Source organism: Pteronotus mesoamericanus, unplaced genomic scaffold, assembly GCF_021234165.1.
Source record: "Pteronotus mesoamericanus isolate MK-2021 breed Mesoamerican mustached bat unplaced genomic scaffold, CSHL_Meso_final contig_116, whole genome shotgun sequence".
Taxonomy (NCBI): Eukaryota; Metazoa; Chordata; class Mammalia; order Chiroptera; family Mormoopidae; genus Pteronotus; species Pteronotus mesoamericanus.
The window spans coordinates 32,754,104-32,898,282 of record NW_026555027.1 but is presented as its reverse complement, the minus strand read 5'-3'; the positions used below and the strand labels follow the sequence as shown (position 1 = coordinate 32,898,282).

Sequence of the window (144,179 nt, the reverse complement as noted above, 5' to 3'; positions counted from 1 at the left end):
TAGAGACAAAACCTTAATTCATTTTTGTGAATTTCACTGTTTAAGTAATACATGCCCATTACAGTAACTTTAAATATGTAAATCAGAATATGTAATGATATGTAGTAGAATGATACCTAAAGGAATACATAATAATACATCCAGAATTAGAAAATTCTATACTTTATAACTTTACTTAATGTTGTATTTAACACTTATGAATTTCTGTAAACGTCTTTTAATATGACTTCATATGCTATGTTTTGTAGTCATTCCATAATTTCCTCAATCATTCTTCTTACCAGTGTCCATTTAGATTATCTGCACTATTTATCATAAAATACAACATAAAATTTTCGTCATAAACTTATCCTCACAGACTGAAATATTTAACCAGGATATCCCAGAGGCAGTATTACTGGATCAAAGAATATGACCATCTTCAAGATTATTGATACGTCCTCCCCAAAGTGCTATAAAAGGTTATAACACATATATACTCACCAATGACATATAAAATACCCATTTCATTAAACTTTTTCTCATATTATAATTTTAAAATCCTGTATCTGGGATGCCAGACAGGGTTCATTATTGCTTTAATCTGTACACTTTATAACAAGTTTAACATCTTTCATATTTTTTGTCCAGCTTTTTCTTTCCTTGATAAATTAATAAATTAAGCCTCCTTTATTATTAACATTTTTCTTTTGAAATGAGGAAAAAAAACAGTGGGAAAGAAATAATATGGAGATCAAAAGGTATGGCAAATCTGAGGGAAGGGTACACAGGGGTTCACCTACTAAATGTCTACTTGTTTACAATAAAAAATTTGCATAATAGAACATTAAAGGAAATAAAAATGTAATATAAGAAAAGGCAAATGTCTGAGTTTTGCACATAAAAGCAAAAATTTTCTAGGTGAAGATTTTCTTTTCTAGAGTTACTGAACACATAAAGTTAAATCTGCAGCACTGCTAACCCATCTTACTTAGCATTTAAATAATTTCCAGGCTCTGGAGGTGCTTCCCTCAGGTGATTATGGGAATGCAATTCAAACATTTATATCCTCGGTGACTTACTGCTGTGTAACAATAGTTCTGTCCCAGCTACTGTAACAAAGAGAGTAGCTCTCGACACATTTTGTGGAAAAAGACTGGACCCTTAAACAAAACACTGTTACAAAAAGAATAAAACACCAAGAAATACGGGATATGTCCTGGGAATAACTAAAATTCTTATTTTGTTCTTTTGTACTTTACATCAGATGTTTACATTTTAAATATTTAAAAAAGTTAGATTTCCTAGGAAAATCTTAAATGAACCATTAAAAGTTACAATTAAATGGCAAAAACTGGAAGGTAATATGCAAGTAGTTGTGTTTAAGTTGAGGGACTGTAATTTTTATTTCCAAATTTTCAATAGTGTCACGATTTTCAAGAAAAAGAAATTAACTCATTATAGCAGATATAACACAGAAAACATGGTAATTTGTAAGTGTTTAGAAAATAAGTATAGGGTGGGCAAAAGTAAGTTTAGAGTTGTGAGTATGTGAAACAGAGTTTATTCTTGTATTAGTATTTATTAATTATTGTATTATCTTCCATAAGAACAACTGTAAACCTACTTTTGCCCCACTCTGTAAAATTGTTTATGTGCTACAATTCCAAAAAGCATCCTAAACAAAGTAGCAATCATGTCCCCACCTTTACCAAAACAACTTTATGAGCAGCTGAAACTTCTCAATAGCGAGAACCTTCCCTCACCTTACACATGCCGTAGTCAGTGAGTTTGATGTGTCCTTCTGAGTCCAGCAATACATTGTCCAGTTTCAAATCTCTATAAATTATCCCTCGTTCATGAAGATAATTTAATGCTAGACTGATTTCTGCAGAGTAAAATCTATAAGAAAACGAAAAATACCTCAGTTGATTCAAGTTTTTAAATTGTAGTTTCTAGAGGAAGGAATGGAAGTCTTACTCATGTCTGCAAATTAAAACATCAAAATCATGTCAAAAGATTTTTTTCCTCCCACTGTTTTTAGGAACAATACCAAACACAAACTGAAGTACCACTTTAACATATCTGAGCCCCAAACACAATGATAAAAGAGCCAGTATAAATTAAACTCATACTTTTCATGAAGTTACTAATTTGAAAGTCTCAAATGGGTTTTTAATTTGGATGCACTCCAAGCAGCCCACACTCCTACAACTGGCGGTAAAGGTGCGTGCACCTGTGTACACGTACATCTTCTACAGTGTTTCCACAGCTTGCATCACTTCTCTAGGGACCAAAGACTTCCCCAAATACTAAGACCCACTGATGGCCTAGAATAGAAAGAATACTGAAAGTTCACTACTCAAACCATAAAATCCATACCAGAATTCCTAGAAAAGCAACTGGAAGGAATTATTCTTATAACAATAACATTCAATATTTTTTTAAAAGAAATTTTAAAGCTGCCACCAAATAATGGGTGATAAACAGAACTTTTGATCTGAATAATGAAAATGAAACACCCAGCCTGGTTTAAGACTGCTTTAATCAATGTTATCAGAGTCTTGTTTGGAGGTACATAATATATATCTTTTAGCTACTTAATTCTATGAACTGGGAACTTGAGGTCTTATTCTGTTCTTAGAAAAGCAAAGATGGTAAAAAATAAAAATTGGAGCTTTAATATAGTGACACCGGACTACTTTCCCTCACATCCCACAGAACAAATACTGGCTATGTTCACAAAATAAAATATTTGTGGCTTTGCTATGAAGGGTGACCATTTGATAAAGCCTAAGTAAACAATAAACATACAGTATATTTTTTAAAATAGTAGCCTGGCCCTGAGGTTAGATTGATATAGTTTATACCTTTTTATGAAATTGAAACATATTGTCTCTTTTTGACAAGGAAAAAAAAAAATCAATGAACTACCAAGACTTTCACTAAATAAGTTATTTAAAAAAATAAAATCTCTAACCTTTGTTACAGACATATACCAACTCATATGCCTCATTTTTCATTAGTTTTGTGAAGTACAAGCGTGAGAGTGACTGCTGATTGTGAGTAAAACCCAAAACATGGCACCGATGAAGTAACCTTCTTATCTAACAAGACCATGATCCTTCCCCTAGTAACTCTTCCAACATAGAAACAATTTACAATCTTACATCAAAGAAAGAGCACTAAATAAATAATACTTACGCTCTTATTCATCAACATGTATGGGATCAGAGGGAAAAAGCCCATAGCAAACCAATTCAGAAATTACAATTACAAGAAGAATAGTCAGAAATATATAATAGCTTAAGAGGAATTGTTTTATTACTCTCAAGTATATATAAATAATAATCTTCTAATGAAAAACTGCCAGAGATCACTTCAAACCTGATTAAAATTGGTAAATTCATCAATTATTTCAGAGGCTGATATCCAAAATAGTTAAAAACAATGGGGTTTAGTAGAAAAAGGTTTCCTTTTAGTACTGTTTATACTTTTTAACTGCTTATAATTATACTATTACACATGTAATATATGTTATATATTATAATGTAAACTAACTTGTAGCTTAGGCTCTACAGGACTTACAAAGAATTAACTAGTATTAAAATAAATGATTCATCTTCTGCTTTCAACCACTAGCACATAAAAAGTCCCACTGCTCCCCCCCAAAAAATCCAACACAGACAAAGAATAATCAAAACACTTACCTGGCATGTTCCTCAGGCAGTTTTCTTTGTCGCTGCATATGAAACATTAGATCTCCTCCGTTTACATACTCTATGACAAAGAACAATCTAAACCACAGGAGAGAACATATGAAACCAAAATCTGAAATAAGACAGTGTAACTCCATTTAACACTTTAGAGACCAGTCACAACATAGAGTATTCTATGATTTACCATTAACAAAAATCACAGGAGTTTGGTGGAAACAAGGGGCAGATGGAGTAGAAAGCTGTTTAATCACAGAAGATACAACCAGCTAAACGGCCCCATGATAATGCTGTAAAATGCTACTTCTATAGTACCACTAGCAATCCAGAGTCTCTCCCTCCCACTCCAATTTTAGCATTTGAGAGGTAAGTCACTTCAACGATCACTTATGGTAAAGAAGTTAGCATTTCTCCCCCTAGGTAGACACTGGGAAACTTTTAAGTCCTAAAACTAAAATCTTAGGGATATTTAAAAGTGGATCTTCACTGCCATATTAGCACTGGCTACGTTTTTAAGCAGGTCATCTCCTCATGCTAATCCAGAGACACATCACTGATTGGAATGTGAGAGGAGGGAAATCATAAGCACAACACTGTCGTGTCTGTCTGCCTGTCTGCCTCATTTCCACTTCAGGAATCAAAGTAAGAAGAGTTCTTATCGTGTAATGTGCCAAAGCATGCAAAGTCAGCGATCACTCCATTATCTTCCGATCTTACCTGCTTTCTGTCTGAAAGCAAGAATGCAGCCCAACAAGGAAAGGATGATTGGACGCCTGCTCAAAAACATGCTTCTCCGTCTGTACCCAATCAATATCCTATTTTAAAATATGAAAGAAATCTTTATCAAACTCAAAAATCATCAAAACTATGATATATTTGTTCAATTCAATTATCACAAATGCAATTTATTAACCAACCAGGCTAAACATCAAAAGAATGGATAATCATGCAACAACAATTTATATATGAAGAGAAAAGCACCATCAGTAAATATTTCAATATTTTGAAATGGTTGAGAAAATTTTCACAAAGCTGAATCAAGTACTTTCCCTTCATCATAACATGGTTTGATTTTTAGTTTTAAAAAATCTAATAATCATCAGATTTCTTTAAATATCTTATATAATCCATTTGAATCATTACCAAAAAAAGTAGACTGAACTAATGTCACGAATGTTGAGGTCTTCTCTCAAATGGTACACTTAAGCCAATTTAACAGTTTAGAACTAATAAAACATTGTGCTTACCTCATCGTCATTGACAAGCTCTTTTTTCACAACTTTCATTGCATAAATACGATCTGTTTTTTTTAATCGCACCAACAGTACTTTGGCATAACTTCCTCTTCCTATTACCCGGAGCAAATCAAAATCCTGAAGACCAAGACTGGATGAAGCTTTGCCACTTTCCCTGGTGTTCATTGCCTGTTGAGAACATTTATATCAAAGAGTTATACCTGGAAGTATTTTACATAGTAATTATATTTCTAACTTCTAGTCATGCCTATGATTTAAAAAATATTTTTTGATGTAAATTCTTAGTAATTTTTTTTTTTACACCATTCCAAACAATGCAATCTAACTACTCAAGAGGTGAGGTGGCTTCACAAGTTGAGGTCAGAGGGATATTGACAGCAATGGAGAGGGAGCTGAAATCTGAGAAATGTTAAAGGATGTCAAAAAGGATTTGGCAAAACTTTGGAGTATAGAGGCAGGCAATGGAGTGCATGAATGAAAACTGACACCCATTTTGCTGACTGGGAGAGTGGAAGTACCACTGATAGAAAACTGCAGTGTGCGCGTAAGATAAGAATGACAGAGTTGTCGAGGCAATGAGCTTGGTTTTTCATTTTGCAGTTAGAAGTTCCAATGGACTTTTTCATTTTGTAGTTAGAAGTTTCAATGAAAAGAGTCTGCTGGAAGTTTGATATATGAAATATGAGCTAATGAAAGGACATATTCAGAAACACTGGGAACTGAAAGCAGAAAACAGGCACAAGGCAGTTCAACTATTAGAAAATCTTTTTTACACAACCCCAAGGCTCCCTTGGCATGACAAAATCACCTTAAAATTCATTCATAAGTAGAAACTTAGGCCTCTGGTAATTTACAGAGAAGACTAAAGATAACATTTTATTAGATAGCTGCAAAATTCTCAGCATACAATCAATAGATGTGTCCATGAAAATTAAGTATATATTTCCTGAAGTAAAAGTATCAAGAAAAACAAGTAGCAAATTTTAAGAAAGAGACAAGTAAGCTCTCTCTCTCCTCTCTCTCTCTCTATATATTGAAAACTGAAAAAAAAAGATCAAAAGAAGGATCATATTAACACATAAAAATTTAAAAATAATCTGATTTGGTAAAAAGAATAACGAGGAGTGGAGAAACATCAGATGAGGGCAGATTAAGAAAGTGGAACATGGTTAGACAATAAAACAATGTGCAGCCTTTGTATGGTTAACTGGAAACTATAAAAGAGAATCAATGGCACAAAAGCACAGTCCCTTCACAGAAAACGTAAGAAGACTGAGTGAAGGGAGAGAAGCCAGAAATCAGGAACAGCACCATCAAAGGGCTGGTTACCAACCCCTGCTAATCCACAACTATGTGCTGCAGAAACAGCCTTCAAAATAAAAGTAAAACAAAAAACTTTTCAAACATAACTACGGAAATCCATCACTTGTCACTTCTCACTAAAGGAAATGCTGAGTTCTTCATGAAGAAAGACGATCTCATATGGGAGGGCAGACATGCAGGAAGGAATGTACAAAAAAAAAAAAAATGTGGCTAAACCTAAATAAGGACTGACCCTTTAAACACACACACACACACACACACACACACACAGAATTTTAAAATAAGACAAATATAGCACCAAAGGCAGAAAGAGAGACTAAATTTGAAGTATTCTAAGGTCTTTGCAAATCATGGGAAGTGGGAAAAGTATAATTAATAATTTTTAGTGAATTTAGGTAAGTTAAGGATGTAAATGCAATCTTTAGAACAATCAGTAATAATAGAACAACAAAAGAATGTCAAACAAACAGCTTCTGGTCACAGTGCCGGAGTAGGTGAGCGCTGCGCTCTCCTCCTCCCATGACATTAAAATTACAACTAAATTATAGAGCAATCTACCTGAAGACCAGTTGAATGGAACTCCAATAACTAAGATAGAAAGAAGAGGCCACATCAAGACCTGTAAGAGGGACAGACATGAAACAGGCTGGTGCCACACCCACACGTGGCAGCTGAGAATCACGAGGGATATCCCGGCAGCAGAGGTCCCTCTAAGGAGTGAGGGCCCCCAGCCCCCACACCACTCCCTCACACAGGAATCCACTGCCTGGGAGGGTTGTCCCGTAGCAGCTGGCTGTGAAGCCCAGCAGAGACTCCGCCCCAGCATGGTGAGAAGAGGGTGGGTAGAAACCTAGGCGTCCTTATAAAAGGCCCAAGCACAGGCTCCCTTGCTTGCAGGCACTCAGATCAGCTCAAAAGGCACCAGAGACAAACAGGGACAGAAGAAGCTGTGTAACTTCAAGGCAAGGGCCGCCACTGAGCCCTCCCCTCACACAGCCTACAGGGGTAGACAAGTGCCAAATCTGAATCCGCATTAACCAGGTAAACACCACTCAGCCAACCCCGGTGACTCCGAGACCCCACCCCACCCAGTTCTGTGGGGATTCCTTCCAGGTCACACAGAAGGCTGCCTGAAACACAGCAGTCCTCTTAAAGGACTCAACTGCTCCCAGGCACTCACACTGAGCTTCCGTGAAGGGCCAGCAGCTCAACAGGAACCACAGTCATATGGAAAGAAACTGAACTGTGTGGCCTTGGGGTGAGGGCTGCAACTACCTGTGTTGCCCCCTCTCCTTACACAGCCTGCAGGGTAGGTGGGCACCAAATCAAATCTGAATTAACCTGGGGAACACTGCTAGCTCCACCCTAGTGACTCCGTGAAACCCCACTCCACCCAGCTCACACACTGCCTTGGCTGTGCTTCACAGGCAACCTCAGCCCCCCGCTGAGAGCTTTCTTAAAAGCTCCCTGTGTCTGCAGGCCCCAGGCAGGTGGTGACTAGTTTTTGCTGAGTGGCCCAGGCCCGGTGCAGGTGGAAGCTAACCGTGGCTTCTGCCATGGCCTCTTTCACAGACCTCTGGGCCCAGCATGCGCAGCTGTCAACCTCAGATGACTTTGTACCTCCTACCAGGAGTCCCTAGGCTGGGCATAGGTAGCAGATGGCCTCCACCCACACTAAAGCCCATCCCAAGAGGCCCCAGAACCAACATGCTGGTGGCCAGCCTAAGACTAAAACAGACCATCACTTGATTAGCTCCACAAATGGCACACATAAAAGAGGGTCTTGGCAGGTACCAGAGTCCCACTGGGGCGGATCTCACTGTGGTTGTGGCCTCGCCTCACAGCTGGTCAGCTGAGGATCAGCCCCATCCATTGACAAACACACAGCAACCAAGGCTCAGTCCACACAAGGGTCACTCCTGGAACACTGGGCTCAAGTGACCAGGGAGACCATTCACTGCGCTCCATAGGACACCTACTACATAAGGCCGCCCTGCCAAGTCTGGGAGACACAGGAGATCTACTTAATACAGAGAAACAAACATAGAGTCAGCCAAAATGAGGAGACAAAGAAACATGTCGCAAATGAAAATACAGGAGAAAACTACAGAAAAAAACTAAATCACATGGATGCATGAAATTGACCAGATACAGAATTCAAATCATTGGTTATAAAAATGTTCAATGAACTTAGGGAAAGAATAAAACTCCGAGAGAACTTCAACAAAGAGGCAGTAAACATAAAAAAGGACACAAACACCATAAAAAAGTCAGAAATGAGGAATTCAATAACTGAAATCAATACTATCATAGAAGGTATCAACAGATTAGATGAAGCAGGGAATCAGGTCAGTGATTTGGAAGACAAAGTAGTGGAAAACACCCAATCAGAGCAACAAAAAGAAAAAAAAGACTTCTTTTAAATGAGGAAAGTTTCAGGGACTTCTTGGACAACATCAGGCATACCACTGTTCGCATCACAGGGGTACCAAAAAGAAGAGAGACAGCAGGGATTGAAAACCTGTTTGGGTCTATGGCCATACCACCCTGAATGCACCTGATCTTGTCTGAAAACCTATTTGATAAAATAATGACAGAAAACTTCTTTAACCAGTGAAGGAAAGAGACGTACAAGTCCAGGAAGCACAGAGGGTCCCCAACAAGATGAACCCAAAGAGGCCCACACCAAGACACATCATAATTAAAATGCCAAAGGTTGAAAACAAAGACAAACTCTTAAGAGCAGCAAGAGAAAAGCAGTTAGTTACCTACAAGGAAGGTCTCATAATACTGTCAGCAGATTTCTCAACAAAAAGCTTTATAGGCCAGAAGGGGTTGGCAAGAAATATTCAAAGTGATGAAGAGCAACGGCCTACAGTCAAAGTTACCCAGCAAAGTTACCATTTAAAATTGAAGGAAAGATGAAGAGCTTCCCAGACAAGGAAAAGTTAAAGGAATTCATCACTACCAAACCAGTATTTCTAGAAATGTTAAAGGGATTTCTTTAACAAGAAGAAAAGAAAAAACATAAACATGAATAACAAAATCTCAGTAACTATATACCTATTAATATCACTTTAAATGTAAACAGATTAAGAGTTCCAAAGGGTGGGTGAACGGATCAGAAAACAAAACCCTCACATACACTGTCTATGAGAGACCCATTTCAGATCAAAGGCACACACAGACAACATAAATGTAAAAGGGGTGGAAAAGATACATCATACAAATGGAAACGAAAATAAAACCTGGGGTAACAATACTTATATCAGATAAAATAGACTTTAAAACAAAGGCTATAACAAGAGACAAAGAAGAGCAATACATAATAAGGCATCAACCCAGCAAGAGGATATAACCTTTGTAAACATTTATGCACTGAATGTAGGAGCACATAAAAAAACAATCTAATTAAAAAATGGGCAAAGGACCTGAATAGACATTTCTACAAAGAGGACACAGAGGTGGCCAACAGACATATGAAAAAATGCTCAATGTCGCTAATCATCAGAGATGCAAATTAAAACCACAATAAGATATCATCTCACACCTGTCAGAATGGCTATCATCAATAAATCAACAAACGGGTGTTGGCAAGGATGTGGAGAGAAGGGAACACTGTCGGTGGGGTTGCAAATTGTTGCAGCCACTATGAAAAACAATGTGGAGGTTCCTGAAAAAATTAAAAATAGAACTACCTAATGACCTAGTGATTCCGCTTCTGGGTATTCAAAGAAATCCAAAACACTAATTTGATAAGATGTATGTTCTCTGAAGGATTAATGACAATAGGTAATATATGGAAGCAACTGAAGTGCCCATCAACAAACAATTAAAGAAGTTGTACATAGATACAATGGAATATTACTCAGCAATAAAAAAGAATGAAATCTTACCATTTGTGATAGCATGAATGGACCTAGAGTGAATTAAGCTAAGTGGATAAGTCAGTCAGAGAAAGATGAATACCATGTTTTCACTTATATGTGGAATCCAATGAACAATATAAATAAACTAACAAAGAGAAAACAAACTGAGGGTTGCCAAATGGGAAGGGGGTTAGGGGGCTGGGTGAAAAGTTGAAGACATTAACAAGTACAATTGGTAGTTACAAAACAGTCACAGTCATGAGGATGTAAAGTATAGCACAGGGAATACAGCATATGGTGCCAAGTGGGCACTGGATTTAGGGGAAGCACTTTGTAAATTCTAAATGTCTAACCACTACGCTGTACACCTGAAATTAGTAAAAATAATATTGAATGTCAATTGTAATAGAAAAAAATGGTTAAAAAAAGGATGTCAAACAAGCTAAAAGAGGTGAAAAAGTAATGATGAATAACTGAAAAGGCAAGAAAAGTAACATAAATAGGTGAGATAGAGAAAGCATAGTAAAATGACGGATTTAAACACAAATCAGTAATCAGTTTAAATATAATTACAAAACGCTGGCCATGTCCTGATGATTGTTTTAACTGTGTAATGGATAGAGGGGCTTTATTATACTATCTTGCACACTTTTATTTATGTTTGAAATTTTCCGTAATAAAAAGTTGGGTTTTTTAAAGGTAACCAAGAGTAAAATATTACCTATTAAACATTAAAAAGTGAATGAAAAATAGGGAGGTAGTGTGAACTATATCTTTCATGACCAGAAATAGAGTTTTAACATTCAAAAACAGAGGTATAAATATTATGGATCCAAACGGAATGACTAAAAAGGGTTGCCTCTCAGAAGTCAAAGCAGGAGTAAAAGTTATGGAGCATGATAAATCTGTCTTACTCTAAGCTCTTCTAAAAAATTTGGTTATCATTTTAATTAAATATTTTTAAGTAAAATTTTATTTGGTTTTAAAAACTGATAAAATGTTTAATAGAAAAAATAGTGGCAACTGAGATGTTTAATCATTTATACTTAAATAACAATTAGCCCATAAAATGGAAGGATCTATAAGTATATTTAAACAATAATGCCAAGCATTCTAAACACCATTCTTAAATACACTATAAATTTTAGGTTATGGTATCTTCATATAAAAATAAATTATTCTACCAGATCATTTCTTAATTTAAATGAAATTAATAACTTAATTATTAGATTAAATCAGAATAAAAGTCTAGAATCATCAAAAAAAAATTCCTGATCTAAAATCTAAGCAAGTCAGTTTGTCATATGTTTACAATGTCAAGTCTCATTAAAGAGCTAACGGCATAATGCACAATAAAACTAATTAACTTACCTCCTTTTCTTCACCAACTTGGTCCAAACTCTCATGACTTGAAGGATTATATGGAATTACTAAAAACCCAATCCCAAACATAAAAGAAAAAAAAAAAAAAAGCATCCATTAACTGAGTTTGATTTACACTTTTTTCTTGATTTGATTATTTTAGTTATTATTTCTAGTCTTCATCATTTAAAACTAAGTCTCTGTCTTACTAACAAAAGTGTATGTAAATACGAATTAAATCCTAATCTTTAATGAGGATAAAGAGAGCATGAACCAATTAGTAGCCAAGTCCCGATTTTAGCAAATATTTTTGCTATTTTAAAAATATTTCTCTTCCTTACAAATTAATCAATTTCTCCCATAAGGGTGACTCTATAAACCCTATTTAATTATTTCAGCATGACTGAGGCATGGAGGTAGAGGGTCTCTGGGTTTCCGGTCCTCACTTCTTTCACACTCAAAATGTTCCTAACTACTGCACCACACGGGTCAAATGAAGAACTGACAAAAATTCGACTCCAGGCTTCTATTCCTTGAAGCCACTTGTGCCCCGTGCCCCAACCTCCCAAAAGACTACATTTCATATAACCAGCTTCTCCTATGAACAAGAGATTGCATTCTGTCTTTTCAGAAAAACTCCTTGCTTTACCTTCTTGATTCATCCCGTATCAGGCTTCTCTGTCCCAATTAATTGCTCTTTAAATTTACCAGGTACACATTTAAGGTTTTGTATCTATTTGACATTTCAATTCACAAGATCATTTTTGAATTTTTTATACTGCATCTCTCTTTTACCTACACTCCACTCCAGATAATAACGCTTTTAATACAAAACAAGTCACTTTAACATAGTCAACATGACCCACAAAAATCAGTATGTTTTCATTATTGAAAAAAAACACGAGGTCTGCTAAATGTAAAGGGGCCTCAAAAGAAACTTATGTAAATTAGAGGAAATAGTCATTTGTTGTAGTTTACACAGTTGTCTTTTTAAAATGTCAAATGTATATGTTAAATATTGTGATGGTATTACCACCGCAAAAATATGGTTACCTAACTTATATTTGGGAAGTACAGAAATGTTTTTAAACTTGGGTGGAAGAGTCACCTAAAGAAGTCATTGACCGACACTCTGTTCATGAGCAAAGGTTCAGGGCAGCATCGCTCTTACCTGTTTGCGCGTGATCTGAGTGCATGGACGACTGGTCCATTGGCATCATCGGTTCCTAAAAACATTTCCAAAGAAACAGTGACTTAGTGGATTCTTTTTAAATCCCGATATCCCTACAAATCCAGCAACATTACTTTGATAAGACACAGCATATTAAAATTTAAATTTGAAAAAATATAACAAGTGACAATTATATTACTATATTTAATTTACCTTTAATTTTATTATATGAAACCATATAATATTCCTGTAAAGGAGGTAATGTCAATTGTACAGATAACAGAAGAAACACAAAGCTAATTTCAGATCATCAAGTAGAAATCAAAATTAAACACTTATCATTTTTACTCTGATACTCTGATTTCTCTTCTACACCACGTAATCTTCTTTTGAGCTCCATATACTCACTTAAGTCTCTGCGGGAGTCTCTAGTATTTGACTTCTTTAGCTGAGGCCCAGAAACAGACTTCAAGATGTCTATAAACCTCTTAAAATTATACATATAATTTTGTGGGCTTCCCATTTTTCTGAAATTTCTCTAAGATGTCAGTGACCCCAAAAAGGATAAGGAATACCTCCTAGAAACTGACTTAACCAACTGCCAATAACCTCAGGATAATGCTTATTCAAACCAAAATGTTACTGATTCATTAATCTTGAACCCAGGTTTAATGAATATCAGCAAAAAAAGGTAAACTTGAGAAGGAACATTAATTATACTGTTATAATCTAAAGGCTGCCTTAAAGATAAGCTCATGAGTTTTTCAATGCATTTAGTACCCATTCTAAATATAATTACTAACCCTGTCTCTTTTTCCTTTTACATTTATAAACTCACACAAGTCATCCATCACCTAAGAATATGCACACAAATACCTATCAATAGTTACCTGTAGAAATTACGTTTGCAATTTTTGGCCTTCTGTTTTTCCTTAAGTTTGGACTTTCACCTCCCTAACTCGTACAAATCCACTTCTCAGCTTTTATGAACTAGCTACATAATTCTAATACCAAAGAGATACCCTTAATAACCTACTTTCACAAAGTTCAAATAAGTTACTATGAATAAACATGGTATAATCATTCTAGAAGAAAATTTAGAAAGCTGCATCCAGATCTTTTTAAAAAGACTCATTGTTTTACCCAGTAATCCTACTTCTGGATCATTAAGGAAAGAATAACATTTATTTACCAGAAAGTTCATTATGATTTTCTTAATAGGAAATTTTAGAAAACTCACCTTTTTTACAATGAACAGGTTAAAAAAATTATGGTATAACGTATAACAAAATACTATGCTAAAAATGATAAGGCTATAGATAGTTAAATATAGAAAGATGACCAAAATATATTGCTCAGTAAAAAAAATGGGTTAGAAAATAGTGCATATGTGGTCTTGCTTTTGTTAAAAAGCATGTAAAAGAACGGGACAGCCAAATATTATGTGCCTTCTGATAGATAAGCACTCAACTTTCTATGAAGTAGTCTCAAAAACAACCCCCAAAACCCAAAATCTAATCAAACCCCTAGATCCAACTATAATAAACAGAAAATAAAAAGGACAGAGAACATTTAAACATAACCACGAAAAAGCAAACAGAAAAATTATGCAAAACTTTAAATGACAATACAGTTTCTTCTGCACTTAAATTGTAAGGGAAAAAAGAGTGAGAGCAACACACACACACACACAGAGGGAGAGACAGACAGAGGAAGACAAAGAGAGAGGGAGGAAACCGGTATATTAAAAATAGCTAAGACATATCAATCAACTGCACATATGGACTTCATCTGGATCCTGATTCATAATGAAAACTAAAAACAAAATAACATTTTTGAGGCAATTGAAATTTTGAACATTGCCTGGATGGATATTTGATATAAAGAATTTGTTTTCAGTTTTTTTTAGAGTCCTTATCTTTTGGAAGTACATTCTGAAATATGTCTGGGATTTTGTTTCAACAAAGCACAGGGTTAAATGGGTGGGGGTGTAGATGAAACAAGATTAGTCATGAATTAATAACTGTGGAGCAGGGAGACTGGTATATGGAAGTTCATTATACTGATCCATCTACTCTTAATATATGTTTAAATTTTTCTACATGGAAAAATTTTCAATGCTTATGCATATAAATTTGCACAGAAAAAGTTCTAGAAAGATATACACAAATGAAAATTACCTTTAGATGGTAGATTTCATGGGGAATTTTTACTTAATTTTTATTTCTGTTCTCTCTTTCTATAATGAACATGTTTTAATCACATATTTAGAGCAGAAAGTGAAAAATAAAAATTATAACGCAGAAGTTCCCCAGTAATTTGACACTCTAAAGAGCAAACATGAAGATTCTGACTGTTGTCACCTGATCTCTGCTTGGTGTCGACACTAGAATGGCGGTAGTTATAAAACTCACGAATTTAGCTTAAAGAAGAGAAAAAAATCTCTTACACGGTTCTCCCTATATCTTCCTAATTTAGACCAGAGGATTCTGTATCAGGCTAAACAGAAAAGTTAACTATACCCTACAAATTTGTAATGGCAATTCCTAAATTCACAATATGTGAGCTGGACTGAGAGTATTCTTACCCAAATTCTGTAACAACACTGGTGAGTTGTGGATTCCTTAACACACCCGCTATGTTAGCCCTTTGTTCTAGTAGTGTTACCGAAAATGCTCTGTTAAAAATAAAGAGACAACTGTGTCTTACTGGTGGCAAAGAATGGCGCCCACATTCAATTGTGACAAGTTTGTGGCACTTCTTGTGAACCAGGAGTTTGCAGTTGATGCACTTATATCCCTGGCGTCCAAGCCCCCATATTCGGTCAGTACAGATGGCACAGTGGGCACGCTGGAAAGAGTAAGTCAACAGAATTTAGTGGGGAAAAAAGGTGGTGACCGTAATCATTCTCCAACAGTTTTCTCATAAAACAGTGTAAATATAAGTGGTTTTCTTCTCTAACTCAATTCTCGTCATCATACGTTACTTTTCTTAAGCTACGGTGGTCAGGGAAAAATAAACAGAAAAGAGAGCTTGTGTAAAGACTTAGTGAAACTTGTGACCATGTTGTTTTCTGTTTTAAGTCCAAGAATTTTCACCCTTCATATAATTAGGTTGAGAGTAATAAAAATAGGAAAAGTCAGTTAAACTTAAAAACACGGCAGAAAAAGCTGTACAAGGACTATCAAGCAAAAATAAACCTTCTAGACTGTTCAGAGGTCAAACCAAAGCCTTGCTCTCTTAAAAAGCAGTAACCAAAGTGACTTTTCGCTTCAAAGCTTTTTAAGTATCAGTGCTACTGGGAACAAGAATTTAGGAACCTCGGGTGGTGACCTCTATTTACATTAATGAATAAGAACATGACATTAGTTTTAAAATGGAAATGGGAATCCACAGATTTATTTACAGTTATTAAGAATAGTTAAAAACATGAACTTCTGGAGATAAACTGCTTTCAGATCTTGGCTCTGCCACTTACTAGCTCTGTCATCTTGAGAAAGTTATTTAACTGCCCTGCACCTCAGGATCTTCATTTACAAAATGGAAATATATAGTACATATCTCACAAAGTTGTAAGAATTAAATAATATATGCCAAGCATATGGAAAAGTGCCTGATACTGAGTAAAAGCTAGAGAAGTGTTTGTAATTTTCTAAACAGTGAAAATTAAAATTACAATCTTAAATCATTTGCAAAATATATCTTGCCTATTTTCTGGGTGTCTTGAATTATATGAAAAAATCCAACTGCCTCAAAGCTAGGGTAACCATAGAATTAATCATCAGATCAAGAACATTAAAAGTGAAAGAAGATTCTAGTAAAAATTACCTCAAGAAACCAGCTATACTGCAAAAATTGGGAATGTTAGGTAACTTTACTCCTTTTAAAGGGAATAATAAGACTACCTTTCTTTCCTAATAGGGAGGAGGAAAAATAGATATCTCAAATCATCAATATTCAACAAACTAAGGTTTACCCTGTTGAAACGCTTGGCTTGAAAAGTGTGGCCATTTGCACAATAAAGCTTCCTCCAGCGGCGAGCACCTCGGCGGTAGATGGATTCTGAAGAAAGATTAAAAGTTTAAAAAGAGAGCAAGTGTGAATACAAATTATTTTGTTATAATTAAGTCTACAACTTTTTTCACGGTACTGATTGCAAGAAAAAATTATACCAATAAAAACTTGAAAGTGAAAAAAATAGAACAGATTCCTCAACGGAATAAAGCTCATGGAGTATAAATGTTTCAGTAACTATTATTGCTTTTCTGTTTTTTCATTTTTCCCCAAATTCTAATTCTGAAAAAAATTTAAATCCACAGAAAAGCTGAAAGAATAAAGCAATAAACAGTTGCATTCTTCACCAAGATTTACCAACTACTAATGTTTTGCCACATTTTGCTTTCCAATTTTAATATATGTGCTACTGAAGGCAGAACTTGCTTTTCCCTGTATTTACATATCCACTTTTTTTCCCGAATCTGCAGATATCATAACACTTTAGTCTTAAATTCCCACTGCCTGATATTATAGACATTCTCCCTTAAATATCCATGGCCTGAGATTAAGGACATTCCCCCTAATTCTACTTCAGCACAATACCATTACCATGTCTTAGAAAATTAAAATTAATTTTGTGTTACCTAATATACAGTTCAGATGCAAATTTCTCTATTTGCCTTCAGTGTGTCATTCAAAACTTTCTTTTTCTCTCAGGGATCTAATCAGGAATTAGGCATTGTTTGGATGCTATACCTCTTTTGTCTCTGTAATGTATGCTAAAACATTCACTCTGCCTTATTTATTGTTTGCTTTTCATGATGTAGACTTTTTTTTTAAGTCTAGAAAATTGTCTTAAATTCTACATTCTGGATTTATCTCTTTCCTCAGAGTCAGTATTAAATACTTTGGCAAAAGTAATGTACAGGTGATGTGCATTTTTTATTGCATCACATCAAGAGATACACAAATGTCAGATTGTTGGCTCCCACTACTGGTGTTCACTCTGTTAGACACAGTGATTGCTAGTTCTCTTTACTATAAAGATATGTTTTTTTTCTTTTGTAAGTACTCTTACAAATATCTAAGGGACATTTTGTAATCACAAGAATATTCTCTTCCCCAACAACTTTTCATCTAATGGTTTTTACAGTAATACTTTTCCTAAACAAAGAGCTCCCACAAAATCAAATCTGGACCACCTGTGTAGTTTTGGTTACGTCAATCACTATTTTATACACGTATGTGTGTGTGGGTGTCTGTATAGTCTATTAGTCATCAATACTAATATTCCACAATAGTAGGTAATATTGTGGAAATATTTCATTAGGTTTGTAAGCTCATTTTAAAGCAAATGTAACACTGAGTTTTACTATTTAAAATTAAGATAGAAAAGGTCAGTTGAAATGCTCTGAATTAGAAATCTCAATAGTATTATACAGACCCTTAAATATTGATGTTTTATTTTTAATTATTTATTCTTTTAGGAGTAACCAGAGCAGAAAGTTACTGTAAATAATATCTTAACCTAAAAGAAATCCTACTTCAAAATCTTTCAAGAGCTACAAATTGATATAGTTAAATTTAAATATGTTAATATTGGCTAGGAATTAGAAGAGCCTAGAGACCACATTAATGGTTATTAATTTACTCCATGCTCTAGTTTATTAATATTTATATACTAGGGAAGGAGTGGTGTCAAAATCTCCACCAGCAAATTTTAAAGAGGTGGAAGTGAGCATGAAATATAGTGAAAAGTTAGGAAATACTATTTAATCCGGGAGGTGTTACAGGCCCACAATAGATTGGAAGATAGGACTCTGGAGCCAAGGTCTGCTATGGCGGCAAGTCTCTCAGGGCGTGGACTTGGTTAAAGAGAGAACAACTGCTGCTTCAACAGCCCCCGGAAGGCAGCCTAACTGGCTTTATCTATCTGACACTGGGAGTCCAGAGAAATAGTCATAGCTGAATCCAAACCTCAATTTTCCACTACTGCTCAGAGTTCTACCTATTCTTTTTATTTCCCAATTTTCCTGTATAGTACATGGTCCCCGTTTGACTCAATACACAAACACCCCATAGTTCTTTAGTTTTCCCTTTTACCAAGTTGCATGAAGCATCATAGAGTTAAAAGTTAGAACTACTTCACTTAATTCAAAATAAAACATTTACCATAATTCCTTCTAAAGTCATGGGTATGTACAGAAACCACTAATGAAAATGAGTTGCCTAATACCCACAATTAATTACACCATATATCAAAAGCAATAACCTATGATCATATTATATAAGTTTGCATACTTTTTAAGATTTTACTTACTGATTTGAGAGAGGAAGGGGGGAAAAGAGTAAGAGGGGAGAGACAGAGAGACATTGATTTGTTGTTTCACTCACCCATGCATTCCTAGGCTGATTCTTGTATATGCCCTGACTGGGGATCAAACCCACCACCTTGGTGTATCAGGACTATAGTTCAACCAAGCTACCAGCTACCCAGACAGTGACATAAGTTTGAATATTTAATTTACATCAGGCCAAACAGTTCTTTGACTCTTTCAATTCATTCATTAATTGTATCCAATAGCTTAGACACTCGAAAGGAAATCCTGTAACAATTCCTAAGGATGCACACTGAAGTATTTAGAGGTGAAGTGTTATGTCAGTTACTTATTCTCAAATGATAAAGCAAAAAATAAGTAAAAATAAAACAAGTGTGTTTCTTATGTATACACATGTAATGCATATGTGTGCATACATATCAATATAGAGACAGAGCAAACACAGAAAATGTTAAGAATTGGTGAATTTAGGCAAAGGATATATGGTTATCTTTGTTTTCAATGTTGTTTCAACTTCTCCATAGGTCTGAAAATTTCCAGGATTAAAAACCAAGAAGACATGACTTAAAATTAACTTAATTTTATTTCAAATGCGTAACAGATAATGATGTCAGTGAGTTATGACTAAAAACTTCCTTATTAAAAATAAATAAATAAAAACTGCCTTATTAAGATTTGGCAAAATAGAGTTTAGGTGGTTGTTAATATATGTCAAATTAGACTAAAGAATGGAAAAGAAACCAAATGAATTAAAAGTTTTATTTCTAATTTCCTTTCACTTGTGCCATTGTATCATAAATAACTTTATTCAAAGGTAGGAAGCATATAAATACTCACTATCTTCTCCTGGACAGGGCATTCCAGGACGCTCTGGTACACAAGGAAATACTGAAATAAAAGAAATTAAATATAATACGGCATATTTAAAACGTACAAATTACACAGAATTTGAAACCCAAATGTAAAAATATTGACCCAAATTTCACTCTGACGTTCTCTTGACACAAGATACGTACATATGGTCCATATTGTTTTTAAAGAGATCCACTTTTCCAAGGCTATCTAAAAACCGTCTTCACAAAAGTGAGCATCCATAAACAACGCATTGAAAGCTCAAATCTCATACCAGTCAGTGTTACATCATTAATTATTTTTGTCCTTAGAGAAATCACTAACTACTATTTCCTTAAATCTTGGTTGCAATGACAAGTTTACCACAATGAAGAATTAAAATTAAATTACAAAAATATATACAAATATGAACATAAACTTTATAGTTCTTTAAAAGATGTATACTACACTTAGGATAAATTATCACCAGAAACAGTACCCAAATGCAAAATGTAAGTGTTATCTTAGGAATTATATATTTACATAAAAGATAATTCAGACCATTTTTTTATAAAGAGATAGAGTATAAAGGAATAGTACGTCTACAGACATTTAGTCAGCTATTTGTGGTCTGTGGTGTACAAAAGGACATGGTTTAATAAAGAACACAAAGTTAGAGAAGCACAGCTCGTTAAATACTGTTTTTAAAAGTTGAAATAAAACGTAACTTCTGAAAACAGATCTGTGATATAGTATAAAAAGTAATAAAACTTAAAATAAATTCTTTAATACTATTGATCAATTGTTTCTTTAAATATTCATTGCAGTTTTATTTTAAAAAGAGATGACCCCTGAAATGCAAGACTTCTAAAGTCTGCTAGGATCTTAACAAGTTAGATTACGGATCCTTTGGGAGTCACTATGCCAAATGCTTGAGGTAGAAAAAAAGTCAAACTACTGTTTTTCAAAAAACACGCTATATAAAAAAGTGTAAGGGAATTATAACAAGGTACTGAAATGATTTGTTATACTTAGGGGAAATTTATATCTGTTTCTTAGAGAGTTCTCTTGGTCTCCTAATGCTTCCCAAATGTTCCATAAAAAACTGCCATGTATTGTAATTAAATGCAGTACATTAATTGAGTTCTACGAGATTAAAAAAACAAAAACCAAAAACTGAGGAGTAGCATGGTAAAATGAAAAGAACACAGACCTGGAATCAGAATACCTAGCTTTACAACACAGGTCTACATTGTACCCGTGACATGGTGGCTGGGTTTAGTTTCTTCTATACCACTGCCCACCTCTCAGGCTTGCTGAACTTTAACACACCAGTGTCTATAATAACTATGTAAATAGTTTCACAGTTAACCCTTAACAAAAGAAAGGACATTTAAGATGCCTTACCTTTAGTGATCATTATTTGCATAAATTGCAAAACTGCAAGGGATCAGTTAGATTCAACTGGGCTCTCAATTCTTAACCTCTATCCTAAAGTTTGCTGTGCAACACTAAGTTTTAATATTCAAGGAGGCATACACAAATAACAAATTTCCCAAAACTAAAAAAGCTGATTGATTTTATCGTCTCTAGAAATTGAGAAACTACTGAATAAGGACAATCACACACAATGAGGGATAGAGTTTGAGAGAATGACATCAGTATTATGTTTTAAATTGGTCAAGAATACAGGTGTTTTGTTTTTTTAATTATTGCTCTAGAAGAGTGAGAAATGACTACTCCTTTACCATGAATCAAGAGTTCAGAATCCTTGTTTAGCTCATAAAGCCTAAAGGCTTCTTCTAACTCCAACTGAGATGATACTGTACACGGGTCTCCTACAAAATAGAAAATGCAAAGTAAAGCTCACTTTTTAAATCCTCTAAATGTGATGATTAATAAACAACTTCTGTTATGTAAAATCTTGAGGAAAAAATTACATATATGTATATAAAGAAGTATTTGACAAGGACAAACCTTTAGGTATTTGTTTAGACAATTCCATTCCCTAAAGTAGGTAATATAACTTCCACTTCTATTTCTAAAAGACATGAGGTTTGTAAGTAGGCAATTATATATACATAAACCCATTTAATTCTAAATAATGTACATATGCAAAACATGGCAAACAGAATCCACCATTGACCACATTTTAGATCGCCACTCCAATACGACTAATGGCCAGAGACAGGCTTTCTGTTACCTGTTTCTTTAAAAGAGGAAAGTGAAAGTAGTTCCCTTTCCACAATATGGTCTGTTAGAGTTCTCTCTGTAATCATTTTGTCAAATTCTTCCTTTCACCTCAGAGCCTGCTCAAGAGACTCATAGAAATGCAGTGCAGCTAATAAAATACTCTGGGCTGAAAAGTAGTCCTACTTGAGCTTTTAAATGTCAATGTATAGATTTAGTACACTTACACAGAGAGGGGAAGGAAGAAACCCCTCCCCTCTTCAACCAGCCAAAAACTGAGTCATCCCTGGCAATCAATGAGATGACATATCTCTTCATAGGATGGCATTCCTGGATGAAAAAGTCATTTTGCACATAGTTAAAGCCTGGGCTGGGCCCTCAACACTGCTATTCTTTTCATCATTCCTGTGGGTACACCAAATGTTACCACGTACTAGACGCCAATAACCCGGTCCAAACCTCAATCACTCTCAGCAGAGAACTTGGTCTAGTACTTGGGAGAGAAAAACAAAGTCGTCTCCCGTCCTGCTATCTCAAAGAAATGAGAGTTTCTGTTCTGTTCTCTAACTTGGCTACTGAATCCCTACTTCCTTCTATCTTCTCTGGGTATTATTCCATTAGTCTGCCTTTGTTCTATTTTTATTTTGGCTTTCCTTCCACAAGCTCTTCTCAGGCAAAGGAATATTTGAGTTTCCCTCTCAAAAATCTCTCTTCCACCCAAGAAACATCAAAAAAATCTCTCAAAGAGGTGCCCTGTGCTACTTTACACCCAGGCTCCCTCCCAGGCTCCAGATCTTGTCTCTCTGCGTAATTTTCACAAAATTACTTTGAGCTTCAATTTTCTCCTATGTAAAAAGAGGGCTATTGTCTATATTGTAAGCATGATGGGAGTACTAAAGATCACATATTTAAAATGACTCATAGTATGCTTGATCCATCAGGGGTATGGCTTTTATTATTGTACCTCGATCAAAAGCCATAAATGGAATTAACTATTGTAAAAGGTATAATTATAACCATATTTTAAAAAATCAACTTTTCCTTTTTGCTAGACATTGCCTTTTTGCCAGACAAGTATCTACCTGTTGTTGGTTGAAACCTGTACCCACTTTTAATTTCATACCTAGAGACTGATATTTTGAATAACCACAAGCAAGTGTGGAAATAAGAGTTAATAACTGACATTACGTATATTCAGATCTATTTTGTTTTTCTTGGACTGAATGTCTTTGGTTCAAGTATTACCTTTTTGGGCCAACTGTTTAATGCCTGATAAAGCAGGGCACATTACTCAGAAGTAAAACATTCTACAGAGAGTCATCATGAAACAAATATGAAAGGTAAAGCTATTTCGTAAAGCCCATTCTATTACTAAAATCTGAATTCACATCCTAAAACAGGCATTACACCCCAAGTGACATCTGCTCAGTTGAATGAATTTCAAGATACTGAAGCCTGTATATTAACCAGCAAAACTGGTCTTTTTCAGTGTATCTACGTTTTCTTCTCACCTATAAAAGGAAAGAAGGAAATCAGAGCATTGGACCTCAGAGTGTTTGGTAAATATGTAATATCCAATTATTTATGAGATAACCTGACAACATGCAGAACATGAAACACATATATAACTTATACTAGTTATTTCAACATATCACTGATTTCAGTGCCCCACCTTTAAAAGAATCAACATAGTCCAAAACCGAAGATGGTAACCTTTAACACTTAACTGAGACAGTACCACCAAATGCCTCTTCCTGGCGTCTGAGCCCGCCACAGGTTTACCATCAGCGTCTGTTCCTACCAGGACCTTCCCATTGCCTCTGGACACCAGATTCAGAACATTATATACCACTTGTAAAAGTCATTGCACTCCCTACTCTAAAGGGTTTCTTTGCTTAAAATATAGATTTGTAAAAATTTTCAAGAATGCTATAGTGTTTAGATGGCAATCCTTTCAAGCCTGGGCCCTATCATAATAGTAATGGATTTCTTCTGCCTTCTTCCTTTTTTCTGGGAGGTGGAACTCAGAGGTTAGAGAAGCACATGCTACCCTATCAAGCTGTCCATCTTCAACTTCCATTTCTGGAGAAGATGAAGTAACAGGAACGGGAGTTAACCCTCCACCTAAAACAACAAAAAAACTGCACAAAATAAATTTTTAAAATGGTTCAAGATACTGAAAGTCAAGCAACAAAGAATTAACTGCTCCCAAGTACCTTAAATGCATCCCAGAACAAAGCTCAAAAATATTTATAAGAATACAAATATATTCAACACCCAATAAGGCAAAAGTCACAATATCTAGAATCTAATAAAATATAACCAGGCATGTGAAGAAGCAGGAAAATTATCCATAACAGGAGAAAATTCAATCAACTGAAATTGACCCTGAACTGACACAGAAAAAATAATCTTTAGACATGGACATTAAAAGACTTATTATAATTATATCCAATATATTTAAGAAGCTAGAAGTATTGAGCATGTTAAGTAAACATGGAAGAAATTTAAAAAGACCCAAGTGGAACATCTAGAAAAACTATAATGTCTAAAATGAAAAATACACCAGATAGGATTAATGGGAGGTTAGACATTGCAGAAGAAAAGATTAGTGAATTAGAATTCATAAAAGTATCCAAAATGAAATGCAGAGAAAAAGACTGAAACATGAACAAAGCATTGCTGAGCTTTATGATAACTTCAAGAGGCTCAGTATACACATTACTGGACTCTATGAGGAAGGGGTGTAGTAACAGAAAAAATTTTTTGAAGAGATAATGGCCAAAAAATATCTAAATTTAATAAAAAGTATAAACTCATGTATCCAATAAGCTCAACAAATACCAAGACAAGAAACATGAAGAATACTAAAATAAGACTGTTGTTATTAAATTGCTTAAAAACAGTGATAAAGAGAAAAATCTTAAGAGGCCAAAGAGACACATTACATTCAGAGGAACAAAGATTAAAGTTCACAGCAAATTTTATATCAGAAACAGTGCAAGTTAGAAGATAGTGTAATGAATAAAAAAAAGGTCAATCTAAAATTATTTACCTGGGAAAATTATCTTTCAAAATTAAAGATGACCTAGAGACAAATTCATAGAGAGAGAAATTCATAGAGACAGTAAATAGGATGAGAGGTTAGCAGGAGCTAGAAGGGAAGCGATGAGGAGTTACTGTTTAATGCGTTGTTTTTGTTTGGTTGATGAAAAAGTTCTGGAGATGGGTAGTGGGGATGGTTGCATAACAATGTAAATGCGCTTAATGCCACTGATTTGTCCACTTAAAAAAGGTTAAAATGGTAAATTTTATGTTAAGTATATTTTGTCGCAATAAAAACAGAACTTAATAAAGGAGTATTCTAGTTCTCATTCCACATGAATCAAAGTCAAGAGGTAATGCCCAATGGGAAAAAAAAAATGGAAGTTTCAGAATGATGTACTGAATAATGGCATTTTTTAAAATTTAAAAGCACAGAAAAACATTATAATTTGTTGCCCTGACTGGTGTGGCTCATTGGTTGGGCACTGTCCCACAAAGCGAAAGGCCTCCAGTTCGATTCCTGGTCAGGGCACATGCCTAGGTTGTGCATTCAGTCCTTGGTTGGGGCACATATAAGAGGCAACCAATCAATATTACTCTCCCTCTCTTTCTCCCTCCCCCCTCTCTAAAATAAATAAATATTTAAAAAATAGAGAAAACATTATACTTTGTCAGTTATATACATGGAGTAGTGACAGAAAACAGATCAGTGCTGGCCTAGGGATGAAGGGATGCGTACGAAAATAGTTTGGGAAGGGATACAATGCAAATGGAGATGGGAATGCTCACAAAAAGGACAGACCTTCCCAAAAACCAGGAGCAAAGGCTGAAGTCTGGGAGCTCCAGGGCTCCCCCAGGGTCCTACCACCTTCCTTGCCTCAACTCTCAACCCAGCCCCACCCACTACTGCATGGGAGCTCCCAAGTGGGCTTTAGTGTGATCATTTTGCCTCTCAGGCATCTATGCAGTGTGGTGTATAAACGGTAGCAACCAGAAATTACTGGGCAGAATATTGAGAGCACAGAAGAGGGGCAAAGGCCAGAACTTAAGAGAAGTACTTGGGGACTTCTCTAAGCAAGCTGTCTTCTGCTTGGGGTTCTCTATGCCTGGGAGGATAGGGAGACGTTCCAGGGGAGTACAAGACATAGATAGTTTTTAAAAAGTATCAATTTCCAGATCCATAACTTCCATATAAACTCCTTTCTAAAAACCATCTGCCTGCGCATGTGCCTGCGGTGCAGTGCCACACCTCATCTCTTTTCCAAATTTTTCTTTTCCTATTTTATAGAAAACAAGCATATACACATATTATATAACATAGAGCCATAAGAAACCCGTAAATGATTGCCAAAGCACTTTTATTTGTAATAGTCAAAAAATGGAAACAACCTCAATGTCCATCAACAGATGAATGGATAAATAAATTGCAGTACAGCCACATGATGAAATACTACTCCACAATAAACAGAAATAAACAAGTAACACAACCCATTTATCAATAATTATGCTGAGTGAATGAAGCCCAACCAAAAAAAAAGAGAGTACATGCTATATGATTTCACTTCTACAAAACTGTAGAAAATGCAAACTAATCTATAGCAACAGAAAGCAGATCGGTAGTTGCATGGATGAAGGGGTAGAAGCGAGGAATTGCGAAGCACAAGGAAAAGTCTGGGGTAATGGAGGTGGTCCAGATCTTGTTTGTGGTGATGATTCCCTGGGTGTCACCACATTGTATAATTTTAAATGTATAGTTTGTTGGATGTCCATTATACCTCAATAAAGACATTTTATTTTTTAATTTTTAAATTAAATTTATTGGGGTGACATTGATTAATAAAATTGTATCGATTTCAAGTGGACAATTCGATGACACATCGTGTTTGTATGTTGCATTGTGTGCCCACCACCCAATAAAGCCATTTTAAAAAAAAGATGAAATAAAGACCAAAAAAGCTCAAAGATTTTATCACCAGTAAGCCTCCACTACAAGAAATGTTACAGGAGGCAGGAAGAAAGTAAGTTACCAAACGAGATCTGCTCACGGGCACTTAGATGTTTTTTTCTTATTGATGTTGATTTTCATTTTTTAATTTTCAGGTTTCAAGCCATAATACTGCTATCAAACTAACTGAAATAACACTGACTGTACATTCAATCAAGAAGTTTTCCCCCCACTGACATGATTACCACAATTAGTATACAGTGTAGGGTGATAAAGAAAAAGTACGAAGAATAATTTGCTCTTTTAGTTCTTAACACACCAGCTAAGATCACACCAGACTAACGATGTTTAGAAAATATCACATAAAAGAAGTATGTTCCTTACCATCCTAAGCATGGTCTTGTTACATCTTGGCACTCAATTTCCTCCTCTATGAACATATCAGTTTTAGAATGCAAGCCAAGGAGAAGTTTAACCTTGAATTCAGAAAAACTACATACGGTTCATGCCAAAGAATGCATATGTTCATTTTAAATTTCCAGGAACCTAATTTATTGAAACCATTAGGACATGAATTTAATGAGCTATATTCACATAACACCCTCTCCTACTCTCTGCAAATCACTTTCAGCTTTTTCCCTCACATAGTCTTTTACAGGGTATTTAAAAAAAAATTCACATGTTTGTGGTGAAAGTATAAAGAAGGTACAATATTTCTGGACACATACCATTTCAGGGAATTTACCCTACAGGTAATACAATACAGGTGCCCCCAAAACATATGCACAATATTCTCTGCACCAGTGTTTTTGGTAGTTAAATTACAAACAATCCAAATACCCATCAAAAGGGAATTGATTAAATAAATTCGGGTACAATCATGATATATAATACCACACAACATTTAAGAGAAGCAAGATAAATCTTCATGCACTGATGTGAAAAAATATCCACAAGATGTTATGTGAAAAAGCAGGTTAAATAACAGCTTGTACAATACCAGTCTATTAAGAAAGAAAAAAATTGTTACCATGTCCTTTCTGGTTGTGTATTCACAAAAACAGATATCATCAATTTGTTTATAGCAGTGATTCCCAGAGATACTTTTTCCTTTACACAAATCAGTATTTTTTAAAAAAGCATGCACTATTCTTAAGAAAAACTTAAATTAAAAAAAAAATATACAAAGGCTACGTTTTAGTAAAAGAGAAATGACAGAAAACAAACACAGTTAAATTTAAACCAGGTAAACAGACCCTGAATAAATCAGAAATTTAGCAAATGCTGTTATATTGTAAATATAAAAAATACATCCCTAAGGAAAAATGGCCATAATTAAAATATAATAAATCAAAAAGTCACATTCTCATTCTCTGCTCTCACAGCACATGAGAAAGGGGGGTATTGTTACAAAATTACTCTTCCTTCTTAAATCTTTAGTTACCTTAAGCAAACCAGTTTTCCCACATGGTCATCAAAACAAATCAGTAAAACTGGTTTTGAACATAAGGAAAAAGGGCAGCTGTCATGAATGTTTAAAGAAATGAATAAGCTTATGATCTTTACTTGCTCTAATATAAAAATCCCACAGTAACAAGTTTAGCTTTTAGAATGGTGTTTCTCATAAACTAGAGAAATAAAATTAGAGTTCTCTCTTCCACTGATCCTAGAGAAATGCCGTTAACAGCTAAAAACAAAGGACAAAAGTTATAACTGAAAAATAATTGCAAGGAACATAAATAATTACTACTGGCTCTGTATGCCTAAAATTAAGAAAAGACTAGTATCAGAATTAGCCAAGGTAAGGAAAGAATCAACAGACCTTAATGGAAAGTTTAACCTTTAACTTGAATGAGGCAAAGGCTAGTTTTGTTGTTTTCTCCCAGAAAATTAGGACATTTAATAGCTATCTAGAGAGAAAAACTATGAACTGCATATAAAAGGATAGGACTATTTCATCACACAAATAAATTTACTATGAGAATCTGTTAATTAAAATACACAATTGTTAAGAAAAAAACAATTCACTGCTAATCCCAATGCTTAAATCTCCAATAATAGACATAAAACTACACTGTGGAAAGGCTTGACATTAACATTTCATACAATTCACAATTTTTTTGTGCATACTATTATTTGCTCTAGGCACTGGAGTTCAACACTGAAAGCCATGATCTCATGGAGCTTAATTCTACCATACAAATAAGATGCAAAGTGAATAGGGGTAAAAGGCTTCTTGGAGGACATGGCATTTGAGTTAAGACCTGAATGACAAGAAAGAGACAACCATGTGACAATCTGGAAACAAAACTCTCCAGGCAAAGATAATACAAAGTGTAAGGGTATTATAAGATATTTTAATGGATTGTCTCTAATTTTTAAATTAAATGTATTATCTAGTGATTCCCATGTACACTACAATTTGAAAACTACCAATTGTGAAACCTCTAAATGGCAAAGAAATAGCATGAAATGATCAGAACAGGATTAAAATGAAAATAACAACAGCTCACAGTAAGATCCAGTTTATTGTTACCAACTATATTCTATGCACTATGCTAAATTATACAGTCTGATTTTCAGGCTGAAGACATGTTAGACATCCACACCATTTTTCATTACCAATATTTAAACTGACCTTGTGGTAGGTCAGAAAGTAGTTGAAAAGATCAAGATGCTCAGTTTCACTCTTAAATAATGAAAAATTTAAAATACCAAGCTAGAATTTCACTCCTTAGATTTTAAGAAACGTCAAGGACTCATAACACCTGAGGATGATGAAGGCAAAAGTGAAGGGATGCTCTCGTTCAACGCAGCTGTGCCACAAAGTGGCAGCAAACTGTCATTAGCTACCAAATTTATGTTGTGCATATTCTGTGAATTTGCTACACAAAGAGTCCCGTATGATAGCACAAAATTACATATAAAAACATTATAATGTTTCTGCCACCACCTTTAAAATAATGTTTGTCACAATTACTTTTACTCCATAACATTTTCTTTAAAGTAGTATTCAGTAAAAAATACTGTCAAATTATTAAAGGTCTGTTAAAATGTAAGACAACATATATTCAAAATTAAAGTAAAATGTAATACTCTTTGATGACATGTTTACCTTATTGCTGGAAAAAAGGTCACACTAATTTCAATATATTTTAGGGTAAAAAGGGCAAAACAAACAAAGTACTCTTTGGTAGTGTTTCAAGTTAAATACTTAAAGAAAAATAAGAATGGCATCAAATTTCCAGTATACCTTTTCCTCCCTTAATTAGGACTTTTATTGTATTTTAAAAACAAGTAACAGAATAGTATCTTACATCAAATGCTTATACTTGCAGCCTTCTCTGTACCACTCACCTTCCTCATCGATCCACTTCATGGTGAAAAGCTGTTCGTTGTCAAAAGAACACATGTCTCGAACCTCATTGCAAAGGCCCTCAAAGGAGATGGACGGTTCAAAATGTGTTATCATGATATCTCTGAAAAAGAAAAAGAGTTCGAGTTTGACAATGACTAAAACGAATAATGCTCTACCCATTACTGAATGCCTGACCATTGGATGGACTTCAGCTATTTTGTGTACATCAACACGTATAGCTTCCAGTAAACTAATGCTGAATAAAGTAAAAATTAAATCGGTAAGAAGCCTTAATTTAATCGCCACCTAACTACTCTAACGAATGGTAGTCTCGTCTTTGCTTTAATGTTCGCTCTCAGATCATTCTTTTATTAAGCACTGCACTACCTAGATGAATAGTTTCTGCCTTATATTTAACAGAAAGCTGTTCCAATTACTAGTGGCAGATCTCCTCTTCCCAAAAAGTCTACTCTTTGAACAAGAGATGGTCCTTCAATAATTTGACAAAGATCTGTCTTGTTCCCTTCCTCAGCCCTAACCTCAACAGATTAACCACCTATGAGACGGTCAACCATTCTTTCTGTGGCATGATTTTTAGATCTCACACCTTCATGTTCACCTTTTTCCAAAAAAAAAAAAAAAATTCCCATTTGCCAAAATTGGTTTTTAAATGATTCATATTTTAAGGGAGATATGCCCAAAAACAAAAGAATAGACATAAATGTGTAAGCAACGGTATGTATGTAAGTCCACCTAGCAGCTATTCCTGATAAAACTTAAAATGTAAAAAACATTTTAGAGGAGAAGCCTAGGGTTACCTCCCAGGAGCCATGAGAAGGAGCCTCCACATGATTTAATCATGCAGTAGCCAGTCACAGCCACCCTTCCAAAGGTAACTTAAATAGACAGAATGACTCTAATTTAACATACATAATGATCTCACACGTCACACTATAAGGGTTTTACAAAAATGAATGTAGTTCATGTCCTTCCTTTGTTTTAAGCTCTTCGACAAATGCCTTTTGTCTCTCAAGTACAATCCAAAGTCCCTAGCGGGCTACAAGTCCCTGTGTGAACTGGCCCTGGTTACCCCTTCTACCACCTGACACATAAACCAGTGTTTAAAGTCTACCACCTACCCTCAGCTAGAATGTAATCTTGGTAAAAGTTCTTCACAGTCCTAGTGGCCAACACAGTGTCTAGCACATGGTTACTCAATAAGTTATTTTTTGAAGAAACGAAGGGAATGACACTGTCTTAGGAACTGTGAACAAACACCGGTTACTTGGAACATAGAGCAGGAAATAAGAAATTAAAAATTTTAGTCATCTGCAAAAAAAGTTAAAACTGCAATCTTAGGGGCTACTGAAGGTAAGCAGAGAGCCAAGCATAGAAACTGAGTGGTTCTTTCTTTTCCCTCCCTCCCTCCTTTCCTTCCTTCTTTCTCTTTCAAAAAGATTTTTTTAATTTATTTTTTTAGAGAGAAGGGAAAGGAGGGAGAAAGAGAGAGAGAAACATCAATGCATGGTTGCCTCTCATACGCCCTCAACTGGGGACCTGACCTGCAACCCAGGCATGTGCCCTGACTGGGAATCGAACCAGCAACCCCTTGGTTCACAGGCCAGCACTCAATCCACTGTGCCACACCAACCAGGGCTGAATGGTCTTTTCTTGATAATTATTCTCTTCCTAAGCATCTCACGGTGTTCTGCCCCTGCCTCTTGGAGCCCTCTTGCCTTGACTTTCATAGCAGTATTCTTCCCTGGCTCTCTTTCTACTTCTCTGAACACTTGAGTCTCCTTTTGATTTCAATCACAAAACATTCTTTACACCAGCTCTCCCATTCATTCATTCATTCATTCATTCATTCATTCATTCATTCATTCATTTTCTCTCCCTCTCCGTCTCTGAAACCTACTTCACATTCAGTGTTTTAACTATTATCTCTATGTAGGGGTCCCCTAAATTTGTAATTCCAGCTCTCTGTGGTATTTAAGATTCTCGATATTCTGGTACTAATTTCTGCTCTCAGCTTGACCCCATCATTCCCAACACAAACACTCTGCTACAGACATCTGGTTCAACTGACAATCCTCGCACATGAGATCTTGATGATTCAAGTTTTAATCCTGACATTTCCTCAGTTTAAGGCTCAGTTTATGGAGGTGGGGGGATCAATCTTAACAGGCACTTCAACATCAACTTCCACTAAATTTTTTCAATCGAATAAGCCCAATGGTCTATACTTCTAAATCTGTTCAACATGTATCTTATGTTCTATCTTTTGTTATTTAACTCATCATATACTGATAACACATCCTCAACTAAATTATAAACAATTGGAAGACAAAAATTTTGGACTTTTAAATATATTCACATAACTATTAACATAATAAGGACTCAAATATTTCTTAACTAAATGTGGAAGAAATACATCTTCTAGAAAGTGCTCTTATGACCAGGAAATATCACTGTTTATGTTTCTATTGCCTATAAACATTTTTAAAGATACTGAGTATGTTCCAGATGTTTAAACAAACTTTACCTTACAAAACCTTCAAAATAACCATCACACTAGACATACTAACGTTACTTCACCAATTTAAAAGCAAAACACTTTCAACTCTAGAATGTTTGCCAGAGTCTCACAGTTAAGAAGTATTAATAGAACATGAATTCAAATCCAAATCTCCTAATGACTCTCATGGTAGATGCTTTAATATGACCTCCCCCCTCCCCACTCACCCCCAGAATTACCCATTAGCAATCGAACATTTATTATACTAGCTGCTGGGAGCATTACTAGCAGTCAATTCCCAGTAGCCAGACTCCTTTAACGATTTCAGTCGTTGCATATGGCCACACCCCCTTCCTAGAAAAAGCCTTCGACCAATGACTAATTTGATGTGGGGGTATAAAGATCCTAGATGAGACTCGGAAAAGCTCTGAAGTGTGACCTCATCTTCAGAACTCACTCCCTGGAGGGTCAGCTGAGGTTTCTGTAGAGATTCCATGCATCTTAATTGTTTCCTACCTAAGCTAGCTTCCTTCCCTTCCCTTTTTTTAACAGAGCTGTCGATTGCAAGAGCAGTCCTGAGTAAACCTCCTTCAGGCTAACCTGAGACAGCACTTTTCCACAGTAGCTATTATCTGATGATATTTTTTGACAAAAACATAATGGATACAAACAATCACACATTTAAGAGACTGCCTAATAAAAAATATAATCCTCACTTTGGAAATTAAATTAGTCTACTTTAGTAACTGAAGCTAGTTGATTTTTTTATTCTTCAGAGAAAAAATACATTGCCAGCATGAATAAATTATACATATCTTATATCTCCCTCAACTAAATGTAAAACTCCACTGAGACCAGGTACTGTGTTTTGCTCACTGCTGTATCTCCAATACCTAAAGCAGTGTCTGGTCCAGAGTGGACATTCAGTTAATATATATGTTAAATGAATGGAGGTGTCACATGTTGGGCTCTAAAGAAAGTATGGGAAATGTAAAAATAAAAAGCATTCCAGAAAGGAGGAAGGGCATATAAGAGGCAGCTGAAGTATAATAGTAAAGACCATGAGAGCTAAAGCCATGACGCTTTACCAGCCATGTAACCTTAAGTGAGTTAACTTAACTTCTTGGTGGCTCAATTTCCTCACCTATATAATAGGAATAATAATATCTCATCTGGTATTATAAGGATTTAATAGATTAATTAATGTTTATAATACTTAGAATAGTACCTAGCATACAGCATACTCTGTATGTGTTTAATAAACTTTAAAAATATGTATTTATATAAGTGAAACCTCATTAGAGAGAGAAAAATAACCCAACCGTCTAAAAGCAACACATAGGCCCTGACTGGTGTGGCTCAGTTGGTTGGGCACCGACCTGCAAAGCGAAAGGTTGCTTGTTCAATTCCCAGTCAGGGCACATGCCTGGTTGCAGCACCACCCCTGGTTTGTGTGTAAGCGAGAGGCAACGGAGAGATGTTTCCCTCACACTTCGATGTTTCTCTCCCTCTCTTTCTCCCTTCCTTCCCCCCTCTCTAAAAATAAATAAATAAAAAAATTTTTTTGCTAATAAATGTTTTTCTTTTGCAAATATATCCAAATTTATTTTTTCTTTTTTTTTAATTTTAATTTATTTTTTCAAATACATTTGTCTCTGCCTACCCCCCACCACTTTCCCTTGCCCCCTCCCTCCTTCCCTCGCTCAGCTCTTCCCCTTTGGTTTTGTCCATGAGTCCTTGCTATATGTTCCTCGACTTTCCCCTTCCCTTCCTTTTCCCTGCCCCCCCCTTCCCTCTTGTCTCTGTTGATTTCTTTTCCTTTCAGTGTTGCTGGTCTTATTTTCCTTGCATCTTTGTATTGTTGGTTAGGTTCCGCTTATAGGTGAAATCATATGGTATTTGTCTTTCGCCCCCTGGCTTATTTCGCTTAGCATAATGAAAAATAAATTAATAAATGAAAAATAAAAGCAATACAGAGATGTTTCTGGTTTAATATGGTAGAGGGAACACACATCTATATCCTGAGGGCCCACTGAAATGACAAATTATCAAAGCCTCTAAAACCAAAAAAGGCATATGTAGCAGACCAAAAAGGACAGGAAAGTTCTAGATGACTGAAAAAAGAAGAAGATTTTACCCTTTGCTACAGTATGGATGGACCTGGAGAGCATTATGCTAAGTGAAATAAGCCAGTCAGAGAAAGACAAATACCATATGATTTCACTTATATGTGGAATCAAATGAATAAACTGAACTAACAAGGAGAATGTGACAAGCTCATAGATGGAGAGCAGGATGACAGCTAGTGGGGACTGGGGAGGTTAGGGAGTGGAGGGATTGAGCAAAAAGGAAAAAGGGCTCATGGACATGGACAGCAGTGTGGTGACTGCTGGGGGGAGGGGTGTACGGGGACTAAATATAATGGAAAAAATACAACAAACATTAGGTAAAATACAAATTTAAAAAAAAAAGGGATAAAATTAACCCAGAAACCATACCAGCTCCAATCAACAAAAGAGGAACCTTTAAAAAGGGAAGTTTTATTGACATAAGATTACTTTCCCTTCTCTAAGCGTGTAATCACATCACTTGGCTCTTCAAGTGCATACCATTTTACAAAAGTATTCATTATATTCTTTTCAAAATTGGCTTAAAGAAAAAACTATGAGTCAAAGGGCAGAATAATGTTATAAATTTTTATAATGTAAAAATTACTAATAAAAATCATGATATAAAAAAGTGAAAGGAAGTGTAAATTAAAAAATGTTTCTTTCCTAGTGGAGAGTCAATACTATAGCTAAAATTAGTAATATAAAAATAAAAGCAGGGAACAAAGGGGGATTAAAAAAAAAAACCCTAATAAAAAATGGCAAAAAACTTGAACAGATATTTCTCCAAAAAAGACATACAAATGGCCAACAAGCTTATGGAAAGATGTTCAGCATCACTAATCACTAGGAAAATGCAAATCAAAACTATAATGGAGTATCACCGCACACCTATTAGGATGGCCACTATCAAAAAAAAACAGAACAAGTGTTGACAAGGATGTGGAGAAATAGGAACTTTTGTGCATTGTTGGTGGGAGTGTAAAAACAGAATTTCCATATGACCCAGAAAGTCCACTTCTGGGTATATATCCAAAAAAACCCTGAAAGCAGAGACTCCATCAGATTTTTGTACATCCATATTCATGGCAGCACTATTCACGATAGCCGAAACATGGAAGCAACCCAAGTTTCCATCAACATATGAATGGATAAAGAAAATGTGTATGAATACGAAGGATTATACAGCATTAAGAAGTAAGGAAATGCTGACAAATGCTTCAACATGTATGAAACGTGAAAACATTACGCTAGGTCAAAAAGGCCAGTCACAAAAAGACAAATACTGTATGATTCCACTTACATGAGGCATCGAGAATAATCAAATTCATAGAAACAGAAAGTGGAATAGTAGTTGCCAGGTGCTGGAGGGAGGGGAAATGGGGAGTTGTTCACTAAGCACAGTTTCTCTTTTGCAAAATGCAAAATTCTGGAGATTGGTTGTACAACAGTATCAATGTAGCTAACACTACGGAAGTGTACACTTTAAAATGATTGAGATGGTACATAAATAAGGTTCTTTTTTTACCACAATTAAAAAGAAAAAGTAGGACAAAGTATATTATTTAAATATAAATGTAACTACAAGAAGTAGAAATAGTCACCAGAGGAGGCAATGAAGAAGTGTTAAATTTCTCAACTTTTATATTGATCAACATATATAGTAAAACAAAACAAAATTTTAAAAGTAGTTAACTCTGGGTAGTGGAACTGAGACTGGGTTGATAATAGAGATGGAAAGAAAATGTACTTTGTACTTAGACCCTTCTGAATGGTATAGATTATTATTTATTTTTCTACCATGTAAAGGGATGATGATAAAATTTACTTTCTCATTATATAAACATAAAAAATAGAAAACAAATTTTAAATAACATCTATAAATTGTTTTAAATATTTTAAATTTTTATTTAAAAAATAAAAATAGAAAAGTTACTTCTAATGACATTAAAGAGAATCCGCTTATCTTAATGCAATTTTTCTTTCAAAATACTCTCAATGTTACTAGTATGAGGTAAGTGCTGGAAGAAAAGCATTTTAGATTAAATTGGAAGAGAAAGAAAGGCTCCCATGGAATTTCTCTAGCAAAGAATAAGTGTGACATTATTATTTTTTAAAGCAAAGGAGAAAAAATCAGTTATGATCAGACATCCTCAAACTATGACTTTCTTATTAAGGCTCACATGAAGTTTAAAATTAACACATATGTATGCATGTCTATAAACAATAGGGAGTTATCAAAAATCTTATTTTTCAAGAGCTAAAAAATATTTATCAGAACATACAATTTTTTTTTTTTTAGAAATTAAAAAAAAATGTTTTAATCTTCACCTGAGGATATGCTTATTGAGTTTAGGGAAAGGAAGAGGGGGAGAGAGAGAGGCAGAGAAAATCATTGATGAGAGAGAGAATCACTGAGCAGTTGCCTTCCACATGCCCCCAAACAGGGATCAAACGTGCAACCTAGTGTGTGCCAACTGGGAATCAAACCTGCAAACTTTCGCTGCATGGGAGGATGTTCCAACAAACTGAGCCACCTGGCCAGGGTAGAACATATAAATATTTTTTCAAAATCTGAGTAATCCTTAGAAAATATAAGTGCATACTTCCTAATGGGACTTAATGAAGGAGTTGTGCTTTATCAACTGCCACTCCTTAAGTTCCAGGAACTAAAACATTTAAGGGAGTTTTATATAAACACTTCTCTAAGGAACTGGGAAAACACTATGTTCGTACATTCCATAATCACCAGATCCTTATCATAGTACCAAAGCTAAAAATGAGCTGTAAAATAAAGATATTACATTTTAAAGATATAAAACAAATTATACATGAAAACATTATTTTTTTCTTGTTTCAACTTCAATCTCAGCATAAATTACCTTCTACCACTGGCTGTCTTCACTATGAAGATTCCCAAAATGACAAATTCAGAAACAATTTTAGATGAATTTTCTTTAAAAATGAAAAAAAGCATTTTTAATTTTGCTATTGGGCTTCAGAAGACAAACTGCTTTAAGCATTATGTTCCTATGTTCTAAACCATAGAATCTAAAATTCTTCCTTAGAACTAATTGCTTTTAGAAATAAACTAAAAGAACCACATTCAGCCCTTCTGCTATCTCAACACAAGCTTTTCTCCTAAGTATAATCAGAAATAAAAGTTTTATTTGAAATCACTAATATAATAGATTTAGGCAGGATTATCCATGGATGGTAGAACCGTTGGGTAGAAGATTTTGAAGGAATAGAATATTCATACAATCTCAAAGTATCACCCCTCAAATTACTTGTTAATTATAAAAAGCCATGAAGCAACTTTCATTCTTAATAATCAAGGAGACAGAAAATTTGCTCAAAACTGTAAAATATGAATCTGACAATAAAAAGAAAGTAATCCTAATAAAGCCCCACCAATACAGTAAATGGAAAAGAGAAAATCCTCTGAAGGGTAAGACTCAGCTTTGTATTGTGGCTTACTAAGTCAATGTATCATCTATAAAATAGAGATTATGATATGTACCTCTGAATATCACTGTGAAGATTAAATAAAAATAAATTTAAAACATGTAAAACATGTATCACGGTTCTTGGAACATGTGAATACATCACAAAAGTTAGTTCCTACGCTCTTTAACATACTTCAAAAGCAAAAAGGAGACTGAGTATCTTTGAAGATAATTTATTAAATTTTTCTAGCTATTAATCGTATTTCGTTAAATAACTGATCGCTGCTAAAATTCAACTCTGGAAAACCTAGCCAAATGGTTAAGATAAGAAAAATAAATGCGATACACAGAAAGGAAGAGGCAAAACTGTTATTGGCAAATGATATTTCCTACCTGTAAATTCTAAGACAGTTAACTAAGAAATTAATAGAACTAGTAAGCTGGCCAGTTTGACTTAAACATACAAAAATAGATGGTATATATAATAAAATAGAATAAAAGCAACAGAAATTTATAAAAGCAACAGAATTGTAAAATATATAAGAATAAACTTAACAGGAAATGTGCAAGACCTATGGGAGAGGAACCTTACTGAGAAACATGAAAAAAATTAATAAATAGGTATTAATATACTTGAAACGATATACTTACAAGGCAAGGCTGAATGTTATAAAACTAGCAGTCCTCAAATTAATCTATAAATTCAATGCAATTATAAATCTAAATGCAAACAAGGTTTTATTTTTGGAGAACCTACAAAAACCTTCAAAAATTCATCTGGTATTGAAAATGTACAAAAATAGCCAAGAAAATCTGGACATAGAAAATTAACTACAATAATAATAAAATAACCAAACCAATGATGTTATATGCAAAATAGATTTCTCACCAAAAATCAATGAAAAATAATAGAAAGTACTTATACACCTCTGAAAATTTAGTATATGTGTATAACAAACCTGTCATTTCAAATCAGGAAAAAAGAGCAACCTATTCAATATTAGTATTAGTAGAATACATTTTGGAAAAAAAAATAAGTTGTATCAGTACACCACAAGTAACTAAACACCCAAATACCAGATTTATTGAAAAGAAAATCACTTAAGCAGCATAATTAATAGAAGAAAAATAGAATATTTTAATATGAGAAACACATCTACCTAAGAGAGCAAACCATAAGAAGCCATAAAGAGAAGGACAGATTTAAATAAAAATGAAAAATTCCAGACAACCAACAGGTCAGAGAAATGCTGGCAACTTTTTAAACAGACAAAATGTCAATGTCCCTTCAAAGAAATAAATTTTTAAAAAAAGAAAGAAAAAGAATCCAAGAGAAAAAAATGGGCAAAAACATGAATAGACAATCCACAGAAGAAATACAAATTATCAATTATGTATAAAAAGATACTTGATTTAAAAAAGCATTTTTTGCCAAACTTACTTGCAAAACTTTAAAAGACCAATAACACGAAATGGGAGCATAAGGAAATACTTCATCCATGTAGTTGTTGGGAATATAAATTCCTACATTTTTGGAGGACATCACTTTTACAACAGGTATATCTTTGACCATGTTTGTAAGAATGTACATTAGATATAAGAATGTTCTGTCAGCATGATTTGAAATAGCGATTTAATGAAAGCAAACTTATGTGTTCATCATTCAGAATAAAAGATTAATTATGGTACAACAATACTATGGAAACTATGTACCAATTATAAAGAAAAAGACAGATCTATCTATCATCCATCCATCCATCCATATATATGTATGTATGTATCTGTCTACCCTGATATGCAAAGATGCTAGTAAATAAAAAAAAAAAAATCAACTGCAGAAACATGTGAAAAATATGTACCCATTTATTGGAAAAATAAAAAGGTGTGTATATGTATATATCTATCTATACTTAAATTGATATGATAAAGAATATCCCAAACTGTTATCAGTGGCTACCCTAGGAAGTGGGGAACTTTCCACTTTTACGTATTTCTGTATATTAAAATTTTAGCTTTAGAGCCTTGCCTTTGTGATCTGCCGTAGGCCTGGTGGCATTTTTGTTCCCATCATCATTCTCAGCCACATTCCCATAGAGAGTTCGCTGTCATGCACAGTATTTGTTCAGTAATTCCAAACATTTCCACCTGGATGCCCTCACAGTACCTTGAGCTCAAAATTCAGTTCCTTGTTCCAGGTAATAAATTACCTTCTCCCATAAATCCCTTCCTTCTATAACCCCTAGGCTCTCTCCAGTAAGAAACCTACGAGTTCTCAGGCCCCCTCTCTCTTCCCCACAGGCAACCAGTCTCTGATTCATATTGATCCCACCCGCTAAAATTACCACTGATTCCATCTCCTCTTTTCTGTCTCCTCGGGATGTTAGCACCTGGACTACTTCCAAAGCCTCCAAATTAGTCTCACCCATGGCCAATTCACCTCCCAAACAGGTTCCAAGACTGATCTTTCTAAAAACAAAAATCTCATTATGCATCCCGTGTACTTAAAATCTTCACCAATGAGAAAAAGTCTGAAGCCCGCAGTGTGAGATATTCAAGAGCCTTCATGAACTAGTGCCTGTGAACCATCTGATCAGCCTCACTTCTCATCAGTGCCCACTTCACACTTTTTGTCCTAATAAGGGAAGCATACAGGATTAAACGTACAGGATTAAACTGATCTTAATTCCCCAAACATATCGTATAGGCGTGCAATGCCTGGAATGATGCCCCACCCAACATCATCATCCACCTAAAGCCTCAGAGATTTCATTCTCTAGGAAGGCTGCCCTCACCTCAAACTTCTCAGCAATATCCATCCCTGCAAGTACCTTACACACACATGCACACATGCAATGCACACACGCACTCAAAGGATCCCCTTTATTAACTCTTCTATGTCTTTCCTCCTACAAGTTTCTTAATTCCTCAAGGGTAAAGCCTTGTGTTATCCACCTCTACATCACCTGTGCCCACCTTAGTACAATGTGTCTGGCTTAGAGTAGGTTATTTCTTAAACTAAGTTTAAACATGCTTAAGTAGTATGTGAAATCGTAAGCAAGACTGGAATTTTCAAATTCATGTTTTAACTAGGTTTGTTTCGATCATAAAAGACAAACACTCAAGTCTCCTTAAAAAGAGGTCTGGGAGTTGTATTAGAAAGCTATCGTGGCTCTCTAGGGAGAGTTTTTCTGTAGAGAACTGCCTCTTTCTCCCCTGCTTCATCAAACCTTCAATCTGCACATGGTAGATACTGGCTTCACCAGCCTCTCCCTCAATTCTTCAACATCAGTCCTCACTGCTAACAAGCAATTTATCTCATATGATCTAATTCAAATTTCTGAGAGGGTTGTTTTGGTTTTTGGCACCAGGCCACCATGTCCCTTCTCTCTCTCCAGTAAAGCTACGGATCAACTGCCCCATGGTTAGGCGCCATGCCCCAACCTCCAGGACCAATAACTAACATTCCCTCAACTCTCAACTCAATATATTATTTTCATTTCCTTAGATCCACTACTGAAGCATATCATTAAAATTATTTTGCAATACTTCTAAAAACAAGTCTTGCCAAGACTTGTTAACAGTGAAAAAAAATCCGGCCTATTTCTTCGCTGAACCAGCTATACATTTCAAATGCTCAAGGAGTTAACAATCTTTTTATTTGTAGATGTGCACACAGAGAATCCTCTGGATTGTTATAACTGCTCAACAGCAATGGTTTAAAAAGCATATTTTACAAACTTTTCGCAAATTTCCCATACACTTACAAAGTAAAGAACTGAGTAGTCCAGACATTTCCTTGTTAAATTTGATCCCATAATATCAAGTAACTTTATATAAGGATAATCATATCCAATGGCAATCTATCACTAACCAACAAAACCTGTTTCTCTCCCTTCAAACTAACACCACTAGGTAATGATTAAAGAAGGAAGGCCACTCACTGACAAGCTACCGAGGCAAGGAAAGAAGGGTACAGGCTGTAAGACAGGAACACTTAGGTGGCCCCCAATAAAATCAGATCCTCCATGCTATTAACCTCCTGCTTAAAGACCAGGAAAAAATCTAATTAGATGTCTGTTACATCTAGGGAGACATCACATTTGCACAAAAAGAAATTTAACAGAATGATAACACTATACAAGTACACATCTTTGAAAGGAGAGGGCAATTCATGAAATGCTATTTGGAAATTCAACATTCATTGGAAAGAAATATTATTAAAGGAAATAAGGGGAAAGCTCTTTGATAACAGCCATTCAGATAGATGATCTGAAGAAAAATTATTTTTTTTCCAATGCAGAGAAAATCATCTTCTTGATAAAAAGAAAGGATTTTCTATTTTAAAATCGGGTAGGTGTTCTAGTTAGCCAACCTGTTTATTAACTATCCTCATTGGTGACTCATTTTAGTTTCATCTGTAGTAATGAGCAGCTGACTGTAATATCATAACCATCAATTTAGACTATTCATAAACATATAATCTTAACAGATTTAATTTCAGAGGACAGAAATTGGTACAATTTAGAGTGCTGATGTCTTTAAATAAGGCTTAAAATCAAGGCACTACTAGAAAGCTTTCATTGAATTAAAGCACTAAAAGGGAGGGGTTCTTTCATTCCTAAGCAAAAATTCTATGTATTTTTTTAAAACAAAGAAAACGTTAACTTGAATGTCTTAGAGAAATTTTAGTCAAGCATTAAAAAGGTTATGTGGTCTTGGTCTCTTTTTTAAAAAATAAATGAAGCAATAATTCAAGAAAAGATAATACATTCCTAAAGTACAGAAGACTTTGATTTCTTTCCAAATGATAAGTTTACAATGATTTTAATTTACTAATTAGGTCTATTTACATTTGTCAAACTGTAATAAAAATGGGAACAAAGAAAAAAGTACCAGTTTCTCCATCTTTCAGAGCTGGAATCATTGGAAACTTATAAATTTAATAAGTCAAGAATTTATATTATTTAAAGTCATAAAGGTAAACCAGAGAACAAAAATAATAATAGATTAACAATCAAATATTGAGAGGCACCAGGAGGAGGAAAAGTAAAAGATAGTATACACCCAATTTCTCATCTCTCGGACTATCAAAAGATATTATCTAAGTTGATAATCACAAAACAGAACTTTAACTTTTATAGTAATAAAGGCAACCTCCAGAAGAACCAAAAATAAACTGTCAATAGCAGTTAACTCTGGAGGTTGGGAGGGTGGGATGGGGAACATTTTTTATTTTATATCTGTACAAGTTCCACTTTCCTACCGTGTGTGTATTCATTTTTTAATCTAGTTTTCAAGCTGTCAATAATCAGATACCTTAAAAAAACAGGTAGTATATTTCATTCTCTATACCTAACAACTCATGGACTGTCACCTTTATAAAATGAAAGTGAATTTCTCATTTATCAAATTAAAGGTAAGATAAAGGAAGCAAAGCTTTTTTCCCATAGCGCAAAGGTCATAGCCAACCATTTTCAAGTCCACTGTGACAACTACAAATGTTTAAGAAAAACCTACATACAATTTCTTGGTATTGCTTGATCAATTTAAGCAAAAACACTGATGCTGTTCAAAATAACAACTGTGAATTCTTCCAAGTACAGTCAAGCTAATACACACAGGTCATGGAAGCAAACAAACTAAACTAGTATTTCTTTATATCCAATCAGTTAAGACAACTAGGGGCTTATATTTTCTTTGAAATCAAAATGAGAGGCATTTTAAAAGTTTGCTATCTTCACTGATCCTTTCAGGAATGTAAAAGCGTGCATTGCAGCTTCAACCTTCTAGTGCTTGAGTGTTTTAAAGCAATTTACTTCTGCTTGAACAAGCAGTAAGACACGCCAAAATGGATGGGTTTTCTGTTAACCCTTAGTTTCAAAACCTTTAATCTCACACAAATATTTTATTTTTCCAATTTACATAAATGTAATTATCTCAAAGAAACTTCAAACCACAACTGAATTCAAGCGAAGGGGGGCACTTCAGGCTCTTGGTTACAGAATATGACTTCATACAACGATCTCAGGACTGGATTATTTCTGGTAACCACAGTAGTTATAACTTAGATGATAATATGAGTAAAGATTACAGATTTTCGAGCTGTGCCCTAGGCTCGTCTTCTCACCTTGCATTATCTCACCCTATGGGATGGTCCTTCAAGCAACAATGACAAAGTAGCGTTCGCAGAGGTCTACTTTACACATCCACAATCTAATCTTGGAGACACACTGAAGTATCTAATGCACATCCCTGAAAAGGGATGAACTCTCCTCTTAAATAATAACCCCTATGTCTAATTTGCTGCCAGCCTGAGCATAGTCCAGATTCATTTCGTGAACTCTTTTAGGCAATGAAGACCTAGAGAATCAAAGGCTTAAGGCCTGCTGGAAATCAATAGGGCCAGCAGACTGAAGTAGTCATGTCTTTTAAGACCATAGCAAACTTAGTTCACCGAGGCATCGATCGGAATAAACTCTCCACCCCAAATACGTCCAGATTTAATGACGTAAACCCTTGTAAATTTCTTACTAAGCGAGTCTCTCGAACCCACCAGGTGGACATACTCTATTCCAAGGTTCCTCCCTCGGAACCTACTCTGGACCCTCAGCCGCGCGACTCCCAGACGCCCTGCACCACACCTTGGGGGTGCCTCAGTCCAGCGCCCCACGCTCCGCCCCCAACCACTCGATCACCCATCCCAAGTCCCCAGCGTCGCCCCCCGAGACCAACCCGCCACAACATCTCCAGCCCCTCTCCTCTAACAGGCCAAGTCCAGCTGGCCTTTCCCCTCCTCTCCAACCCCCATTCTGGGGCACTCACCCGCGGTAGTAGGCTTTCACCCGGACCTGGTGAGAATGGTCCCCGATGCCGCCGCCTGCGATCGGGTGAGACATGGTAGTGCTGTCCCTCTGGGTCGGCATCTCCTTACTCCCCCGCCTCAACGCCGGAGGCCAAGGATACCGGGGGCGCGGCGGGCGCGGCGGGGGACTCCGCTGCCTGAGCCTCCCCCAGAGCCGCGGCTGTCCGCTCCCCTACCTGTCCTCCCAGAGGTAGAGCCGCGGCGCGGACCGAAGGGTCGCCTCGCCCGGGCAGCCGGAACCACGCGGCTCCTCCCACAGCCCGCGGCCGCCGCCGCCTCTACCGCGGCCCGGAGCCAGCACGCCTCCCAGCCTGGGTCCCTCCCACCTCGCTAGCTCGAAAGGCTCACATTCCGGGGGAGGGCGGGCGCAACCACCAAGCCAACTCAAGGAGTCGCGATGCGCAGCTGAACCATTCTTACGGAGAACAAGGAAAAAGGGGAGAGAGAATGGGCGACGCTAACCATCACATCAAGTACGCCGAGAAAGGGTCTTCCTTGGAAGCCGTGTCAGAAGGAGTGAGAACGTTCTGTTAAATAAAGCCCTCTCCGTATAGTGAAAATGGTAGGTGACAGGAGCTGCGGTATCTCACCCCAGTTTCCTAACTTGGTCGCGTCCGTGGTCAGCGGATTTGGGAATCGGGTCGATTTCCGGAGCGGGTTTCTGGGATTTGGAGTCCCCAGGGGATTCTGGGACGGGAGGTTCCCTAAGTGTAGAGCACTCCGCCTTCTCCCTGACAGTTTGCCTCTAGCTTGCGCCCCGGGGACCGTCGGTGTGGAAATCCTGAATCCGGCAGCGTGGGCGTCCCACGTCACTGGAAATGACTAAGCTTCGTCACGATCTAGACTTTTTTTTCTGTGATGAATTCTCCCTGCCAATTGCATAAGTCATCTCAATTATACAGTGATTTTTTTAGGAACAAGAATTTGATTTACCTGCTCAGCATCTCCTCTTTTATGGAAAGCATTAAACAATGTAACAAATATAATAATGAATGTAACAAAGGAGGAAACGGAATTGGAAAATACGACGGAAGATAGACTTTCTTCCTTTGTGACCTTTGTATATTGCCAACTGCACAATGAGTATTTACCCAATTCATCCATCCATCCATCCATCCATCCATCCATTCACCCATCAGCATTTTTTCTGGTAACACTGACTAACAAAGAATTATAAGGAATCTGTCCTTGTAGCATAGTCCCCGATATCCCATAGGTCTTAGTTCTGTCACATAGTGCAAGCAGAGGGAGCATGAATCCAGTGCCTGCATCAGCCCTGGAATAATCAAATAACTTTTTTTACTGTGATAAAATAGGGTTGGGGAATTGACTCATAAGACTTATTTGTGACACTTTGCTTGGTATGTTCTTGAACAGTTACAAACTTGTATTACTATATACTCAATAAAAATTCCTATTGGAAGACTTGATATCAGGGTTTTTGGTAACTGGGCATCTGCATCAACATATTAAATATGAATGAATTGGCTATGGAACATAAACTATTTCTGAAATGAGATTGTGAAATTTTAATTGGATTAATGGGAAATTTAGTATGCTTGTGACAATTTTGAAAGATTATATAATGTTCTAGAAAAGGAAATTTATGCCATATGGGAAGTGAGGCTTCAGAAAGTTAAAACATGAAAACCTTTTTTATTTTGGATTCTTATTTCTTAGCAGTTTGAAAAATCCTTCATCATTGGACTCATAGCATGGTTTGAAGGTAACTTTTTTTCAGAAAAGGCTATTGCTTACTTTGTCATTGACAAGAATCTATAAACATTGATAATTTGTATTAATCCACCACCTAAACAATTTTCCTCTTCTGAATGATGAAAATTTTTAGTTATGATTGTAAGGGAGAGCATTACCTTAGTTTTTAAACAACATCATTGAGATATAATTCATATACCATACAATTCATTAATTTAAAGTGCACAGTACAATAGTTTCGAGCATATTCGCAAAGTTATGCAATCATCACCACTAGTACCAGAACCTTTTGATCCCCCAAAAGAAACCACACATACATTAGCTGTACCTGCCCATTCTCCTTAGCCTTTGGCACCACTAGTGTATTTTCTGTCACTGTGAATTCACCTATTCTGAACATTTTATATAAGTGGAATCATACAATGTATGGCCTTTTGTGTATGGCTTCTTTAACTTAGCTTAATGCTTTCTAGGTTCATCCATGTTGTATCACATACTCAGTTCTGCATTCCTATGTATTGCTGAATAATACTTCATTGCATGAGTATTCCTCATTAATGATGCTATGAATACTCATGTGTAAGCTTTTGTGTGGAGTATGTTTTTCATTCCCTTGGGTGTATACCTAAGAGTAGAATTGCTAAGTCATATGACTACTCTATGTTTTACATCTTAAAGGAATGTCAAACTGTTTTCGAAGTGGCTGTACCATTTAACATTTGTACCAGCCATGTGTGAAGTTTCCTATTTCGTTACAACCTCATCAACATTCTTTATTACCTGTATTCTTCATTATAATCATCCTAGTGGTTGTAAAAGTGGTATCTCATTGTGGTTTTGATTTGCATTTCCCTGGTGACTAATGACGTTGAGCATCTTTTCATGTTTTTATTGTCCACTTCTATATTCTCCCTTAATGTCTATTTAAACCCTTTGGCCATTTTTAAAAAGCTTTTATTTATTTATTTTCAGAGAGAAGGGAAGGAAGGGAGAAAGAGAGGTAGAGAAACATCGATGTGAGAGAGAAGTATCCCTTGGTTGTCTCTCATCCGCTCTCCCCATCTGTGACTTGGATGAACTCAGACATGTGCCCTGACAGGGAATCGAGCCTGTGGCCTTTTGCTTTGCAGGACGACACCCAGCCGACTGAGCCACACCACTCAGGGCAATCCTTTGACCATTTCGAATTGGGTGATCTGTCTCTTTTTATTGAGTTGTAAGAGTTGTTTATGTATTCTGGAAACAAGTCCCTTGTTAAATGATTGCAAATATTTTCTCCTATTCTGTGCATTGTTGTTTTTTTCTTGGTGGTATCATTTGCAGCACAAGATTTTAATTTTAATTAAGTCAAGTGTGTCTATTTTGTTGTTGTTGTTGCCTATGCTTTTAGGTGTCATGTCTAAGAAGGTTTTGCCTAACCCAAGGTTATGAAGATTTACAATTATTTTTCTTTTAACAGTTCTATAGTTTAAACTCTTACATTTAGGTCTAGGATCCATACAGAGTTAATTTTTTTGTGTGTAATATAAGTAGTCCAAATTTGCATATGGATATTCAGTTGTCCCAGAACCATTTGTTGAAAAGCCTATTCTTTTCCCATGTAATTATCTTGCACCCTTGCCAACAATCAATTAACCAAAATGTCAGGGTTTATTTCTGAGTTCTCAATTCTATCCCATTGATCTATATATCATCCTTATGCAAGAATCACACTGTTTTCATTGCTGTAATTCTTCAGTAACTTATAAAACAGGGAAATTTTAGTCTGACAACCTTGTCTTTTTCAAGATTGCTTTGACTCTTCTGGGTCCCTTAGATTTCCATATAAATTTTAGGACATGGTTGTCAATTTCTTCAAACTAGGCAGTTGGGATTTTGATTATGACTGTGTTGAATCTGCATATCAGTATGTAGAGTATTGTCCTGTCAACAGTATATAGCCTTCTGTTCCACAAACACAGGATGTCTTTTCCATTTATTTAGGTCTTTAATTTCTTTTAAAAATGCTTTATAGTTTTACAGTGTAATTTTTGCATTTCCTTTATGTTTATTCCTAAGTGTTTTATTTTTTTGCTGCTATTATAAATGAAACTGTTCTCTTTGACTTTTTCATTCTCATTCTAAATGAGTTTTTTACTCTTTTATATGCCTAGAATACTGAAATGTTTGAAAAATAATTACTTGAAAATGTGTTAATTTCATGAGATTTTTAGAATTTGATTTAGCCTGTAAGTACAGAAAATAATTCTGACACTAGTGGCTTTTAGCTCTAACTACACATGAGAATCACCTGGGAGATTCTATAAGCTAGTTTGGTGGTGGTGGTGTCATCCCAGACCAATTGAAACAACCTCAAGGTGGCATTCTGGTCATCAGGATCTTTTTGTCATTCTTTCTTTCTAATAATTGAGATATTAAGGACATAATATTATATTAGTTTCAGCTGTACAACATAATGATTTGATATATGTATATTTTACAAAATGATCTATCACCAAGTGGCTACAAATTTTCTTTTGTGATGAGCGCTTTTAAGATTTACTCTCCTAGGCACTTTCAAATATAGTATCAACTATAGTCACCATGCTGGACATTACATCCCCAGGACTTATTTATTATATATCTGGAAGTTTGTACCTTTTGACCACCTTCACTCATTTCTCTCACCTTCTACCCTTCATCTCTGGCAACCACTCATCTGTTCTCTGTATCTATGAGTTTGGTTTTTGTTTTTGTTTTTTGGGTTTTTTTAGATTTCACATATATGTGCAGTCATCTAGTACTTGTCTTTCTCTATCTGACTTATTTTACTTAGTATAAAGCCCTCAAGATCCATCCATATTGTCATAAATGACAAGACTTTTCTTTTTTATGGCTGAATAATATACCGTTGTGTGTATATATCACATTTTCTTTATCCATTCATCCATCGATAGAGACAGGTTGTTTCCATGTCTTGGCTATTATAAATAATGCTAAAATAAACATGGGGATGCAGATATCTTTTTGAGTTAGTGTATTTGTTTTCTTTGGGTAAATATCCAGAAATGGAATAGCTGGATTGTATGATAGTTCTGTTTTTAATTTTTTAATTTAAGGAAACTCCATACTGTTTTTCATAGTGGCTGCATCAATTTACGTTCCCATCCTAATTTCATTTTTTGATTATTCATGCTAGTATATAGAATATAATTAATTTTGCACATATCTTATATCCTACAACCTTGCCGAACTCATTTATTAGTTTTTATAGTATTTTGGTGGATTTGTTAAAATTTCCTATATACAAGATTATGCCATTTAGAATGCAGGTTGGTTTCCATCTTTTTTTAAAGATTTTATTTGTTTTATTTTTAGAGAGAAGGGAAGGGAGAGAGAAAGAAAGTGAGAGAAACATCAATCAATGTGTGGTTGCCTGTCTTGCCCCCCTAAAGGGGACCTGGCCGGAATCAAACCAGTGATCCCTTGGTTCGCAGGCCAGCACTCAATCCACTGAGCCACACTAGCCAGGGCTGAACATGTTTATAATAGCTGCTATGAAGTCTTTGATTGCTAAGTTCAATACCTGTGTCTTCTCAAAGACAGTTTTTGCGTGTATGGGTCCCCCTTGCTTTTTTCTTTGTACATCTCATAGTTTTTTGGTTGCAAACTGTACATTTACCCTATAGCAACTCTGGAGACTGATCCTGACTGGCTCCAGAACTTGTTGTCATAGTTGTTGTTTGTTTGTTTATTTGTGTAGTGACTTGGCCTGACCAACTGAGTAAAGTCTATTTCCTCCACTACTGTGCGGCAGCCTCTGATGAGGTTGCAGCTTTGGCATGCACAATGTCACCCTGACTTCTGCCTCCCCTGGGGGATGACAATGGTTTCAGTCAGGTTCTCTTTGCCTCTTTCCCTCTTCTCTCCACCAAGCTGTTCCCTGGTTTGCCTTTATTGATACCACTCCTAGCTGTTAGCCTCTACTAATTGGGAACTTACTGCTCCAGTGTTTTTGACAATGCCCTGAGGCGTAAATTGCCTCACAGTGTGAGCTCATTTTTTTTTTAATTTACAATTTTCATCAGTTATGGTTGTTTCATTAAGGAGAGTATACAGGGAGCTCCTCATGTCTCCATTCTGGATGTGCTCTGAGGTTAATTTTTAAAGTCAATAAGGCACAAACATTTGTGCATATAGGATGAGCAGAGCACAGAAATGATGTTAATTTTAGTAGCAAAATACTGGAAACTATTGAATCTTCTCTTTGGTTTAAAGAAAATCAGACTGTGTAAAAAGGAACCTGGCATCACATGAATCATATATTTAGGACAATTTGGCTTCTTTTCTAGAGAAAGGTTTACTGTTCTGTTTTAATTAACCTTATTAGTGAGACCTGCAGCCAGGATCAAATACGAATATCTGTTTGCTATGGTCTTTATGCCATCTAAAATATCCTGCTACTGGATCTTTCATGCCCGTTTCTCAACTGAAAAATCAAATGATTAAAATGGGAAGTCAATGGTAGACACTGCAAACAAGCCTCCTACGGCCCATTTTCTTTCTGTTGTACCTAAAATGGTGCTTACTAGTACCCTCAGTTTTGAGTAAGCCTGCTGCCCTTCACCTAACATTCTTCAGTGGTTACACTAAGCATGTGATAATGTTACTTAAAGGAGAGAAGTGTTTAAACTGCAAGTCCTAATCATATGCAGGGACTTTTTGACCTATAAAGATAAACATTGTTCCCTGGGCTGAATTATACTTGCCTTTGGCTTACTACAATAACTTTAATAGGAAAAAATTAATTAATGTTCAAATCCACAGGCTTACGGGATTAAGATAGTTTAGGCCAACATTCTCTCATTTTGCCACCATCAGACAGCTTGTCCCGAGGTGGAGCAAAGAACCTGTTTGGATAATGGTGAATGAGATAATCAATAGTAGACACAGTTGCTGTGTGTGATCATGTCCTAATACCACCGTAATTGTTTTACTTAACCTTCAAGAGCAGAAGCCATGACCAAAACTCCTGATTGAAGTCCTGATAGCGGAGGTTATATGAGAAAGGTTAGTTGTTATTTAGTTGTTATTCTGTTAATTAGCCTAGATAGCAAACAATACCCCCATGACCTCCCTTTTCCCATTCTTTCACCTACCCTCACACTGCCCCAGTGCCATGGAGCCAACTTCACCTCCACGACCCCTGGGTACGCCCTTCACTCCAGCGGTACAAGCTTATTTCCATTGCAGATCCCAAGTCTCACTCCCACACTACTCATAATGACATAGTAGTTTGGGCCTCAATTTATTCTGCCTTTGAAATAAAATGCCTTCACTTTGAACTTAAAATAAAATTCATGTCATATGTTCCCTGATAATAAAAGAAAAGGAAGCCTGTTCATGGATGCCAATGACACATATCCCTCCCTCTCTTGTATATATAACACCCTCTACTTAGCCTGAAATACCCTCCCTAACTCAGTCCCTGTTGCTCCTGGCTGAATCCTACGCCCCTTCTCACCTCTGTTTCCCAGGCTGTTAGGTACCCATTCTCATCACGTTCCCTCTTCCTCTGCACTCCTGCTCTACACTGCTTATATATCAATTACAGCACCTGTTGCATAGTACCAGACTTTATTTTCCTGCTGGCACATTCATAAGGTCGCAACTACACTGTGTTCACCTCTGTGTCCCCTGCCCATAGCATATAATATGTTCTCAATGTCTGTTTGACATTGAGATTAATGTCAATGATTAATACCACTTTGCTTCATTTTTCTTATCTATTAGAAAAGGATAAGCATTTGCTTTATTTGATAAGGCTTTCCCAAGGCTGGACTAAATTCTTAAAATATAAAGTAGTGAACTATTTTGTGGAGGTTTTTGGTATATTTTATTGAATATGCTGCTACAGTAGTCCCAATTTTTTTCCCTTCGCCTTCCTCCACTTGGTACACCCCTTCCCTCTAGCAATCCCCCCATCTTAGTTCATGTCCATGGGTCATGCGTGTGAGTTCTTTGGCTTCTACCTTTCCTATACTATTCTTAACATCCCCCTGTCTATTTTGTTCCTACCAATTATGCGTCTTAATCCCTGTACCATTTCCCTCTTTCTCCCCCTTCCCCGTCCCAGCTGATAACCGTCCACATGATCTCCATATTTATGATTCTGTTCCTGTTCTGGTCGTTTGCTTAGTTTGTTCTTGATTTTATTTTTTAGACTCAGTTGTTGATAGTTGTGAGTTTGTTGTCATTTTAACGTTCATAGTTTTGATCTTTTTCTTAAATAAGTCCCTTTAACATTTCATGTAATAATGGCTTGGTGCCTTGTCTGGGAGGCACTTTCTCTGCCCTTCATTCTAAAGGAGAGCTTTGCTGGATAGAGTAATCTTCGTTGTAAGTCCTTGCTTTTCATCACGTTGAATACTTTTTGCCAGTTCCTTCTAGCCTGCAAAGTTTCTTTTGAGAAACAGCTGACAGTCTTATGGGAACTCCTCTATAGGCAACTGTCTGCTTTTTTCTTATTACTTGTAAGATTCTCTCTTTATCTTTAACCCTTGTCGTTTTAATTATGATGTGTCTTGGTGTGGCCCTCTTTGGATACAACTTGTTTGGGACTCTGTGCTTCTGGGACTTGCATGTCTATTTCCTTCATCAAATTAAGGAAGTTTTCTTTCACTATTTGTTCAGAATGGTTTCCAATTTCTTGCTCTTTCTCTTCTCCTTCTGGCACCCCTGTGATGCGAATGTGGGACATCTTGAAGTTGAACCAGAGGCTGTTTATACTACCCTCATTTTTTTGGATTCCTTTTCCTTCTCCTCCTCCCCCCTCCCTCTCCCCCCTTCCCCTCTCCCTCCCCTCCCCCTCCCCTTCCTCCTTCTCCTTCTCCCTGGGTGTTTTTTGCTTCCTTATATCCCAAATTATTGATTTGATTCTTGGCTTAATCCACTCTACTGTTGTTTCCCTGTAATTTGTTCCTTATTTCAATTAGTGTATCCTTTGTTTCTGACTGGATCTTGTTTATGCTTCTGAGGTCCTCGCTAATTCCTTGAGCATCCTTACAAATAGTGTTTTGAACTCTGCATCTGACAGATTGCTTATCTCCATTTCGTTCAGCTCTTTTTCTGGAGTTTTGATCTGTTCTTTCATTTGGGCATGTTTCTGTGTCTCCTCATTTTGGCAGCCTCCCTGTGTTTGTTTCTATGTATTAGGTAGGTAAATCTGCGTTAACTCCATGTCTTGGTAGTGTGGCCTAATGTAATAGCTGTCCATCCTATAGAGTCCAGTGGCACAGCCTCCCCTATCACCCAAGCTGGGTATTCGAGGTGTGTAGTTCATGTGGGCTGAGTACACCCTCCCGTTGTAGTTGAGCCTTTGTTGCTGTTGGCAGATCAATGGGAGAGATTTACCCAGGTCAGTCAGCTGCAAGAATTGACTGCAACTACAGACCGTAAACCTCCACCCTCCATGGAGGATCAGCAGTTGGTGTTCTGTTGAGGTCTGTAGCTGTCCACTGGCTGCACTGGCCCTGGGACTTCCCAGATGGGGTAGGCCAGGGTCAGCCCCCACCTGTGTCTTGCCCAGTGCTGCACTTCCTGAGCTATAAAGCAGCCTAAGAAGGGTGCTACTTGTGCTGGGCTTCAAGATTCCCAGGTGAAGCCAAGCTGTGAATCTCTAGGCAGCTGCTGCTAGTGCTGGGCCTGGGGTTCACTGAAGCCAGCTGTTGCTTGTTTGATAGGATTTCAGAAGTTGTGCAGCATGATCCAAGACCTGCTTCATATGGAAAAGCAGCTTGGGTGAGCCCATAAGTTGGGTGAGGTGGAGTCTCTGGAGATCTCCAAGGTAGATCAAACAGTTGATGGAGTCTCAAATATGGCACCAGACTGCTGGCTCTGTGGCTCTGTGGGGGTGGAAGGAGCAGCTCAGAAAAGGGACATTGGCCTCTATTTGCCCCAATGCCTGTCACTTCAGCCTCTCTCAGCATGCCACTGGTGCCCTTCAAGCTGCCACTCCAGCGCTGGAGCTCAGAGAGAATGATTCTGAGTAGCTGAGTCTGTGTGTGGGTTCTTGAAGAGGAATTTCCTAAGGGAAAGAGCAGTTTCTTCCACAGAATCAATCCCAGCTGGGTTTTGCAACCAGAAGTTGTGGGGACTTATTTTTCCTGGCACTGGAACCCTGGTCTGGGCTGCCTGGTATGAGACTGGAACTCCTTGCTCCCGAGACATCCCTCCTGAATTTTTATCCTCCACATGTGGGTGAGGGCCTAGCCCATTCAGCATCTGCACCCCTCCCACTAGTCTCAACAGATGTGATTTCTTTAGTTCCGTAACTGTTTGACTTCCATTTAGCTCGATTTCTGACAGTTCTGAGTGGTGGCTGTTCTATATTTTAGTTGTAATTTTGGTGTGACTGTGTGAAGAGGCGAGCCTTGTCTGCCTGTGCCACCAACTCAACCAAAACCTAAAGTACCACACTGTTAATACAAAGAAAATACATGAAAGAAGTACTTTGTTTTAATGAGCCATCAATGGAGAGTTCCATTAAGCATTAGAGCCAGCAATACAATTATAAAACATTTACTTAATGAAAGTTACTGAATATTAAAGGGGCCTAAGAAACCTCTACATAACCAGCTCCGTGGGGTTAATTGATGCCAGGCACTATGCTCTCCCCTTCTCGTCAAGAAAGTTACAATCTAGATAGAATGTGAGGATATATACCAATAAAGAGAAAAAAATATGCAAAATATCAAGCTATGATCCAGTTAATGACAAAGAATACTTGCAACAGCTCCTGAGCACTACCTCGTCTACTCTGGGAACCAGAAAAACCCACGTACATCTGACTAGGCTGAAAGGCACAAAGTTGACTAGTGAAATGGTGTTGAAAGAGCCTCCATCAAAACAGAAACTTCATTTAAAGTGTCATTGTTTAATGATGTTTTTACACCAAGTATGCTGTCTCTAATAGCTGTTAGCCATCAAATGTAAGCTACTCCCCAATTTGAAATGGCAAACCTGTTCATCAGGATGGCATGTTCAATAGAAAATATAAACCTAGGAGTAAATTCTCCCTGCTTCAGCAGCTCAGCCACCCCAGCGTTGGCCCCTTTCAGTCATCTAGTTCTCTCTCACAGCCCCTGGAGTGAACTCCTACGACTCCCCAAAGGTTGCCAACCTTTTCTCTCCTCACATTTCTCGCCTCACAGAGTCCTAGCTCATTTCTCTACCACTTCCACTGACTTCCTACTGGACTCAAATATTTTTATATGGAATTTCTGATGACCTTGAATTAAACCATATCCTATTTGGGGTCACAGAGAAATAAGAAGAAAAAGCAGAGCCCCGAACCTATAATGACTTCTGGCTGCTTCATTACACAGACAATGTCCACGGGAACAGCACTCCAGAGATAAAGCTGCCTGTTAGTTCACCTGCACGTTGTGCTTATCACTGCTACTGAGGCATGAGGTATTTCACTGACTTGGTACGGCTTCCTATTCTGGATAATAACACATTATGAATCATCCTGTAATTAGACCAACAAAGGACCCTAGATACTAAGACTTTTAAGGCAAAGCTACCATCCTCATTAGGTGCCTCAACAGCAGGAATCTTACCTTTTAAGTTCTTTTTGGCACTTAGAAAGTTGTAGGAATTCAACAAATATTAAATTACTTAATTTAATATTTAAATAGTTCTATGTTGGTTTATGTCCACTTAAATACTAAAATTAATCTTAGTATGATAGGAAAGAAACGGGCGACAGCAAACAAGCAGAGCAAGTCTTTATTTTCTCTCTGCCCTGTTAGAGCTGTGACCTGAGAGATTAGTTCAATTAGCTGAGCCATCTGTTGACTCAAGTCCAGCACAACTCCTAAGAAAGTCATTGTCATGTTTTCTAGCTCGGAATCTTCTAACTGGAATCCTATCATAGGATGGTAGAACTTACTAGCTGGAAGTTACTTTATATCATCTAGGACTGTCTCCTCAAACATGCATACAGATTAGGTCAGGATTTTGTAAAAATAAAGATTCCGATTTAGGAGGTCTGCAATGAGACCCAGATTCTGCATTTCAAACCAACTTTCACATGATGCTGATGCTGCTGATCCACTGATTGCAATTGTAGGAGCAAAACGTCTAGGCCTCATTTTACGAAGGAAGTCCAGAGATGTGCAATGAGAATGATTTTATCATTGATCCAATGTTTTCATTCTTTAGCATAAATTTGAAATACCATGAATATGAAACAGAGACTGAGTGATTTCTGGCAGATGAAAAAAAACTAACTTCACAAAATTCTGAGTTCTGTTTTTTATTTGTCTTCCATGATCTAACCACATGCTAAAATGATGTCTGTATTCATTGTTATTAGAGAGTCACGTTAGCCTACACATAATTTGTTCTTATCACAATCAGTTAACAGGCTCGCTGTATTCTCATAGAGGTCTAACAGTGTACTGAGTATCATGGCATGGCAACGTTTAATTTGGTCTTAATTTTATATTTTAACTCAGTTAAACAGTTCCAAAGATACTGGTTATGTTCTACAAGGTGCTATTCAATGTGAGGCTAGATTGTTCCATTTCCTCCTTCTACCTCCTAACTAGAAAGAAAGCTTGAGATAAGAACAGAAACAGAATGTCTTCTCTACTTTCTGACTTAGTAATTTAAAACTGCGACTCAGAGTTCCCTCGAGAATTAGTTTCATTTACTGAGTTCTTGGGGGAATTCTGCCACATGTTTTATGCTTTTAATAGAATTTTAAAACTTTTAATAGTAATATTAAGAAATATTTAAAATATATACATATATACATACACTAATTATTAGGTCTCTAGTCTCTCTGTTCTTCTAGGAAAGGAGCAGAGCATCACTGGAAGGTGCTTCTTCTTTAGTCACTCCCCCTAAGCATCTAAGAGTGAGCTGCCTTATCATCTCTGGAAGGGCGGAAACAGAATGAAACTTTGGCCTAATAGGTCTTATTTTAAACATGAGTTATGTAAACACACAAATAGCACCAAGAAACATCTGCTCCATGTCCACTAAGTGCAAGGTTCTACATTTCACACAATAAAGTATAAAATCCAATTTTTTTTTTCCCCTGAGTGTAATTGCGGGAGTCTATTTAGGAAGGCTATACATAAACCTGTGAGAAATAAGAATTCAAGATCATATAACATTCCAAAGTGAGAGGGCAGTACAAAATAGGTTGCTAATTTTGTGGAAGAGCAAGTAAGATTTATAGAAATTCAGAGAAAGGAGTAAATATGTACAGGTAGGATGGAGAATTTTCTTTTTTAATTCTCTGATAGCAGTTTCCTCAGAAGATACATGTGCTATGAAACAGAAGCATTGTCTTCCATCTGGAAAGGCCTTTATCAAAGACTAACTAAACAAATGCTTTATCAAGGACTAACTGAAAAAATCCTTTGTTAATTTGTAATAGTCAGAATGTAAGTTCAAAGAGACCTGAAACACTGATAAATTTACACGAGATAGGCCACCTGCTGCTAGTTGGCCTTCCAAGGTCTGTGTTTCCTTACTGGCAAAAGAGGGGGTCTGTGATCTCAAAGACGCATTTCAGTCTAAAACTGTATGATTATGGGATCCCTTGGAAACTTCTGGGTTGAAAAATTCACTAGACTGTGAACACCATGTGTAAAACTTCCCCAACACTTAGCAAAGTTTATGGCACTTGGTATTTGCTGGTTAACTATGAATCTTCAATCAACTTTTTATTCATCGACCGTGTTTGTTGGGGGTCCCATGGTAGTCATGGAGGTAGGAATACAAAACACTTGCCCTCAAGGAGCACACAGGAGCAGACATGTGCCATTGTTTATTTAAAAACACGTGGTTTGATCTGTGGTCAGGGCACGTACAAGAAGCAACAAATGAATGTCTATATAAGTGGAACAACAAAATCAATATTTCTCTCCCCCCCAAAAAATCAATAAATAAAAATTAAAAGATAAATAAATCAAAATCTGTGAAAAGATAGAGAAATAAAAACATGTGGTAAAGGCTAAGATAATTCAATAGGGAAAATAATAGTTTTGTTTTGTTTTGTTTTTGTTTTAACAAGTGATGCTGAAATGATTGGATAGCCATATAAAGGAATAAAGTTGGACCTCTATACCTAAACCATTTACAAAAATTAACTTAAAATGGATAAAAGATCTAAATGTAAGAACTAAAAGTATAAAACTCTTAGAAGAAAATATAATAGTAAATCTTTGAGACCTTACATTAGGCAATGGTTTCTTAGAGTGACACAAATAACAAAAGAAAAAGATAAATTGAACTTCATCAAAATCTAAAATGCTGATATTTCAAAGGACACCATTAAGAAAGTGAAAAGTCATCCCACAGAATGGGAGAATGCATTTGCAAATCATACTTCTGATAAGGGAACAAGATTTAGATATATAGGTAACTCTTACAACTAAACAATAAGACCGGCAACTCAATTTTTTTTGGTAGGCAAAGGATTTGAATAAACATTTCTCAAAGACACACAAATGACCAATAAAAACATGAAAAAATATTTATCATTATTCATTAGAGAAAAGTAACTCAAAATCACAATGAGTTACCACTTCATACCCACTATGTTGACTATAAACAAAAGACAGATAATAACAAATGCTGGTGAAGATGTGCAGAAATTGGAACCCTCATATGTCCTGGTGGGAATGTAAAGTTGGGTAGCTGTGTTAGAAAGCAGTTTGACAGTTCTTCAAGATGTTGAACACAGATACCATATAACCCAACAGTCCCACTCCTGGTTATATAACCAAGAGAATTAAAAAGATATGTGTGCACAAAAACTAGTGCATGGATGTTCATAGGAGCATTATTTATAGTAGCTAAAAAGTGAAATCAAACCAAAGGTCCATTAATTGAAGAATGAATAAACAAAGTGTAGTATTTTCATAAAATGGAATAGTATTCATCTATAAAAAGGAATGAAGTACTGAAACATATTAAAGTGTGGATGAACCTTGAAAACATTAAGCTGAGTAAAAGAAGCCAGATACAAAAGGCTATGCGTTGTATGATTCTATTTGTATGAAATGCCCACAGTAAGCACAACCATAGACACAGAAGGCAGATTAGTGGTTGCCAGGGGTTGCAAGGAAGGGGGAATGGGGAAGAATTGCAAAAGAAACAAAGTTTCTTTTGGGGTGAGAAAAATGTTGTGGAATTAGGTAGTGGCTGTGTTATACAATATTGTAAATATACATGGAGCTGTACACTTCAAACAGATGAATTTTCCATTATGTGAATTATATCTCAATTAAAAACACCAGGTAAGTATTATTAGAAGAGTGTACACAGAGTTCAATGGAAGCAGCTAAGTCCATCTGGGAGAGGCTGTGAAGGTTGAAGAAAACATTGAGCAGAATCTGAAGAATAATGCCAGGGTGTGACAGTGGACGGACAGAGCTAGCTTATTGGGACAGGCCAGAGCACATATTTTGGATTTGGGCTTTGGGCCCAAAGCTGGTCCTGCCACTTACTAGTTGCGTGATCTTTGACAGGTTACTTAATCCCACTAAAATGAGTATCTTCATTGGCAAAATGGAGGATAATAATACCTACTTCATGGGCTTGCTGTGCAAATTAGATAAAATACTGTGTGTAGAACAATCAGTAAGTATTCAGCAAGTATTCTTTTCTGTTTCCCCTCAACCTCTTCTTATTGCTATTTTAGGTGGAATTAATGTTGAGTGTAAAAGCAGCGCAGTGAAAAGGCCTAGCTTGTGTCTGAATGGTGAGAAATTCAATGAAACTTAAGTATAAAGGCAGTTGGAAGCAGAGGAAGGTGTTTTGAGTCAGCAAATAAAGACTCTGTAAGCCAAAGAAGGAGATTTGAATTTAGTCCTATGATTTAGTCCTAAATCAGCTGAAGTTTTAGGGAAAAGAGGAATGTAAAGATATTTGTTCTTCAGATGAAAACAGAGGAATGAGTGGCCAGAATAGATGAGAATGGTAGCGCCAGAATCTCAGAAGAGGATACAACTCTTAATTTCAGTAGGTGTAAAGCAAGGCCTGTCTCTTAGAGGACCTGATGTGGCCTCCTTGCTGATAATGAGTTCTTACTGATTATTTGATGACAGATTTTCTGCACTTTAACTGTTGGCACCATCAAGTATTTTGATAAAACCAAGCCTTTGATTTTTCCAGCAAAAGAAGGTACTTATTGTTGGGAGTAGTGCAATCTCAAATCTGAGCACTACGTGGCAAAATTGGAAGACTTTGTTCTAATTTTGACTCAAGCGGGTTATGTAACTTGCTCTGTATTTATTTCCCTTTCAGGGAGCAAATGACAACTTTAACCTAACTGACTTCAAAATATTATGAAAATAAACATTTCAAAGCCCATTGAAGTTTACTGATGGAAAGTACCCTTTAAATCCAAAATTTCGCTGTATAAATAGACAGTAAATTATTATTCTTTTCCCGTATCAATTTTTAGTATTCCCCCCACCCTGCTGGTCTTGCCCTTGAACATTTCTACAATTACAACAACAACAAAAAACCTTCTGAATTCTTATTCTGAAAAAAAATGCCTCTCTCGTATATTGCCGTAAGATTAAACTTTAAACACATGTACATAGTGCATTGCAATTATAAAACACTTTGCCAAACACAATCACATTTAGATTAATTGAGTTCTCCCAAAAGCTCATCTGGTAAGGATTACTGTTATCTCTGATTTAGTGATGATGATTCATTTAGGTTAAATGAATTGCCGAAGAGCACGGGCTGGAAATGCACTGGAGCAGTTTTGTTTTTATTTCGTTTTGTTTTTTTTAAATCTTACGATGGGTGCCTCTAAAACACACTTGCACTGTAAGCCACTGTAGAAGTGCTTTGCCTTGATACAGCCCCCCAAATGGAACATTTAAGAGCTTGTTGGCCTTTATTTTGCTCTCCTAAGTACTATGACAGAAGGTGCCAGGGAAGAGTTGATGTAACTGCCAGTAACACCAGGGGTGAGAGAGAAGTCCAGCCAATCTGACCCTCAGAGTGTTGAGAACCCAGGTGTCTTATTTTTTTAATAAAATTTATTTGGGTGACATTGGTTAATAAGATCATATAGGTTGCAAGTGTACATTTCTATATTACAATGTGTGCCCACCACACGAAGTCAAAGCATCTCCTGTCACCGAATATTTGGTACCCTTCACCCTTTACTACCACTCGATCCCCCTTCCTTCTGGTAAACACCATATTGTCATCTGTGCCTATGAATTTCAGTTTTCTATCCCACATATGAATGAAATCATATGGCTCTTAGCTTTTTCTGACGGGATTATTTCGCTTAGCATGATGTTCTCCAGGTCCATTCATGTTGTCGCAAATGACAACATGTCATTTTTTGTTATGGTTGGGTAGTATTCCATTGTATATATGTATCACGTCTTTTTTATCCAGTCTTCTATTGAAGGACACTTTAGTTGTTCCCATGTCTTGGCCACTGTGAATAATGCTGAAATAAACATAGGGTGCACATATCTTCCTGAATGAATGCTTTAGAGTTTTTTGGGTAGATACCCAGAAGAAAATTGTTGGGTCATATGATAATTTATTTTAATACATTAGGAACATACAGGCAAATATCTATTCTCTCTTATTGACACTAAGTACTTTACAATACAGCAGATGGAAGTTTAAAAAAATGCATAATGCTAACTTTAAAAAGTAAAAACTACACTATAACTTAAAAATCATAACCTTTGGAAATGGGATGAGGATTATTTTCCTTTACTTTTAGCATAATATGGGACAAAATAACAACAAAAAAGTGAGCATTTATTATGCTCTACTGTATATATACATTATTTCAATTTTTTAAATATCAGCAATAACTTTGTAGCAAATGTTATCCCTAGTTTTCAGATTAGGAAACTGGGGATTAGAGAGGGTAAGTAACTTCGTTCATTCACAGCACATTTATTGAGCACCTAATGTTTAACAACTGGGAAAACAATGAACAAAACATGGAGATTACGAATTGGAGGTTGATGGGAGCAGTGAATAAGTAAACCAATATGGCCATAACGTAATGTGCAGTGCATGGCAGTGCAATGGTATAGGGATGAGAAGACCATATTAGGGTGCGTGGTGTGGAGTGCTCTCTGAGAAAGTAAGTGAGCAAAGCCCTGAAAGAAGTGAGGAAGTGAGATCTGTGTGAAAGGCACTCCCACTGGGGAAGAGCAAGAGCAAGGGAGGAAAAGCAAGGAGGCCAGTGTGGCTGAGACAGAGTGAGTAAGACAAAACTCTGGGCTCTTTGCTAAGTGTGATAGGAAGCCACTGGAGGATTTGAGTGGTGACATAATCTGATTTACATTTAAAAAAAATTGAGAGAGAGAGAGAGAGGAAGGGAAAAAGAGAGAGAAACATTGGTTGTTCCACTTATTTATGCATTCATTGGTTGCTTTATGTGCCTTGACCAGGGATTGAACCTGCAACCTTGGCATATGGAGACAATACTCTAGCCAACTGGTCTAACCAGCCAGGGTTGATTATTAGTTTTATAAGCTTAGTTAGGCTTCTGGCTGGGGAATAGACTATAGAGGAACAAGAGTGGAAGCAGGGTGACCTGTTAGGAGCCAATTGCAGTGGTCCAGGAGAGAGAGATGCTGGGCCCAGGCTGATAACAATGGAGACAGTAAGAGTATACCATTTGGTTTGTATTTTGATGATTTCATGTGTGTTCATGGTAGAGATGAGGTGGAGCATTTTGAAGGTGGAGCATACAGGATTGCAAAAGGTCAAACAGCTAGCAAGTGGAAGAGCTAAGATTCCTATCTAAGTTTGTCTGATTCTAAAGCCCTGCTTATAGCAACTCTTTTAGGCTGCCATAATGCTTAGCAAACACTAAGCATAAAAAGTAGAATGAAAGTGAAAGTACATAACATCATCAAGGGTTTGTTGAGCACCTGCACGCTTGAAGTCTTTGCGGCAAAAGGCAAAAACTCTGGACTGGGTGGATAGAATATCAGAGTTCACCTTCTTCTCTTGCCATGGATTCTTCTTCAGTGTGGGTCACATGATGACTAATGTCTCTTCCAGTTTTCATGTCCAGTGTTTCTACTGTTTATCACCTGCGGAGATACAGCTGACTGTGTAAGGCGGCGCCCACAGGCATACATAGGAGGATAACGCTGATAAGCTCGTGATTAACATGCTGAGAGGGGCAGGACCAGAGGCTGTCTTTTCAGTTTCAACAGTATTTGGTTTAGTAAAACTATTTTGTTTTAGTACATTACTTTCAAGGAAAAGACAAAGCAAGTCTATACATAATCTCATTCCAATTTACAGGGTATCCTAGAATTTAATGCCTCATTCATTCAAATATTCAAGCAGTTAGTCATTCCCACAACAAGTACGTAAAACCTATTGAGTATTGGGCATACTCAATAACACTTACTGAGCAGATCATGGTGAAGGAAGATCTTGATAAAAAGTTAAAAAAGAAAAAGAGTACTTTTTAAAGACACTACATGTCACTTTTTAAGGTTTTCCAACAGTCTTGGCTAGTGTGGCTCAGTGGATTGAGCACTGGCCTGTGAAGCAAAGGGGCACCGGTTCAGTTCTCAGTCACATGCCTGGATTGGGGGCCAGGTCTCCAGTAGGGGGCGTGTGAGCGGCAACCACACATTGATGTTTCTCTCCCTTTCTTCCTCCTTTCCTCACTCTCTGAAAATAAATACATAAATAACATCTTAAAAAAAGATTTTACAACAATCTTGTAAGGTGGTGTTGTCCCGCCTTTTATTCACATTATAAAACTAAAACTTGAAGCAGTTCAATAACTTGTCCAAGTTGGCTCAGTTGGTAAAATAGTGAGCACCGTATTCAAACCTTAGTCTGTGGACTTTTTGTCTCACCACATAGGATCCTATGAGAGTAATCACAGGCTAGTTGAAGCATAAGACAGTGTGTGTGCTGCATTAACTAACCTGAAAGGGTCCAGCACAGGCTGATCAGTGACAAAGAACAGTGGTCAGCAAACTTTTTCTGTAAAGGGCCAGATAATAAGTAGATCATCCTAGTGTCTGTGGCCACTACTCAGTTCTGCCCTTGTAGGACAAAAACAGTTGTTGACAATACATAAATGAACACATATGAACGTGTTCTAATAGGCTTTATGGACATTGAAATGTAAATTTCATGTAATTTTCACTTGTCACAGAAATATTGTTCTTTTGATTTTTCCCCTCAATCATTAGAAAATGTAAAAACCATTCTTAGCTTGATTGCTGCACAAACACAAGAAGCAGACTGTACTTGGCCTGTGGGCTTGTGTTAGTTTGGGCTTGTGATATTGTGATTTTTAATAAGAAATATATATTAGGTCTTCCACCCCATTCATAGCGCAGAGTTCTTAAAACCCCTGTAATTCATCTTTCTCAAGGGATGGGAGAGGAATTGGCAGTTGAATCAGTTACCACCAATAACCAATGATTTAGTCAATCATGATTATACAAGAAAACCTTTTATATAACTCCAAAGGACAGGGTTTGGAGAGTTTCTGGGTTGGTGAACCCATGGAGGTGCTGGGAGAATGACATGCCTGGAGAGGGCATGGTAGTTCTGCACCCCTTCCTATGTATTTTGCTCTTCTATCTGGCTCTTTTTGGAAGAAAGGCACTTTTTATACTCATTTGTTGTCTCTTCCTGCCTCACAGTAATTGCTATAGATCTATACCTATTAATAAACCACATTAGGAAACCTGTGGCCATTCTTGCTTGTTCCCTGCAGTATTCTACTCTGCAACTTCTACTGAGTGCTCAGTATATTCATGTTGAAAACATAGGATAAGCAGGATGATTCCTTAACCACCCACCACACCAGCAACCTGAACACTGTCTTTGAGAGAGAGAGAAACTCCTGGTTTGGACCCCCAAATTCCAATGCTCCCTAGACCTGCAGCCAAGAAGGCATTTCCTTTCCCTCTGAGACCTTAGCATCCACTCTTGGTATTTTCTTTCATATTTTCACTCTTTGCAGTTTCCGTAGGCTTTGGCATACTTCATCTATTCTTCAAATGTTTAATTTAACAGCTGATGCAGAACTTCTCTTATTTGATTATAGACCCCTCTTTAAGTGGAAGAAGACCCTAGGCAAGAAAAAGAGAGGAGTTGGAATTAGAGCACTTTGGTATCAAAACCAGGGGAGCCTGGTCAATTCCAGAAGGAGCAGGGACTGCGTTTGGGGCGGGGGCTTGGGAGCCGACGACCCCACGTGACCCCGGGGGCCCAGGGCTGGGCCGACCCCGCCTCTCCGCCCCGTCGCCACCGGGGGGCGCATGCGCAGCCCGTGTTAGTGATGGAGGAGAGAAGATGGCGGAAGCGGAGTGAGTGACTTGTTGGTGACTGATGTCGTAACCGGGGGGCGAGTTGGGGCAGCGACATGTTCCCCAAGGGGAAAGCTCAGGGCACTTTCACCGGCAGTGCGGGGAAAGGGAGACCCGAGAGCTCCCACATCGTGGAGGAGCCCGCTTGGCCCGTGTGTGGGGGGGCGGAGGCGACTTGTAGGGGTCCAGTTGCCTCAAGGCGGGAGCGCCTCTTCCGCCTACTGGTCTCGGATCAGCGGAGCACTGCGCCCAGGGTCATCGCTGCGACCCCGGCAACTGGGGTCTTCCGAGGGATGAACCCTTGTGGGCCTCTCAGGCGCTGTCATCGCTGCAAGTGGGCCCCGCGGGCAGCCTTGTTAGCCGCGGATCGCGGAGGCTGCCTAGGGCTGGGCGGCCACAGCCAGGCCTCCTTCGCGCTCCCCTTTTTCCTGCTCCGACGCCACCCTACTCCTCTTCGGGAGAACCCGAGTCGTGGGGCTGCTCACTGCCCTCCCCTGGGAAGCCTGGAGTAGGTGTCCGTGCGCCGGCCTTATAACGCCAGGGGCTTCCGTGGGTCTGGCCAGGCTGAAAACACCCTGGGAGGGGAAGATCTTTCCCTCGGGTCTCTGGCTGCAGTGTTGAGGCGTCCCTAGAGGGCCACATTCTTGTGTGGCGGTGTGATGGTATGCATAGTTAGTGACGCAAACTTAGTATTGACCGGGTAGGCCTCTTGTGCACCAGGACCGCCGGCTGTGTTTTGCAGGCGTTACTTGCGTACACGGCGGAGTTACAAAAATTGTTCTTTTGTGCCAGGTCTCCAAATGCATTTCAATGGTTTGGCCGGTTCCACTCACCGATGTTTAGAATTGTGCCTACAGTTTGGATTCTCTCTGACCATGTTTGGTTAGTTACTGAACTGCTTATCATAGGGTTTGGGTTTGAGGGTATGGTTGAGCGGAATAGTATTCTAAAGGGACCAGAATTTAAGCTGGCTTTTCGGTATCACTGGTACGAGGTTGAGAAGTGTTATGACAGCCAGTAGTTTGGAAAAAGTTTACCTTATCTACCACTAAATCTCCGTGATGTTGAACAGTTATCTTAAGATGCTGTGATTTGATGATTGGAAGGCAGTTTGAAAAACTATTTAAAAAACCAACAGAGAAATTAAAGATGTATGAGTCATTTACTAATCAAAAAAGTAAGTGTAGTCAGCTTTTGTCCCCCACTGTTTTCCTTTCACTGCTTATTAAATCGAGATTTTTTTAAAAAACTGTTGATTCCCTGAAGAGCATATAAATATTATTTACATAACTGATATAAGAACAAAGAAAACTTTTACATAAAAGGACACAACATGGGAATGGTGTATGTGTACAAAATTAGTACCAAACTCCTTTGTCTTTTCCTGAAGTAGAAAGTGTTCTTGGTACATTCTTGTCAATGCTGCTAATGTGAGGTGGGCCAAATTTTTTTCTTTGACGAAAAGACGGGTAAGAAGGGTGAATAAAACTGGTATATTCTTATGTGCTTTTTGCCATTCTGGCACATTTCTCACCCTACACAAACACTACTTGTAGTTCTAGTTTCTAACAATATTGAGGCCCTCCAGATTGGCTTACAGTGTTAGAATTTATTCAGATACAAATTCCATATGTATAGGAATTTTATACAACAGTGAAGTGAGTTTGTATATATTACAGGGAAAAATATCACAGTCTTGTACAAAAATGTACTGTCCATACCTGAGGAAAGAGACATAATTATACTGTTTTCAAAATTTGGGACAATTCTTTGTGAAAAAGATTTTTTGATAAGGAAGTGGAGCGATAGTTGTCAACTTCTCTATTTATGCAGTCAGAATAATCTGCTAGTAAGTATAACTCAGTCTACTTATTAGATGTAGTAAGGACAGTGTTACAAACTAATTAGGGAAAAAGCCAGTGTGGTTGAAAAAATTTTTTTATTACCTTATTTTCTAAGAGACCTTATTTTTAAAGCAAGTATATATAGTAGCCAAAAACTAAGCTAATTATCACAAGCCCTTAGATACCCTATTTTAATATGTAGGTAAGAATGACTTTAACTTATAATAGTATAGTCAAAATAATGTAAACATACGAGTGTGTATTTTAAAGTACTCTAATGTTGCTTAAATATTTATTTTTCTAGGTGGTTTAGGATTCACTCATCACCTGTTTTGGTTTCAAGATACTCATCTTCTTTCAGTAATGAAAAGATAAACTTTAGGCCAGACTTTATCTGAGTTACATACCGTGAATCATTTGAAATCAAATTTAGTTGGCATTGAATATTAAATATGCTATATATTTGTGAAGTACTTTTTCTTTCTAAGTGTTTATGGTGACTGTGTGCTATCTGTGTTTTGAGGGCCTTCTTAGAAACTTAGACTGTTGATTATTTCTTTGGAATTATTAAGTATTCTTTAAAACCCGTAAGATAATCTTTTGCAAATACAAACCCTCTATGTTATCTGCCAGATTTAAGGACCACAGTACAGCTATGGAGAGTGAACCAAACCCTGGAACATCATCTGCATCAACTACAACCAGTAGCACCACCACTACAACCATCACCACTTCCTCCTCTCGAATGCAGCAACCACAGATCTCTGTCTATAGTGGATCAGACCGACATGCTGTACAGGTATTTCAGTTATAATGGTGGGTAGGCTAAGACTTAGGATGTCATTACTTTTGCTTATGCCAGATGAATCTCTTGTCTCATATACAATGAATTATATGGTATCATCTAAATAAGCACAGTTAGAATTGTTAATGTTTGAAATGGTCAAAAAGTTACCATATTTTGCTGTGTATAATGCACACTTTTTTGCCCAGATTTTTGAGGGAAAAATAAGGATGCACATTATACATGGGTATAATGAATACATGCCATGGGCGTAATAATCCCATGTATAATGCACACAAAGAAGTAGGTACGCATTATACACAGGAGTGTAATATACATGGCAAGATACAGTATTTAATAATCATTCTATTGAGAGGGCTTATACTTATCAGAGTGTGGCTTATAAAATACGTCAGGAAAATTATAACTGGAAAGTCTCGAGGAGCTGCTGCAATGTGGAGATACTCATCTAGAGCCCCAACACGTAGAATAGCTCAAAGTTTTTTTGGGTTATTTTATATTTGAACCCATAATACAGACTTCGGGAGATCTTTTCAGGTCCGTAGGTGTGTTAAGAGGTTCATTTTAAACCTAAATGGTCCAAGAAACCTAACTAGAGGATTCATTCTAAAGCTCTTAGCAGCAGAGGTGGAAAGGAATATTTAACTAGGAAAAATATTAGGCTCTTCACTTAGTTGAAAAAATGAAGTTTACTTGGTTAACCTTTATAATAATGGAAGTTGAGGCAACCTGGTATTACATAAAAAGGGCATGGGCATCGCAGTCTGATACGGTCTTTGAATTCTACTTTCTTTATTGTTAGTAGCTATGTGGTCTTGGGTGGGAGGCATAATAGCCTAAGGAAACTGTAAAATGAGGATGAGACCACCTACTTCATTAGCTACCATGAGGATTAAAGGAAGCATCTAGGACTGCGAGGACACATTAAATGTAGTAAGTAATAACTAATATTTATTGAACAATTATTACGGGCCAAGCATTTGATAAATGTTTTGCATGGATATTATTGGATACTATTATTATCTCTGTTTTACAAATGGGAAAACTGATGTTTTAAGTAGGTTAAATAATTTTCCTAAACTCAAAAAGCTAGTAGGTTCGCTGATTTTAGAGTTGTGCCCTTACTTACTCTGTGAGTTCTTATTCTTTCCATTATACCTGTTTATTCTCTCTACAATTCCTACAACCGTATAGTATCCTGAAAATAACTTTGCAGTATAGCACTCTCCCTGTTCATTTTTCTAGAGTGGATATTCCAATATAATGGTTATTTAACTGTTGTATCATTTAAGATTCTGAAGTCACCATGGGTGGAATCAGAATTGTTGGAGACCTAGTCATTTCGAAAATTTAAACTGCAATGCAGAATATGTTTTTAATGTTCTTCATTTTTCTCTGAGGCAAGAGATATAGGGAAGAGTATCTAGATCTTTTAACATAAAGATGATGTGATATTTTAATACGCCATTTGTTCTCTAGTTTTTGCCTAAGCTGGATGTGTTAATAAAAAATAGTGTTATGTACAATAGAGGAAAAATTGTTGATAATATCATAATAACTTTGTATGGTGATGGAAGATTACTAGACTCGTAATAGACTTGTAATCACTTTGTAAGGTATATAGATGTTGAATCACTGTGTTGTACACCTGAAAGTAATATATTATTATATGTCACCTATAATTGTAAATTGTTACTGGAGATATATAGATGTAGATATATCTCACAAATAACACTAACACTAGTTTGTATGATATCATAGAACTGCTTCCCCTAAAATACAGTCAAGTCAGTATTTACCTAACTACCTAGGTAGCTCTCGAATACGTTCCAGCTTTCTTTTCAGTCCTGTGAGTATTCTTTATCCTTCTTGTTCCTTTAGAGGAACAAAATAAGAACAACATGCTGTATCTTTAATTTGTATTGTATTGAATGGTAATGAAAAACTATGCTGACAATAGAAAAATTACTATACTTTGACAAAAGTATCTGTCAAAGAGATTATTCATTTGTTATGGAATTAGAAGAATATATATAGATTCACCTGACCAAAAGACATTCGGTTACAATTCTGAATTACGTAATTCAGAATGCTGGTCTATAGTCCCCTACAACTAGGGGTCAGAGGCCTATATTGACTTTGTGACAGGAATCTGTAGCATGTATAAAAACCTGTAGTTGGAGAGATGAGATATGAACACGTGAAAGTAAACACCAGGGAACATGCTTTATTGGAATTTGGATAGAGAGGTTCATGGCTTTGTGGTCCAAAGTATCCTGACTCAGACCTTAAAGCTGTAGGTTATAGCTTTATTACTCCCTTAGCTTTTTGAAAACTCTGTGGCTTAATGCTGCTGTTAGGGTTCTGCAGTGTTTCAGAGGCCCGTTGGGCACGACGTGACTTCAGGACGTGTTTGCAGAGGCCTGGCACAGTCTGACTTACTGGTTTGGACAGATAAAGGATTTTTCTCTGTTTTTCAAATATTTGACTTTTCTACTTTATCTGCTTATGAAATTTCAGGCTCAGATTTTATATTTTCCTAATATATATTCATAGTAACATTTTTTCAGGAATTTTTTTTTGTAAGAACAGCTTCATTCTACAGTACATTCACACAATTGAAACGGGAATCTGACATTTAAAAAACATTTTTAAATATTTGAAAAATTACTTTTGAAATAGTAATTAGTAATTTCCTAAAAAGTAAATTGTTTTATAATTTTATGCGGTTATTAATATAATACCTACTCATTCTAAGTTTTTTCAGACATTTAAATAAAAGTACAAAGGAGAGGGTAAAAATCACCTCTAATCTAGTTACCCATCAGTAGTCTTTTAATGTTTTCCTGAACATTCTTTAAAAATTTTAATATTAAAAAAAGGCATTTACTTTCTACACCATTTAGTAATCTGGTCTTTTCACCTTATGGTATGTTAGGGAATTCTTTTTGTTAATAAATATAGATATATGTGTGTTGTTCAACACAGTAGCTACTAGCTGTATGTGGCTATTTATATTTAAAGTCAAGTTAAGTAAGATTAAAAACTCAGTTCCTTAGTTCCACTAGCCACATGGTAAATACTCAGGAGAGACATGTGGCTAGTGGCTACTATATTGGCCTGCACTGGTGTTCATTACTATTTGTAATGGCTTAAGGAGCATACATATTCTTTACAATCAAGCCCTGAATTCTGCCATCAAAATGCTTATACCAGTTTACATTCTTAGGAACATTTATGAGAGTATCTAGATGTTTTGTTTGTAGTAGTATTCTTTTAAATCTTTATCAATCTGAAAATTGGAAAATAGTTGTCCTGTTTTAATTTGTAAGTTTTGTCTACTAATGAGATTGAAGATCTTTTGAAATGCTTGTTTGACCCTTTTTTCTTTTGTGAATTGACTATACTGGGTAATTTTAATTTGTACAAATTTAATTTGTACAATCCTAATGTTATATAACTAGAAGAGAACTATGTTAATAAGCTTGAGGACATCGAATATTAAAATTGTGACATTTTAAACTGGTTTTTTTTTAATACTTTAGTTTATGGTTAAGATTTTGGCTTGATATTGGTTCACTTGACTTACCACAGGTAATTCAACAGGCATTGCATCGCCCCCCCAGCTCAGCTGCTCAGTACCTTCAGCAGATGTACGCAGCTCAACAGCAGCACCTGATGCTGCACACTGCAGCTCTTCAGCAGCAGCACTTGAGCAGCTCCCAGCTTCAGAGCCTTGCTGCCGTTCAGGTGAGACTGAAATAAATGAAGAATTGTGAGACCAAAGTTGACATTATTTGCAGATAATTACAGAAAATAAATAAATTGAGTATTATTTCAAAGCCCACAGATGTTTCATAATAATTTTTTTCTTAAAGAAATACGATAGGCTGCCAAACAGAAGTGAATTAAAAGAATAGTGGGTATGTTTTATGTGTTAACTCTGTTGCTAACTTTTTGTCTCACTGCTTTTTATCTACATTGCAGAGACGCTATCCTAGTGTCATGATTTTTTGCATAAAATTTTAGGTACAACAGTGAATACCTAGGGTTACAGGAATTGTATTTACATCTTAACAAAAACAGGCTGTTTTGCTTTTTCATGCTTTTTTCAGTATGCGTATAATTTATACTTACTTCAAAACAAACAGTATAAAATTGTTTGTAAGAGGTGAAATAAAAGTATTCCTTTCCTATACCCACTGCTGTTTTCCACTCTTCAGAGGTGGCCACTGTACTACTTTAATATGTATCCCTTCAGAAATTTTCTATATAAAGATGTGTATATGCACCTTTCTAAAATCTAATCATACTATTCCTACTGATAACAGGATGAATTTATAATTAAATGCTGTGCTTGAAAAAATATTTTCATTATTCTATTTATTTAAGTGAAACTGTTTGTGACGTTTGATCTTAAGTCTTACTGGAGGAGGATCTCAGTTGACTGAACCTGAAAGAGGTTTATTTCTATTGTAAACACATCCCCAGCTGGTGCTTTTTTAGTAGTGTATTTTTAAATAACATCATGTTCATGATACGAGTTAGGAAACTGAAACCCAGTGGTACTTGATGTAGCTTCAGTTTCTTTTTTGTAATTTTGGAGTGGTGATTCCACTTCAAAGAAGACAGAGGCCTGTAGAGTAAGACTGACAATGAGTGCAGCTATTAAAATAAGTTTAGCCTTTGGGTCCTCCTCTGTTTCCACCATTCAGCATTTTTGTTTTTGTTTTTTTCCTTTATTTGGGCAAAGCTTGAAATGAATTGGTTCATACATAGACATTTTGACTTTTATTGTGGTTTTGTGGTATCCTGGCACCAGAATGTTTTTAACTTAAGGTTTTTATAGACATATTATAAAGATCTTATTATTTTAGGCAAGTTTGTCCAGTGGAAGACCATCTACATCCCCCACAGGAAGTGTCACACAACAGTCAAGTATGTCCCAGACATCTGTAAGTGTCCTAAATGTTTTTCCTGGATTTAAAAATTTTAATTACTGCATTCCAAAAGTTAACCGTTAATATTTGCAAAGCTGTTAATTGTATGTTTGTTGAAATGCTATTTAAGTAACAAGTACCCAGAAATAGGAATGATAAGGTTTAAGGATTGAGAACTAATGTTATACTTCTGAAACTCTGAGTCTTAAAAATATTTTTCTATTACTACTTACACATGTTTTCCCACTGATTGTATTCGGATCAGTTGTGGTTCTAAATGATTGCATTTTTCGGTATGTATCAAAAGCCTGAAATATACAATTCAGAGGTATTATTAGGCCATGCATTTACTGTAATATACTGCAGAACGTCATATCTTTGGTAGGCATCTAAATGTTTCTAGCTTTTTCTGTCAAATTCACATTTTAGAAATTATCCTTTTCAGCTGACGCTTTCTTGAGTTATCTGGGTCAAATTTACAAGTATCCACTCAGTAATATAATTTCTTTTGAGAAAAGAGTAAAAGAAAGATGGTTTGCTCTTTTACACATATAATGAACTAGGAAATTACGTAAAGTTTCCTAGTTAAAAGAAATTTATAAGCGTGGTAGTACTTGTTTAACTTTTTATTTTGATATTTCAAATTACAAGAATAAAAAAAGACTTAGATTCACCAATTGTTAGCATTTTGGTTCATTGCTTTATCATTCATTTTTCTCTCTACATATTTTCATATTGTCTTTTTCTGAACCATTTGCGAGTAAGTTGAGACATGAGACTCCTAAATATTTTGATATGTATTTACAATACTGAAAACAAAGTTGTTCTTTTATGAAGCCACATGAAAATAATCAAATTCAGGGAACTTAACTTTGATACAATGTAGTGTATATTAAAACTTCATAGTTGTCCTTTTTCAACCTCATGATTATAGGTGTTTTGGACCAGATCATTCTTTTCTTCTCTCTATCTCTTTTTTTTTTTTTTTTTAACTTTTTTATTCATCTATTTTAGAAAGAGAGCGAAAGGTCGATTTGTTGTTCCACTTATTTGTGCATTAATTGGTTGATTCTTATATATGTTCTGACCGTGGATTGAACTTGCAGCCTTGGTGTATGAGGGTGGTGCTCTACCAAACTGAACAACCTGGCTAGGGCTAGAACAGATAATTCTTTGTTTTGGGGGCTGGCTATCTTATGCCTTATAGAATGTTTAGCAGCATTCCTAGCTTCTCTCCAGTTAGATACCAGTAGATTGTGATCCTCCTTCCTCCATTGTGACAGCCAAAAATGTCTCTAGGTACTGTCTAATGTTTTTTGGGGGCAGAATTGCCCCTGGTTGAGAACCATTGGGGTAACCTTATAATATCCTTTCTAGCTATATTTTCCTGATCCAGTGTGGTAATACTTTGATGCTTTGTAAAATTAACTCCAGCAGAGGATAGTTAGGAGATTGCTATGGAATTGAAGATGAACTTGTGATGTAATTCTTTAGCTAAGGGAAGTACCTTGGAACAGAAATAACATTAATTAAAAAGGAAATTACTTATGATTTAAAAATGTTAGACTGAAGAAAATGAAAAATCTAAGTAATGTAAACTGGCCCTAAACAGTAATACTATAGTTATGATTGTTCCTATCAGATATGTCTTTAATTAATACATTGGTAGTTAAGGAAAGGACTAGCAAACATTTTGTGGGCTGGTTAAGAACAGTGTAGATAAATTCTTTAATCCATGAAAATGTAGAATAACAAGAGACAACATAGAGGTAAGTGTTCTTTAATTTTTTTCCCTTCACATTATTAAAAGATATCCTTTTAAAACTATTTTTCTCTGATTATGGTTTTAGGTATGTGACTTTCACAGAAATTACAGTTCCAGTGACTCTGCTTAATTTTTATGTCATTGTTAGTGCTACTTGACATAAGTCAGGCAGCCTTGTGTGACGAAGTATGCCAGAACCTGAGTAGATGGTAGGGAAAAAGAAGTAAATAAGTAGAGAAAATGGATAAAAAAGGAATAATATATCACATTTGTTTTATTTTCTTTCTTTTTTTCATTCTCACGCAAGGACATTATTTCATTGCTTTTAGAGGGATGGGGTGGGGAGAGAGACATCAATGCAAGAAACAGCAATTGGTTGCCTTCTGTATGCACCCCAACCAGGGATCAAACCAGTGATCTAGGTATGTGCCCTGACTAGGAATTGAACTGGCAGCGTTTTGGTGTGTGGGATGACACTCTAATCGGCTGAGCCACACTGGCCAGGGCCACATTTGTTTTCTTTTCTATCCCATCTGAGCAGAAGCTCGAGTGAGTTGACTAGCAGTTCAAATTATGATAACCAAGGTTGCTTAGAAAATTTAGATCAAGCTCCAAAAGAGCTTGGTAGCAAATCTTACATAGTGATCATAATAATCCATCAGGTGGCAGTGTAGTAGTTTTCAGAGTTTTGGTTATTTTGAGGTAGGTTTCCAGATAACAGTGAAAGCCATGGGAAATGGTGCAGCCTCCAGCAGAAAAAAAGGGCTGCAAGGTAGGTTGTCAAATTACCAGCCAAATAGGTTGGGATTTAGAGTAGGAGTGGGACCCCAGTGGGGAAATGGAACATTATATGTATTTTTAAAAAATGGAGTTCCCTGGCCAGTGTGGCTCAGTTGGTTGGAGCATTGTTCCATAAACCAAAAGGCTGTGTTTTCCATTCCCCGTCAGGGCACATACTCAGGTTGCTGGTTTGATCCCCAGTTGGGATGCATACGAGAAGGCAACCAATCAATGTTTCTTTCTAACATCAATGTTTTTTCTCTCTTCTCTCTCTCTAAAAAAGAAATGAAAAAGTATAGTCTCAGGTGAGGATAAAAAATTAAAAAATAGAGTCAGTGATCCCATTTGGGAAATTATGTATGTGGAAAAAATCTATTGTTATTTGAATGCATAGGTAATTAGTGAGTGCTAGAATCCTCCTCTTTCCCCTTATTAGAATAGAAAAACTAATTCTAGATTCTTAACCAGTAGTGAGGGTTGATTTTAGGATTGATTGGCCCGAAAACTAGTTGCGATTGAGCCTTTAGAAGTCTTTGTACTTTAATTGAAGTAGAACTAAGTTTTAGTTAAATTTGATTTGCTGAAGTGAAATCTAGACCAATTAAAAACTCTTCTGCCAAAAAAAAAAGACATCAACAAAGTTAAAAAAACAAAATGGTTGAAAATATATTTAAACCATATTTATCAACTAGCTTATGGTTGTGAAATACCAAGGGCTCTTTTATATCAGTAAGGTAAACAGTGAGAATTCACAAAAGACCTGCCTTGGTAATTTTCAAAAAAAAGACTTTGGCTTTTAAACACATGAAAGTATATCACGTTAGTAAAAAATGTATGTAAAAACAACGAGAGGCTATTTTCATTTCTGAAATTAGAAAACAAAGAAAAACATTGAGACAATACCCATTGTTGGCAAAGACATGAGAAAGTAAGTAGGTAGACTAATTCACAGTGGGAATGTAATTGGTACAGTTTTCTTGATGGTTATTGCCAATGTGTATAAAAATTTAAACTGTGCATGCCCTTTTACATGACACTCTTATTTATTCATGTCATTTATTAAAAGTGACAGATAATTATGGAGAAATGATATAGATAATTACGTAAATATGCATGGTTTATAACAGGAATTATAAACAATATAAATGTCCATTAATTGAGAATTAAATAAATGATAGCTAACTTATACAATGGAATATTATAGCTACTCAAAATGCCAAGTGTTATACAAAGAGATTTAAATTTTCATTAGGTATTAAGTTGAAAAAAGCAAGAATGTATAGTATGATCTCATTTAATTTATTAGGCTATTCTATTTTTCCTTCAGTTCTTAACTTTCAATTTGGTTCATTATATCTTCTATTTCTTTGCTGAGAGTATATTTTTCATTTGTTTCAGGCAGGCTCATAACTGTTCAAAGTTGATTGCTTTAAAATCTTTGTCAGATAATTATAATCTCTTTTTATCTTGGTGTTGGCATTTATTCTTTTTCATTCAGCTTGAGAGGTCTTTCTGGTTCTTTGTATGGTGAGTGATTTTTTTATTGAAACCTGGACATTTTCAGCATTGTAAGACTATGGATCTTACTTAAGCTTTCTGTTTTGGCCAGCTTCTGAAAGGGAACATGTGCCCCCTTCTTACTGCCATAGTGGGGTAGAAGTCTGGTTCCCCATTTAGTCTCAGTTGACATCCGAGGCAGTGTCCCTCATAATTGCTGAGTGGGGCTGAGAAATCTGGCTCCTCACAGGCCTCCACTGATGCCTTCCGGACCGGCAGGGACAGGACTGCCCTCCATTGCTGTTCATGTGGTCCCCACTGATTCTGCAGGGATCAGGTGGATGGTCTGCTATTGCCTTGGTGGGATGAAAGTCCCAGCTCTCTACCTGGCCTTCTCTGACACTAACCCTTTGTAGGGACTTGGAGTTTTGGGATACCTCATTACAGCCTGGTGAGGGTGGCAGTCTAGGTCTTTGCTGGTGTGGGTGTGGGTGCGGCTAAGATATTTTCTGTGGTGTTTAACTGAAGTAGAGCAATTTTTTTTCTTTTTAAGTTTTCTATGTTGTTAGGCTGTCCCTTTCCAGGTCTTTGGCTAGAAAGAGCAGACTTCCATTGGGCCTTCTTTTTAACTGCATCCTTTGATGTTTCTGAGTTACTGACTTTTTTAGCTCCAAGTTTGGGTTATATGAGACAAAAAGAAAACCCAGGGAGTTGACAACCATGTTGTTCACTGGGTCTTGAGGTCTCTAGGCAGTCTGCTTTTCTCTGCCTTTTGGGATTGTCTTATGTTTATTTTATATATTAAGAACCAGGGTTTTAGTTATACTTAGGGGGAGGAATAGGAAAAGGTATGTCTATTCCCTCTTCCTGGTAACAGAATTCCTGTCATTTAACTTATTTTTTTAAAGTTATATCTACATATCTGTTTGATTACGCAGGAAGAAAATTTGTAATACACAACAAACTATTAATCAATGGGTATCTCTGAGGAAGTAGATCGAAGAACTTTATTTTGCTAATTCTTATATTGCCTAAATAAAATATGACTATATTCTCATTGTCTAAGAGACAGACAATACAATGTATAGAGTAAATATGACACTCTCCCTTCAATAGTCCTTTCCCTGGCAATTTTTTGTGAAGCTTTCCTATCTTATTCCTGTTTGTTTTTGTACATAAATGTAAACAGATAGGCCTATAGTTAATTTTATTTGTTTTCATGTAAATGACTTGACATTATTCTATATATACTTTCTTTTCTATATCTTTGGGCATTTTCGGCTGGAAAGGATTATGTGGCTGGAAATTGCAGTCATAAGTTTCTAAATGACTCAAGGGCTGTTTGTATCTCATTCCCTTTCTCCTTCATTGTTGTTTTTTGGTCCTGAAGTGTACATTTATCCCAGATATTTTGATTTTAATTTACTATATTTTTCTGTCAAAAGTGAAAAAAACTTATTTTTGACAGCTTTCTGGTTATAATGCTAGACAACATGAGCTTTTGAAGCCCAGTTAGTTTTATGACTTCATTCATACATTCTTATGTGAATATTCATTGAACAAATATTTACTGAGCTTTTAATATGTGCCAGACACTCCTCTAGGTATTGGGATTGCAACAACACAAGAGACAAAATCTGTCTTTATGAAGCTAAGAATAGACAGACAGTAGACCAGTATATAAAATGTCATATGGTGGTAAGTGCTATAGAGAAAAATAAAGCAAGGAAAAGGAATGGAAGCAGTGAATTTGCCATTTTTAAGTAGAGTGGTCAGGGAAAGCATTACTAATAAATATGGTATTTGAAGTAGGGTGAGAGAGACAAATGTGGTCAAGGAGCAGAACATGGTCAAGGGCAGTGTGGCTGGGGTGGAATGAGAGAATGGGAGTGTGATTTAGAGATGATGTTAGAGATGTACTCAAAATCCATTCATGAGGAGATTATAAAACCATTGGGTTTTCCTTGGGATGAGTTTGGAAACTATTGGAGAGTTATTTCAGTAGGGAAGTGATATGATCTCACACAGGTTTTAATTGTAATGTTGAGAGTAGGTTCTAAGGTGTGAAGGTAGAAAGAAACAGGGAGACAAGTGGTTCTTGAAATAATGCAAGAGAGTTATTGGTGGCTTGGACCATGATGGTGACAGTAGGAATGATGAGAAGTGGTTAACCAGATTCTGAGTATTTTTTGTCTAATACTTTATTATAGAAATTTGGGTATGTGTAGAAAGTAGAGCTAACCCGGTATGCTAATGGATTGAATAAAAGGTGTGAGGAAAGGCAAAGAGTTGAGGATAACTCTGTGTAGTATTTTGACTGAGCATCTGGAAGGCTCTGTCAAAGCAGATGTTGGAGAAGAAAACCAGAAGTTTGGTTTGGACATTTTAAGTTTGTGATGAATATTAGACAACCACTTGTAGATGTTGAGTAGATACTGGATATATGAGTTTGAAGTTCACATGGGAGGTCTGGTGATTATTGATGTCTTGTGCATCTCATTGAAAATTCACAATAGTACATGATGACTTTACTACAAATTGTGGAATATTATGAGAGAAAGTTTGGTAGAAGAGAGATGAGGGACCTGGGTTCTACTCTTAATTCTCTGATTGACTAGTGACACCTTTTAATTCTCTGATGACTGGTTTTCTTTTATGTAAACTTATGGTGTCTAGGTGGTTTTTAGTCCTTCATTCAGATATACCCAGGTCTAGGTCAAAGAGAATGTGCAGAAGAGGGTGCTATCCACTGAATTGCATCTCCTCAAAACTCATATGTTGAAGTTCTAAACCACCATGTGACTCTGTTGGAAATAAGGCCTTTAACGAGGTGATTAAGGTTCAATGAGGTCATAGGGGTGGATCCCTGATCTAGTAGACCTGGTGTTCTCATAAAAGAGGAAGACACACCAGAGATCGATCTCTCTCTCTCTCTCTCTCTCTCTCTCTCTCTCTCCCCCTCTCCCCCCTACCCCACCCTCCCTGCCCCTTCTTTTCCCCCGCTTTCTCTCTCTCTCTATATAGATAATATATATCTATATCTATATATTTCTATCTGTTATGGGAGGGCACAATGAGAAAGCTGCCATCTGCAAGCCAGCAGAGTGCTTTCATCAGAAACTAAATTTGTTGGCACCTTGATTTTGGATTTCCCAGGTTCTAGAACTGTGAGAAATAAATTTCTGTTGTTTAAGGTGCCTTGTAACAGCAGCCTGGGCAGACTCAGAGGGACTCTGGGCCTTATCCTGAGCTATAAACGAAACAGTTCTGTGATCTGTTTGAGTCTGGGAGTTCTGAATAAAACTGAATTTAAAGAAAGGTTTCTGTTAAAAAAAAAGTTTGAGAACCACTGGTTTAGATAGGAATCCAAGATTCTGTCAGGGTTTCTTAAATATTTGTTTACATGTATTATAAAAAGAGTGCCTTTCACATAGTTAGGTGTGTAATGTTTGTTGAAAGATGAAGTTATGAGGATATGTAATGCATAATATTAATTTTAATGCTTGATTATTGAAAGTGGGTTATCTGCAATGCAGAGAATCATTTTAGGATGTGTTCTGATTGCCTGATAGTACGTTATAGAAGAAAGTCTATACTCTTATCTCAGTGATGAGATCCTTTTTTTCCCAGTTATAGGCAGACACTCAATTAGCAGGTGCTGTATATCTGTTGCCTAATATTTTGCTAGTTGTCCTGGGGTACAGATGAGCCAAAGTTCCTTCCCTGAGGGACAGTAATATACATATGAAGAACTATGCCTAGACATATCAAATACTAAACAATATAACAGCATATAATTAAGTGATAAATGCTATAGGAGTTAACAGGAACGAGATCTTTGGGGATTGGAGTAGTTGGAGAAGGCTTCTTGTATGAGACTTAAATTGAGCTTTAAAAAATACGTAGAGCTTTGGCCAGGGAGCTCAGTTGGTTAGATCATCATCCTGGTATGTGAAAGTTGTGGGTTTCATCCCTGATCAGGGCGCATACCAATGAATGCGTAAATAAATAGCAACAAATTGATGTTTTAGCTTTGGCTGGAGTGGTTCATTTGGTTGGATGTTGTGCTGCAAAGTGAAAGGTCGTGAGTTTGATTCCCAGTCAGGGCACATGCCTGGGTTGTGGGTTCAGTCCCTGGTCACAACGTATACAAGAGGCAACTGATTGATCATTCTTTTTCAAATTGATGTTTCTCTCCTCACTCCCTTTGTTTCTCCCTCTCTTCCCCTCTCTCTAAAAAAATAAATAAAATCTTTAAAAAATATATGGAGTTTGTAGAAAGGAGGACTCAAAAAGAGCTCATGATCTTGAAACAGCAGTGCTTGGTTTCAGGAATTCATTCCTGAGTGGGATTCTGTGTGTGTTAGTTTCCCCATCGTCATGGGGATAGTCTCTGCCAGTACTTCCTTATTGAATGTGAACTTGGTGTCAAGCATTGTGTTCAGTGCCAAAGAGTTGAAGTGAACAAAGCTTTTAAGGTACAGTGGATTACAAGATGCAGAAATGTAAATAGTCAAAGGCATTATGATAAGAGTTTTGTTTTACTGGAGTATCTTATAATAACTCCCTGTAAAAGGTGCATGGAAGATAAACTTGGAATCTTTATAGGCCTGAAAATTCCCTCCTCACATCTTTTTAAATAATTGTGTTTATATAAATTCAACATCAAAAATAATTTTTCTTACGAAATTTGAAAGCAAGTTTCATTGTTTTCAAAATTGGAGTATTGCTGAAGAAAAGGCTGATGTTAAGTCTCATTAATATTCCTCTGGGATAATTGGTTCTTTCTGTCTTCAGACTTTTAGGTTTGCCTGTTTTCTTTAGTTTTTTTGGAGTTTCATGAGGATACGTCTAGATGTCAGGACACTTGTTGGGTCCTCTTAGTGTGAAAACTAGGTGCCTAGTGTTCATGTATGTGAAACCAAAAAAGTTAAAAAAAAATTATTTCCTTCAATTGTCTCTGTTCTCTCTTTTTGGGCCTCCATAGTTGGTTGATCTTTCTGGATTGATCTTTTATTTTTTTAGCTTTTCACTCATTTTCTCTTTTTATCTTTTCACTCCATTGTGGATTATTTCCTTGCCTTTTTTTAAAAAAAACCTTTCCTTTTACATGTAAAACATTTTTACTTTGACCATTGTAGTTCCAATTTCTAAGCATTTTATTATTTTTTCATACTATCCTGTTATCCTATGATGGATAACATATTTTATTTTTAGTTACAGTTTGTATTCAATATTATTTTTCATTAGTTTCAGGTTTATAGCATATTGGTTAGACAATCATATACTTTACAAAGTGGTGCCCCAGTATTTCCAGTACCCACCTGGCACTATACATAGTTATCACAGTACTAGTGACTATGTTCCCTATGTTGTAACTACCAATTTGTACTTCCTAATCCCTTCACTTTTTTGTGATGGATAAAATATTTTAGATTTCTGTTATGACACTTACTAGATTTTAAGAAGACTTTTTCCTGTTTTCTGAATTAATTTTCCTTAGAAACTGCCTTGGTCTTTTTCATATTGCTGTTTTTTTTTTTCTTATGAGAGAAGGCAGTTTTTCTTAAAATGCTTATAAAAGCTTCCTGCTCATATTTAAGGGTGAATGATTGTGTAGATTAACCAAGGTGCATATGTCCCACTGCTCTGAAGATAGGTCTGCCCCCAGTAGGTCACTTTCCTCAGTGGAAAGGCTGATTAGAATTTCTGTGTTTGTTTGCATTTGGGGATAGCAGTGGTGGTAACAGTGGGGAAGGCTGTATCTTTGAAAGGTTTAGAATTGAAGGTATACCTTTCCCAAAACTAAAGTCACCTTTGAAAGGGAAGAGATTTCAGACCATTGATGAGATTCAGGAAAATATGACAGGGCACCTGATGGAGACTGGGAGAATTGTGTGAAGTCCCAAGGTGCCTACTTTGACGGGGACTGAGGTGTCATTGTCCTGTGTACAGTGTTTGTTATATCTTGTATCTCCTTTAGTAAATGTCTCTAATTTTCAAATTACATGGCTGGGTACCTTCTGGACATCCTCATATTTGTATATATGTATCTGTATCAAATCTAATCATATATAATTTTATGAGTGCAGTAGTCCCCCCTTTTCTGCAAGGGATATGTTCTAAGATGTATCCAGTGGAAGCCTGAAACTGAGGATGGTATACAGAATCATATATAAATGTTTTCTCCTATATGTACATATCTATGATTAATTTATAAAGTAAGTACAGTAAGAGATTAACACAATAACTACCAATAAAATAGAACAGTTAGAATACACTATAGCAAAAGTTATGTGAATGGCTTTGGGGCCATTATTAAGTAAAATAAGGATTATTTGAACACAAGCACTTCAATATTGTGACAATTCATATGATAGCTGAGATTGCTACTAAGTGACTAACGGGCAGGTAGTGTATAGAGTGTATGTGCTGGACTAACAGGTAATTTCATGTCCCGGGGGCATGGAGCAGAATGGTGTGGGATGGTGAAAGATTTCATCATGCTACTCAAAATGACATGTAGTTGAAAAATTATGAATTGTTTATTTCTGGGGTTTTCCACTTAATATATTTGGGCCACTTTGTGGAAAGTGAAACCACGGATAAGGAGGGACTACACTGTGCATTATTGTGTGTATGTATATTGCAGTCACTTTTCTTTTACCATGTTCTTCTCACGTGTGATACAAAAGATATACACACAGACATTTTTATGTAATTATTTAAGGTCATACCTATATGTTATTCTGTAGTTTTTTCATTTAACGGTGGGTCATTAAGATACTTTCATTCCATAGGTATATATTATTCTTTTAATGTCTGTGCACTGTCTCTTTCTGTAGATACTCTCAATTGATTTTGATCAGTGAAATGGCAGCAGTGGCTCTCAAATGGGCTTTGACTCTAGAAACTACTCTGGGCCAGCGGCCCTGTTGTAATCTCCTTTTGGGGACACCAGAAAATGCTTGGGAGTTAAGTGGCTTCTCTTAGCAGACTTGGTTTTCTCTGATGACTCTTGGAATTAGTGCCAGTGGGAAGAGAGCCTGCAGTAGGTAGAGCTTAAGCAGTAAGTTCCGTTATGAAGTGTGGGGCTTGAAGTATGAAGTGCCAGAATTAGCCAAGGCTTTAAAATGAAAGGGATTATAGGGGTGTTGGGATGTAACTGACAGAGAAAATAATGGAAACTGTTAAGGTCAGCAGAACAAAGCAGAAAATAGAGGAGAGCCTTATCAATTGTGGAAAGGAAGGGAAGTTTTTTTTAGTCAGGCCAGCTGTGGCGATGGACTTTTTGCAGAGGTGGGTACGGATCTACTTATTCTCATGGGTTGGGCATCCATTAGTACACACTGCCTAACACGTTATTTGCTATATGGAACTTAAAAATAAATAAGATATTTGTTCTTTGATCTTATAACTTAGGCAAAGTAGAATACAATGCAGGTGGTTAGGAAGTAACTATTTAGTTTTCTTACTTCCTTTTTTTCTTTTTTAAGAAAAAGAAAGCATTCTGTCTGTACTTTGTGTTCTACTTCCTTAAATAGTACCCTCGGGCATTTAAAAGACATTATAGTTTTGTTTAAAGAGTGTGTGGTCTGTGCTTTCTAGAGTCAGTTAGCCTCTGTTCCTCCCTTCCTCCCTCCCCCACATCACTGACTGAAAAAAGTGCCAAGGCATTACTACTGCAGAGTGACCTGAATTAACGAGCTTTCAAGGTACCAGAAAGCTCCTTGAATGCCAAAATACGTGTCAGAAAACCTGGGTTCAGTTTTACATTGCTATGTAGTTTATCTTTGGAGCAAGGCTTTATCTGAAACGCCTATATTTGTAGAGTGATTTAGAAAAAGATTGTTTTGGGGGTCTTATTAATAATATTTAAAAAGATTTTATTTATTTTAGAGAGGGGGAAGGGAGGCAGAAAGAGAAGGAGAGAAACATTGATGTGTAAAACACCAGTCAGTTTCCTCTCTCACACCCCCAGTTGGGTCTTGGCCTGCAACCCAGGCATGTGCCCTGGCCAGGAAGCGAACTGGTGACCTTTTGGTCTGCGGCATGAAGCCAAACCCACTGAGCTACACCAGTCAAGGACAATAATTTATTATATAGCACATCAAAAATATTGTTGAACTAACATCACCACACTGCATTTTTACTCTGTTTTGTTAGAGGCTATACCAGAATTGTTTCTCTCTCTCTCTCTCTCTCTCTCTCTCTCTCACATACATACTCTCATGTTCTTTGTGATAGGCTTATGTATTACATTAAAACTCTGGAGTGCAACTTAAAATAACATGACATTTATTAACTTTATAAAATTGTTGAGTGAAGACAATGAATATAGATACTTTATAGATACTGAATATATGAAGATGATTAACACATGGTCCCCACCCTTAAAGAAATAAATTATTGTTTAGAAGGGTAGAAGTGTATTGAAGATAACAGTTAGACAAAAAGGAGGATAAATAGTTTTACTATTGGATACAGGGATGCCTGAAAAAGTTATTAGAGCTGAAGATTTTTGAGAGGGAGTTGTTTACTACATAGATGTAGAGGGGGTGGGGCTTGGGGGTAAGAGAATGATCAGTCCAGTCCAGAGCATTGTTAGCAGGGCCGTAGAGGCCTGAGAAATCATATTGCAAATAGCTTCATGTGGTTTATGTGAAGGGTATTGTATGGAGGAGTGAGAGCACATGATACTAGAGAGTCAGGGGAAGTTGAATGTTATCCAGAAAGTTCTTAAATGATTAATTAATATTAATAAAATCAGGGAAAGATGATCTGGCAAGGAGGAGGAGTCAAGATTCCAGGTAGGGGGATCAGTTTGCATCTGCTAAAGAAATCTAGGTGGAAGTGCCATGGCCCCAGACTCTCAAAATAAGTGATTAAAAATCAAAATGAAAATGAGGATAATAAAGGTATAGAATCAATAAGATATAGTACATGTGTAGTAAAGGGGAGGGAAGAATCAGGATGACCCTCAGATAATTTGTTTTGGGGGTTAGTAAAAGATGACAGTGGCCATTTTGAGAAAAAGCTGGTTTAAGAAGAAATAATAGTGGGTTCCATGTTTAAACATGTTGATTTTGAGCAAGAGACATCCAGTAAGGTGTGTTCTGTAGGTATTTGGATCTGGAGCTCAGGATAAGAGTTTGTCATTAAGAATAAATCATGATTGAACTCTTTGAACTAGGAATAGATGTGATAATTTAGGAATTTAGGAAGAAAAGTGTTGAGGACAAAGCACGAACATTTTGGAGATGGGTCAGAAAGAAGGTTGAGAAGGAATGGTCTGAAGAGAACTCACTGAATTTGTCAGAGGGCATTGAGTGTTGCTAATGGGGGTTAGTGGCATTTTAGGAGTAAAAGCTAGATGCAGACTGATTCCGTGTATTATATTGTGTTTATGTGCTAAATCATAGGTTTAAGTATTTTATTAAAACTAAGAAATACTTAAAAGATACAGCTAAATTTGGAGAATTAATTAACCAATTTTTGTGTACCCTCTGTACAGTTTTTAAAAACTTTTTATTTTAAAATAATTGTAAACTCATAGGAAATTACAAAAATAGTACAGAAAAGTGCTCCCCTTTAACCTTCACTCAGCTACCTCCATTCACTTGTTCAGTTTAACAGATGTCCTGGACTAGTGCTAATGTTAATGCTTGGGATGGATTATAGAACTGTACAGGTAATATAAATTTGTATTCTGTACCCCAACATGGCGCAAGCCTGGAGTTTTGATTTTCATAGGAGCCTCTCTTCCCCAACTGGGCACAGGGCAGATGGCAAGCTGCCTTGCTGTTCCTCAGGACATATGGTTGGAGTTTCTCCAGCCTCCTTTTCACATACTCGGCAGCGCTTTTGAGGATCTTGGCTCAAAATAGGGTTTTTTGTTTGTTTACTTCCAGCGCTCCCTGAAATACGCTCAAAATCAGGTGTTCTATATCTATAGGCCAGTATCTCCCTAGACTACCTTGGTGTCAGCTGGAACTTTACATCTTTGAGAGTCTTCTTTTCCGGCACCTAGAAATTTCCTTCTCCTCTTTGCCTTTTAAAATTCATTTATACTGCTTTTTCATGTTGACTTAGCATTTCATTGAGTGCATTTGGGCACACGGATGTATGAGTCCAGTCTGCCTTGTTGCTTGACTCATCTAATAGAAGTTTTTATTTCTTATTTCTTAATTTTATTTTGTGCTTTGTCCACAAAAAGGATTTGAGGTAGGATTATATTACTTTTGTTAAAAATATTATTTATTTTTACAATGGATAACACATGAATGTGGTGTGAAATTAGAAGATAAAAAAGAGTATACAGATCTTCCTTTGCCCTGCTCCCTATTTATCCCACCCAGTTTGCCTGCAGAGATGCTAGCCTCTTATGTATCCTAGAAGCAGACTGTGCACTAGTTTATTCTTTAACAGTAGTTCTAAATTTTAAAATAGTGTTTATAATTTATTTTTGTAATAGTGTTCAGGATTTTTCCGTATGCTTGACAAGTAGCAATTGTAGTTTCTTCTTCTCTGAGAGCTTTTGAGGAAGAATGTTATACTAATTATATGTTACATGTATGTTTTTGTATATATGAATGGATTATCTGTGTTTTAATTTTTTTCACTTCAAAAATCCCCCAGAATGTGACAGAAGGTGACAAAATAGTGTAAACTGTTGACTTGAATGTTTTAAATTACTATGTGGAATATTAAAATAATGGAACATTAGCTCTACTTTTGGGGAGGTAGTGAAAATGATATTTTAAGGTACTGGAATCTTATTGAAACACAATGAGGATATCCTTCAGAATTGTTCTGATTACTAACCAGTAAATGCTGTTGTTTGCATATGTGTAAATAATTCCCCAGAGAAGTGAGGGGCATCTGTCAAAGTTGAAGTCCTCATTTTTAGATTCCTTAGCCACTGTCTGTACTATTGATTGCCTAACTGCAGCTTGGTGAAAATCAGTGACATGGAAGCCTATGACCTAATATGTTTTCTTCCTTAGATCAACCTCTCCACTTCTCCTACACCTGCACAGTTAATAAGCCGTTCCCAGGCTTCCAGTTCTACCAGCGGCAGTATTACCCAACAGACTATGTTGCTAGGGAGTACCTCCCCTACCCTAACTGCAAGCCAAGCTCAAATGTATCTCCGAGCTCAAATGGTAAGATGTGAGCTACCAAATTTCTTTAGTGTTTAAGGACTTGAGAGAAATCAAAATGTTTCTGGATTTGATGCAATAAGCATTTTAATATTTAAGAGTTGTTTAACAAATTTTTTATGTGCATGTGTGCTTAGCTCTTGTACATTTATGTCATAAAAAATTCTTTTAATTGTGTAGGCCTTCTTGGTGTATCAGATAATAATCAGCAACATTGGGAAGCTGATAGATCTGTAACACAGGAGTGATTATTTTTTTAAATATCGAATTTCATTGATTTCAAATCTTTTTTCATATTTTAACATCTGAAACTGAGATGGAATTGTATAAACTGAGAGGCATCTTACATTATAATTGGTTCATATAGTGATACATGAAATCACTATGTATCTTTGACATTTTAGATTTGATAAAATAGTTAGAAATGTTAAAAACTTGGTTAACTATAAGTTAGAATTTATATTGTGATGTCTTCTGAAATCTGAATTGGAGTTTCTGTTAACTCACCAGATGATTCTTAGCTTTGGTTATTTGTCTCACAAATTTTGCAAGGTGGTTTGTGTTCTCTAAAGCTCACTTTGACCTTTTATTAATATAGGAATGTTAATTTGGCTATTTTGTATTTGAGTACCTACTGATTTCCTAATTTAACTGTTGAGCTTCTTTAGGGAATGTAGAAATTGATTGACATTTCCTTTATTTGATGTCATTCCAGGTAGCTAGACAAAAAATTTGGCCCTCGCATGTACTTACTACTTTCTTTTTTTTTGTCCTAAGAACTGAATATGTATATCTGGATCCGCACAGATCTCCACTAAAATCGCAAAGGAAGTTTCCCATCATATTTCTAATAGGAAACAATGACATGACCCACTTTTTATTTACAAATTATTCAGTAGACATTGCCATATTTGTTTTTTTTCCCACCGAGAGCTTGTATTTAATTAATAATATGCTTCAAAATTAGGTTGAACCACTTGAAATGGTTCTAATTTGACTGTTTTTGTCTCCTTGGAAGTTTCATATGGGTTCAAGCTAAATAGAACATCTTCTCTTAAGGTTTAATGCTTTCAGCTGTTTGTACTGGAAATTAACTTCTCATGAAAGTTATTTTGTTGTGTGATTTACTCAAATTTAATATAGTATAAAGAACTGAAGTTTAAAAGATCCCCTTCATCAGTAATTGTAATTTAAACAGGAATGGTTTGGAGGAACTAAAGAACTCAGTGCAGTTTTGAAAATAAACTGTTTACACATTCTTGGAAACATCTGTCATAATTTACTAAGTTGGATTGGATAATTTCTGAGTGGATTGTATTACCTTTTTACATTAATGGCATTCTGTTTCAATATTGAAAAAAAGCAGTTGAAAAGAGATGGTGATTATTAGTAAATAAATCAAGTATGACTTCATTATTAATTTTTCATGTGAAGTGCTTTTTTTGCAGGCTGTTTTGTTGTTGAGTTTTGGCATGTTTTGGCATTTATATTTAGAATGATTTTTTTTTCTTTACAGATGGTTTTAAAATCAAGAGCAACCTAAGTTTGTACTATAGATCCTATGTAGTTGAGTGAAAGAAGTAGTGTAGTATATCGCATAGTTATCTTCTGTGGTAAGAGCAATGAAAAGACTTTTGGGGGTTTCTTTTCATGTTTTTCACTTTAACTTGTGTTCAGGAGTAGTGACTATGGTTGTCTGTTGTAACTTACATTTTAGGAATCCTGCCACAGTAGTTTTGAATTGGGAAAAATTTAAGTACAATAGCTTATTTGGAGCAAAATTTGGTATGAGGATTTCATATTATCTAAGTACATATTCTTTTTTTGTGCACTGATTTATTTTTCTACTCATCAGAATCATGCACTGTTTCAAAAATGTTTATGGTTTTCTTTTTAAGTTCTCTATTACCAGAAACTTCTCTGTGTCACGTAAAATCCTTTTGCTTAGGAGGCAGTCCTAAACTGCATTGTCTCTCTGTCACAAATTTCAGTCTCCCTTGCCTGCTATACATTGTGTGTGAGACATGTTCTTTTGTCTTAGGGTATTTTTTTTTGGTTTTTCTGTCTGTACAGCTGATTTTCACACCCGCTACCACTGTGGCTGCTGTACAGTCTGACATTCCTGTTGTCTCGTCGTCATCGTCATCTTCCTGTCAGTCTGCAGCTACTCAGGTGAGCTTGTCTAGCTTCGTAATGTGGAACTAGAGGACTGGGTCTTCAGGTTAAAGATAAACGTACGTTTGTGTTTAAATTACTGATGGTTTCAGTGCTCTTTGTCATGCATTTCAGATTGAAATTTAATAAAATACAATAACAACTTCAAGAAAGTTTTCTTCTGTAGAAATTACAGTACCAGTAAACACAGATATTTAGGTTATTCAGCATTAGTGAAAATGAGTTTTTGCTGTGACAGTGTGTTTTATTGTAAAGCAGGGTTATTTCTTACTATGTGAGATGTATTCTTCTGTATAGATTCCTTTGCAAGCAGTTACATAATAACTAACTCAAGATGGATTTTAAGGTTAAAAATGAATTGAATTAGGTAAATTTTAAATTTAAATGATTGAATAGAATATTAAGTTTCTTTGGTACTATGGAAAAGTGAACCATAACTTTTTCCTCACACTATTTACAGAAATAAAATAGAATTTTGACTTAACATTAACAGCCAAAACAATAAAACCCGTATTAGGAAACATAGGGAATACCTTCACTATTCTAGGGTAGACAAAGCTTTCTTAGGTCATGAAAAGCAATAACCATAAAAGAAAATAAGTTGGGCTTTATCAGAATTGAAAACTGTTCTTCAAAAGACTTTGTTATGCCCTAGCTGTTGTGGCTCAGTGGACTGAGCGCTGGCCTGCAAACCAAAGGGTTGCTAGTTCGATTCCGGTCTAGGGCACATGCCTGGGTTGCTGGGTCAGGTCCCCAGTGGGGGCATGTGAGAGGCAGCCACACAGTGATGTTTCTCTTTCTCCCTTCTTTCCCTTCTCTCTAAAAATAAATAAATAAATAAAATCTTTAAAAAAAAAGACATTGTTACAAAGATGAAGAGGCAAGCCACAGACTTAAGGAAAGTGGTCACAAAACGTATAATTGACAGAGGACTTTTATTCAGAATATGCAAGGTATGCTTGCAATTCAATAATAATATGGGGAAAAGATTTGAATACTTCATAAACGAAGATATACTAAAGATTGACAAGCACATGAGAAAATGCTCAACATCATTAATCATTGTAGAAATGCAAATCAAACCACAACGGATATCACTACACACCCACTAGAATGGCTGAAATGAAGGACTGGCGAGAATGGGGAGCAGCCATATTATCATATATTGCTGGTGAGATTGTAAATTAGTACAAGCACTTTGGAAAGCAGCTTGTCAGTTCCTTATACAGTTAAACATATGCTTAACATGTAACCCAGCAATTCCACTTCTAGATGTTTAGTGTGAGAGATTTGAAAATACATATCCACATAAAGATAGGTAAATGAATATTCATAGCAGCTTTATTCAGAATAGCCCCAAACTGGAAACAACCAATGTTCTTTAACTGGTAAATGAATAAATAAATTGTGGGATATTACTCAGGAAAGAAAGATGCTATTGATGCATCTCAGAAACATTATAATTAGCAAAAGAAGGCTAGATACCAGAGAGTTACATACTCTATGATTTCATTTATATGAAAGTCCAGAACAGGCAAAACTAAGCTATAGTGAAAAAAATCAGATTGGTGGTACCTGGATCAGAAGGTAGGGCAGATTGACTGGGAAGGGGCATGAATGAACTTTCTGGGTGATGGAGATGTTCTGTATCTTGACTGGAGTGGTGATAATATGTTGTATACAGATATCAAAACTCATTGAACTGGTTCATTCATTCATTTTACTTTATGTAAGTTATATCTCAGTAAAGTTGGGAAAAATGAATTCGTAAATTTTAAATTAAAACATTAAAAAATGTCTTCTATTAAAAAATTAAAAGTACAGTATTGTATGACACCATTTTGGTATTTTTCCATAGAAATTGGTGTATCTTATCATCATCCTTGGCTTCTTATTTTTAATTTAGTCGCAGTCTTCTGGTAAAAAGCAAAAAATGAGATAATATTAAGATTCTTTGGTACTTTTCATAGACCCTCTTTATATATTATTTTATTTAATAATAAAGACTAATTTTAATATGTTAACATATAAATATGTTGATCAGTTAAACTTAAGTTTTTCCTAATGTGCCCTGTGACCCTCTACAATTACTGAGCTTTTTTGGACTTTAGTTTTCATATTTACAAAATGAGACCTTTGTCTTTGTTAACATTAAAATTTTTTCAGCTCTAAACTTTTATGATGTCTCTTTTTGAAATGGATTGAAGTAATGGTTTTCCTGTTTTGCTTTGGTTTTTTAAAATCTAGTAGAGCTAGGCCATTATCAACTTGCAGAATCTTTTCAGTTTTAATTTTTATTTATATTTTGTTCCACCTTAAATTTTAATTGATTTACAAGATGCATAAATAAAGCAAGATAAAATTAATTGAAAGCATGCAAGAAAAAAAGCACAAATAAAGGAAAGTGGCATGGAGCTAGGAGTGAGATTGCTATGCAGATTATGTGCTTGAAGCCCTGTATGCACTTCAGTTCAATACCCCACTTCCATTCTTAATTAGTTATATGGCTTTAGACAAGTTACCAAAAATCCCTAACAGTCATACATACTTGCAGGGTGAGTTGAAGAATAAGTAATACATATGTTTAGTGTCTAGAACATTATTAGAGACACTCATTAGTACTTTTTTTGCAAGGAGGAATGGAAAGACTTGGGTCCAAATTCTGACTTAAGCAACAGTTGCCAGCTTTGTCACTTGCCAGTTGATTGATTTTGGACAAGGTCGTAGCATAGCATAGTGATTATAAATTTGGACTGTGAAGCCAGACTCTGGGTTCAAATACACATTCAACCACTTTCTCATTGGATATCCTTAATCTCTTGCCTCAGTTCTAACAACATAAAATAAAATAAATAATAAAAAATAATTATAATGTTTATTTCATAGTGTTGTAGTGAGGATTAAATATGTTAATAATTGAAAAACAGAACAGTGTCTGATACATAGTAGGCACTCATTAAATGTTAGCTTTTATTATTACCTTGGTTAAACCTGTTTCTTCACTGTAAACTAGAAGTTATAGCTCAGAGTTGTTGTAAGAAATAAAGGAGCAGTGATCATAAAGTACTTAGCATACTGCCTGGCACATAAGATATCACATGCCACTAATTACTGTCTTTGTTAATACAGGGTCCGGCAGAAGTAACGCCTGGTTGAGTGTGGTTGGTAGAGTACATGAATGTCTCACACGAGATGGACAGCAATTTGAATATTGCACCTAAAATGTCATATGGTGTGCTTGAGTGTGATATTGTTATGTTACAGAATTACATGCTTATGATTTTGTGATAAAAGATTTTAATAAAAAGGGGGCATTATTTGTGCCGGATCCTGTATCTTGTCTAAAGACGAGTCACAAATTTGGTTCTTATCTTTGAAGTAGCTAATAAGAGAGAAACAATCATTTAAAGGATTTACAGTTTCCAAGGTAAAATAAACCAGTTAGGAAAATACAACTAACATGCCCTTTTGAGCACAGTTTGTCTTGTGGGTTTTTATGGAGAAAACATCTTATAGGCTCTTTAATAGTAAAATGAGCATAATAAAATAGTTTATAAAAGTGACTTCGGTGTAATGTGATACAGATACATGGTTCAGTGGTAATCTGAGTTAATTCCAGGACAGACTTTGAGGAAGCTTTAGGAATTTCTCTACAAATGTTTTTCTCTGCTATGCCTTTTTTGAAATGGCAGTGAATGAAGCCGGCAGTGGTAAATGATGCTAGTACTTTGAATATTCCAATGGTAAATTTTCTCAAGTTTAGGGCTGTTAGTTTTGACAAATCTGTGCTCCACTTTGTTAATTTTAAAACTTACATTTTTAGTTTTTAAAATAATTAGTGTGTGATTGAGAAATACCAAATTTCAAGTTTTATTTTAATACTCTAAGTGATAGAAGCCACAGTTAATTTTTTTAGTATTAAAATTTATTTATAGCACACTGTGAAAAAGTGAGAAATTTGGAATATTTTACCCTTATATACTATTTTAAAGGCTCCATCCTTTCTCCCCACCACGTTAAAAAAAATATTTTATTTTAGGAAAAAATCTCATTTTCAAAAAGATATGATAGGACTGAGAGTATGCTTATAGAAAAGGAAGAAATCTTACTTACCATGACTATCTGGGTAATGCTGTGAGAATTGAGAAGAAAACAGCCCTTGGGACTTAAAACCTAGAAACTCAGCTCTACTGCTGGCAGTGTGACTTTAACTCCTAGTTTTCTCATCTGCAAAGGAGGGATGCTACGGTAATCCACATAGTATTTTTTAGATTCAAATTGAGAAATATGGTGTGAGAGTATTTGGGTAATCTACTGTAAAAATGGAAAGTGTGAAATTAGCTAAAACGCTTCACATGAAATTTAGATGTTTTTAAAAGTCAGAAAGTTTCTATAGCTTGATCATAGGAAGGTTAGATGAAAGTTGGATATCAGTGTGCCCTAATATTCTTTATTCAGAAAGGATGTGTTCTCTTCAAAAAGTGAAGCTCTGTCAAGGAAAACTGAATATGTAATCTCCCTATTAATAGCTAAATTAACTTTGTAATATAGTTTAGAAGTGTAGTTTACATGTTTTAAATTTATTGTAAATATTTAAGTGAAGATGACCAAAGATATTATAGCCATAGTCTGAAATTTATCCATTCATATAAAGAATATTTGAATATATACACACACATATATTTTCTTCCAGAATTCCAGAAAACAAAAGGAAAATTAAAAGAGTGTATGATCCTACAGAAATGGACTGTCCCATGTTTTCATTGTGTCAAATCTTCGTATATATGTAATTATATATATGCTTTTTAGATGAAGGAAAGTTTTCAGATTTTCAAGTTTTTAAGATCCTAATATGCTTCCACTAGATATTTGTTGAGATTTTTGGTAAAATATGAACAGGTTTTAATGTTAGCCTAAGAAAACCACAAGTAGAACTAACTAACTAACTAACTAAATAAATAGATAGATAGCAAACCATGTAATACATATTGCAGAGTCAGATACAAGAGAATACCTCAAACCTGCAGGGTTTCTGTTGTGTCTGCAGCATGGACTGTGGGGAATACAAAAATGAAGGTCAGAAGTAAGAGTCTGCCAGCCAGGGTCTCAGAATTTCACAGACACAGACACGAGTAATTATCGAATAAGCTAGACATTAGTCAATGCTACAGGCCAGTGTGATCCAAATATATGGGAAAAGCATTAGACAGGGCAGGAGGAATTATTTCTACCCAGGGACTTTGTGGAAGATCTTTGGGAGAGTGAGCGGGATTTTTACTGGGTCTTGAAGGAGCATTCAGGAAGAATGGCATTTGAAGCAAGAGGAGCTTGAACAAGGGTTCTAAATGAAGGAAGTATAAGGTAGTTTGGAAAAGGGTGAGTAAAATAGTTTGGCTAGAATATGAATATTGTGGACTACAAGAGTGGAAAATGGGCTTGAAGTGGTTTAGGCCTTGACTGTGAAGGGCTTTGGGTGGCAAGCAGAGAAACATGAATTATAGCACATTTTGTTTTTGCATTAATTTCAATAATATAGCAGTTTTTACTCCACTTATATTGCTGTGAAATATCTGAAATAACTGACAAAAATCAGAGAAGATGCTTCATATGGTCTCACTTAGACGATTCTTTCAATAGCTTAGAATAGAACTGATGAAAATTTCGATTTCCCTGAGGCTAGTTAGGGTTTAGTACCTGCTATTGGCTGAACACTGCATTTGGCACCTGGGAAGAGAAGGTATAGCCTTTGAACATCAGTTAATGATACAGTTGTAGAGACAGAACACACATGAAACTGAAGAACATTCATAAAGCAGCAATATATCATTTGCTTTGTCACTTTAGACTCTCTTTTACTTCAGTGTCCTTCCCAAGGCTAGTGCTAGCGTAAATGTATTTCGTGCATTCATTCCAGATAGTGAAAAACTTCGGTAGCTATTGGAGAGGCGTGTTCTTTTCTGCCTGGCTGTTTGGAAATGTTACAAACCTCATGCGACTATAATGGGGATGATCCTTTCCACCATCCAGTCTGGCAGTATGTTTAGAATAGCACTTGTAGTCAGGGGCTATCACAGAAACCATTTCAAGGCCATGCACAATCTTTTCAGTTCATGAGGTCTGGTTCTCAAAAGCAGGTGAGTGAGCCATACAACAACAATAAAAATCTAACTTATCTTTTTAAAAGGAATTAATAGGAAATGATTTTCATAGTTATCATGGTGGGATAGGTGATTTGATGAATTAGTTTTCTTACAAGATTAGTGTTCTCAAAATCTCTGTGGAGCTGGTAACTTTTTTGTTATCTCTTTCTTATCTTTATTAAGACAGCAATATTGTATCCACACTCTCCTAATTATGTAAGTTCATGAGATACTTGTAACCTTAAAATGTTTCACAATCCTGGCATGTGGCAGTCAGACTGAGGTTGAAGGAATTGCTCATTCATCCCTACACACCTTGGGCTTCCCCACCTCTGCATCTTTGCTCAAGTTTTCCCCATTACCTGGAACGACCTTCATCTTTCTCCTTCTCTTTGGCTGTCTCCAAGCTGGTAATAATTTTAAAATCCAGTATGTTGCAGAGTAATTTATTCATAGTTCATAGTTCATTGTTCATACACACACACACACACACATTCCATTTTCATTTAGTTCTTAATGATTTTCTTTCTTAATATTTCTTCTTAAAATGTCACTTAATATTTAAGATTTGATGACTTAGAATAATAACTCCCCTTTCCCTCAGGATTTATTAGTTGTTTCAAGTGCTTGGAGCTTTATGTATGAAAAACATAATAGAAATGTGTTGTCAACATTGTTATAATGGTAATGATTACTACATCAATTAATACCATCTGTTTCATCTGTATTTTTTGTTACATGGTTCTTAGGTTCAGAATTTAACATTACGCAGCCAGAAGTTGGGTGTGCTCTCTAGCTCACAGAATGGTCCGCCAAAAAGCACTAGTCAAACTCAGTCATTGACAATTTGTCATAACAAAACAACGGTGACCAGTTCTAAAATCAGCCAACGAGATCCTTCTCCAGAAAATAATAGGAAAGGAGAAAGCCCAAGTCTGGAATCACGAAGCACAGCTGTCACCCGGACCTCAAGTATTCACCAGTTAATAGCACCAGGTGGGATAAAACTTTTGTTGAAGATAGTCGCATTTTTCTTTTTCTTAGCAGGCAGAGCAAAACAAAAGATGTCCATTACTTGAATAAGAATGATACTTTTAAAGCATTTTAAAATGTAGATTTCATAAGTTAAAAAGAATATCTTAAAAACTGTTGCTTAAAAAAAGAAATCAAGCGAGCCCAACAGCTAAAACAATTTGTAACAATAAAACAGATTTTTTTTTTTTGTCAATTGACATTTGATTAACATCTTCATTTTATGCTGCTCTCCCATTATAGCAGTAAAACTTTTTAGCTTAGAAACAAGATTTGTCCTTAGTTCGTTGGATATGCTTTAGTGGAACAAAATTAAAAGCCTTTAGAAAAGCAAGGTTTTGTTTTGTTTTTTGTTTAAAATTGTCATTAGTGGGAGGGATTTATCACTTCACAAAAATAAGGATTATGCACAATTATTTTCCTTACCACATCGCTTTTTACCGTCTCGGATTTCATCTCTGAGAGGAAGATGTCAAGGGATCAACTAAGTCATTTTCATTCTCATCAACCTTTGAATTTTGAATCCCCTGTGCACTTCTGCTATCTACAGATAACCTTGCTTCATGGTTCTCATGCTGAAAATGTTGGAGCCATCCAGAGTGAGTTTCCTTACCATCTCTTCTATTCATCTCAGAATTTGTCATTGCTGACCTTTCTTTACTTCTTAATAAGATAAGGAATTATCTACTTTCTTCTTTAAAAGTTAGCACTGTTTTCTTGTGTCATCGATCACATTGTTTTTACTGGCTCCTGACCTTCTTTCATAGTTATTGTGTCTTTTGTCTCCTTCATGCTGGATGTTTTCCTTTGCTTCTCCAGCATACCTAGGTCTCCCCTAATCTTAATATATGTGCACATGTTTTTATACCAGTATAACTATTGTTTATTGAAAGTGTACATGTGTTTAGACACCTCATGTGTCATTAAAAAAACAACCTTTTATCCAGTCTTACCAGGCAAGCATCTTCTTTCTTTCCTTTTATAACTCTGCATTACTTATTGAAGAATCATTTTTAACATTACTGAAGTCTGCATTTTCTTCACCTAAGCCTATTTCTCTTCTTATGTTTCCTCCGGGCTAATATTGCCAATGTTCTCTAAATCACCCAATCTCAAAATGTTTGAATTGTTTGATTTCCCTAGTTAGAAATCTCTCATTACTCTGAACTTGTATAGCATTTGTGTGCTCCTTTATGGCACTTTGTCTTTTATAGTTATTTATATACTTAGCTTTCTACTAGATGGTAAGCTCTTTGAGGGTAGGACAATATTATTGAGCACTTGTGTGTCAGGTACTGTACATTTATTAACTCTTTTAATCCTTTTTTCAGGTTCATCTTTTTATCTTGACAGTACTAAGTTGTACCTTATATGTACTTATCTGTAATAGGTGGACAGGAAATATTTGTTGGATTAATGGTTGATTTTTTTTTTTCCATTTGAATTCTGGAACCTGTAGCACAGTTTTTTTTTCTATTTGCATTAATTAGGTATTACTGGTTGGAATTCTTAAATCTGAATCTTAGATAAGTGCGGTCTTTGTTATAATGTACAAATTAATACATTTATTCATAGTATAGTTAGATGTGAATTCTTTTTTATAAACATCTGTGTATGCCATGTTCTGCTCTCTGTATTGCTTGATAACAGGATTTTTATGCTGAATTGTCCAGAGTATTCTCAGCCTCAAACTGGCCTCTGGCCAGTGTTGGTAGGAGTCAGTGAGAAGCAGCAGTGACCCGTTCATTGTGCTTGGAATGACTGCTTGGGATAATTTTTAGTGGTTCCCATAGTTTTGATATATTATAATGGAGGGTAGGTTAATTTCTTTCCAAAGAGAATGTTATCTTCAGAGAAAGCTAGAAACTCTTTTAGGGTTAGTTCAGGCAAAGAGATTGACTTTCAGATTTTCAGTCTCCTTAAACTCCCAGTATCTAGTTCTAGGTTGACATTTATTCTTCCCTCTTTCATTGGTAGTGTAATAATATCTTTAGTTGTCTTCCTCTGATGGCCAGTATTTTTTGTAGGCTAAAACCATCAGAGTCTTAGGAAAATTGCAATTCAAAAATCAGATGCTATGTGAAGTAACCAAACTGTAGTATTTTATAGTGTCATTTATTAGAAACAAAATCAAATGGAACATCCTAAGTCATATAAACCTTTGCGGTTATCAGATTGTAAGTTTGTTAAAATTTGTTCAAGCCTTACACTGTGGTTAGTCAAAGCAATTTCTGTCTTCTGGCAAGGCAATAGCTATATTTTCCACCTTTTAGTTTTTCTTTTTTTGTTCGTGGGAACTTAAGTTTGAAGCTAAGTTTTTTCTTTTCTCTCTTTTCTTTTTTGAGATTCTTGGATTGATAATTTGTCCTTTTCCTCAGTTAGAAAAATGCTTTTTCCTACAGGTCATTCTCAAATATAAAAAAAAAACTACTGTGTTCCAGTTTAGTATAGTCTAATAAATTATACAATGGACATGGTTATTATTTCCTTGTATGTATTTGTAGGGTGCTAAAATCATTTGGTTTTCTTCATCATTTCTTCTCGAAGGGGGAGTTCCCATGTGATAGTTAGTAATTCTATTTTTAATGTCTAAGATAAGGCAAGTGTCTGGAAAATATCCTTAAGTATATCAGAGTGCAAGTATTTTAAAGCAGTTTTTAGAGCTTTTATGAAATTAGTCTAGTTGGAAAAAATATGTACCCTTCTTTTGTAGACATTAATTTAGTATGCAATGGAAAGCCTCTATTAGTCTGTTCAGGCTGCCATAAAAAAAAAGAACAAACCATAGACTGGGTGTTTTAAACAACAGTTCGAGAGGCTGAGAAGTTCAAGATCAAGATCTAGCAGTGTTTAGTTTTTGGTGAAAGCTCTCTTCTGGGCTTACAGATGGCTGCCTTCTAGCTGTGCCCTGCCTTTCATCTGAGTGCTAGGTGATAGCACAGCAATCTCTTTGTGTTCTCTTCTTATAAGGGCACTAATTCTTTTAGGTCAGGGTCCTGCTTTGGTGACCTCATTTAACCTTAATTACTTCCTTAGAGACCCTATTACCAAATAGTCACATTAGGGATTAGGGCTTCAACATGTGTGAATTTTGTGGGACATATCCAGGCCATAATGGGAATTCAGACTTAGTTAGGACTTGTGGGTTCTTGTGATTTCAGGCAATGCTGAGAGTTTCTTCACTTTGTAATATATTAGATTAGTGTAATACCTTGTGTACCTCATGGTGTTGTTGTAACTATTGGATGAAATAATGTATTTAGTAATTTATAATAACCTATTATTTATAGTAATTAAATTGTCTACTGCCTTGAGAGCTGATGCCAGTCATAAATTCTCCAAATAAAATGCCACCCTAACAGTAATAAGGTATTTATTAAAACCAGAAAAAAGCATATGATTCTCAGGAACACTAGGGCTTTTCTTATACAGAAGTATTGTTTCAGATATTCTCCTAATTCTGTAATAGATGTGCTCGTCAGTTGGATTTAGGGAGTAATAGCCTCAACTTTGATTTCTGATCAAAGAAGAACTTAATCTAGGTGAAACGATAAACTGTTAATCTGTTGAATTATCAACTCTAGAATATAAAAAAAGATTGCTTACTTCTCGAGCACAGAATTTTTATTCCTATGAATATAATATTCACTATACTTAAAGAATATGCTAATTTTTAATTATAACTTAAAAATTGAATTAAAATGGGCCTTTGCTATTATGCTTGCAAATACTCTATTTCCTTATCTGTAAAAAGGCAATAATAATTCCTGTCTACTTCATTGATTTTTTTTTTTTTTTTTTTTTTTTAGTACAATGAGTGATGTGAAAGTACCTTGATCCCCTTGGAGGGAAGGCACTCTATAGAAGTCCTAGATTGTATTGAATACTCTGTGTAATCAACACATCTGTGAAGTGCCAACATAAATATTCAGTCTTAGTTTGAAGTGCTAGCCTAGTTATGTGAAAATTATTTTGTTAGATGACATTTTAGACCTAATTTCCATGAAAAAAAAAACACTTGAACCTTCTAAACTCCTCTTTTTTGAGATGTTAATTTGCTTAAAGGATCTCCCAAATTTTAAATACCAACCAACCAAATGTTTAAAAAAAAAAAACTGTTAGAAGTTTTTATAAGGCCTTTGTCAAAAATGTGGTTGAATATAAAAATAGATGCAAGACAAGTTTATGGCCTTTATCCTAGAATTCTGAAATTAAAAAAAAATTTTTTGCCCTGTCTTTAAGTCTGTTTTAAATGTGTATAATTTTTACATGATATTAATACTAAGCAGTCTTTTCAGTTTATTTTCTGGTAAACCCTGTTTCCTTTTTGTAAATTTATTTTTAATTGAAGTTAACATATTATATTAGTTTCAGGTATACAACATACTGACTATATATTTAGATATAGTGAACCCAGTTTCCATTCTTACTTGGAGAGGATTTCACGAGCATCTCCCTCTGTGTAAACATAAACACCGGTATGCAAAAGAGGCATACTGATGTGGATACTTGATATTCTTAACTCTGTATATATTATCCCTGTTGTGAGAGGCTCCTCTGGAGAAAACAGGTACTATCACTTAGAGATTACTCTAGGTTTTTTGTTTTTTTGGTTGTTTTTCTAAGGGGAAAGAAGTAAAACAGGCTTCTTTATTTAGATAACATGAATTTCTGATTGCCTTATTCTCTCTGTAAGCAAAACTAGTGCTCTCCTAGATTTGGAAGGGCTTCCGAAATTTAATTTCTAGTTACAGAGATTATTCGACCATGCTGTAGGAGTTACACACATCTCTTTTGCTTAATTAACTTTTTATACAAAAACATTTTCTCCTCTTGGGTTAAATAATCCAACTCTTCATCTTGGCTCAATTTGGTAACTTATTTGGGAAGCTTTGTAAGTAATTACATTGACGATTAGTTGGAAGAATGATTAGACATAAATTAGAAAGGATGAGACTTATTTTATGGATTTTAATATTGCATTGTTATGATTTTGAAGTTTTCTTTATATATACTATACTATACTTGTTCAGTGATATTCGTCTTTCCCCAAAGAAGGAATTCAAGTGGATAAACTTTCTTAAACATTAATGCAGATATACTGGGGACCTATAAAATATAATAATAATAAATCGTGTAGATTCAGATTTATAAATTAATCATTTTAGGCAATTTTCTTTTTGAACTTATCACAGTACAGCTAATTTTAGGAAATTTATAGTTTTCCAATTAAAGGATGTTTGACATTGCATTTTCAAGTCACTGTTGTCTGGAAGACTTTTTAATAGATTTCTGATGATTATGACCTTCTGATGTAAAAACTTTTCTCCTTTAAATTTATTTTAAAATTTCTATGATATTTTTGAAATAAATACTAATTCTTATTTTTTCTCTCACAGCTTCATATCCTCCAATTCAGCCTCATCCTCTAATAAAACATCAGCAGATTCCTCTTCATTCATCACCTCCCAAGGTTTCCCATCATCAGCTGATACTACAACAGCAGCAACAGCAAATTCAGCCAATCACACTCCAAAATCCAACTCAAGATCCACCCCCATCCCAGCACTGTATACCACTCCAAAACCATGGCCTTCCTCCAGCTCCCAGTAGTGCCCAGTCGCAGCATTGTTCACCAATTCAGAGTCATCCCCCTCCTTTAACGATGTCTCCTAGCCAGTCACAGTCAGCACAGCAGTCTGTAGTGGTTTCTCCTCCACCACCTCATTCACCAAGTCAGTCTCCTACTATAATTATTCATCCACAAGCACTTATTCAGCCACACCCTCTTGTGTCATCAGCTCTCCAGCCAGGGCCAAACTTGCAGCAGTCCACTGCTAATCAGGTGCAACCAACAGCACAGCTGAATCTTCCATCCCATCTTCCACTTCCAGCTTCCCCTGTTGTACACATTGGCCCAGTTCAGCAGTCGGCCTTGGTGTCCCCAGGTCAGCAGATTGTGTCTCCAGCATCACACCAGCAATATTCAACCCTGCAGTCCTCTCCAATCCCAATTGCAACCCCTCCGCAGATGTCGACATCTCCTCCAGCTCCGATTCCACCACTGCCCTTGCAGTCTATGCAGTCTTTACAAGTGCAGCCTGAAATTCTATCCCAGGGCCAGGTTTTGGTACAGAATGCTTTGGTGTCAGAAGAGGAGCTTCCAGCTGCAGAAGCTTTGGTCCAGTTGCCGTTTCAGACTCTTCCTCCTCCACAGACTGTTGCGGTAAACCTACAAGTACAACCACCAGCACCTGTTGATCCACCAGTGGTAAGCCCTTGGAAGCTCTTTGACTTTCTTGCTGAACTGAAAGTAAAAAACTGTTTTCTCCTACATTATGTTACATCACTAGAGCTACATGCCTGTGAATTTAAAAAGCCTGAAATTTCCATCTGTCAGTGTCTGACAAACATGCTGTATGGACAAAAAAAAAAAAAAAAAAAAAATTGCCATTAATTGTAGTATGGTTGCATGCTTGATAATTTGTGATGGTTATTAAAGTCCCTCGTTAATTTTATTACTATTTAAACAAATCCATCTGCTATCTTTACAGAGTTGATTTTTTTTCCCCAAGGGAATGCATTTGAACCAGTGTCATCTGCACAAAGTTTTTTCTCTTAAGGTGATTATCCTTCATAGATCCCTTCTGTTGGCTTGTATGTTCTTAAACGTATGGTTTATCTAGCTAACCTTTTTGGTTGTATGCAGTCTGAAGTCCTGGGCCTTTCGGAGCTTTTGTTTCAAGGGTATGCTTGTATGATACAATTTTTTGGTAAAATTATCTTTTATAATTAAAATTATAAAAACATTTATTTTAGAAAAGGATGCAACTTTGCAAAAAACATTAACTGTAGACGATCTTTCAGAATTATTGGAGGTCAGAATATTAAATTTCTATTGGGGAAAATATAAACTTAAAATATTTCTTACTTAAGAACCTTAAAAATCTCATTTGATGAATTGAATACTGAGGATGAGAAAAGTCCATTGGGAAGAGTAAAAGTTTTGAATAAATGAGATTTTGGTGAAATTTATCAGAATAAACCTCTAAAAATGGTACATATTGCCTAGAAAGGAGAATTGTCTTGAAAAATGTTTTTCTTTAAACATTGTCTGAAGGACTTTTTAAATTTATAAAAAAATTTACAGTAAAAATTGAATGAGATCTCAGAATTTTTAAGCAGAATGATCAAATTTATAATTAATTTATAACTGAAGAAAACAATCTTCCCAAAAGGAAGTTTGTATCTTTATATAAAGACCTCAGTGAAGGGACTTTATCACTTAAAGACCAATAACTGTTTGCTCAAAAAGGAAAGTAGTTTCAAAGTCTCAGGATGCAGATTTATAGATTCTTTATTCTTGTCACTAGGAATAAATAGTGGTAGTAATAGGCATAATGAGATTGAATTTCATTTCCTATTCATTTTTATTAAAATAGAACTTAACAGAAACGAGCATCTAGAAGTAAAAGTTTGTAATTTAATTATGTCTCTATATTTTCTTTTAATAGAGTTTTGGGGAGTTTACAATGGATACTGTAACAAAAACATAGACTTTGAAGTGTACAGTACTTCAAAGAAATCAAATTTAATTTAAATTTATATTATTTCTTTCTAGTTCAGTGAATTGGATTTTAACAAGTAAAAAATAAAATTTCTTCATATACCTTATATTTTTCTAATTGTTTTTGTTAGGGTAAACTTTGGAGGAACAGATTTGGGATAGAAATATCAAAAACATAACACTGAAATTAAAGCTAGAAATACTTACGGTTTAATTTGTTATTTCCTGTTCTCTCAAAAAAGGTTTTAAAAAATTTATGTTATTTCATTTTTGGACTCTGTGTGTGTGTGCGTGCATGTGTGTGTGTGAGAGAGAGAGAGAGAGAGAGAATGACAACTTTCTCTGCTGTCACTGGTATGGTTGGTCATACTTGCTATCCATATTTCCATGTTACCTTTCTTATACCTTTCTTTGAGTATCATAACCTACTTATTAAACTGCTCTATTCTTTTATTATCTTTGACAAAATGTTTTTTTAATTAAATAACATTTCTTCACAAATTATACCTTTCTTCACAATTTCCTGGTTGTTTTAAATATTTAAAGGTAGAGAGAGAGATTTACTTCTTGAGAGATTTGAATTTTGAAATATAAGTGTGAATTATCAAAGTAAAATCAGTATGTTTTTAAAGAGATATATTTGTAAAAGATATAAAACTAAGGTTATTCATTGATGTTTGGATATGATAAGCTGTGGTGAGAGTAGGTTATTTAGAACTAATCAGTATTCCATGGTTTATTTAGGAAAGGGAGACATATGGGACTAATGTACTTTATGGAGGTAAGTTTGGCAGGCGTTGCCAGTTTTAGAATAGTAGTTCCAAGCTAAACAGAAATTGTGATGTGCAGTTTCCTAATTACCTTGTCAGCAAAACCTACACTTCTTTGCTTTATTCAGTATTTTGGTTGTTGCCTTTAGATTTTTTTTAGGCTGATGCTGCCAGATGTCTGTGACAGATCTGCTTTTGCTTACTTCTTTTATTCATGAAATTATTTTGTGTTTACATGGGCGATTTGGAAGAATGTATAATTTGGCTTAACTGTAACGAAAAGTATTTTACAGTATTCTTTGATGGATTATTTCAGAATATGCTATTTGTGGTATGCCTCTTTTTATCTTTTACAACTTTATTTTTTAAAAATCAGAGTTCTATGCATTTTTAAACTTTGATTTCATAAAAGGTACTGTAGTAGGTATTTAAAAAATTTGTGACAGCATAAATATTAAGGAGAGGTTAGCATTTTAAGAAAAGATAATCTTTGAAGGAAAAGTAATATCTAAGAAAGGAATGCTATACAGATATAATTTAACAGGTTGATAAACCCATACTTGTCTAATTACCTCTGAATCAATATTCCCACCATTCCACCAAACAAAAGAAATCAGTACCGCAGCAGATGCCCCTCACTAGAAGGGTTCCCCCTGCCCTTTTGCCTCAGGACTGTTTTTTGGATGACTTTACCTGTATTGGATATTATCATCATTAAAAAAAAAATTATGTACAGATATTAGTAGCTATCATTATTGCACACTATACAGTAATGAACACCTGTTTTGACTTCTGAGGATCCAAGCATGAGTCAAGGGATCTATCAGTGAAACAGGTTTCCAGGTGCAGAAATACAAGCAAATACATTTAAAATATTGCCTACTTACTAGCTGATTTGGATCACAGTTCTGGATATTATATTTAATCAAAAATTATCAGTAACAGTAGGACTTTTTAAAAAATTTAAGGCAAAAGATTTCTTAGTAAGGACTTGGGAAGTTAGGTTTTTTGTTTTTTTTAAACTATCACTGTTGTTTGGATATGCCTTTATGACATCTGGTTTATTCTGTTTTCAAAAATCTTCATCGTTTTTGTATTTAATTTTATGTACTTCAATTCAAACTTTATTAACAGTTTGATTAAAAATATATACAATATTATAAATCACTTAAAGTTTTTTGTTATTGTTGAAAGAGTTTTAACATTTATTTGAAATATCAGTCAGTTTGGGTGAAAAATCTTAAAAACTCACCACCTTTGTACATTTAAATAAAAGCTTTGTACATAAAAGAAAGGTTAACTGCTTTATGACTTTTTGAAAAACCTTTTTAAACCTTTTGTATCATATTACAAAAACAATGGTTAAATAAATAAGGATGACAAATTAAAATACATGTGTCAATCTCTAGAAGTAGATTTTGAAAATTCATTCTTAATGTTATTGAAAAATTAATAACAAGGTTTATTTTGTTTTATGATTCCTTCTCTGAGTGCTTTTGAATCCATGTTTAAGTATAATCTTTACCATTAAATAACAAGGTAGTTAAATACTTAAAACTTTGCTCTGTTATTATAGAACAGTATTAAAGAACTAAAATTAATGTCTCAAATAGGTTAGGATGGTGTGTGTGTGTGTGTATGTGTGTTATTTCAAGGACAGATATTTCCTGCTTACCTGATATTTGCTTAAAAAAAAAATCATTAGATTATTGAGTAGATTAAAGAAAGATATAATTGCATGCATACCTTTTTTGTAGGTTCTGAGATACTACTTTTCATAACTTAATCTTTCACATAAATATAATAAAGAGCCTAGGATGTATGTAGTCCTTCAGGCAGTACATTTCCTGAGATTGTGTATGTCATTTTAGAGACTTAGTGTGTGTGTGTGAAAAATAGTATCTATTTTGGTTTATCACAGTTAGAAGTTAACAAATAATAGTAAATTCCCAAAATAGAGTCTATAAAATCAAAACACGTCTTTTAATTCTTAAAATTAAAAATATGTCCTAACTTGACTGTCACCTTTGTGGAAACTAACCATTTGTAACAAAGATACTGATCTACAACTTGCTTTTAGTGAAACACTGTCAATTACTTGCAAAATTTCATTTTTAAAGTTTTCTTTTCAACCTGTAAAATAATCCTTTTGCCTTGTTTTAAAATTTAAAACACTGGAATTTATTTTTCAAAAATTAAGCACATGTTATTAAACGTGTTTTTAAGCAACATTTTAAGGCAGTGTGGTTTGTTGTTGCAGGTTTATCAAGTAGAAGATGTGTGTGAAGAAGAAATGCCAGAAGAGTCAGATGAATGTGTCCGGATGGACAGAACCCCACCACCACCCACATTGTCTCCGGCAGCTATAACTGTGGGGAGAGGAGAAGATTTGACTTCTGAACATCCTTTGTTAGGTAAGGAAATATCTCAATTGGTGGGAATTCTTTGTTAGATAAATATTAGTAATGGGAACATTTAGAAATATCAAAAACAACACTGAAATTAAAGCTAGAAATACTTATGGTCTTAATTTGTTATTTCCTGTTCTCTCAAAAAAGTTTGTAAAAAATTTATGTTCCTTCATTTTTGGACTCTGTGTGTGTGTGCGTGCGAGAGAGGGGGAGAGAGAGAGAGAGAGAGAGAGAGAGAATGATGGGGCATGGAAACCAACCCCCATCCCCCACTACAGATGGTATTAAACTAATTTGTTATGTAATTGATTGCAGTAAAACATAGATTAGAATTAAAGATCTTTTTTTGAAGAGGAAAAAAAAATTAGAACAATTGATAAGGAACCACCCAAATGAAAAACATATTGTAGCCTCCTGGTTTTTATTGGTTTGTACAGATTGTTTCATATGATCATTCAGATTCATGTGTCATGCTATCTCTAGCTTAAAAATTGGAATAAGTTAAAGTTCTATCAAAAGATTTCAATTATACTTTCCCCAAATCACAAAGCATTCTAAGTCATATCTGGAATTCCTCATAATTGCTTGTGATCTAGACTGAATAAATACTTTCAGGAGTGTTCTTTCCTATACAGTACTTAAATTAAGCCTCACCGATTCTTACTAGAGATGGATTAAAAAATACTGAGCTTAAGCATTGAAATTCTTATTTACTACACTAGTGCTCCTTTTAAGGTCAAGGAAATCTTCTGTATTCTCCTCCTCACAATATCAAAGTGACTGTGAATCTTGGGTATTTTAGTAAAACATCAGTGTGATCTATAGCCCAGTGTCTAGGTCCTAAAAAAGATGCATTATGTGTTAGGTTTTTTGTTTCTGTTTTTCATTTATGAATATTATATTTAGGCCAGGCGTTGGCAAACTGGCTCACACTTTAAATCTTTTCTGCTGCCTGTTTTTGTATGGCTCATGAGTGAAGGATAGTTTTAAAGTTTTTAAACAGTTAAAAAAAAATCTAAAACAGAATAACATGTGAAAATTATGTGAAATATAAATTTCATTGCCCTTTAATAAAATTCTCTGCAATACAGCCACGTTCATTTGTTCAAATATTATCTGTGACTATTTCTGTGCAATTGGAGCAAAGATGAGTAGTTGCAAAGACCATATTGTCCTTTATAGAAAGTTTGTTGACCCCTGATCCAGATAATACTAATGTTGGTTCAGGCTTTGCTGTAAGTATCTGTCCTATTGACTATTTCTTGATCCTTATGATCATTTCAGGTAAGAAGAACCACTGTAACAGGCATGAAAACAAATTGTAATCAGACACTGATTGTGCTGCCAAAGAAACCCTAGCCCTTTCTTTTCTTCAGCGTGCTGCAACTCTAACCCTTCTGTTCTCTCCAGCTTTTATTCCCTCCTGCAGATGTGAATATCTGGAAAGCAAAAAAAAGGGAAACCAGTTTCCTTCCAATTTTTCCCCCTCCTAAGAAAAGGAAAATGTTTAGTCAATAAATTATATAAAATATTTAAGACAAGTTTAATGTTACTGCCTTTGTATATTCAAAACGATACTTCAAAAGACAGATTTAAGAAAATCTAACTATAGTATGAAATCTTTTTTTTTCTGTCCCCTGAAAATGGATTTATATTGCTACAAATTTTCTGGAATTTTGGTTTAAAGGCAGAAATAGAAGTTTACAGTAATTGGGTAATAATCTTGCATTGTGACTAATTTAATTCCTAATGAGCATTACTAATGGTACTCAAAGGAAATTGTAAAATTTTTGAAATATTGGAAAAATGGAATATCTTCACACATGAGACAGGGAATGTAGTCTCAGATCTGTCAAGCATATCCTGGCTAAATTATCTTAAGTGCAATGTATGCTTTTGAATCTTCCTATAATTTACTTCATGCTTATTATTCTTTTGTGTTACATAAGGAGGGAAAGCAAGCATGGTTGGTATTTAGAATAACTCTCATCAAATCATGAAATAAACACCTCCAAAATAGAGGGACTTGTTTCCATCTAGGATTCAGTTTTCGCAAATCTCTGTTCTTCTAAAATTTTCCTCAGATTCCCATACTCACTGATATTCTTAGTTGTCAGCTGGTTTAGTCTTTCTACTTTAATGCAGGCAATAAAGGTTTGGTGCTATCAAATGGAGCAATAGGTAAAGCGGCTGTCATCACAGGCTGTCAGGGCTGTCTTATTGTGGCCTTCAAGAATTTGAAAGGGAGGAATCGCAGTGCTCCAGCCCAACATTTTGCAATTACCTGATGGTACAGTGTTCCCCAAATTGACGTATACAGTGCCACTGAAGAGTTAAAGAAAAGAGAACATTTGTTCATGGATTTGGATTAGCTTTGCTGCTTGAAATAAAGGTGATGAGACCTGTGTAGGTCATTAGAATCATTACTTATTCTATGTATTTTATGATCCTTTTTTTATTTAAGCATACTTTTCAAAGTACTTTTATTTCCCCATACCATTTGGAATATATAAACGGTAACATAGGGAATTTTATATCTACGTAGCTTAAAATTTTTGAAAAAGCAACCGTTTTCGTTTTTTTTTTAAAGGATTATATATTTATTTTTAGAGAGAGGGGAAGGGAGGGAGAAAACATGAGGGAGAGAAACATTGATGTGAGAGAGAAACTTTGATTGGTTGCCTCTTTCATACACCCCAACAGGGGACTGAACGTGCAAACCAAGCATGTGCCCTGACCGGGAATTGAACCAGTGACATTTTGCTCTGCAGGATGATGCCCAACCAACTGAGCCACATGGGCTGAAGCAGTAATTATTCTTAGGATGACATTCTAAAACATATTCATGTTGTATGGGACAGTTCTTTTTAACCATGATTAGAATGATAACTGAGCAAGTTACCCCCTTCTTCTGTAAAATGGGGGTAAGTAGTTTTTATATCACAAGGTTATTGTGCAAAATTAAGTGAGATAATAAAGTTTTTAGAATGGCTTTTTGAGCACCAGATAGTAACTGTTATTGTTGTTATGATTATTTTTTTAATTTTCTTTCATATTTGCCTCAGCTAAAATTAAGAAATGACTTTTTTTTTTTTTTTTTTCAGAGCAAGTGGAATTACCTGCTGTGGCATCAGTCAGCGCTTCAGTAATTAAATCTCCTTCAGATCCTTCACATGTTTCTGTTCCTCCTCCTCCACTGTTACTTCCAGCTGCTACGACAAGGAGTAATAGTACATCTGTGCCCAGTAGCATTCCCAGTATAGAAAACAAACCTCCACAGGCCATTGTGAAACCACAGATCTTGACCCACGTTATTGAAGGCTTTGTGATTCAGGAGGGATTGGAGCCATTTCCTGTAAGTAACAAGGAAATTTGTATTTTTTAAAAATTTGTGTAACATTTTTTAAATTTAGCCTATAATTCTCTAATAAAAAGCTTGTGATTTTATTGCAAAAAAGTTGTCACTCTTTTATCTAGAATTTATCTCTTTATATTCCAAATATACTCCTAGAGTTTTATGCTACCTATTTAGTTGTATAAACTAAGGAGGAAAACTTGAGTATATAAAGATACCAATTTATAATTTTTAGAGAAAAGTAGTTAAGGTTATTTCAATGATATAAACTCATATTTTTTCTTTTTAAGGGGACTGAAATGACACTTAATGTGTTTTATTAACTTGGGTATAGAAAATAACTTTGCAGTGATCTAATCCTTCTCAAGTTACCCAGTTGGTGGTTTATAATTAGCAAATAGATGGTCTAATATTTTTTTTTTAAGTCCTCACCTGAGGATATGTTTGTTTATTTTGGAGAGAGAAGAAGTAGGGGAGAGAGAGGAAGATTGACTTGGAAGAGAAATATCGATCAATTGCCTCCCATACGCACCCAAAAATATTCTCATTATTCTTAAATCTCAGCCTTCAGTCAGATTTTTAAAAATGCTTTCAAGTGTTCACCTCAAAGTATCTATCACTAAAAGTCTTAAAATTTGAGACTAGCTGTACGTGCTTTACATGCTACTATCTATTGATGAACGTTTTTCCTTAGAAAATAAATAAAATAGGAGTGGCCAAAATCAAAGAAAACAGTTTATTTTGAAGGTCTTTGAATGATCTGATTTTTGAAATTCATGGGTAGTGAAGATACTGCATTGTGATAGTTGGTTGCGTAATCAATTGCTTTGTTTTCCATTTAACATGTATGTATGAAACTTGGATCTCTTATAAGGATCCTGATTTAGTGAGTGGAAGAACAGTCATTCCCCCCCACCCCTCCGTGTTTAGATCCTGGCTTACCTTTGTGAAGTTACTCAGTCTTTTTGATCTTCATTTGCTCATCTAGGAGATGGAGATGATACTTTGCTCTTCAGGTTGTTTTAAGGATTAAATATACATAAATTGTTCTGTGTAATACCTGCACTCAATAGGCATAGTTATTATCAATTATTACTAGTGACAGTTATAATTTTTTTTAAGATTACCAAAAAAGGAAAATTTGGGAGATGTACAGAAAAATCCCATTAATACCATAATGTGTATGTGTATATATATTTTATGTGATTAAGATTATTATTATATATAGTTTTGCTCCTTTCACTTTCAAGATATACTATCTTGAGCATTTATTTTCTCATATGATTAATTGTACTTTGGAAACATTTTGAAAGGTTACTAATACTCTATTTTATGGACAACCATAATGTGTAATCTTTCCATTATTGTTGGACAGTTAGGTTTCCATTTTTACTCTATTCAAGTAGTCCTGAAAGGATTTTAAAAAATTTCTCTAGCATAAATTGCTTCGAAGTACAGGTATTGAATCATATTACATAAATATTCATAAGATTCAGTATATGTATTACTAAATTATTTTTTGGAAAGATTATTGAAATTTATTAACATACCAGAAATATGTACACTTAGCAACAATGAATATTATAGTTTTCTTTTTACAGAAATAACTTTTATAAATTTTACTTGAGATGTATTAAATATTACTCACTAAAATGAACACAGTTTAAAAGTTATGGATAATTATTCTCTAAAGTTAAATGTATAACTTTCCAATATACTAAACACCAGTGAATTTTTTATTGTTAATTTTAATGTTAATGTTTGCAGATTTTTCCATTTCTTATTGTGATTATTAGATTTGGTTGCTGAATTAAGAATCAGGAGACTTGAGTTCTAGTCCTGTTTTTACTTTTGTAAAGCAATCACCTGAACAGTTTAAACATTAGTTTTCTTATCTTTATTTAAATTTAAGTATAGTTGGTATATGATATAGTGATTTGACATTTATATAACTTACAATATAATCACTACACTAAGTCTAGTAATTATCTGTCACTGTTCAAAGTTATCACAGTATTATTGACTATATTCACCTTCACCTTTTTCTTTTGTCCCCCAACCTCTTCCCTCTGACAGCCATCAGCTTGATGTTTCTACGAGTTTGCCTTTGTTTTGTTTATTTGTTCTGTTTATTTAGATTCTACATAAAACATACGAACTTTGCTCTCCCTGTAGGACTTACTTCATTTAGCGTAACACCCCATCCTTGTTGTCACAGAGGGCAAAATTTTATTCTTTTTCACGGCTGAGTAATATTCCATTGTATATGTACCACTTCTTTATCTGTTTGTCTGTGGATGGACATTTGGTTGCTTCCATATCTTGGCTATTGTAAATGATGCTACAGTGAACATAGGACTGCATTTCTCCTTTTGAGTTTGTGTTTTGGATTTTTTCGGCTATGTACCCCGTAGTAGAATTCCTGAGTCATATGGTAGTCCTATTTGTAGTTTTTTTTTGAGTCATCTCCATACAAGTTTTTCGTAGTGGCTGCATCAGTTTATACTTCCACTAACAATGCATGAAAGTTCCCTTTTCTCCACATCCTCACAAACACTTGTTATTTGCTGACTTTTTGATAATAGCCACTCTGACTGGTGTCAGGTGGTATCTCATGGTGGTTTTGATTTCCATTTGCCTGATGATTAGTGATATTGACCATCTTTTCAGTTGTCTGTTTGTTGGCCATCTGTATGTCTTCTTTGGAGAAATATCTCTTCATGTCCTCTGCCCATTTTTCCCCTTATCTGTATAATACACATAATAATGATCTATCCTGAGGAGCTAACCCTACAAATAAAAAGCTTTGCATGTGAAAAATCAGTCTTAAAAGTTGTTTTAGAAAAAAAATTAAAGAAAATGGCAAATAAAAATTTTATTACTGATTTTTAAAGAAAAGACTTTTCTTAACTACTTGCCTCAACTAGGATGGTAGGTTCCATTTGACGGAGACTCTGAAATATCCATATTGCTGACTACCTGAACTATGAAGTGTTTATATTCAAATAGTCTAACCTTTCTCAAGGAATAAAGCACTTACTATCTCTGATCAATTGAACAAGCAAATTATCATAGACACTATTCTTTTCAAGAGGTTTTTTAACCAGCTTATTTCTGAAGGTCTTTAAAAAGATTATTTCATTTTATTCCCTCTCTCTCTTTTAAAGGTGAGTCGTTCATCTTTGCTAATAGAACAGCCTGTGAAAAAAAGGCCTCTTTTGGAAAATCAGGTGATAAATTCTGTGTGTGTTCAGCCAGAGCTACAGAATAATACAAAACATGCAGATAATTCATCTGACACAGAGATGGAAGACATGATTGCTGAAGGTTTGTGGATTTTACTTAAGATACTCTTTAAATTAACTTTGACCGTTACTGCTTAAAACAGGACATGGATTTTTATTCTATACAAATTTTTTTACTAGGAAGTATTTACTTTTGTTCTCATTTAATCCATTATTTGACTAAAATAATAGGAAAGCTAATCAGACTCATAATGGCCAAATGATAAAAATAACAAGATGGGTATTAATTTGCATAATGTCAATTTGACTTATGAAAGAGGGTGGGTGGGGAAAATTCCATTATAATGAAAGTAATTCAAAATTTTAGCATCAAAACAAGCGATTTTCTGTCTTTATTTTTCCTAAGCCAACTTAAATGACTGTTTTATTGAGTTTGCTTAAAAATGTAGAGCTTCTGGATTGTTTTGTTTTAGACTTTCTATATGCTGCTGTTTGTTATCAGTTGGGTATTACAGCTGTGTTAAGAATGTACTCTCAAGAGGATGTAATCAGTCAAGAGGTGATTAAATGTGTCTCCTTAATGTCAAAGAATCCGTTTTTATACTTAATTCACATAGTGAATATTCCATAAAAGAGTGGTGACTGCAGGAGAGCAAATACAAATGCATGGCAAAAATTATATGTTTTATCTTTTATTGATTCTGAGCATGGCCTGCAGTTTATGCAATTCAAGTTAATCATGTAACACTTAATGTAATCAGGGCTCTACAGTAGTGAACCAATTAACATCTCTAAGTTATTATCTTCAGTATATTAGCATATTTTCATCTGAAACCAATTTACTGATTTTGCAACTATATTATTGAGCATGTCAATAAGCAAAATAGATGCTGTCTTTGCTCATAGTTTCCCTAATTCATATAAGGAAGGCATCTCTGTCATTGTTTGTAATTTATAAACTGTTGCAGTATATTCATAACTTTTACTTTTTACTTAAACAGAGTGTGGTAGTATTATAAAAGTTGAGTTCAATTTGATGCTTTTTTAAAAAAGGAATGTTAACTATGAAAAAATTTAAAATACATACAATTAGAATTGTATACTCACCCAGATTTAATGTTATCACCTAACTTCAAAAATAATTTTTCCACATTTGCTTCATCCATCTCTTTGGTTTTCTCCCTCCATCACCCATTCTCTCTTTCTCTCTGTTGCTTTTCTCTTTCCCTTTTTTCTTCATTTATTTTGGTTTAAAAAAGCCATAGTCCTCATTTATTTTACTGGTACATGCTTTAGTGTGCATCTCTAAAAACTGTACACTTTCTTATGTAACTGTAATGCTGTATTACACAAAATAACAATAACAATTCTTTAGTGTTGTCTAGTACTTGGTCCATATTCAGATCTCCACAGTTTTATAATTGTATCAGTTGTATAATGTAATTTTGTAGTTATTTTGTTCAAATCAGGATCCAAACAATACCTATGTTTTGCCTTTTGTTATTAAGAGTTTAATTTCTTGAGTACTTGCTTTTCATTATATTGCAGCACATAGTATTTTACCTGAGAAAATTTTTGATTTGAGATGAAGAGAAGTAAAGATGAATAGACAGGGATTTTTTTCTTGTCTATATCTACAGGAAGTGTATAAATGAAAGTTCTAGGCTATAAAGCATACATATAGTTGTGTGTACACATTGGAGAAAATGGGAAACTGCTTAGGAAGCTTCACGCCAGATTCCATGATACAGCTGGTTTGTATATAATAGATGTAAAGCATATGCTCCTGTGCCAGAACTTGAGAGAATCTTTTGATCTGGTAGAAGGTAGCAAATCTCCATAACAGAAAGGTAACTGCAGAACAACATATGGTGACTTTTAAACTAATTATGTAGACAGTAAACACCTGAGACTTTAAAACTGGTTCAGATTATTGCTAGCTTGGTGAGTTTTCTATAGAGAAGGAATCTGACCTGGATCTTAATTGATAAAGGATAGATTTAACATAACAAACAGGAAGACCCCTTCAGATTAGGACACCGGGAATAAATGTACAAAGGATGCTTAAGTGATTGGTAATTTCAGGAGGACGCTCTGAAGAGCACATAGTGGGTTAGAGAAGTGTAGTAGGAAGTAAGACTGGAAGAGTCAGATTATCTAGAGTACCTCGGATATTTGACTAAAGCCACAGGAGTTACCATGTTAAGAGGATGGTTACTGAACATTTTTAGGCAGGTGACATGAACAACAGTGATTTTGGAAACTATGCTTGTCATTTATAGGATGAATGTAGAGGTTTGGCATGCAATCGATACTTGTCACAGTGAAAGAGAAAGAAAAGAATTGATGGAAGACAAGGCAAAATGTAGTTTAAGAGGGTAACATTCCAGAGTAAGGAAAAGGAAGATTTAAAGATGATTAATATAATCAACAAGTAGTAAATAAGACATAGAGATATAATGAATATAGATAACAGTATTGTGCTATAATCACCGAACTTGGTAGGAGAGTAAAATTAAATTATCCCAACAACTAGAAAGAATGATATGTCATGTGACAGAGGTAATAAGTACTGCAGCAACAGCCATCATAATATATGTGTATCTTAAATTTACAATGTTACATGTTAAATATATTCAATTAAAAGGTGGTTAATCTAATACTGTACATATTTTTACATAAAATGTGCCAAAATTTTAACTACTTCATAATTTACCAACATAATTTTATAAAGTGTTTCTATTACTGTGTACATTAATATTTATGGGAAGTGCAACAGGGTGAAATGGTAAGGTCACTTATTTAGTGCCTTTGGTTTTATATATAGTTTAATTCAGTATATTTAAAAAAAAACACTCTACTGTGAGGGTTATTCTCTTTTTGAAGAATAAACTATGTTTCTATTTGGACTGGTTTTATAGCCAGAATCTCCAACCAAGTAGCCTGTGGTCTACCAAAATATCTTATGTGTTCCCTGGTAAACCATCACACTAATCGTGGTTTTTGTCTCATTGCATGTGTTTTTGCTGATGATCCTCAAGTGATCTCACATCTTCATGAAAAACAAAGTAACCCTTTCTCTCACAAAATTGGGGACCTCAATTAGTTAAAATACATGATTGGCCACTCCATTAGAGACCCAGAATAATACTTGATTAGGTAAGATGGAAGTGTAATTTTCTGTGACATAGCCCAAAGGTAAGCAGTCTAGGTAGGGCTCCCTGATGTTGGGCACCTAAGCAGCCGGTGTCTTATGGCTCTGCCATCCCTAGAATGTTGTTCTTATATCCAAGATAACTAATCTTCATGATCACATTCTAATCAGTGAGATGGGGGAAAGGGAATTTGCAAGCATTCCCATTCAAATGTCATTGGTCAGAAAATGGCCACACCTGGGGCAGAAACTGTAGCATCCTCTCAGTGGTCACATTCCTAGCCAAAAATTAGGATTTTGTTTGTGTGGGAGAAAAGTGAAGAATGAATACTGGGGAATTACAGCTGTCTGCCATAGAATCCAGTCTTTATTAGCTAAAGCAGCAGTTTTTGGACTTACTTGGTGCTGTCATTTTTGTTCACAAATGTGAAGAAGTAGCCTTGGTAAATTACCAATTTTGTTAAATCCTGATCAAACATTAGAACAAGGATTTGGGGATCTGTTATCGTTCTTCTCCTCTCTGTGAGAAATAAAACTGATGTTCTGTTTTTGTTAGGGTGTTAACCCTTTAGATCATACCTGTGTGGGATCTCCGCTCTATCACCAGCAAAAACATTTCCTTCTCCTTTCTAAGGTACCATATTTTGCTGTGTATAACGTGCACTTCTTTGCCCAAATTTTTGAGGGAAAATTACGGGTGCACATTATACATGGGTATAATGAGTATGTACCATGGGTATAATGGGTATAGTCCATGCATAATGCACACAAAAACGTGGCTGCGCATTATATACGGGCGCACATTATACATGGCAAAATACGGTATTCTATTATCAACTGTTGCATATTGTCTGTTAACTAATAAAAACTGTTAAAGCTTTCAGTATAGTCTGGAAATGGAACAACTAGAGGAATGTACTCTTTGGGGCTGGATTGGTGGCAGTCATGGTTGAGTGAAAGATTCTCCAGTGCAGGCTTTTCAAGGTCTGATTAAGTTACAAGCATTTACAGAGTAAAACAATACTCTTGGAGGTTACGACATAAGGTCCCAGGAACGAGTTGTTGGGCCACAGATGTGTGAAAGCCATCTCTAGGTAATTGGAAGGAGCAATTTTTTATTTTACTTGCTTTGAAACTGTTTCTTCCTCATTGCTACTAAATAGATGACTTGTTCTTATGAAGTTACTCTTGAGAATTTCCATAAAATAATCGCTTGTCCAGAAGGTATCCAGCCATGTAATATAAAAAAAAAAGAGTCATACGTTGAAGAAGATACAAGAGAGAAGAACCATTGTACATACAACAATGAGGCCTCAGTCCCCTTCAAAGTGGGCACCTTGGGACCTCACACAGTTCCAGTCGCCTTCAGCTGATCTGTCATATTTTCCCAAATCTCATGGATGGTCTGAAACCTCTTCCCTTTCAAAGGTGATTTCAGTTTTGGGAAAAGCCAGAAGTCGCAGGGCGCCCAATCTGGGCTGTAGAAGGCTGAGTCACCTGGGTGATTTGACATACTGCCGAAAAACTTTGCATGAGATGTGATTCATGAGTGGGCATGTTGTTGTGATGAAGCTACCAATCATTGGTTGCCCATAGCTGTGGCCTTCTGAATCATCTGAATAATTTCTGTGGAGGAATGTTCAAGCTCAATGCAAAATTTGATGCAGATTTGTTGTTCTACTTGCCCAGTCACTTTGAATGCGATGGCCACGCAGTACTCATGTTCACTCAACAGCATCTACTGCCCCCACTGATAGGACAGTGAAGTCACCATTGTTCACACGTGCACATTCCAGTCCACTCTCTTTGGCTGTCAGGTTACATTGATGTTGTGCAAACCTTTCTTATTATATTAACAATAGCTAGACTTTGTTAAAAGATTGTACATAGTACATGGCATAATCTTTGTTAAAGATTAACCTAAGCTATTTTTGTTTTAATATAAGTAAAAGGGAATGTAGTGTAGGGAGTGTTTTATAGTAAGATGAATACATCTTTTTATACTGTACACTCTGGATCTCTGAGAATGTTATTTTACATACTCCTTTAAAATAAGACATGTCAAAATTTTACCTTCTTTTTTAAATCATCCTTTTTCTCTCCAGTTAGGATTAAATAATGTCTGCTGTATAGCTCCATAGCACAATGTACCAAAATTCATATCCCAGAAGGTGCTTTTTGAAAGTGTTCCTCCTGCAGCTTAGTGACTTTGTCTTACTCATCTTCATTTCTCTTACAGTGCTTAATGAAGTTATTTGCATGTTTTAGACATGTTGGATTCTTAGCATAATGAACCTTTAAAATGTATATAGAGAAAACTCCGTAAAATTTTTATTCAGGAAAAAGAGGGAATTGATGGAGGTGATTGTTTTTGGAGGCTTTGCCCTGCCAAAGTGGCTGTGGATTGAAAAGTTCAAAGCTCATTCCTTTATGTTTCCTGGAGTAACTGAACTAGCAGCATTCCACCAAAATAGAGGCTAAAAAAAAGATTTGCCACAATTAAATTTTTGGAAGTTTTTTGCCTTTGTTTCCTTCTTTTTTAGAGACATTAGAAGAAATGGACAGTGAGTTGCTCAAGTGTGAATTCTGTGGGAAGATGGGATATGCAAATGAATTTCTGCGGTCAAAACGATTCTGCACTATGTCATGTGCCAAAAGGTATTTCTGTTATTTTGAATTTCCTAAAGCACAAACCAACAACCACTGTAACAAAACCAAAAAACTTGTAGAGTGTGTCAGTAGTCAAAACTAGATATTATAATATAGAGAAATAATATCAAATAGACATTATGCGGAACTACTTTGGTATTTAGTTATTAAATTTTGCTCTTTGAAAATTACATTCTTATAACACAATTAGTTTTACAGCATGATCTAATATTGAAGTAGCAAACTCCTGGTGGTAAGAGTATGCTTAGGAGACCCTGTGAATAAACTACTAGTCCTCAAGGTATCAAAAACAGTTTTTGTTTTATCACTTGATTTTTTTGTTAGTATTAAAATACCAGGATTTACTTTGTTTAAAATGTTTTCTTTGTTTAATTGTATCCTATTTTAGGTTTCTAAATAGGACAGCTGTAGCATGTTCTCCACATTGTTACATTATCAGGAAATATCTGTTGTCTTTAAGTCTGTATTTTCACTAGTAATATTACAGGTAAATGATATTGATAACAAAAAGGAATGTTTATTATCTTCATTGATCTTGTCTCAAGTTAGTTTACATTTTTAAAGCCCCTATGATTCTGATAATGGTAAAAAATTCATTAACTGGAGCCTTGTTTAAAGTGGAGAGGCCAGAAGGGGGAGCTCTCACACCCTATGTTGATCTCAAAGCACAACAGGGAAACTGTAATAACCGTTCCCAATTTACTTTTCCCCTATATTCAACAATTTCATCTCCTTCACTGAGGAAATAGACTAGAAAAATAAAAGAGCAGAAGGAAAGGAGTGTCTGACTTTTTGTGGCTTGTCATGGTTGCATTGTACTGGGTTGCAGTTCCTTGTTCTAGAATAAACTCATTTTGCTGGAGAAATATCTAGCTGACTTTTTTGTTTACATCAACATAATAAACCCTAATATTGGTATTTACTACTACAGGTGAAGTGTGTGCACAGGTTGATTATTTTGAGGTTTGTTCTCTGTTCCAAAGAGTTTAAGACCTTAATTTTCTATGTCTAGGGACTTTCTTGCTTGAACATATTATTTAGTATGGTGCCACTAAAATATATTTAGTAAAACTTAGTATAAATACTATACAATTAAATAAGTAATAGAAATATTTTCCTCCCAATATGGGTTCATTGGTTTCTCTATTGGCAATCTGTTATTCAGACATTCTTTTTTTAAATTATATTTTATTGGTTATGCTATTACAGTTGTCCTCATTTTTCGCCCTTTGTCCCTCTTCACCCAGCACCTCCCACTCCCTCAGGCAATCCCCACACCATTGTTCATGTTCACGGGTCATGTGTATAAGTTCTTTGGTTCCTACATTTCCTATACTGTACTTTACATTCCCATGACTATTCTTTAACTACTGATTTGTACTTAATCCTCTCACCTCTTCACCCATTCACCCCCGCCCCTCTCCTATCTGGCAGCCATCAAAACTCTTTCTGTATCCATGACTCTCTCTCTTTTCTTCTTGTTTGCTTAGTTTGTTTTTTAGATTCAGCTGTTGGCAGAGTTGTATTTTTTTGCCTTTTTTATTGTTCATAGTTTTGATCTTCTTTTTCTTAAGTCAGTCCCCTTAACATTTCATATAATAATGGTTTGGTGATGATGAACTCCTTTAGTTTTTCTTGTCTGGGAAGCTCTTTATGTGCCCTTTGATTCTACATGATAGCTTTGCTGGTTAGAGCAGTGGGTGTAAGACCCTGCTTTTCATGACTTTGAATATTTCTTGCCAATCCCTTCTAGCCTGCAACGTTTCTTTTGAGAAATCAGCTCACAGTCTTATGGGAACTTCCTGTAAGTAACTACCTGCTTTTCAGATTCTCTCTTTATCTTTAACCTTTGACATTTTAATTATGATGTGTCTTGGAATGGGTCTCTTTGCATACATCTTGTTTGGGACTCTCTGTGTTCCCTGGACTTGTATGTCTATATCCTTTACCAAATTAGGGACCTTTTTTTTTTTCCATTATTTTTTCAAAAAGATTTCCAATTTCTTGTTCTTTCTTTTCTCCTTCTGGCACCCCTATGATGCAAATGTTGGACTTCTTGAAAGTGTCCCAGAGGCTGTTTATACTGTCCTCATTTTTTTGGATTCTTTTTTCTTCTTCTTGTTCTGATTGGTTGTTTTTTATTTCCTTATGTCCCAAATCTTTTATTTGATTCTCAGCTTCAAATTTGTTGTTTCCCTATAATTTGTTCTTTATTTCAGTTAGTGTATCCTTCATATCTGACTGGATCTTGTTTATGCTCCTGAGGTCCTCACTAAGTTTCTTGAGCATTCTTACAAATAGTGTTTTGAACTCTGCATCTGACAGATTGCTTATCCTATTGCTTATCTCCATTTCGTTCAGCTCTTTTTCTGGAGCTTTGATCTGTTCTTTCATTTGGGCCGTGTTTCTTTGCCTCCTCATTTTGGCAGCCTCCCTGTGCTTGTTTCTATGTATTAGGTAGAGCTGCTTTAACTCCGTGTCTTGGTAATGTGGCCTAATGTAGTAGGTGTCCTGTAGGGTCCAGTGGCACAGCCTCCCCTATCACCCAAGCTGGGTATTCAAGGTGTGGGCTGAGTACATCCTCGTCTTGTAGATGAGCTTGGTTGCTTTTGGCAGATCAATGGGAGGGATTTGCTCAGGCCAGTCAGCTGCAAGGATTGGCTGTGATCACTTACCACCAACCCCTGCCCTCTGTGGAGGATCGGCTGTGCAGGGGCAGGGTGGTGGTGCTCTGACATGGTCTGTAGCTGTGCACTGGATGTGCTGGCTCAGGGATTTGTTGGATGGTGCAGGCCAGGGTCAGCCCCCACTTGTATTTTGCCCAGGCCCACCCTTTCTGAGCTATAAAGCAATCTCAGAAGGCTGCTACTTGTGCTGGGCTTGGAGACTCCCAGGCAAAGCCAAGTTGTGAATCTAGGCTGGCTGCTGCTAGTGCCAGGCCTGGGGCTCACTGAGGCCAGCTGTTGCTTGTTTGAGAGGATTTAGGAAGTTGTGTAGCGTGAAGCAAGACCAGTCATTTGTTTGGAAAAGCAGCTTGGGTAGGCTGGTAAGTTGGGTGGGGTGGAGTCTCTGGAGATCTCCAAGGCAGGTCAAACACTGTCAGCCAGGTTGATGGAGTTTCAGATATGGCACCATCCTGTTGGTTCTGGGGAGAGGGCTCAGAAAAGGGACATTGGCCTCTGCTTGCCTTAATGACAGACATTTCAGTTTCTCCCCGTATACTACTGGTTCCTTTTAAGCTGCTATCCCAGTGCTGGAGCTCTGAAGGAGTGGGTCTGCATAGGTGAGTCCATGTGTGGGTTCTGTAAGAGGAACTGCTTGGGACTCCAGCAGCTTCTTCTGCCAACTCAGTCCCCACTGGTTTTTCAGCCAAAAGTTGTGGGGCGTTATCTTCTTGGCTCTAGAACCGTGGGCTGGGAGGCCTGGTATGGGGCTGGGACTCCTCACTCCCAGGACATCCCTTCTGAATTTTTATCCACCACACCTTGGTCAGGGACCAGCCTGTTCCTCGTCTGTGCCCCTCCTACCAATCTGGATGGATGTGGTATCTTTAATTCTGTAGTTGTCAGACTTCCATTCAACTCGATTTCTGATGGTCCTGAGTGATGGTGGTTCTATATTTTAGTTGTAATTTTGATGTGGTTGTGTGAAGAGGCGAGCTTTGTCTGACTATGTTACCATCTTGACCGAAGTCCCCAGACATTCTTTGGTGTTATTGATATTCCTAATAAAATTATGTAACTCCTGTTTAACTTGGGAGTTTTCCCGTTGGTGTGTACCACAAACAGGAAAGAAAGAACAGTGGCTTTATGATTCTAAAGGATCAAAACCTCTGAGGGAAGAGGACTACCTTTCAAAATGTTTTAAACTTTTTGACTTTTTAGAAATATTTCTGGACTTTTATTCAGTGCTACCATCACTCCTCTCCCAGAGATAATTGCAGAGTTGTCACATTACCGTACCTTTAGGTGAACCTCTTTAGAAGGTTAGGGGTCCTGACATAAGGAAATAACAGCCGAGAGAGCAGAAAGGAGAGGAAAAATTAAGTCAAGGAGGAACTGCTGCTGTTTACATGACTCTGCCATGGAGATGTAAATATCTAGGGACTAAGTAGCAAATATAAAGTTGTCTCTCTTTTTTTCATCTTTAGTCAGTGGGGAAAGAAGTTTCATCAATTAATAAGAATGGAAATCAGAAACAGAGCTGAGCCCATTGATTAGCATAATGAACATGCCAGGAGCTTGTTAAATTGTTTTAGTAAAAATGAGGTGGTCATTGCGGGGGGAAAAGCCTATTCATTCTCAGAGTGCTCCTTACTTCCACCTCCTGATATTTTCATAAAATGTATGTGAGGAAAATTTATTTTGGTATCTGTATATTGGTCCTAATACAGGTATCAATAGCCAAGTTAATTGAGATTAATTCTTGTCATTTTTCTGAAAAGTCGTCTTAGAGCAAAAGAGTTTTAAAAGAAAGAAATTACAATGGCAGATTTGTATGTGTAAAAAAGAAGAGGAACTGCAGCTCCCGTCAGCTGGCTCAGTTGATTAGAATGGCATCCTGTACACCAAAAGTTTGTGCATTTGATCCCTGCCCAGGGCACATACCTAGGTTGCAAGTTGGATCCCCTGTCAGGATGAGTACAGGAAGCAACCCAGTACCTATGTGTCTATCTCTTTTTCTCCATCCCTCCCTAAAATCCTCAGGTGAGGATCTTAAAAAAAAAAAAAAAAAAAAAGGAACTGCATGTATTTTGCTTAGCTTTTCTGTAGCTTTTTAGAAATTTGTTGTTTAGTTTATTTGTTTTCACTCTTCTAAGGATAGGGTTGGCAAACTGTGCCCAGGCCGTCATTCCTGTAACCTATATTTGTATGGCCCATGAACTAAGGATAGTTTCTAAATTTTGGGATGGTTGAAAAAAATCAAAAGAGTAATATTTTGTGACTCATGAAAATTATGGGAAATTCAAATTTCAGTGCTACTAAATAAAGCTTTATTGAAACATATTCATGCTCTTTCATTATGGTCTGTGACTGCTTTCATGTTAAAATTGTAAAATTGACTAGTTAGGACAGAGATTTGAATGGCCCACAAAGCCTAACATTTTTACTATCTGCTGTTTATAGAAAAAGTTCCTTGGCCCCTGTTCTCGGGCCTTGCAACCCAATAAATGATATAGGACTCTTAAGCTGTCATTATGCCTTAGTAAGGTTATTCAAGTATACTAGACTGTCTATTTTGAAAATAAAAATCTTTCAGTTTTAAAGAATTACGTATTTTTAAATTCCCTGAAGAGTGAGAGCTGTGAATTCCTTGTATAAGTTTGAAATCTCAACTTTACATTTTCACTCTTTGATTTCAGTAATATTTTTTTTAAGTATTTGACTAGCCATTTGAGATTTTCTCTTTCTCCACTGTGTTAACCTATTTTTATTAATTCTCTGTAGAAATTATTACTTGGGAAAATATCAGTTAGGGTGAACATCTAAATAGTTAATTCATAACTTCTTTTTCTCCTGGAACTTTCAATAATTTTGCTGCTGAAAAATCAGTTGTCCTCTATTTTGCAGAAAGTTTCCCATTATCATGCTGTTATAAGGAGAAAATATCAGTACTTGTCCAGTATTAGATTGAGAGCTCTGTTACTCAGATACATACAGAGACCAATTTTTAACTGTCAGCATAAGTAAATCCACTGAACACTATGGTACTTCCTGAGGTATTACAGTTCTTAATGAAGCATATGGCACTTACTGAGACACAAATTCACTTTGAAGTCATAATTAACTACTAGAGTGTCCCATATATCATTTAATATTTTTTCTTACTTGAATTTCATAGGTACAATGTTAGCTGTTCTAAAAAATTTGCACTTAGTCGTTGGAATCGTAAGCCTGATAATCAAAGCCTTGGGCATCGTGGCCGTCGTCCAAGTGGCCCTGATGGGGCAGCAAGAGAACATATCCTTAGGCAGGTCTGTAGAAACCTTGCTTCGATGTACAACACCCTTTTCAGTAATGCAAGGAAAGTGCAATGCTGTATTTTACTTGTACTACATTTTCCAGCTTCCAATTACTTATCCATCTGCAGAAGAAGACTTGGCTTCTCATGAAGATCCTGTGCCATCTGCTATGACAACACGTCTGCGAAGGCAGAGTGAGCGGGAAAGAGAGCGTGAGCTTCGGGATGTGAGAATTAGGAAAATGCCTGAGAACAATGACTTGCTACCAGTTGCACAAACAGAGCCCTCTATATGGACAGTTGATGATGTCTGGGCCTTCATCCATTCTTTGCCTGGTATGTAATTCAAGACTTTGACCTTAATATTTTTCTTGTGCATTCACACACAGGAATGATGTTAGCTCCATCCACACCTGTTGCACGAAAGGGCTAGAGAAGTACTTATGTATACATGTAAATCAAATGCCATTTGCTATTGAAATGTGATCTGTTTCCTCTTGCTTATTCCCTCAGCACAACTGGGTATTTTCTCATACCCCCAAGTCGATAAAAACTGACTAGTCCTGCTTCTGCTGTGACACCCCAGCCGGTGAAGATATTAAAGGTGCTCTCTTCTCTTCAGTCTGATTTCTCTCGAGAGGTCAGTAGAGAGATTGAGTCAGACTTCTTTCCTTCTGCTCTTCTATTTTTCTATTCTGTTTTCTCCTTATTTCCTAAATGAACCTTTTTAAAAAAGAAATGAGAGACTATTAAATTTTTTTACATTTTTGAAAATTAAGACCTTTTTGAATATGATAAAATTTTGGTTTCTTTTAAAAAATCAAGCTAGTTCTTTTAAAGGAAGCTGCATTCTTTGATTCTTTGCAATAAATAGGTTCACAAACAGTTCTGAAATATGATTTTTTGAGTAGACAACTAACATCCAATTATGATAGTCTATCCCAATATCGAGGATAACTTATGTTTTTCTGCTCTTTCATTTTGGTATTCTTTCCATCAGCTTAATCATGTTCTTTGTCTTTTTTCTTTAATGCAACAATAATTTTTTATATCCACTGGCTGGCTACTAAAGACATCTACTTACGAAGAGACCCACACTGGTTATATATGTTTAGACAGTATTTTTTTTTAATCAACAAATCTTATCCTTCACTTTGGCCCTATGAATATGGAACACAAGGAGATTTAAAAATCTGTCCCCTTTTGGTTTTATTGTGAATCATACCATTTCTCTTGATACAAGCTTTCCAGGGAAATACATCCCCTTTGAGGTTGTCTACAGGCTTATTAGAATTAATCCATCTATTTTTGCTAATTAATCTTTCTGTGCAGGTGACCACTGTCTCAGAAGCAAACTTACAGCTAATGTGCTGTGAAAGTAAAGAAAGTGTATTCAGTATTACTGCTTCTCTAAAAAAAAATCTGTCAGCCATTTTTACCTCATTATATACAGAACTCTATGGGATTTTATTAAATTAACTTTTCAAAAGCTTGTTTTAGAAATGCTAAATAAGTTTTTTAAAAAAGAAAATAAATGGTCACTTTTAAAGAAAAATTCTTTAAAAAGGGATACATTTTTCATGGGAGGATTTTTAAGTACGCACCTAAGAAAACTTAGGTGTGAATTAAGTGCTGACTATGCACTTAATCTGCTTTACAATCTGCTTTAAAGCTGATGTGTTAGAGGATGGTGAGTCTTTATTGTTTGTGGTTTTAATATTTAATGAAATAAGCTTTAGATTTTAGAACAGTTGAGATAACTTGAGGTTCAACCCTAAAATCTATACAGATCTCCTGGGCTAGACTTTGATTGTGTCATCTTCAGATGTAGTCTCAGTCTTCCAGATGGGCATGTGAGCTGTTTGTTAGCTGGATTTCTCATGTGGTGGAAAATACTTCTTTTCCTTTGGGGATGAGGGGTGGCTCATATCCTGAAGAAGACAGTTGACCAGTGAACAAGTAATAGGTCGTGCTGACTCTTGTCACTTCATAGGCTTTTTTTAGGGCTCATTTTCTAATTTCCCCCAGCATCCATTTGCCATGAGGATACCCTTTGGCTGCTTTCATTAGAACAAAGACTCCTTTGTCTCATTCTTGCTTCATTTGAGTTAAAAAAAATTATTATTCCATATAACTTGAGATGCTTGTCTTATTCAGTTCATCAAGACACTTAATTTTGTTCCCAGTATTTAGAGAACATTACATGTCATTAAAAGAAGACTGCTTTATAATTAAGAATTGCTTGGGACTGTTTAAGAGGCTGCTTAATATAACTCTGCTTTTCTTTTACTGATTAAATGGGAGTATTTTCAAACTGCTTGGGTAGTTTAAGTAACAAGCTTTTTTGTAAGCTTGCTGATCATTATATCTTCTTTCTCAAAGTTTTTCTCTGTATAATGCCTGTAAGCTTAAGGTAAATCTCATACCAGAATAAGCCTTTACCTTCATTTTCCTAGGCTCCTCTGGCCTTTGTAAACTTCCTTTTGAGCCTCTTGCAGCTCATTCAGGGCTGTTTGTTTGTTTGTTTGTTTGTTTTTTCCTCCAAGTAGTCTACTCCCAAGTTTTTTATTGAATGAACAAGCTTGTAAATTTTGTAATCTTTTGTATTTTGTTTCTTTCCAGTTGGGATTAGTCTTTCCTCTTTTATTAGGACACCTAAATTTACTACTGGAGTTTTCTCTTCTCTTTGTATGTCACCTTGGGAACCATGCTGGCAGGACCATAATAGAACCAGTGTGCAATACACCCAAAGCTCAGAGCTGTTACCAGAATGAAAAATTATTTTCTTCTAAATTTTTGTGCATTAAAAAGTTCTTTCCAAAAATGATTCTATTTCAGTTAATTGCAGTTACCTCCTTCAATTTTTTCTTCAAATAGTGAACAGCCTTTTGCAAATCAATTTATTGATCTGATCTACAAATATGCAGTAGATTTGGTTTTTCTGTAGGCATCGACAATGTAGGAATCATACTACTTACTGGTTTTTATAAACTAACATTGGGACTTGATTATTCTGTAGCATTGAGTGGCAGGTGATATCTTTTCACCAACCTTACTGAGGTCATTTTTGTGCAGGGTGAGTTTATTTTGGATTTGTCTGGAAACGTGACAGGATGCTTGCAAAGTTCATTTGTGACCCATGTCCATGTATTGAGGTCTGTGCACATCCTGATAGCTGTTTCTGGTGAGGCGAAGCCCGCTGACTTGTGTCTGCAGCTGGATATGTTTTGTACATGTCCCTAAGATGCAGGCTGTTGTACAGAGGTAGATTCGAATGTCAGAAACTCACAGAACTTTAGCTTAGCATACCTGGGGCATCTAGAATTTTTTAAAAATTCATTTTTCTCTATAATGATTTTTCTGGAAGTGTATTTGTCTGCTTTTCCCCCCTTTTTCTAAGTTACTTTATTTTTTTTCATTTCTATACGAAGATATCATATAGTATAACCACCACCACCTCTTTTTTTCGGTTGGTAAGGAAGTCGTGATCTAAAATTCTGAAGATAATGCATTCATATTTTATCATACTGTTTTCCAAACATTTCTGTTCTTTATTATTTTGCTAATACATTTATTGCCCACCTACAAGAAGACATTTGAAGAGGAATCTCAATGCAGAGGAACAAGAACATGCTGTGTATTTTCTTCACGGAGAACTCCTTGTTTCTATTCCCAAATGTAGCTCGTATGGTCCTCATTACTTCTCATTGCTCCTGTTTTCTGAACCTAAGTAAGTCCTATCCTACCTTTCTCTCTCTTCTTTTCTTTCCTGTGTTCTTGTAAGTAAGACTGAAGAGAGAAGAACATTAGTTCTTTCGTTTAAAGAACGATGAAGTCACAACTAGATGCAAGATTAGTCAGTTTTATCTGCCCAGTTTTGAGAGCTACCTCTGGGAAAAGAAAAGAGGCTTTTCTATGGTGAGTAACCCCATTTTAACTGAATAGTTCCTTTTATTTGGTAAATGGGCAAAACCATAAAAATTTTGCATAGGATACCATTGAAATGTCAGTATTTAAGAGTCTGACAAATTATTAAAATAGAGAAAATGATAAATGTTCTGCCAAAGTATTTTTTCTCAGTGTATGCATACTAGAAAAAGGGAAAACAGGAAAGATACAACCAACAAAGAAAGCAAAAGAAATAACCGAGAGAAAAGATGGTTATACAGCTGAATATAAAAAAAGTGTTTGTATTACCCTTACATGTAACTTCTTGGTAGCAGATTCTATTTTTTGTTCATTGTTTCTATATTCACATTCAATCATTCACTTACCCAAAATATATTTATTTAGCACCCATAGTGCTTTGTGCTTGGTGCTGGGGTAATAGGGACTTCATTATCTATATACACAAGAGGATGATACATTTGCAGTAGAAGGAATCATTTCTTCAAAGTTGTGGTATCCAAAAGTCTAATGTAACCATTTCCATTTTTTATCTTTTTCTTTGTGTTTCCCCTTAGAATGCTGTTTGAATGAAATAGAGACTTTCAGCTGTTAGTATTTATTCTTAAATTTATTTTTATAATTTTACTAAGGAAGCTTCTATATTTTGCATTCTCTCCACTCTTGATTCCTTAATTCATTAGCTTACCTGCTAATTTCTTTATCTTTACTGGGAAAGTTTATTGAATAACCTGAATGCAAGATTTGCTGGATAACAAAAACATTTGGGATTCAGGTAGATGCTAGCATTGTGTTTTTTACCTTAAAAAGCACCTGGTTTAGACTGAGAGCTACAATACTGGTTATTTGGCAAGAGATTAGCCAGTAAGCTCCTGATTTCATTGAGTATTTATGTTTCAAAAGTGGAGATGAGTCCAATGATATTAAGATTTGGAGTTGAAATTACAAGTTGAGCAGTACATTTGAGTAGCATTGCAGTGGAGCAATACTGCAATCTTAATGGATTGGTTCTGTCCTGAGTGAAAAATAAAAATGTTTTAGATGTGCTTGCCAATTGATGGTTGTAAATTAAAATAAGGTACAAGTGATAATGAAAGTGGTACTCTGCTACGTAAAATATTTCTAAATTGTTATTTAAATGACAGAACATAATATTTTATTCCTGTGTACTTGTATGTGAAGGATGTATTATATAGATAGTTAAGTTCATGAGGTATAATAACTAGTTAATCTAAATTTGTTATATGTGTGGCATTCTTTGAGGGTGATACCATCATCCTTTATGTGAAGAAATGCTATGTCTAGACTGATCATTCTGTACATTTTACCTGACTCTTACTAATTATTTCTTTATTATCTTAAGAATTAGAATTCCAAGTAAATTGCTTTACCTGGATTTTGTATTAATTTTTATTTACAGAATGCCAAGGAATACTCTTTTCTTCAGGAGTGAACCTAAGACTACCATAAATAAATTTCATTTGTTTCTCAGCCTTTTTTTCAGAGATTCAGACCCAGGGAGTCTGACTATTAGGAGTAATGTCTCATTGTTGTGTATTAATTCTAACTTCCTTCCTCTGATCAAATTCCAGGTTGCCAGGATATTGCTGACGAGTTCAGAGCACAGGAGATTGATGGACAGGCCCTTCTCTTGCTAAAAGAAGACCATCTTATGAGTGCAATGAATATCAAATTAGGCCCAGCCCTAAAGATCTGTGCACGCATCAACTCTCTGAAGGAATCATAACAGGATCTTGAGCCTTTGAGACAACATCAGTTTTACTCTTCTTAAACTAACTTGTAAGGTAAAGGCTCAGGTTGGCCTAGAATATTATCACTTATTGTGGTGGATAGCCAAGTACGTTGGGATTCCCACATCAAAAGCTGACATTTCTTCAACAGATAAAATAATTCATCATACATTTTCATAGTCAGCCAACATTGGTGAAATTAATTTTACAGGTTACATACAACATTGAAATTGTTATAGAGGGCCATGATATTTTTCAAAGAAATGTGTTATAGTAGATAATTTTTTAAGAAGTAATGTTTATCATTAATATAAATAATTCTTTTAAAAGTAATTTAATGATTTAAGTTTCTCCTCTTTTGATCCAATTTTGTTACACATTTTCCTACCCTGTAAGTTTTCCATAGGTTGTCATGAGAGATAATTTAGGAATAATTTAGGAGTCCAGTGACTAGACTTGTATGCAATGAGCTATCAGTGTGCATTTTTTAAAAAAACATGTCTGTTAGAAAGTTGCTTTGTCTATAAAAAAGGATTGCATTTAGCATGAATAATACTGATCTGGAAGTCAGAAGAGTTGGTTTCTATTCCAAACTTGACCAAGAATTTGGTGTAGCTGAGGTTTTCCTTAGTTTTTGTACATCTGTAGCTGTGGTTCTCAACAGAGATCAGTTTTGCTGCCCGGGGACATTTTGGTTGTCACCCCTGTGTCAGTGAGGGAGGGTTGCTGTTCTGTCCCACACATGGAGGACAGGGATATCGCTGCACACCCCACAGCACACGGGATAGCCCTCCCCAACAAAGAGTTACGTGGTCCGAAATGTCAGTAGTGCCAAGGCTGAGAAACTCTGGTGTAGGAATTGTAAATGTTTCTCTTTTTTCACCCAAAGGGATACTTTATACAATGGAAAATATTTCAGGTAGCATCAGTGTTCTGCTAAGTATTTTTTCCAGTGTATACATACTAAAAAAGGGGGGGTAAACCATTAAATTGGCTGATGAAGGACTAGCATATAAAGAATTTGACCCTTAGAAGATACTGTTTCATATTATCTTTCCTATCTGTCTGCTCCAGTGTACTGATACAGAAGGTATGATCTGGTTTTACCTTATGAACCAGTGTACATACAACCTTTGCTGACAAAACAAGAGTTTGTAGCAGGTTATGTGTGGTCCTTGGAGTTTTTCTAATGTTAAACATGCTGGGTCTAGCTAGAAAGCATATTCCTTTTTCCTTGACTAAACCCCTGCATGCTTCTTGCAAAGCACTTACCAAGTGTTATCTCTTGGCTAGTGAGATAAAATTTCATATGTACATGTTTTAGGGGAAAAAATTTTAAAGCAGAACCTTTCACTGAATAATTCGTGATCTATTAGAACTATAACACTAAAAATTTTGGGAGCTTGAGAGCTTTGTAGTCCTGGACATCAAGAATTGGTTTTAATCTTTTTTTTATCTTTACCATACAATGGAAATGTTTCATAATCGAAGGAACATACATAGATATTTGGCATAAGTGGGAAAAAGTGTATGGGTTTCAGTCATTGTCACTGCTCTTTTCAAAAAGACTGTGTTGAGCTAGTAGAAGACTAAAGATGTCATTAAAGACATCACAGATATTTATCTTTTGGCTTTGTGTACATTAGAGAATGTTGATTATTTTTATACAAAAATACAGCGGGTAATTTTTTTAATCTTTAGATGCCTCTTGTTTGAATGTATGCTTTGTGGGATTCTTTTGTGTAGTAACATTTTTTAAAAAGATGTTTACTGATAGTAACATGTAGGATTAGAATGTGTAATATAGTGTAAGGCTCATGTTCCAGACCTACAATAGCTCTTAGTCTATGTTACATATTTCCTTATATCACATTTTTAATTATCAGATTCAAGTTTCAAGGTAAGGTAGGTACTCTATAGTCAACTTTCATTTATTAGCATTTAACATTGTGACAAGAGTTATCATATGCTTGACTTTTCCCCTCATGTTGTAATTTCAGAACAATTACAGGCTAAGCTTTAGTAGGAGATGATCCCCTGTATGGGAGTGGGGTCACAAAGAAAATTCTCCCCTGGAATCAAAACTTTATTATAGATAATCCACAGTTTATGTGAAATTGATTATTTGGGGATAGATTCCCCTTGCAATAATGATTACCTCCCATGACTATATTATCTATAGCCTTTAAGGTGTTAGCTTTGAACTGTGTTATAGGTCCTCCTTTTATTTGCACCCTCTTCTGACAGCAGTCATAACATACTAAATGACCCTGTGCCTAACACTGTGTGAAGTATCCAAGAAAGCTTGCAGGAGGGGTTTCCATTTGAGAGCACCTTATAATCTTAAATCTTATAATAATAATCTTAAGAATAGCCCAGATCTTCTGTTTTCTCCATTCAAAAAATACCAGAAAATATACTGCTTTTTTCAAGGGAGTTGCTTTATTTAGAAATGGCTCGTTTGCTTTCAACTGGCCGTTCGCACCTTTGATGCCGCTGTTTCTTTCAAGATGATTAAACCATTTTAATTCCAGTTACATATAATGGACATGGACGGTAACACTGGGTGGCCATGCCTCTCCTGAGCTTTAAGCACAGTTTTATTATGATATAGGTGGGAAGAGTACTCTTATTTTCATGTTTCCTTCATATTATTGTTTCGGGATTTTGATTGACGAGAGGGATGACAAGCAGAAAGGGGATATGGGAAATTCTTCCTACTTTTGCTACTTAAGTTTGCATTTTCTGACTTCTTCAAACTGATGCACTCTTTTTTCCATTGCGGGAAAAGCTTTAAGCCATGTATTCCTAAGAAAGGAAACAAGCTGCGACAGCTGGTTTGTAAAAATTATTGTTCAAGTGACATGGATTTTCAAGCCTTGTGTAGGGATGTGTCTGACACAGCTATGCAGCTTTGATAAAATCAGTGTAGTATGAGACAGACTGCTGTCCCAAAACCTGTCACTTTTTTAAGTGGCATTTAACTGTTTCCAAGATGGTACTTTTAATTTGCCATGGCATCCCCTAAACAGACATTTGTTTTTTTTAGTCCCACTTTAAGGGCTGTCACCCAGAAGTAGAGACGGTAAAACGGGAGGAGGGAGACGTTCATGAAGAGACTTGAGAATGTGAGGGAGGCAGACGAGAGCCTGCCACTTGCTAGTTTATCCCACTTCGACACTGAACACATTGCTGCACTTTTGAAGTTAATACTCATGTTTTACCTAGTTTTGAATAGAAATGATTTTAAGTAGCCCACTGTGTTTTTTATTTTTGTTTCCTGGTGTGTTGAAACATTTAGAACTGTATGAAGTAAGTATTTTTTATGCCCATGCCTTTGAATAATTTTTGAAATAGCTAATCTTTGTATATCCAGTGTGACATTATAGTCAGACATTTATTCAAATACCAGTCTTAGGTTGAGGTCTATCATAGTGCCCCATATCACTGATGTGTTCAATTACATGATATTAAGTCCCATTATTTGCATTTGAGGGTTGCCGGTACCACCGTGGTACAAGTGTGCTAGGGAGGCAATATATAGATTGTGTAATCTTAGGTTGTGTTTACATGTGTGGAAACAATTTTGGAAAGAATAAACTGTTGTAGATGTATGTGAACGATGTATCCTCACAGCCATATTGAATGGATGAAATCCCTGACTGGAAACACTGTTCAAACATTTTAAAGATTATTTTCAGCCCAAACAGCCTGGCTATATTTTGTGGTGTGAAGATCCTCGCTCTTAGTGAATAGCAGGAACACATGCGGCGTACGTGCAACTGGCATTGAGTGCTGCCTAATGGCATGACAGGGCCTTGCTCACACCTTACCCCCCAAGCCCCCTCTAGCCCTAAGAAAACTCAGCATGAAGACTTTCTTCTTCAAGAGACCTTTGCCTGAAAATCCATAGAGAGGGTTTTGCAGTGGGGTTAATTTTAGGAAGGTAACTGGAAGAGGGCTTTCTAACAGTCATGTTTCAGTGAAACCTTTCGGCAGTGGAAACTGGCCCATCTGTGCACAGTGTTTGCTCAGTCTGTTTCCTGTGCACTTTCTAGGGTGGAGGATTGGGAAGTGAAGGAGACAACAAACAGGAGGAAAAGCACTGCAGACCCAAGAGGATAGCACAGTTAACTGAGTGAGGTCATGGATCAGGCCTTCAGTAGTTCAAAATAATAAATTGTAATGGTTGGATCCCAGTTATAGCAGTAACAGGTTATAGTTTTTAGTATGTCAAGATTTACCTGTATTCAAACCCAATTCTTTCACTCTCTTTATCAAGTAACCCTGCCTTTAGGAGCATATTAAAAGTTCCAGTGATACATAAGTTATTTTTGACTTCTGAAGGAGGTGACAGCTATTACTGTTGGAAAATATTTGTCAAAACCTCAAAGGTTAATTGTTATAATTGTAATCAGTTATTGAGTATTCACTTTCAGATGCTGCAGTTGAGTCAACCATATCAATTTTTACAAAAAAAAAGCATTTTTAAAATTGTATTTTAGTTGCTAGGCTGTCTCTCAGTCTAAGAATTGGGTGACTAAGAGCCCTAAGTTTTTCTTTATCAGTGTGGATATCAGTGAACACAAGCCTACCTCTATTTCTTTGATGCGCATAAACTGTTTAATTCATGTTCATCAATATTGGTGTTTCACGATTCTGTTTAGAACATTTGATTTCATCTTGAAGATTGATTCAATTTAGATAAGCACAAATACAGTATTAGGAAAAGTAAATATACAATTTTACTAAAATTTCATTTCAACCTATTAAAAGCTATACATCTTTAAAAGAATTCTTTGGGAAAATACTCCTCTTTTGTTAGAAGTTCAGAAAATGTGTCAGTATACAGTTTCCTTCAAAGCAGCAATACAAGCCATTTCTTCAATAAAAAAAACGGTTAAAAATTATATTGTCTTTGAAAAAGTCTCCTAAATTTTTGAGAATTCTAAAGCTTTACATATTATATTAGAGCTTATTTAATCTAGGTTAAAATAATACTATGAGAAAGCTCTTTTTGAAAGTTGTAAAGCACTAATACAAAACCATGATATTCCAGAGCAAAACAACTTTTCCTGAAGGTTCACTTCAGTGCACATACATTAAAAGGGAGGAGCCTCCCTCCTTTTCAGATCTGACAGGCAGCGTCTCTAATGAAAAAACCTTTTAAGTGCCATCCGTATCTGTGGAACCTTTCGGAAAATGTTTTCCACGAATGTTTCATTTTTTCCCCTTTTTATAGCTTATGAACATTTAATTTTATTTAAAGATGACATTTTAATCTCAGATGTTAGAAAACAGGTACTCTATAAAAATATTTTTTTCCTGTCCTTGAAAAGTACACTTGCTCTCAGTGATACCAGTGGTGTAAATATGCACCCCCGAAGGAAAACCTCTGCAGTGGTTTTTAAATGCATTGTTTAAGAGTAAGTATAGTAATGAATGAATCTTAATTTGGAAAAAGAAATCAATATAAATTTAAGACACTGTTATGCTAACATGGCAGTTTTAAATTTAAGAGTAATACATAGTAAGTCCTTTTAGATGACCTATATAATTGACTCCAGTAATCTTAAGGATTGATGGTAGCCATCGTTATTGGCCCAAAAGTTATACTTTAGGGAATATTATCAGTGCTAAATCTGGGCTTTGGGAGCTTTAATTGATGGAGGTGAAGTCGGTTTTTATGAGGGTGATGGGGCTGGAAGTGAAACAAACATCCATCTAACTTTTCAGTCTTGCCTCAAAAACACCAGAAGTACCCATTGTTTAAATCTTTGTTTAGAAGCCATAATTCTTTTTGTTTTAGGGAGTACTAAATAATCTACTTCAATAATGAAGCAACAGATGAACGCAATCATTAAATTAAGAGGATGGAAGAGGTTTTACATCCCCTGGTGAATTGGCTGTGAGACACCCTGGGCAGTCACGCACACTTCAACCGGTTTCCTCTTCTGAGGATCTGGTATGGAGCCCACACTCAGCAAAGTACTGATTTCGGTTTAAATCGCCTCTAAGCTTCCTCCCAGCTCTAAAACTAGGATTTTGGGCCACATAATGGGGTAATTTTAAGTTGCTCCTCTTAATTCTCATTCCCCTTTTAACAGTTCACTTCACACTTCTGAGCTATTGCTAGAAGATAATTATTAAGCATTATTCCCTCAGTCATCTAGTCTTTGTTTTCCAAAGGAGTAAGGCAGAAAATTCAGAAAGACAAGTAAATGAAGACATTTTTCTAAATGCTTCTTGCTAGTTAACCATGGACTATGTGAACACATAAACATTATCATTCATATATCTAACCATTCAGCAAACCGTTTGAACACTATGTGCAGTGTGCTGTACATGACTTAGGAACTAGTAATATCTTTCCAAACAAAATTTTGATTGCATTTTAAACAGTGACAGACATTATTATTATTACTTAATGTACTGAATGTAAAGTTGGAACTGAGGAAATTTTTCTGTGCATTGGGAAGTATTAAGGGGTCTGAGTGAATTGCTAAACATCAATCAATCATATACCTGATTAGATTATAAATTGAGGATACTAACATTAAGGATTTATATTTTGAGACTGTTGTGAGAGCCCATATTTCTAAGAATTATTTTGACACTTGAATCTATTCCAGAGCTGTTACTCTTCAGGGTATGTGAGAGAACAGTACAAAGATGCTGGTGCTTACTAGCTAACCTTTTTTTTTTTTGATTTTTTAAAAACTGTTTTTCTATTATAGTTGTCCCAGTCTCCCCCATTGCTCTCCCGTGCCCTACCCACCCGACTTACTATATATACATATTCTAACTACAATACAAAAACTTTACACCCAGTATTGATAGTGAAGTAATTATCTTAAACTGAAAAATCTCAAAGGACATTGCTGAATAGATTTGTTTTTTTATTTGGTTTTGGTTTATTTTTAAAGCAAGAAAGATTACATAAAATAAATTTTATTACAAATACCTGCTCTTTAGGAAGCACACATTACATAGTAAAAGGGTTTCCTTTGAAATGTAGAACTAGTAAACATAAGAGTTCTATGTTTATTTTTGTTTTATTTTTATCCTCACCTGAGGTCACTTTTTCATTGCTTTTAGAAGGGTGGGGAGAAACATTGGTTGGTTGCCTTCTCATACAGATTCCAACGGAGGGTTGAACCCGCAACCTACATATGTGCCCTGACGGAATGAAACTGCAGCCTTTTGGTGTGTGTGGCTGCCTTCAACCAACTGAGCCACCCGGTCAGGGCGAGAGTTCAGTGTTCAAACTGACAAGTATTCGAGGAGTAAGCATAGAATGGGATCAATTCTTAACTGGGGAGAGGATTCCTTACTACTTAAAGATTCTGTGAATTACATTGCAATTCCTATTAATACAGCTTTAAATATTCACATTGCTTGATACTAAAATTCTCTATAAAGATTAAAACAAGAAAACATCTCATACTAAAAAACCCTTTTATGCATCAAAATCACAGCTTCTGAAAGCAGGAAAATGTCCAAATACATGTTGGATTAGAATCTGTAACAAATTGATTAAAAACAGGAACACTGACATCCAAGTAGTAGCCTGGGTTTAAAACTTTTTCCATGGCAGTCTAGGATGTCTTAGTTTACCCAATTTTAAAAATATTTTATGCTGTTAAAGTATATATTGCATAAATATTTTTCATATATCCTTAAAATTTCAAAAGTCACTGGAGTTTGCAAGAACGGTGTAATTTCGGATGTCTAACTTCCAGATAACCACATTCCCAGTTACATTATTCAGAAACTTGGTCATTTTTTTTCCTGTAGAGGGGGAGAAGTCGAGGGTTCCAAATCCCCCTCAGAGCGAGAAGCAAGCTGGTGGCGCTGGGGGCTGGCGCCGCGGGCCTCTGCAGAGGCAGTGCTTTCGGTCTTGCTGGGTAATTTTTCGTTACGGATTGAGCAAAGGCAAATTGTTGTGATAAACTGGTATTTTTTAAAAAATATTAATTTTTGATGCTTCAAGCACATGTTAACTGATTTTTTTTTATTCCTCCTTTTGGTTCCTCACCTTGTTCTTAAATAGGACTTTCATGTTATTGAAACCTCAAAAGCTGATCCACCCAGGATGAACAAAGTGTCACCAAGGGGGGAAAAACATTTTTTATCGTTACAGAAAACAAATGTTAAGATTATATATAAATGTATTCTTTACATTGGATATTGTATTAGAGTCCTCCTTACAGGCAATTAAATAGTTTTAGCACTCTTAGCATTAGCATTGCTAGATTAGTGTCGATAGCTACAGTTTTCAAATGTATAACCTGAAAATGAAGTTAATTTTGCATTATAAGAGCACACCACAATCTATGTAAAAAGATTGTCCATTTGGTGTATTTTTTTAAAAAAGAGAAGGCACTTTCATATTAACAAGTAGCATGTGTATTAATTTTAGATTTTCATATTTGTTGTGTCTGTATTCAGTAAAGTAAAATTAAGCATTCAAATGTTTGTTGATGGCAACATTAACTGTTAAATTAAAGCACCTTATCCTCTGCTGCTTAAACTTGCTTGTAATTGCACCTTTGTTACCTGCACATTTTCACATAGAATATTGTTGTAACATTGCTTCATGTGGGTCTGGATGGAAGGTTAGTGGGCCTACAGGATCATTTATTTATGTTGTTTATAATTCCATAATATATTGTAGACCAGCTGTTAAGTTCATTTCTTTAAAAATAAAAGCCTCTTCCATTTGGCTGGTCTATTGAATAATTTCTTTTTTTCTTTTAGCTTACGAGGCATGGGGAATACACTAAGTGAAAAACAAAAAAGCTTAATAAGGAGTGTGAAATAGTTATAAATTTTCCTGATTTAAAATCTGTAGAGCTTAAATCTCTATTAATCACAATATTAATCACTAAATATCATAGTCCCATGTTATAGTCAGTCAGAAAGCAATACGTTCAGAGGAAAACTAGAGAAGTAGAGAAGGCCAGATTTAGACACTGACAGATTAGACAGTGTCTAGGTAGTTCAATTTAATTAACAAAGTGACTTAAGATTTCTGCCATTTACTACAGTGGCCCTCAGCCAGGGGCAGTTTTGCTCATCACGGGAGGTTTGGCAATGTCTGGAGACATTTTGATTGTCACGACTGGGGAAGAAGGTGGTACTGGTATCTAGTGGGTGCTGCCCAGCATTCCACAAAGCACAGGGCTGTCTCCTCAGACAGGACTTACCCAACCCAAAGTATCAATAGCGGTGAGAATAAGAAACCTTACTTTATGTTTACAGTGTGATACTGTCAAAGTATTGAGTAATTAAGATTTTGCATGCAAATGACATATAACTGACAGTGAATCTGGTATGTCATGGAAAGAAACCTAGTCACTACTCCCAGCTCTGCAAGGTAAGCAGGTGACGTTATGCTTCCAGAAATATTTACATTAAACATTTTTTATACATGTTTTATTGATTATGCTATTGTAGTTGTCCCATTTCCCCCTTTATTCCCCTCTGCCTTGTACCCCCTTCCTCACCAGCATCCCCGTCCTGCCTTAGTTCATGTCCATGGGTTGTACATGTACCTTCTTTGGCTTCTCCATTCCCTATACTATTCTTAACCTCCCCCTGTCTATTTTGTACCGAGCAATTATGCTTCTTATTCCCTGTACCTCTTCCCCTATTCTCCGTCTTTCCCTCCCTGCTGATAATCCCTTCATGTGATCTCCATTTCTGTGATTCTGTTCCTGTTCTAGTTTGCCTAGTTTGTTTTTAATTATGTTCAGTTGTTGATAGCTGTGGGTTTGTTGTCATTTTGCTGTTCATAGTTTTTGATCTTCTTTTTCTTAGATAAGTCCCTTTAGTATTTCATAAAATAAGAGCTTGGTGATGATGAACTCTTAACACATGGGAAGCACTTTATCTGCCCTTCCATTGTGAATGATAGCTTTGCTGGGTAGGGTAATCTTGGATATGGGTCCTTGTCTTTCACAGCTTTAAATACTTCTTCCCAGCCCCTTCCTGCCTGCAAGGTTTCATTTGAGAAGTCAGCTGATAGTCTTATGGGAAGTCCTTTGTAGGTAAATATCTCCTTTTCCCTTGCTACTTTTAAGATTCTCTCCTTACCTTTAATCATGGGAAATGTAATTGTGATGTGCCTTGATGTGCACTTCCTTGGGTCTAACTTCTTTGGGACTCTCTGAGCTTCCTGGATCTCCTGGAAGTCTGTTTCCTTCTCCAGATTGGAGAAGTTCTCCATTATTTTTTCAAATAAGTTTTCAATTTCTTGCTCTTCCTCTTTTCCTTCTGGCACCCCTATGATTCAGATGTTGGAATGTTTCAAGTTGTCCCAGAGGTTCCTGAGCTTCTCCTCATATTTTTGAATTTTCTTCATTCTGTCTGGTTGAATGTTTATCTTTTTCTTCTCCCAATCATTGATTTGAGTCCGTTTCCTTCCCTTTACTGTTGGTTCCCTGTATATTTTTATTTCACCTTGAGTAGCCTTCACTTTTTCCTCCATTTTGTGACCATACTCAACCAATTCAGTGAGCATCCAGGTTACCAGTGTCTGCATCTGATAGGTTGGCTATCTGCTCATCACTTAGTTTTATTTCTGGAGCTTTGATCTGTCCTTTCCATACTTGGGCCATACTTGCCTCAGCACGCCTTTTACATTGGGAGGGGCGGGGCCTTAGGTATTCCCAGGGCAGGGCAGCCCATCTCTCTGTTGTGATGCTGTAGGTGGGGGAGGGGTCCAAGAGGGAACAGTGTCGCTTGCTCGTCTCTTGGCGGGCTTTCAGTCACTTCCCCTGCTAGCCACAAGCACATTGGGCCCTTCTAGTGCTGATTCCCAGGTGGGCTTGTGTACATACTAGGACCCTGT

The 144,179-nt window shown here is 35.8% G+C and overlaps 2 protein-coding genes across 8 annotated transcripts in view; one reads left to right on the top strand and one right to left on the bottom strand.

The window, feature by feature from the left end:
• The window catches only part of PRKCI (protein kinase C iota), a 61,309-nt gene extending 15,717 nt beyond the window's left edge, over positions 1–45,592 (bottom strand). Inside the window, exons 1-12 of the mRNA XM_054580477.1 lie at positions 45,278–45,592; positions 30,380–30,501; positions 21,591–21,680; positions 19,849–19,899; positions 16,653–16,738; positions 15,386–15,526; positions 12,677–12,731; positions 11,515–11,573; positions 4,943–5,119; positions 4,413–4,510; positions 3,690–3,776; positions 1,746–1,881 (exon numbers count right to left, since the gene is read on the bottom strand). Of these exons, the coding sequence (XP_054436452.1) occupies positions 1,746–1,881; positions 3,690–3,776; positions 4,413–4,510; positions 4,943–5,119; positions 11,515–11,573; positions 12,677–12,731; positions 15,386–15,526; positions 16,653–16,738; positions 19,849–19,899; positions 21,591–21,680; positions 30,380–30,501; positions 45,278–45,378 (1,203 nt within the window). The 5' untranslated portion in view covers positions 45,379–45,592. The remainder of the gene's footprint in view (positions 1–1,745; positions 1,882–3,689; positions 3,777–4,412; positions 4,511–4,942; positions 5,120–11,514; positions 11,574–12,676; positions 12,732–15,385; positions 15,527–16,652; positions 16,739–19,848; positions 19,900–21,590; positions 21,681–30,379; positions 30,502–45,277) is intronic.
• Positions 45,593–66,343: 20,751 nt separating this feature from the next.
• On the top strand, positions 66,344–135,931 carry PHC3 (polyhomeotic homolog 3). 7 transcript variants are annotated; one of them, XM_054580416.1, is made up of 17 exons: positions 66,351–66,394; positions 67,187–67,276; positions 68,872–69,037; positions 72,638–72,793; positions 73,921–73,998; positions 89,032–89,190; positions 91,261–91,359; positions 98,252–98,498; positions 103,934–104,805; positions 105,110–105,157; positions 109,132–109,285; positions 112,387–112,637; positions 115,805–115,964; positions 121,580–121,694; positions 127,548–127,680; positions 127,772–128,003; positions 133,166–135,931. In XM_054580416.1, exons 3-17 carry the CDS (start codon positions 68,894–68,896, stop codon positions 133,318–133,320), a joined length of 3,003 nt encoding a protein of 1,000 aa, XP_054436391.1. In that variant the 5' UTR covers positions 66,351–66,394; positions 67,187–67,276; positions 68,872–68,893; the 3' UTR covers positions 133,321–135,931. The 7 variants fall into 7 exon arrangements, with proteins under 7 accessions (XP_054436387.1, XP_054436384.1, XP_054436396.1 ...); XM_054580412.1 differs by lacking the exon at positions 67,187–67,276 and having other exon boundaries at positions 66,344–66,394; positions 72,650–72,793; XM_054580409.1 differs by lacking the exon at positions 67,187–67,276 and having other exon boundaries at positions 66,344–66,394.
• Positions 135,932–144,179: the final 8,248 nt, after the last annotated feature.

Bases quoted from the DNA above. Each gene is read 5' to 3' on its own strand.
- PHC3 (XM_054580409.1), top strand. The intron at 91,360-98,251 runs GTGAGCTTGTCT...CATGGTTCTTAG, and splicing joins GTCAGTCTGCAGCTACTCAG to GTTCAGAATTTAACATTACG. The intron at 128,004-133,165 runs GTATGTAATTCA...ATCAAATTCCAG, and splicing joins CTTCATCCATTCTTTGCCTG to GTTGCCAGGATATTGCTGAC.